Raw genomic sequence first — 101577 nt, forward strand, 5'->3', positions numbered from 1 at the left:
GTTTGTAGCATTTTGTCATAGTATGCATGCATAGTTTTGTGCTTTTGGGCTAAAACAGGGGTCCCCAAACTTTTAAAACTGGGGGCCATTTCACGATCCCTCAGACCGTTGGAGGGCCGGACTATAGTTGGCCACTGAGCAATAATAATAATAATAATAATAATAATAATAATAATAATAATAATAATAACTCAAGATTGAACTGCAAAGACTCTGGCAGAAACCAGTGCAGGTGGTCTCGGTGGTGAGGGACACACTGGGTGCCGTGCCAAAAGATCTCAGCCGGCATTTGGAAACAATAGACATTGACAAAATCACAATCTGCCAACTGCAAAAGGCCACCTTACTGGGATCTGCGCGCATCATCCGAAAATACATCACACAGTCCTAGACACTTGGGAAGTGTTCGACTTGTGATTTTGTTTGCTGTGTCATATAATAATAATAATAATAATAATAATAATAATAATAATAAATTTAGCCCAACCCCTTTCTGCCTTTGCAGACCAAAAGAACAAGCAAAGCACCCCTGACATATGGCCTCCCATCCATAACAACAACAACAACAACAACAATAATAATAATAATAATAATAATAATAATAATAAAGAGGGTTGGAAGAGACCCCTTGGGCCATTTAGCCCAACCCCCTTCTGACTTTGTGCCGTGGGGGCCCGATAAATGGCTTCAATGGGCCGCATGTGGCCCGCGGGCCATAGTTTGGGGACCCGTGGGCTAAACCTTACCCCGTTTCATGTCCTAGCTTTCGTTGGTGGCCCTGATCAAGTTTTTGGAGCCTCCTGAAACTGGGCAGATATATATATATGTTTTCTGGGCCTGCGTGCACACCATGCCACACACACATTCTCTTTCCAAGGCAAGTTCAGTTGTAGATGAAAACAAGCTTTCGTGTCGAGCAGATTTTCGTGCAGGGAGGAGGCTTTCCATTTCGTGCTCCCGAAGAAATGGAAAACATGAAAGAAATGGTAGGAACGAGTTCCGTGCACAACTCTACTCTCCAGTGAAGTTTGATCATAAAATGACAGTGGAGGGTCTAGAGATTCCTAGGGAAACACTTCTCTTGGCACTTGTAGGTTCTAATCTCCAACATGATTACTTACTTACTTACTTACTTACTTAGGCTATTCCTTGTAGACCGAGGATGATGGTCCTCCAAGTCTCTTGGCGGTGGGTTCGTAGGTGGCCGTGAAGCCCTATTCTTGATCCGCATGTTCTCCCACCCCTGAAAACGAAGGGCTCACCACATACCAAATCTCATTGACAAGAAACAGAAAAGCATATCCAAGGCAGAGTTGCTGTTTGTTTGACATCGAGAACAAAGCATCGCCTGGCTAATAGCATTATGAAGGGTAATGGCAGGAAGAAGGCATTAGAAGGAACTATAGGGAGACGAAAAAGGAGAAGGAGGAAGAATTACTGGCAGTTTGGTTTGCACCCCACACCCTTCTCTCAAGTCTAACATAATGAAAAGGGCTCCGAAAAGCTGTTAAAGCACCTTGGAAGCAGAGATATTATAAATCAGCAGCACCCTAAGGCGTCATGTTTATATAGACACTTAAATTTAAAATAAGAACACTCAGTCTTCATTGCAACGAACAGAGATTCAATTACTTTGAGCTTTACAGTCTGAATAATATACAGCATGGAGCGGCGTTTTTGTCCCCAAGGTATCTCTCCCTTGCAGGTCATTTAAATCACCTGGCAAACAAAACAAATTAAACAGGACCAAAAAAAGAGAGAAGAAGGGTGCGAAAATTAGTCTTTTATCTTGGGTATGACTTGCAAAAGAGAGCCACCGTCCATAAATACTCCCCGTATCTCTCCATGCCTTGCCCTCCCTGCCTTTCCCCTTCTGTCTCCAAAGGCAGGAAACTTTTTCTTTATTGCCAAAGCCGTAATATCCTTATTGCCGTCTAGGTGGAAACAAAGCGAACGGGAAAGGAGGCACCGAATGAAATTCCGAAATCGTGCAACATTTTATGACTTCGGTGAAGGAACGTTGAGAAATGATTACAGAGTTGAAAGTAGCTATTGCCACGCGAGTGCTGGTCCTTTGCAGGGTTCATAACTCAATAATCTATATATATATAAAAGAGTGATGGAATCACGGCGACCGACAAAACAACAAAACTACAGGCCCCCCAACCTCGAAATTTGACAACACAACCCATCATCCACGCCTCTAGGTTGATACAACAAAAAGAAAGAAAAATAAAGTCCTAATTAGAGGGAGAGGAATAATTGTTTTTATCCAATTGCTGCCAGTTTGAAGGCTAAGCTCCGCCCACTTGGTCTCCTAGCAACCCACTCAGCCCAGGGGACAGGCAAAGTTAGGCCTCACATAGGCCTCTTCCACACTACCTATAAAATACAGACACCACCAGACAATGCCGCAGCAACGCGTGGCCGGGCACAGCTAGTTTATTTATATATTTATTGGTTTGTTTACAGTATTTATACCCCGCCCTTCTCACCCCAAAACGGGACTCAGAGCAGGTTGCAGAACACACATACCGCAAAATATTCAAAAACTTTTAACCTACGGATGCCTCAATTCATGTAATTTTATTGGTATCTATTTTTATTTCTGAAATTTCCCACCCTCGTCTTATACTGGAGTCAATGTTTTCCCAGGTTTTTTGTGGTAAAATTAGGTGCCTCGGTTTATACTCGAGTATATATGGTAAGTCTTTTTGGATGGGGTCGGTTTTTCGACGGCAAGCACGCAACAACCAAGTTATGCATTCCGAAAGTCACGTTCGGCCTACCCCTGAACTAATAATGACGACCATATAAGAAAGATTTCATTCTTTACAAGGATTTCTGCAGTGAAATTATTTCATTAGTCTCCAAATTTCCACCTACCAAACATATGAAATAACAACCGTTCCAGAAGTCTCCAGACAGATAATTGCTGATTTATGGGCCGCGCTTTTGATGAGCAGGGTTTGTGGCGTGTGCGTTTCCGAGCAAATAAGATTTATAGGATGCGCTCAAGCCAGGGCATTAATAAAGATCAGATTAGACAGATCTGCTTTCATTCTCAGCGAGATTACAATCTGCCGCCACACAGAACATTCCTCCGGATAGAGCCTATCTGTTTGTGTTGCCTGGTGTTATGGACATCCAATGGATTACGCCTCGCAAAGCAGAGCCGGCAATGCCATTAAATAAATGAGCTCAGATCGGGAGATTGAGGCGACCCATGGTCTGTCATTTGGCCACAACAAGGGTAAAGAAAGCAAGAAGTTCCAGCTTGGAAAGGGAAGGGATCTTTTTCTCATTATTTTATTATCTAGACTTTTTGATTCCTTACCTGTGGAGTCCTGAAGAATTTTTGCAGTACTGTAGAGACTCTGAGTCGTCTTGACTCTATTCCGTGTTCAAGCCAGTTAAATCCATAGGAAATCCTTCTAGGACCGCAGAGACTTATTTATTATTTATTTATTTATTTATTTATTTCAATTATTTATATCCCGCCCTTCTCACCCAAGGGGACTCAGGGCGGCTTACAAGTGGCAATTGATGCCGTTACACTGATATACAATAAACTAAAATGATTAAAACAGTTAAAACAGTCATAAAATAGTCATAAAATACAATATACAAAGTTTAAAGCAATGCAAAGTGCTTATTTCATCATATTATATTGTTGGGTTCTCTTCTCCCAGTTGTGCTGTGGGTCACTCTTCCAAAGGAAAAAGCACCAAGACACACTGGTAGTTTCCAACAGGTTTTATTGTACCGAATGCCAGAACCTTCTCTTTGGCCCACATATATAGGGGCTCCCACATACCAGAGGGTCATTGAGGTTTTATGGCTGGCCCGTTTTACGGCTGGCATCTGTTCCTTGTCAGCCAACCAGAGATGTCAAGGATTGGAGATCATGACATATATTTAGTAGGATACTTTTACATTATATACTACAAGATTGGGTATTGTTTTTGTGAATGTTAAATGTATATGATGCTCTAATATACCTACTGTGTTTACAACAAATGTTTTTGGAGTCCTGAGGAATCTCTCAAGTACTGTGGAGACTTTGAATCGGTTTGACTCTAGTCCATGTTTACGCCAATTTAGTCCATAGTACATCTTTCTAGGATTGCAGTTTCTTATATCATCATGTTTGGTTTATAATATTTAGTAAGATACATTTGCATGTTATACCATTATTTTTGTGAATGTTAAATGTATACGATGCTCTAATATACATACTGTGTTTATGACACATGTTTTGAACCATCATTGTGTTTTGTATATCTCTTTATATTGTTTAGAGTATTTATTTATTTTATTTACAGCATTTCTATTCCGCCCTTCTTTCTCACCCCGAAGGGGACTCAGGGCGGATCACATTACACATATAGGCAAACATTCAATGCCTTTTAACATAGAACAAAGACAAGACAAACATAGGCTCCGAACGGGCCTCGAACGCATGACCTCCTGGTCAGAGTGATTCATTGCAGTTAATTGCAGCTGGCTTGCTCTCCCACCTGTGCCAGACATCTGTGTTTATTTATTAGCCAATTCTCTCACACCAGAAGCGACTTGCAGTTTTTCAAACACGAAAAAAACCAGGAGTAGACATTGCCAACCGGAAAGGTTAATTCCATCAGATAAAGTTTCCTATCTCCCGAGGGAATCCAGAGCAGAGTCACCTCCAGGATATTATCAGCAGAGTATGGATTAAAGCAGTTTGCTCCGCACTGAACTCATCATGATCTACATAACAACTCTGGGGCTCACCTTTGATGCAAAACAGGCTTTGCAATGATCTCACCGTGGATTGTTTTACATACTGCCTCAACACGTTTTGCCTATTTGCTAGAGATGTGCGTGGTATTTGTTGCATTTGTTTCATTTGTATTTCCGTTTCGTACCATCTCTTCGGATGGTACGAAATGGAAAGGCCGCCCTGAAACAAAAATGCAATCGAAACTAAAAGCGGACGGGAGCCGTTATCGACACCAAGACTGCGTTTCGGATCAATTTTGTTGCAGGTCCTGAAAGACCCGGGAAGCCTGCACCCATAGCCCCAGGTGATTGGGCCAAAAGGAAACAGATCTTTCGGCCCAGAAGACAAAACAAAACAAATTTCTGACCTCCCGATTTCGGGAGATCAGACGAAAACGGACCAGGGCCCCACCAAAAGCCGGAACGCGAAACGGGACAAGGTGAGTCCCGAATGCACATCACTACTATCCGCCCACTTCTCCTGGGTGGACCTTCCAAAGACTTCAAACTGGCAAATGACAGCCGTGCCATTTCTTTCGTGTCTTCTGCTTCTTCGTGAGCATGAAACGAGTTCTGTGCTGTTCCCAAGATGCTCCCTTTTTTCACAGCTCCCAATGCCGAGACTCCATTAATTCCAGGCATACAGGCAGGCAGCCTTTTTGGCTTATTCTCTTTGCTTCCTTGTACTGAATATGAAACTGAGTTTGGGAGCCTTCTGAGATTTGTAAAACTGAAACAAAAAAGTATAGCATCAGTTTCGATTCTAAAATATTTGGTGTGGGTCACGCAAGCGCTTCAGATATGGCTTCTGAGTCACAAAACCTCCAATTTTCTCACGAATTCCGACTCTTCAGATTTTTTTGCACATGCCTAATATCTAACCCTAGCCCAGTGGTTCCCAAACTTATTTGGCCTGCCACCCCCTTTCCCGAAAAAATATTACTCAGCGCCCCCTGGGAAGGGGGCGTGGCTTAGAGGGGTGGGTGTGGCTCCTGCTCAAGAGGGTGGGGCTGAGCCTCTCCCCTATCCAAGATGCAGGGCTGGGAGGGGGAGGTGGGCGGGGCCACAAATGGGCGGCCAGGACTGAGATGGGTGAAGTTATGAGCTTTGAGGCAGGGCTGAGCTTCTATCCCTGTCCTGCGGTGCCTGCCAGGACACAGGGGGCGGGGCTAGAGGAGGGGGCGGGGCTTCTTCCCAAGTGCCTGACAGGTCTGAACCTCTATACCCCCCCCCCTTGTGTTCTAACAAGCACCCCAGGGGAGGTATAGAGGCTCAGCCCTGTCTCGCGCTCTTGAGAAGAGGCCCCGCCCCCACCCCTAGCCCCGCCCTTTAGTCCTAAAAGGCCTCTCAGGAGAGGTATAGAGGCTCAGCCCTGTCTCATGCTCTTGGGAAGAGGCCCCGCCCCCTTCCCTAGCTCCGCCCTCTGTGTTCCTACAAGTGCCTCAGGAGAGGTATAGAGGCTCAGCCCTGTCTCATGCTCTTGGGAAGAGGCCCCGCCCCCTTCCCTAGCTCCGCCCTCTGTGTTCCAACAAGTGCCTCAGGAGAGGTATAGAGGCTCAGCCCTGTCTCAGGTTCTTGGGAAAAACCCACGCCAACGAAAGCTGGGACACAAAACAGGGCAAGGTTTACCCTGGAAAGCCCAAGTCTAGCGTGTATGTGTTCTCGTAGATCCATGATAAAGGAACCATCTTCCTCCAGAGTGTTTTCCCAGCTAACTAGCTGCGTTTGCCTCTTCCTTTTCCTACCGGCACATAAATCCATAATTTGTAAGTGGCGTGTTTTTCTGCGTCGATGAAGTCTTACATGCTTCCCCTTAATGAGTTCACATCAGGATCTCCTCTTCCTCTCGAGGAAAAGCAAAAAGCAAAAATCTCTCTTGATCCTTTAATCTCGTTGACCTTTCCTCATATTAAAAAACACGTTAACGTTCGTTGTGCATGATTGTTGCAGGCTATAACACAATAAAAAACGCTTTGCATTTTAAAATCGCTAAAATCCTCTTGAATACTTTCAAGAGACACAAACGGTTTCCTTCTGCCATCTTGGGAAATGTAGTTTTGGGCAGGGGCGGGCGAGTCGGCAAAAAACCATACCGTTTTCGGTCCCATTTTCAGCCCCCCCCCCCCCCCATTATGTTTACTGGGAAATTCCCAAAATTGGGACGGGGTTTTGTTTGGTCCGGAACTCAATTCGACCAGGGCTTCGATCTCGTGACCTCTCAGTCAGTAGTGATTTATTGCAGCTAAATATTGGAGGCCTAAATATTTATTTATGGTGGTGGCGGCCACTGAAGCATGGAAGGAAATGGCTAAATGGGGGAGCGGGGGGTGGAGTGTCCCCCGGGGAGCAGCGCCACTGTCGCCTCTCCGCTTTGCAGGGATTAACGGGGATTAGAGAGCGTCGCTACAAAGTCATATCGCTCCAACCCCATTTTTCTCCGGCTCGTGATGCCGTGCTTGGCTGAATCCATTCTTCCCCTCGTTCTCTCTCATTGAAATGTTTGAGTCACTTCTTATTCCCATCGTAATTATTTCCCCCTTCCTCTGGGCATGTGCAGGTGGCCGAGGGTTGGGTCACTGCTATGGTTGGGCATCGAAGGAGCATCAAAGAGGCTCTCTCCGGTTGGAAGGTCACTCAATAATAATAATAATAACAACAACAACAAGGAGCATCAAAGAGGCTCTCTCAGGTTGGAAGGTCGCTCAATAATAATAACAACAACAACAACAACAACAATAACAAGCAGTCAAAGAAGAAGAACATGCCCTGGCAGAATATGTAAAGCAAAGTGAAGGACCTGCTTTGATTGAAGTCAAAAATCAGAAACTCCTCAAAGCACAGCAGATAAAGAATCAGTACAAGAAAACCGCACTACAAACTAGAGCTGACAGCTGGCACAAGTCAAACAAGCAGTCAAAGAAGAAGAACATGCCCTGGCAGAAGATGTAAAGCAAAGTGAAGAACCTGCTTTGATTGAAGTCAAAAATCAGAAACTCCTCAAAACACAGCAGACAAAAAACCAGTACAAGAAAACCGCACTACAAACTAGAGCTGACAGCTGGCACCACAAAACATTGCATGAAAAGTTCCTTGACAAAACTGAAGGAAAAGCTGACAAGGAGAAGACCTGGCTCTGGCTCACGAATGGGACCCTGAAGAAGGAGACAGAAGGCCTGATCCTTGCAGCCCAGGAGCAAGACATCAGGACAAAGGCCATTCAGGCCAAGATAAAAAAAATCAGCTGATGACCCAAAAAGGAACTATCAAGTAGGAAATTTAGGTACCACTTATATGTGGGGAGGCTAATTTACGACACCATAAAAATCATCCAGCCGCCGTTGGAATAAGGAAGTTGCCATCACAGTGGATGATGAAGCAGCTGCTCCCCTGTGGCCGGAATCAAGCATATTCTCAGGAAGCTGGAAGCTGGAGAAGGTTTAAATTACCTCTGTGTCTGTCTCTGTTCTATGTTATATGGCATTGAATGTTTGCCTTATATGTGTACAATGTGATCCGCCCTGAGTCACCTTCGGGGTGAGAAAGAAGGGCGGAATATTAATACTGTAAATAAATAAGTAAATAAATAAATCATCTCAGTGTTTCTCGGTTTCCTTGAAGGCCCCTCCAAGGCCATGATTATGCGTGACGGGTCTTCAGATCAAAGCCTGTGGTTCTTCCCAGTCACTTGTCTGAAGCCATCACTGCCACCACCGCATGTAGATGAGCCTTGAGAAGAAGACCTTCAAACAAGGATATAAACATTCAAGGGATTGTATTGTCGAAGGAAGGCTTTCATGGCCGGAATCGCCGGGTTGCTGTGAGTCTTTCGGGCTGTCTGGTATGTTCCAGAAGCTTTACCTCCTGATGTTTCGCCCACATCTGTGGCAGGCAACCTCAGAGGTTGGGAGGGACCAACCACACACACAAACACACACAGAGTCCTTTCCTTCGCTTCCTCTGCTAAGCTTTTACGAGTCTTAAATGATGGAGCAATTCAAAAATTCCCAGACAGTACAAGGCTAATGACTGTTATTGCCATGCATTATTCAACAGGAAATATACAATTAGTTCTTTATGTTCAATTTGGTGTTCGCATTAGCATTGGGTTATCATAAAATATAATTACGTGGAACTGTAAATACGTCTCCGCTCTATCTCTCGCTCCCTCGGTTCCCGGCTGGGGGAGAAAAAATATCTCTGTGTATAATAAGGCACAAGGACATGCCTACTGCTTAAGAACAGGAGCTAAAGCCTCGTGGAGACGTCCCACAAGACATTGCCATCATTCCACGAGAGAAGCAGAAGATTCTCTTCCGCGGACATCATGTCTTCTTGTTCCAGTGTTTCTGTTGCCATCCAAATATGCTTGAGGAATCCTCAGAGCTACAGTCCTGCCCTGAATTCTAGCCTAGGTTTTAAATGCGCTCTCCAAGGTACTGAATCCACTTTGGTTGCAGGTTTCAGCACCTTGGAGAGCTCTTGAATGGGACCTAAACTGGATTCGATGCAAATAGGAGCCATTGAGACATAAACATAACATAGTAACAACCATGGGAGTGTGGGTCCACAATGGGTTAAACCCTGAATTGCTGTCCTGAAGGTTGGCAGTTCGAATCCATGGGTGAGCTCCCGCTGTTAGCCCCAGCTTCTGCTGACCTAGCAGTTTGAAACCATGTGAATGTGAGTAGATCGATAGGTACTGCAAAGGAAAAAAAGAGATGCTCCAAGCAGTCATGCCAGCCAACAGATTAAACCGCTGAGCTGCTGGACTTGCTGACCAAAAGATCGGTACAATAGAGTCTCGCTTATCCAACGTAAATGGGCCGGCAGAACGTTGGATAAGCGAATATGTTGGATAATAAGGAGAGATTAAGGAAAAGCCTATTAAACATCAAACTAGGTTATGATTTTACAAATTAAGCACCAAACCATCATGTTATACAACAAATTTGACAAAAAAAGTAGTTCAATACACAGTAATGTTATGTTGTAATTACTGTATTTACGAATTTAGCACCAAAATATCTTGATATATTGAAAACATTGGCTACAAAATTGTGTTGGATAATCCAGAATGTTGGATAAGCGAGTGTTAGATAAGTGAGACTCTACTGTAGTTCGAATCTAGGGAGCAGGGTGAGCTCCTGCTGTTAGCCCCAGCTTCTGCTGACCTAGCAGTTCGAAAACATGAAAATGTGAGTAGATCAATAGGTACCGCAAAGACAAAAAAGATGCTCGATGCAGTCATGACCTTGGAGGTGTCTATGGACAAGGCCAGCTCTTTGGCTTAGCACCAACCCCCAGAGATGGACACGACTGGACTTTGTATCAGGGGAAAACCTTTATCTTTACCTACAAGAGCTATCTAGTACAACCTCCTTTTGCCATGTAAGAACACACCATCAAAGCACTCCCAACCGAGAGCCATCCAGCTCCTGCTTTAAAGTTTCCAAAGATGGAGACTCCACTAAACTCACAGGCAATGTCATAGTCCACTGCCGAATAGCTCTTCCCATCAGGAAGATAATAAGTCCCATCATTGTCTATCCTTGCAAAGGTTCCTACTTCCCTGCTCAGAAAAGGGAGACGGAAAAGGTAAACGTGGTTCCCAGCCTGTCCTCAACGACAAGCCACCCAAGTGTCCACGTTCTTCATCTTGCACCCAAGGAGACCATTTGGGAAGGATGCTTTCTGCCAGGGATCTTTGCATGCTGTACATGGTAATTATTATTTCTGCAAACGGGGAGCCCTCCGCGACATTCATTACCATAATGCCTGTCTCCATGGAGACGGGACTGACTTTAGAGCAAATCCATTCCGGCGAAAGGTAAGAAGAACCGAGAGGAGAAAGCGAAGTCTATCATCCCTCTTCTCCTGGGTGGGTGCACCATGGACTTCGGTCCTCATCGTGTTTTGGACTCCTAATTCCCACAGTACGTGGACAACATCATTTAGTACGTGGACGACATATTCATAGCACAGGCCTGGGCCAACTTGCATCCTCCCTCCAAGTGTTTTGGACTACAACTCCCACCATTCCTAACAGCCTCAGGCACTTGAATTCATTGGAGTTTATGAAAATCACAGGGTTAAATTGTGATAGGGCACTTGGTGTGTCAGAATTCGCCAAAAAACCAAGCATGACTTGGATGGTGTGTCACTTTGAGAAAAAAAAACACCATAATTTCGTATAGTTTAAATAACAAAAATGTATAAGTGTAATATATAACTGTATTTAATAAATCAAAAACTATTTACTACCGTTATTTCCATGTACAACAACCTATGGTACTTCTTGCAGTTTAAGCTTCACAAAGTTTCCACACTGATTTCTCTCTATTCTAGTCATGAATAATGAATAATATAATAATATAGTCATGAATAATGAATAATATAATAATATAATATAATAGTAATAATATGATAATATACTACAATAATAGAATAATAATAGAATGAATGATATAATAATAATAGAATATAAAAATATAATATAATGTAATGATATAAAATATATTAATAGGATAATATAATAATAGGATATAATAATAATCTATATACAGTAGAGTCTCACTTATCCAACATAAACGGGCCGGCAGAACGTTGGATAAGCGAATATGTTGGATAATAAGGAGGCATTAAGGAAAAGCCTATTAAACATCAAATTAGGTTATGATTTTACAAATTAAGCACCAAAACATCATGTTAGACAACAAATTTGGCAGAAAAAGTAGTTCAATAATCAGTAATGCTATGTAATAATTACTGTATTTATGAATTTAGAACCAAAATATCACGATATATTGAAAACATTGACTACAAAAATACGTTGGATAATCCAGAATGTTGGATAAGCGAGTGTTGGATAAGTGAAACTCTACTGTATATATAAATGTACTGTTCATTTGTAGGACGGAGTAAACAAAAAAACAACTGGATGAAATGACACCAAGTTTGGCCACAAAACACTTAACAACCCAAGAGGTGACCACCGCGTGTCAGCAACATTGACTAGACGTGTCAGTGCTGACACGCGTGTCATAGGTTCGCCATCACTGTGACAGGGTGAAAAAGCGCTGGGGTTCGATGTAGATGAGTTGGTTTTGTTGCGACCGTTTATATGGCCGCACCGTTACACTCGCTTGCAAAACACCGAAAGGCCTGTTTGATTGAAAGGCGGGGTAGATATCTTTGAAATAAAATCAATTGATACATATTAAGCTTTGTGAGTCCACAAGTAGGACTCGAACAGCCAAATCATGCTTTGGGCATTTTTTTTCCCCCGTGCGATGGTTACAAATGTGTTTGTGGTCTTCGGTTACTCTATCTCGCCTTTGCATCTGGTTCGTGGATGTAAAGCAAGAAATATCCGACGAGCAAAAGATGGTATCTCTTCTCCCCGAGTGGTTCCTCAGGCTTGCTCTGGATTCAATGAAGGAAGCTTGGAAACGGAACGGGCATCATCTCTTTCTCGTTGGAGTTGCTTCCAATTCTTCTGCGTTTCTTCATGTGTTTTGAGGAAAATGCGGCCCACCCAAAAGGAGTGTTAATGTTTCTTGGAAAGAGCAACCTTCTACAAGCCTCCTAATGGTTTGATGAATGGTTTGATTTTAATCATATGTTTTAATTTTTCATTTGTGCGTTTTCGGTATTTGATGTTATGTATGTATACTTGTTTTGCATTTGTAAGCCGCCCGGAGTCCCTGCGGGGAGATAGAGACGGGGTACAAGAATAAAATAATAATAATTATTATTATTATTATTATTATTATTATTATTATTATTATTATTGCTAGTACAGTAGAGTCTCACTTATCCAACACTTGCTTATCCAACGTTCTGGATTATCCAACGCATATTTGTAGTCAATGTTTTCAATATATCGTGATATTTTGGTGCTAAATTTGTAAATACAGTACAGTAGAGTCTTGCTTATCCAACATAAACAGGCCGGCAGAACGTTGGATAAGCGAATATGTTGGATAATAAGGAGGGATTAAGAAAAAGCCTATTAAACATTAAATTGGGTTATGATTTTACAAATTAAGCACCAAAACATCATGTTATACAACAAGTTTGACTTAAAAAGTAGTTCAATACACAGTAATGCTTTACAAATTTAGCACCAAAATATCACGATGTATTGAAAACATTGACTACAAAAATGTGTTGGATAATCCAGAACGTTGGATAAGCGTGTGTTGGATAAGTGAGACTCTACTGTAATTACAACATAACATTACTGCGTATTGAACTCCTTTTTCTGTCAAATTTGTTGTATAACATGATGTTTTGGTGCTTAATTTGTAAAATCATAATCTAGTTTGATTTTTAATAGGCTTTTCCTTAATCCCTCATTATCCAACATATTCGCTTATCCAACGTTCTGCTGGCCCGTTTATGCAGCTTTCCCTTAACTCTATGTTGTTTGAGGTTGTGGGAGGGACTACAGGCCATGTGACCACATCTGGGACTATTCAGACTGAGACTCCATTTTATTAGTCAGTCAGTACAGAATGCAATTGTCAGTGTTTGTGTAAAGTTAGTGTTGGTATGCTGTAGTGCGTAGTCAGTCTATATTTAGGAATATATTTTGATATGCAGCTTTCCCTTAACTCTATGTTGTTCGAGGTTGTGGGAGGGACTATAGGCCATGTGACCAAAAGCGGGACTATTCAGACTGAGACTCCATTTTATTAGTTAGTCAGTACAGAATGCAATTGTCTGTGTTCATGTAAAGTTAGTGTTGGTATGCTGCAGTGCGTAGTCTGTCTGTATTTAGGAATTGTGGGAGTTAAAGCCCGAAACATCTGGAGGGCCAAGGTTTGCCCATGCCTGATCTTTAACATGGGCCACAACCCATCCCAATACCTGTCCATACCTATGAGGCACGAAATAGAAACATTCTTGATATGAGAGAAATGACCAAGGACGTCAAGGCGCATTAAGTTCCTGTTGCTGAACCAAACTTACAAAACGAAGGTCTGCCGCTCGCCGGGTTGCTGCAACGCAAGGCGGTGATTTTTAAGTTAAATCATTGCATAATATGATGGTAATGAGATTCTCGGCGAAATGATTATGCCTCTGTCAGGTGGTAATAAAACGGCGTATTTGCCTCCGATCTCGGTGCGCTTGGAGGATATGCAGATCTGCCAGTCCTCATTATATCTTGATGGAAACAAAACCCATTAGCATAGGTGCGGTAGGCTTTAATGAGGGAGACATGCCGGAAAGTAATCCGGGTCAGTGATAATGAAACGGTTACACCTAGCTGGAACTGATAAAAATCTAATTACGCCATATCAATAGAATACTTCAGGTATGTCAAATGTTGATCACTCCACGCACACACACATTTAACTTCAGGGAGGCTTTGAAGGTTGTCTGTACAACAGGAAGATGTGGGGAGGAGATAGAGATACATGGGAAGGGCACGTCTCCACCGAGAGTAATTCTGAGAAAGAGATCATTTCTTTGCAGCGAGAAGGTGAATGCATTTGCATGCCACATCTGAGTGCAAATCAAAATGCTGAATTCTTCATTGAGAGTAATGTAGAATTAATGCAGTTTGACACCGCTGTAAACTATGATGGCTCAATACTATGGAAGCAGGGGAGTTGCAAGGTTAAACCCTTGTGCCGGCTGAACTGCTGACCTGAAGGTTGGGTTGAAATCTACGAGACGGGGTAAGCTCCTGTCTGTCAGCTCTAGCTTGCAGGGACATGAGAGAAGCCTCGCAGCAGGATGGTAAAACATCCAAGCAATGTCCCCTGGGCAACGTCTCTGTAGACAGCCAATTGTCTCGCACCAGAATGTTCTCAAGTCAGGTGAGCTCCCGTCTGTCAGCTCTAGCTTGCAGGGACATGAGAGAAGCCTCCCAGCAGGATGGTAAAACATCCAAGCAATGTCCCCTGGGCAACGTCTCTGTAGACATCCAATTGTCTCGCACCAGAATGTTCTCAAGTCGGATGAGCTCCCGTCTGTCAGCTCTAGCTTGCAGGGACATGAGAGAAGCCTCCCAGCAGGATGGTAACACATCCTGGCAATGTTCCCTGGGAAACATCTCTGTAGACAGCCAATTGTCTCGCACCAGAATGTTCTCAAGTCGGATGAGCTCCCGTCTGTCAGCTCTAGCTTGCAGGGACATGAGAGAAGCCTCCCAGCAGGATGGTAACACATCCTGGCAATGTTCCCTGGGAAACATCTCTGTAGACAGCCAATTGTCTCGCACCAGAATGTTCTCAAGTCGGGTGAGCTCCCGTCTGTCTGCTCTAGCTTGCGGGGACATGAGAGAAGCCTACCAGCAGGATGGTAACACATCCTGGCAATGTCCCCTGGGAAACGTCTCTGTAGACAGCCAATTGTCTCGCACCAGAATGTTCTCAAGTCAGGTGAGCTCCCGTCTGTCAGCTCTAGCTTTCAGGGACATGAGAGAAGCCTCCCAGCAGGATGGTAACACAGCCAAGCAATGTCTTCCCCTCCTTTGAACAAAGCTCGCCAGATTCATTTCACCATCGATATTTTCATGTTAAGATTATCTCCAAGCGGATGGCAGGTAACTGTGGACCTGGGGACCCTATAGACCGATGAAAATGCTAAATATTTGGACAGAGAAAGCTGTCTTCCTCTTCAATTTGAATCTCACAACACTCCTGTAAGGTAGATCAAAGCCTGAGCAGAGATCTAACGATTCTGCCCAGATCTGTAGAAAGTTTTAAGCTGTTTGATCAGCTTCAGCTGCTTGAATTGATTACGTGCCTTTATTGTTATGCGGACTAACGTGTTGTGACCCTGTTTAAATTATTCCGCCTGATTAAAACTCTTCCAAACTATTTTAAAAATTGATTAGATCGGTCCACGATTCTGTGATACAGGGCGAGGTATAAATATTGTATGAAAATAGGGGATAGATGTACAAGAAATGTGTCAGGCAGAGAGAGGAGAGGAGAGGAAGGGAAAACCGTTCCAAAGTCCACCTGGGGAGCTTCGTGACTCGATGGAGACCGGAACCCGGGCTTTCTGGCTCTCAATACACCAGAGAAACTAAGAATAACAAGTGTCAAACACAAACCGTGGAGGTTTAAGACCAGGATTAGAGCAGGAAACGTAGTCCAAAGAAAGGACCAAAGTCAAGCAAGGAGCCCTGGTTGGCTTTGGACTCTTGCTTGGCTTTGAAGAAGACAGTCCAATCTTACTGAAATCAAAGCGAAACTCAGGGTTCTGAATTACAAATACGAAACGCCCTTTCCACACAGAACCGAAAACAGAACTGAATCTGCCGTTTCATGACTCGATGGAGACTGGAAACAGAACTGAATCTGCCGTTTCATGACTCGATGGAGACTGGAAACAGAACTGAATCTGCCGTTTCATGACTCGATGGAGACTGGAAACAGAACTGAATCTGCCGTTTCATGACTCGGTGGAGACTGGAAACAGAACTGAATCTGCCGTTTCATGACTCGGTGGAGACTGGAAACAGAACCGAATCTGCCGTTTCATGACTCGATGGAGACTGGAAACAGAACTGAATCTGCCGTTTCATGACTCGATGGAGACTGAAAACCAGGCTTTCTGGCTCTTAATACACCAGAGAACCTAACAAGTCTCACAAAGGCCCAATCAAGGTATAAGACCAGGATTAGAGTATGAAAAACAGTCCAAAAAAAGGTCCAAAGTCAAGCAAGGAGTCCTGGTTGGCTTTGCAGAAGAAGACAGTCCAATCTTACTGAAATCAAAGCGGAACTCAGGATACCGAATTATGAATCCAAAATGCCCTTCCCAGACAGAACCGAAAACAGAACGGATATCTGCCGTTTTGCACATCCCTAGGTATTTGATGTTGGTCTCTCATCTCTTGGTTAGCTTCCAAGACCAGACAGGATCTTAACAGGAAGGGCTGCAAAAGAGCTCTGCAAATCCCAGGGTTCCACAAAATGCAGCCGTGGCAATTAAGGTGGAATCGGTGTGAAATAAGTATGTAGTCTGAACAGATTCCCAGATTTGTCATACAATCCGTTACAACTGACTTGGCTTTGGGGGAACGAGACAAAAAACAGGATTCTTGTTAAACAAGGCTGCACGAATCTAACAAATTCGATACGAAATATGAATATGTTAAACAAGAAGATAGTAACTAGAGAGCGAACCACCACCAGGCTAATATTTGCAACCTCCTTGACTTAATTATGCAAATTCTAATTGTCCTGATGGCACAAATGGCGAACCAATTATTGATTGCACCAGGCTCTCAGAATGTTCTCCGACTGATTTAATATCAGTTTCCAAAGAGAATGGAAGGATGATGAGTCCGCGGCATGGTAGGGCTGCGGACCATTCTCAGTGTCACTTGTTTTCATGGAATAATGGAGCTGGAAGAGACCCATGCAAGGGCCATGTAGTCCAACCCCTTTTATTCTACCTTCATGCAGGAAAAGCACTATCAAAGCACCCCTGACAGATGGCCATCCGGCTCAAGCAGTTTAGAAAATTATTTATTTTGAAAAACAGTTGGCTCTGTACAAATCGGAACTCGGACATTCTCAACACTGCAAGGGCGTAGAAACGACACGGGTTGAAATGGGTGAAACAGAAAAACGGGGGAAAGGGGAGAAGGGCGAAAAAGGAAGGATCCCACTCTACAATACATAATCGTTGATTTTTGCTGGACTGGGTCTTCTGTCTGGGTGGCAAATGCACTTCTGTCATATCCCTTTTTCACTAAACCAGACTGCAAAAAAATGCCTCCCAAAAACCACACAACTTTTTTCTTGTTCTGGTAGAATTTGATCTGTAGCTTCCAACGAGTCACAAAAATGATTTTGTATCCAATTTTGTATTTGATTTTGTATACAATTTTATATACAATTTTGTATTTTGTTTTGTATACAACTTTGTATACAATCCCACTTTGACTCAGTATGTTTCTGAGCGGTTTAAAAATGGTATGTTGATCGGTGTTTGTACCCCTCGAAAGGAAAACCATGGAGGAAACACCTAAAACAATAATAATAACAACAATTTCACATTTTTGTAAAAAAAAAAAAAAAAAACGAGTTCACATAATACCTGGAGAAATTGGATCAGGATTCTCCCTTCTGGTATAAAAAAAAACGCAATTGCTCTGAGAAGTTCCCGATATTTCCCACGCGCTGAAGCATGCAAAACAATGAGAAAGGCGTCACGGGAATATCGAGGCACGATTGTAAACATGAGAACACCAAACAAACGGGCCGAGAAGGTGGGATGGAGATGGATGGAGATGGAGGAGCGACGGAGGCCAAGCCGGCCATGTTTTCTCATCTCGCTAGAGCCAGGGGTGCCAGGCGGGGTCCATGCGGCAGAGGTTGTCCAGGCTATTTGCGGCTGCCACCAGCGTGTTGACCTTGCTCTCGCCACCTTCGAACTGCGCCAGGTTGTGCAACCGTGTCACGATGGCCGTCACCGCTTTCTGGACCAGTGACACCAGCTGCTGGCTGTCCATGTTCTCCGGCTGCCCGGCCGCCGAGAGTGGCGAAGAGGTGTCCTCCTGGGTCTTCTTGTGCCAGGCAATGATTTCGTCCCGCAGAACCGTCTTCAGGATGCCGTCCACCTGCGAGGGAGGCGGGATGTGGAGGAGAGGGAGAACACACACAGAGACATCATAATCTATCTTTATTACGGTCCACTCAGCGGAGAAAGTCCACAACTGGGAAGACCATTTAAAAGCAGGACGAGGAGATTCCACCTGAACATTGTATGACACACTTACCTTGAAGTTTGGCTGCGCGAAACAGCGTGCGACGGCAATCATAGAGGCGGTGAGTGGGCCGGACACGCCGATGGTGGTGAGGAACTCCGAAATGTTTGGCGTGAGTCGGAACGGAACGGGGCGGTTGGCATCCAGGTCCCCGGTGGCGTCGTTGATATCGAACCGGAAGTAGGCCACATTCAGCTTGCCAGTATCCTGAGAGTATTAAAGAAAGAACACACACATCTATATCTCTCTATTTTAAAAAAGGCAAATTGTGTATGTACATATGTTGGTTGGTTGGTTTTGCCAGGGGTCCGCAAAAGAAGCAGCTTGGGTTCAACCCGACCCCTGGAATCGGCAGCCTCTAGATCCTGAACTGTTGGATCTGAGACGTACACTTTTACAGCAACTGGGCTTCTCTGCTCTTCCCCTGCCTCTGTGCTTATCCAATCAAGCACACTGGGTGCCCTTGGTGGTTCACTGTTTATTACTATTCCAAATTATTTACAGTTACTCACACTCGGACAGTCCTGGCACACAGTCAGATCTTTTATCTCTTTGCCATGTGTGCTTATTTATCTCTATGTTGACAGGTACCTGTGCAATCTGAAGCATCTCAGGGTTCAGCCGATTCAAGTGGAAAACGAATTCTGCAAAGCCAATCAGGGCGAGTTGGATGGTGAACATTTTCCGGAACGTCCAGTAGTCGGTGGCATTTGGGAAAGTGTGCAGTGCCCATTCCTTCAGCATGCTGCGTGGCACCATGTTGCCCTGCACTTCTTTCAGGATGTCACGGAGGACCTAGAAGGAAGAGGCGAGAGGGGTGAGCATCAGGATTTGGAAACTGAATATTCTCTAACTTAATACCTCTGGTCTGACCACTTGTAAAAGAGTTAAGCCTTCTGAGGGGCAGATTCCTCTCACTTCCTGTGGTCTTAACTGGGAGTCATTTGCGAGCGACATATTTGCAACTCGGGCCTGGGCCCACCAGTCCCCGACCGCCTACCTGGTGGCTGGCCTGGGTCCCTCGCGCTTGGACAGTGGCCAGCCTGTCGTAGTAGCGTGAGATGGGGCTGTCGTGCTCGATCCCCTTCTTGGCGCAACGCTGCTTGTAGATCTCCACAAGAGAGAGCGAGGAAGGGTTGTCTTCCACCAGGCGCATCTGTGGAGAGACCGCCACCACTCGGGGGACTGTGGGGAGAACACAAGCAGGAGAGAGTTAGTGGGGGGGGGGGGGACGTCTCCTCATTAAAAGGCATAATTTAGACATACACATTTGGGAATACAAGAGGAAGCCACACAAGGAAGTGCTCCCACCAAAGCAGGAAAAACAGAGAGTAGGAGGGGCTACCCTAAAAATTTACAATAGAAAAGATCTAGAAGGTTCCAAACTGCATTGCACATGCACAAAGTAAACCCATATGTGAGATTTCACAGACACCAGAAGAATCAAAGAAAAAAGCAGCTGACATGGCCAACACCATGGACACTAGTGGCGTGGCACAGATGACAATGAAAGGAAGCAAAACCAAGAGACTGCTTCCCTCCAAACCAGAGCAATACTCCATCTCTCCAATTAATATGCAGATATCAGCTCTCCCTCGGCAGCAGCGATGATCAAGTGAAGTGTGTCAAGTGGCACTTCCCTCCTCCTCTCGGCACACTCGAGAGCTCCGCCATGAAAGAGAACGCGCAGGGAAGCAGGGCTTGTTGTTACTAGACATCAGCCCTCACTGACTAAAGCGCTTCCAAGGAGGGGTGGTTGGGCGGGTGGCACGGAGCAAGTTTGGTTCAATTCCATCGTTGGTGGAGTTCAGAATGCTCTCTGATGGTAAATGAACTATCAATCCCAGCAACTACAACTCCCGAATGACAAAACCAATCCCCCCAACCCCACCAGTATTCAATTTTGGGCGTATCAGGTATTTGTGTCCAGTGAATGAAAATACACCCTGCATATCAGATATTTACATTAAGATTCATAAGAGTAGCAAAATGAGTTATGATGTAACAACAAAAATAATGTTATGGTTGGGGGTCACCACAATATGAGGAACTGTATTAAGGGGTTGTGGCATTCGGAAGGTTGAGAACCACTGCTTTGCAGGTTCAGAAGAGTGCACGAGAGTGTGCAAATGCAGAGCAAACCCGCAGTGTGGGGGGTGGTGTTTGTGGCCCCACCTGTGAAGAAGAGGTGCCTCTTGGTGGTCTCCTTCCTCTTCTCCAGGCACGGGTTCAGGAGGCGGAGGAGCTGCAGGACCCGCTCTTCCCTGCGCGACTCGGTCAGGCAGGCGTCGTTCATGACCAGGTAGGGGTAGATCTTCCCGTTGTGGCCCCGGATATAGAGCCTTCGGGCGGCCGTGTTGTGCTTTTGGACGATCTCCACCCTGGGCATAAAGCTATCGAGGAGAAAAGAGAAAGGAAAAAAAACAGAGATAAAGGCACCTGAGCTTTCGGCATCTAAAGCTCCCTTTCTCTCCTCCAAGATGAAAGCTGGATTTAAAAAGGGGAAAGGAAATTGAAATGCCGTACTTAGAGCTAACAAAGGGAAGCGTATTAGCGACTGAGCCGCTGCAAAACCAACATTCCCATTATACATTTTGATAATGATGCAACCTTTTAAGCAGATGCTTTTTTTTCTTTCTGTCTGTTATGTGGCTCAGCCAGCGCCGGGAATTCTCACAAAGAGACTTCTTCTGTGGGTGCGTTGGTGCGTTTTTTGGGTCTTCTGCAAATACATTTGTTTTTGGCCTTCTCCCAATTAAAATACCAATCTCCCTCCTTTTCGAACACAGGTTGTTTAGCATCGATATGGTGCTGATTTTCATACTGCTGATGGCAGAGAAACCTAAAGTGACCCCCACCCAACTCGAAATTGTTAATGATTGGTGGATTGATAGCCCAGGAATATCATGCTCAAGACATCTGCCAGGTAGCATGGGTTACTTAAGGGTTAAACATCACTCAAAGCATGGAGGGCCTGGGCCCAGAACGACATATTCGCTCAGTAGAAGAACGCAATATATAGCAGGGTCACCAAATTATAAGGAAGGGAGTGTTAGCTATAAAGAGTGGAGACGGTGTGCTTGATCCTTCTCTTCTGCCATGATCGCAGTTGTTTTTATTTTGCCCCCCGTCCGCTTTTACCGTGCTATCTTGATGTAGTAGTGGGTGGGCTTCGGCATGAGGAACTCCCCGGGAATCTCCACCTCGGCCGTCTGGGCGGAGAAGTTGCTCAGGAAGCGGCACTTCTCCTCAATGAGGAAGAACTTGGGCAGCTGCTTGGTCTTCGCCTCCAGGATCTTGATCCACTTCTTCAGCTTCGAAATGAGGTTGTGGAGCTTCATGGAGCCCGGCACGCTGAAGTCGAAGTCTGGCAAAGGAAAAGAAGGGGAAATGAAAACACCCGAGCGCTTGCTAGGAGACAGGAAAATACAACTGAAGTTGCCCAGGGATTTGCGGGGGGTTCAATAGAAAAACTACAGAAAACCAACCAAAAAAGGATGATCACACCCATTTGAAATGATTACAGCAGTCGCATGTTGGCCAACACAGATACCGCTAAGCTAATTCTCTCATAAAATAGATGAGCCATTGGCAAAAAAACCCTTCAAGAGGATCCGTTCCAATTTACGCCGAGCCAAAACAGCGGAGATTACACATTAAATAAGCTTGTCTCACCATTTATTTTCATATTATGGGAGAATTACATCCCTTGTCAGGCTATGTCTTCACAGCTAATTTATATGTGTGTATGTGCTTATCACATAAATATACATGTTCTGTGCATAATTAGGACCGAATTAACAACAAAACCCCTTGACCAAATGCCACCAAATTTGGCCACAATACAACACATCCAAGGTATGTCCTTCACTCAAAAAACACAGATTACCAGGCAGTACAACTATTTCAGCTCTCATTAGCAACTTTTAATTGCAGTTCAGCAAGAAGGTAGTTAGTCATTGCAGGCCTTAATATTTTTGAACGGTACAGTAGAGTCTCACTTATCCAAGCCTCACTTATCCAAGCTTCTGGTTAATCCAAGCCATTTTTGTAGTCAATGTTTTCAATATATCGTGATATTTTGGTGCTAAATTTGTAAATACAGTAATTACAACATAACATTACTGCGTATTGAACTACTTTTTCTGCCAAATGTGTTGTATAACATGAAGTTTTGGTGCTTAATTTGTAAAATCATAACCTAATTTGATGTTTAATAGGCTTTTCCTTAATCCCTCCTTATTATCCAAGATATTCGCTTATCCAAGCTTCGGCCGGCCCGTTTAGCTTGGATAAGTGAGACTCTACTGTACCTCCAAATTTTAGCTCTCGTTCTTTCCTTCCTTCCATTCAACCCATTTATACCCACACATAACGTATTTCATGACATTATATATTTTGTGACATATAACATATATTAAATACCATCACTTCCTCATTACTTTTTTTTCCAAAACCAGCAGACTACGCCACAGCAACGCGTGGCCGGGCACAGCTAGTATATCATAAGCATCTAATTCTGTAGCATGCATGGATCGGACAACTCCTTATGCACATTACATACACACACACACACACACACACACGCATATATATATAAACGGAAGGATTATAATTCCAAGTCTACCCTCTAGTGAACAGTCGGAGTAAATCACGTAGCGAAGAACGGGAAGAGAAGTGTGAAACTCAGCATTGTTTGCTGCCTGCGGACCCCCGAAGTGCGAGAAGAAAATGTCACCGCAGAGTGAGAACAATATTCTTGCTAATGATATGCAAATAACTCCAGCAAAAATATTCAGGGTGTTATTTTTTTTTAAAAAAATGTCTAAGACTCATTTTGCTGCAGGAATCACTCCCGTTTCCTGAAACGTTCAGATTTCCGACCCTTGTTCTCGCCTCGCCTTTGGCTTCTCGGGAGCCGGTCGGATGACGGCGAGCGCTCCTCCGTTAATTAACGAGCTGCCTTTGCTCGCGTTCCGGGGCTCCCATGCGGAGCACGCCGTCTCGGCAAAAGGGCAAAGAACAACCGGCAGCCTGAATGGCACAGGGGGGCTTCCACGCTTTGCAGAGGGCCGTTTAATGAGGCAGCAAGGAGGTCTCTTTGGAGACCCAACTTCTATTTCCTGCGGTGGTTTCAGATCAGGCGAGAACATTGCAATCCGCTCTGCTCTTGACAACGGGGGCTCCAGCGAGGCCCGAATTTCCATCATTTTCAAGTCACACTTGCAGGGCACGCTTACGACTGCAAGACTGCCGAGCTTCAGAAAATTTCGCTCATCCGCTGAATTTGAGGAATTTTTTAATGTTTGGAAATAATATTTCCAAACCAACGCACTCCTCAGAGCTCACGATAGGCAAGTGGGCGAATGTGTATCTGTGGAATAGCCAGGTTCTTATATAGATAGATTAACAGATAGATAGATAGGCTACTCCTGAGTTGCAAACTGCTCCTAGTTAAGAATGAAGCTGGACTAGATGGCCTTTGGGGGTCCCCTCCAAATCTAGGATACTATATCTATCTCATTCATATACTCTCTCTCTCTCTCTCTCTCTCTCTCTCTCTCTCTCTCTATATATATATATATATATATATATATATAGGCTGCCCCTGAGTTACAAACCTCTGACTTGCAAATGGCTCCTAGTTAAGAATGAGGCTGGACTAGATGGCCTTTGGGGGTCCCTCCAATTCTAGGATAATGTATCTATCTCAAACATATGCTATATAGGCTGCCCCTGAGTTATAAACCTCTGACTTGCAAATGGCTCCTAGCTAAGAATGAGGCTGGACTAGATGGCCTTTGGGGGTCCCCTCCAAATCTAGGATACTTTATTTATTTGTTTGTTTACAGTACTTATATTCCACCCTTCTTTATCACCCCGAAGGGGACTCAGGGCGGATTACAATGCACATATACATGGCAAAGATTAAATGCTATTATTAGATATACAGACGGACAATAGAGGCGATTTAACATTCACCAGCTTCCTGAGGGTCTGCTCAATTCCGGCCACTGTCCACTTGTGACACCGAGTCCTTGATGGTAGTACTTCCTCATGTTCTTCGCATGCCATCGGCCGTTTTATGGTGTCATAAATTAAGTTAAATTAGCCTCCCTGCATAAAGCGGTACCTAGAATTTTCTACTTAAAGACACAGCTGTTTTCGAGCTGCTTAGGTCGACAGCAAGCTAGGCTATTAATGGCCAGGAGCTTAATCCCGACCCAGGCTTCGAATCAATGACCTCACGCTCAGTGGTGATTTATTGCTGCTGGCTACTAACCTGCTGCGCCACAGCCCGGCCTTGAAAACACCCAGTGGTTATACATCAAACATACTCTGCACTGGCTCCATCATGAATACCATATCGTTTCAGACAATGGATGTATTAAATTATAAATTAAGAACATTAATATATAATTAAATATAAATACATAAATAAATAAATAGTATTTTTGACTCAATGTTACGATGATGTTCCAGAAGAAGAGAAAGTGGCTGTATTTGAATAAATGTAGGTATTTGTAGGTGAATAAAGGAATAAATGCACTAGGTTGTCGCACATGAAAAACTAGACATCCCCCGAAAATAATTAAATAATTTGGACAAAAATTAACGCAAAATCCGGTCTTATTTTCAGGAAAACACGATAGCTTGGAGTCACCTGGAAGCTTTGTCTCCCTCTAGGAACCTGTCAAGCCAGCAATTTCCATGACTATGTTTTGCCCCAAAGCAAAAACAACACCTTGTGCATTGATGCTTCTAGTTTAGGTATTACAAAAATCCACATAACAGTTGGATTCAAGCATCTTCTTGTTGTGTATTTTTTAAAAACACAAACTGAAGCGACCTGGAGATTATTTTCTTATCCACAAATGGATTTTTATAATTCTTTCCCTGAGCATTTAATACATTAAGCCTTCTCTCAAATTAAATCCCCCAAAATAACCCATTCTTAAAATGATTTCATGACATTTGAGAGATAGAATAAATTAGCTGCAACTTGCTCACTACGCTGTTGGGCACTCCGTTCTCCCCACGTATTCCCCCATGCGACCCCAACATAGAAACAACAACAGGATGGAAAACAGGTCCGTCTACACTGGGGCAGTGCGATCTATGAAAACAGTGTTTCAATACTCATTACTCACTTGGGGAGGATGTAGTATGTCAGCTCACACTGCATAAGGAACTGCCGCATCTCCTGGTCGGGTGGGCTTCACGTCATAGCATTTTACAAGCATGCGCAGGAGGCTAATCTAACCATGGAATCTTACTGACTATAATGCAGTCTCCAGCTGTGGAGTCCCCCGTGGCACATTGGGTTCATTGTGCTCACCTGAAGGTTAGGTTGCTGACCTGAAGGTTGCCGGTTCGAATTTGTGAGACGGGGTGAGTTCCCGCCTGTCAGCTGTAGCTTGTGGGGACATGAGAGAAGCCTCCCAGAAACCATTGCAGTTATGCTCTCATATTGCTTTTGACGCAATAAAAAAAAACTTTAGGAAGGGTGGGCACACTGTTTTCAAGTATGATTCCGAAATTATGGACCAAAAACATTTAGTAACCATAACGACGTGACAAATTTTGTGTAACTTTTTCGTTAAGTAATTGAGCAAGCGCTGAAACTTCAGGGCTCGTTATCTCCCTCATTTTTAGAGCCATCGTGATGAAACTTGCTAGAATCGTACCACCCATTTTCCACTGTTAACCAAGCAAGTGTCAGAATGTTTGGGGAGTATTTGAATTTTTTACAAACAATAGTCAAAAACAATAATAATAAAAAATAAAAAATAAAAAAATAAAAAATACAAATAAAAAATATCAAAACCATCTGACTCACCGGTGGTGAACTGGCCTTTGAGTTTCTGGAAGACGGGGTCCTGGGCCGTGGCCTGAGCTCGCCGGGCCAGGGACTCGGAGGCCGCACTGGAGAACATGGTGGAGACGTTGGAGACGTTCTCCAGGCCGACGCCAAAGGTGCTGACCAGCTTCTTGACGAAGTTGAGGGTGTGCGGAGTGATCTTGGCGTCCGAAACGGCGCCGCTCTTCTCGAAGGCCACTGAGTAGCACTTGGCCAGACCCTGCTGCAGCTGCCGAAGGACCTGGTGGCACAGAACTTGTTAATTTTATTTACAGTATTTATATTTATTTACAGTATTTATATTCCACCCTTCTCACCCTGAAGGGGACTCAGGGCGGATTACAATGAACACATATATGGCAAACATTCAATGCCAACAGACAAACAACATACATCAGACAGACTCAGAGGCATGTGGAATTTGTGTATTGATAGTGTTTAAATGCAATTTGTGCCATGCTTGTATTGCAACGGATTGCATCATCCAAAATGTACCATAGTGTGGAAAGAGTTAATTGCCAAGAAGCTATGGTGACCTTGATGTGTGGCTGGAACTAGGGAGTATCCAGACACAAGTGTGTGTGCATAACGATTGCGTCAGTTCAGTTGAGTTCTGTCTGCCTAGAGTTCGAGTCAAGTTCTGTTGGAGAACAGAACAGTCCTGTGTTCGTCTGCAAGTCTGTGTTGATTACTGCTGCATACAGTAAAACTTTGTAAATAGTTTTACCAACGTCTTTGAGTATCTCTTCGTTCTGCGTTCCACTGCTTCCATCCAACTACTGCTGTGCTGCAAATACTCTGACAGAACACACGTGTCATCCAGGTATGAAAACAGACACAATGGTGATGACAACAAAAGCATCAATGACCAATGAAATTACGAAAGCTAGGAGGACAAAAGCAACGATGATCAGACTTGGAGCAGATGACTGAGCACATCAACCCAACTGACTGACATCCAGGGTTCCAGGTGATTTCCCATCTTATAATATTATAATATTACAATAGGAATACTACTATATGTACCTCCTCGTGCCAGTTTTCTCTGAACCAGACCATCTGGTCCACGATGCCCTCGAGCGAGGAGAGGAGCGTGGGGTGCAATTCCCGCTGCATGTGCATGATGCGGCTGCAGCGCCACATGGGTGCGGTGGCGCGGATGGGGCCCGGGTCCGAAGCCGAGTGGGACTGGCTCCCCACAGAACTCGGCTGCTGCTGCCCCGAATCTGTCCCCGAGGGAGAGGAGGATCGAGCGGAACCAGAGGACAAAAAAGAAAAGACATTAGGAGGACATTTGGGAGGGGGTTGGGGGCTCATGGGAACTCTGAAGACTAGAAGAATTAACATAAAAATCCTTAATTATTATCCCCATAATATTTTACCACCGTAATACAATAATCCACAATGCAATTTCATTGTTCGGTATTAAACCAGCGTTAAAAAAATACTAAAGCCACTATGGCTCCACCAACCGAGCGTTCGTTGATCCTATTAACAAATCATTAAAGGGTTTTTTTTATAAAGCCAACTTGAAGGTTTGAGCAAAGAATCTGCCTTCTGTCCAAGATGGTCAACTCTTACGAATGAAGAAGCCAAAGCAACTCAACGCTTCCTGACATGAGAACGAGACGCCAAAACCACGTCGGAACAACGCTCCTCGCTTACCGCTTTTGTAGCGTTCCCGCTGCTCGATCTTCAGCGTCAAGTAAAGGGTTCGGATGGGGAAGTAGACCGCTTGCGGGTAGACACGCCCAACCTGATGCACAAAAAAAAAATGTGTTATTAGAGATCCTGCAATCCAAGCATTCAGACCAAATGACATGTCCCTAAATGGGCTCAGGTTGCCAACCATTTCCCAGGTTTTATTTGGATTGCTGAACCGGTCTGAGGTGCTTTGGGATCTCAATGCACACACGGCTTTTTTAATGCACCGCCCGCACCTCGTAGAACGGGAGGAGATAAGCGCAGCGCAGGCAGGGAGGCAACGAGCGCCTTCCTTTGCTTCCCGGCATCATGGGTCCAGATAAGGGCGCAATCTGATCCGACTCGGGATGACTCCGAAAGGGCTGCGTTAAGGGGAAGCCAACAAGGATCCCTATCGTGTTGCTTTGTAAGTGAGGCATCTGCATAATGAGAGCGCGCGCCGAGAGGCCTCACCGATGCAGATAAAAAGGAGGAAAAAAGGCAACGGAAAAGGCACCGCTTAGTCTTTAAATAAGACCGCAATTCCCAACAAAGATCCGTTCTCATGTGAGCCGGGGCCCATTAGAGAGGAACCCGACCCTGCAAAGATTGCTGCACTCGGGGCGGAAAACAGACGCTTAATGGAAAGGGATCCCGCTCTCAACACGTGGACTGTTTGCGACTCCTCCAGAAACAAAAAATGCTGAACACGCATTCCGGACAAGTCAGGCTTTTGGGGTTTTTTTGGCCTTCAAAGCTAACATTTTCAACACCCACTTAGTGCGAGGAAATAATAATAATAATAATAATAATAATAATAATAATAATAATAATAATAATAATGCCTCAAGTACCACCTCCCTGCAGCAAAGAACTGGTGGGATCACAAACCTGCAAAGGTTGTGGAAAATGAACACGCAAAGATACTGTGGGACTTCCGAATCCACACTGACAAAGTTCTGGAACACAACACACCAGACATCACAGTTGTGGAAAAGAACAAGGTTTGGATCATTGATGTTGCCATCCCAGGTGACAGTAGGATTGACGAAAAACAACAGGAAAAACTCAGCCGCTATCAGGACCTCAAGATTGAACTTCAAAGACTCTGGCAGAAACCAGTACAGGTGGTCCCGGTGGTGATGGGCACATTGGGTGCCGTGCCAAAAGATCTCAGCCGGCATTTGGAAACAATAGACATTAACAAAATCACGATCTGCCAACTGCAAAAGGCCACCCTTCTGGGATCTGCGCGCATCATCTGAAAATACATCACACGTCCTAGACACTTGGGAAGTGTTCGACTTGTGATTTTGTGATATGAAATTCAGCATATCTATCTTGTTTGCTGTGTCATACAATAAAATAATAATAATTATTATTATTATTACTGGGATCTGCTCGCATTATTCGCCGATATATCACACAGTCCTAGACACTTGGGAAGTGTCCGATGTGTGAGCCAATACAACAGTCAGCAGAGTGTCTGCTGTGGACTCATCTTGTTGTGTTTCAAATTTATTATTATTATTATTATTATTATTATTATTATTATTATTATTATTATGAATATACCGCCCTATCTCCCAAAAGGGACTCAGGGCGGTTTACAACAATAATACACAACATACAGTACATAGCGATATAAAAACACATTATTACACAAAATAAAATCAATGATAATCACAACAGCTTCCAATCGGGGGGGAGGGGGGCGAGGATCAATAATCCCATAGATAAATAAATATACTTAGGTATAAATATTCAATAGTATTTCTGTACCCTTGTATTATGAAATAATAAGTTCATGGTGATAAGGTGGCGGGATTGGGGAAAAATACTGATATTTTGATTGTGGAATATCAAGATTGAATGTCTGTGTGTGTGTGTGTGTGTGTGTGTATGTGTATGTATGTATGTATGTGTATGTGTGTGTGTGTGTGTGTGTGTGTGTGTGTGTGTGTATGTATGTATATATATATATATATATATATATATCCCACAATAAAAATTAAAAAAATGTATAAAACAAAGTTCATAACAATATAAAAACACATCATTACACAAAATAATTTTTTAAACTAAAAATGACAATAAATGATAATCACAACAGCTTGCAATCGGGGGGCGAGGATCAATAATCCCATAGATAATTGATAATCGCATAGGGCTGTGGTGCAGGCTGGTTAGCAGCCAGCTGCAACAAATCACTCTGACCAAGAGGTCATGAGTTCGAGGCCAGCCCGTGCCTGCGTTTGTCTCTGTCTCTGTTCTATGTTATGGCATTAAATGTTTGCCTTATATGTGCAATGTTATCCGCCCTGAGTCCCCTTCGGGGTGAGAAGGGCGGAATATAAATACTGTAAATAATAAAATAATAATAATAAATAAATAAATGATAAATAAATAGATAGATAAATGATATCTCTGACTCTAGGAAGCAAGTAGGGTGTCACAAAGCGGCCGTACCTGGCTGATAAGGTTCAAGAGCAGCTTGCCCTCGGACCCAACCAAGCAGGTCAGCAGCTGTGGGATCCAGGCCAGCCACTGGATCGGGGGGACGCCAATGCAGTACTTGTCCACCGCATCCGCCAGCGTGTTCTTGTCGTCGTCGAAGCTGAGCAGCCAAAGGACCTGGAAACAAGCAGAGGGAGCAAGCGTGTGGTCACCGCAGCACCCGCCAATCATGTTTCAAGATTAGATTTGGTTTGGTTATTTGGGGTGCTGATTCAGAACTCTAGAGGAGGTGCTCAGCTGCAGGCCCGGGCTGTGGCGCAGGCTGGTGAGCAGCCAGCTGCAACAAATCACTCTGACCAAGAGTTCATGAGTTCGAGGCCAGCTCAGAGCCTGCGTTTGTCTCTGTCTTTGTTCTATGTTAAGGCATTGAATGTTTGCCTTATATGTGTAATGTGATCCGCCCTGAGTCCCCTTCGGGGTGAGAAAGAAGGGCGGAATATAAATACTATAAATAAATAAATAAATAATAACCATACATAGTAATAATAATAATGTCATTGAGTCTCCTTGTGGAGAGATAAAGTGGGGTATAAATAAACATAACAACACCACATGTCTCTCAGTCTCCTTGTGGAGAGAAAAAGTGGGGTGTAAACAATACTAATAACAACAACAATAATAATAATAATAATAATAATAATAATAATAATTGGTTATAAGGTTTTGAAAATGGAGTTGCGCATTAGATTCAGCAGTGAACAAGACTCGAGTAAATACATTTTTTCTGTCTCCCTTGAACTTTAGTGAACTCTGCCAGGAAGCCAGAGAGCCGTCCACTGTCCGTGCTGCCAAGGATGCGCACTGACTCTCTTTGACAACCTGCCTGGCATTTAATGCTTATGCTTAGCAACATTTGCCGAAGCCTCAAGCTTGTGTTTAAAAATGTATGAAATGCACACTGGATCTGTGTTCTTGTCACAACAGCCCACGCCCAGTGGTGTGATTTGTATGTCAGGCATGAAGGCAGCAGCTTTTGCACATAAAGATATAAATATAGACGCACATGCGCGTGCCCAGACACACATGCATGCCCGTGTTGCCCGTACTCACTTTGGCCAGATACTTCCTGGACTTGCTTTCGTTCTGGTGGCGGCAGGCGTGCAGGTAGCAGGTGATGGCGTAGACGCCGAGGTGCAGCTGTCGCTCCTTGACGAAGATGTTCTCCAGGTAGTCTCCCCACATGGCCCAGGCCTTCACCAGCACGTCGTGCATCTGGACGGCCGCCGAGAAGGCTTTGTTGGCCTCCTCGGACCTGGAGGGCGGCACAAAGGCGGCGCATCCCGTCACAACCCAGGCGACAGTCTGTTGCTGACCTGAGTATAAAACCAGCTTAAGGACCCGGAAAATTGAGTCCAGGTTCGCCGGCCTGTACGTACTTGTTGATCTGAGCCAAGAACATCCCCTTCAATGCGTAGAACTCGGCCGTCATCTCCTTAGTGAAATACTTCAGGTTCGTTGACTCAATGACCTCCAGGCCCTGTTGAACACATTATAGCAAGGCAGGTTAAATATTCATCACACTCAGGTTGAAAAGTTACCAAATGATAATACAGAAGCATACAAGATCCTGCAAGTGCTACAAGACTAGGCATGGGCCAACTTGGCCCTCCCACTGGGTGTTTTGGACTCCAACTCCCATCATTCCTAACAGCCTCAGGCCCCTTCTTTTTCCCCCTCAGCTGCTTAAGTGATCAGATACATGAGGAGGATGAAAGAATCCATCTTCCTCTCTCCTGTGTGACTCAGTGTGAGTATCCACCTGCATTGTATGTAATTGTCTGATCACACTTATTCTCAGCTAACTGAATCAGTGTATTGTTGAAGGCTTTCATGGTCAGGATCACAGGGTTGTTGTATGTTTTCCGGGCTGTATGGCCATGTATTCAGGAAATTATTAAAATTAGAAAAAATTATTGAAATTATTCCAAGTATTCAGGAAAGAATACTTCTAGAACATGGCCATGCAGCCCGGAAAACATACAATAACTGAATCAGTGCTAAGGAATTCTGGGAGCAGACATTTCTGAAGAGCCACAGACTTCCCATTCCTGATTTAGCCAGGCGAATCATTCTGAAGAATTCTAAGACGCACACATTTTTACTGGAACAAATATAAAGTGTGCACATATATACACGAAGGAACCCCCCCTGGTGCAGCAAATTAAACTGCTGAGCTGAACTTGCTGACCAAAAAGCTGGCGATTCGAATCCAGGGTGCGAAGTGAGCTCCCGCCGTTAGCGCCAGCTTCTGCCAACCTGGCAGTTTGAAAACATGCAAATGTCCAAATCCAAATTTATTTAATGCTTAGACCATAGGTCTTTCGCATGCAAGACAAACAAACAAATACACAAAATCCAGACCATCAAATACAATATAAAACATGCCATTAAAAAACATGCAAATGTGAGTAGATCAATAGGTACTGCTCTGGCAGGAAGGTGCCGGTGCTTCATAGTCATGCCCATGGCCACATGACCTTGGAAGTGTCTACGGACATGCAAATGTGAGTAGATCAATAGGTACTGCTCTGACAGGAAGGTAATGGTGCTACATGACCTTGGAGGTGTCTACGGACAACACCGGCTCTTCAGCTTAGAAATGGAGTCGGACACAACTAGACTCAACGTCAGGGGAAAACCTTTCCTTTACCTATACGTATATAGGGAGCACACAAGCCCCCTATTGAGACAGATCCACTGGCGGCCAGTCTGCTACCTACCGAGCACAATTCAAAGTGGTGGCTTTGGCCTGAAAATCCCAGGTAAGCTGGTTCCGCTCCAGCTTACCTGTACAAAGCAACACCTTTTATGAGCCAGTTAGAGCATTAGGATCAGCCGTGGAGGTCCTGCTCTCAGTCCCACCACCATCGCAAGCCAATTGGTGGGACCGAGAGCAGGGCCTCCCCGGCAGATCTTAAAGCTCTAGTACAAGAAAAGGCAATGAAACCTGTAAGCAACAAAGAAGCCTCACCTGCATGCATTCGTTTTTGCCCAGGACTCCGGCCAGCTGCAGGTAGCACTTGACTTGCTGCCGGATCTTCTGGAAGCAATCCACGATCGGGACCGTTGGGATGGTGTGGATGCGAGTCAGGATGTCGAGGGCCACGTTGACCAGGCCTTGCTTCCGGGCGATCTTCCCGTACTGGATGATGGCCGAGGCCGAAGCATGGACCCCCAGCATGGCGTTGTTGGAACTGGGATCGTGCTGAGAGCTGTTGTGGTACGCACCCACGATGGCTGGGAAGACAGACAGACAGACAGACAGGAAGGAAGGAAGGGGAGTAAAGGTTTTACTCACCGGAGGGAGAGATGATGTCTTCACATGTCCTTGTCCTTTGGCCATTCTCGCTCTCACCCTGGTAGTGATGCTGCCGCCACATGAAAATGCTGCTCCAGTGGGACAGGTCGTCCGAGACGATGGGCAGCCGGTTCCGCCAGGTCTTCACCACCGTCTTCATGTCGTGCAGGCTGTTGTTGCGGCCCAGGTTGGCCGGCTGCAGCCCCGCGTTGATCTGGGCGGCTTCTTGGAGTTCAATGATCTGTTGTGCTGCCTGAGAGGAGGGAGGTTAGAAATAAAATATTTATTTATTTCGTGTCAAAGCATTGCATAACAAACACATTTTAAAAATGATGAAAAAAATAGAGGAAATCACAAAACAACTAAATAGTTTTAGACCAAAAGCGGGCAACAGCAACTGCATTGTCCATAGCTTTAAGCAACTCCTCCTCTGTACATGAGGTAAGAAATAAAATAGTCAGACTGTGTTGGAAACGGCAACCTTCTTCAAGCTTTCTATGCTAGTTATCCATTATGTATATACCGTATAAGCCGACCTGAATATAAGCCGAGGCACCTAATTTTACCACAAAAAAACTGGGAAAACATTGACTCCAGTATAAGCCGAGGGTGGGAAATATCAGAAATAAAAATAGATACCAATAAAATTACATTAATTGAGGCATCAGTAGGTTAAATGTTTTTGAATATTTACATAAAGCTCAAATTTAAGATAAGACTGTCCAACTCTGATCAAATCGTTATTCTCATCTTCTTCAGAGTAAATGTGCTCATGTATCCTTTTAATAATAATCGAGTAAAATAATACATGTAATAATAATAAATACAGGAAAATAGTACAAGTAATAATAAATAGAGTAAAATAATAAATGCAATATAATAATAATAAGATCAGAGTGAAATAATAAATGTATTAATAATAATAATAAAAATAGAGTAAAATAAATGTACAGTAGAGTCTCGCTTATCCAACGTTCTGGATTATCCAACGCATTTTTGTAGTCAATATTTCCAATACATCGTGATATTTTGGTGCTAAATTCGTAAATACAGTAATTACTACATAGCATTACTGCGTATTGAACTACTTTTTCTGTCAAATTTGTTGTATAACATGATGTTTTGGTGCTTAATTTTTAAAATCATAACCTAATTTGATGTTTAATAGGCTTTTACTTAATCCCTTATTATCTAACATATTCGCTTATCCAACATTCTGCCAGCCTGTTTATGTTGGATAAGTGAGACTCTACTGTAATAGTAAGTGTCCAACTCTGATCAAATCATTATTCTCATCTTCTTCAAAGTAAATGTACTTATGTATCCTTTTAATAATAATAGATTAAAATATTACATGAAATAATAATAATAATAAATACAGGAAAATAATACAAGTAATAATAAATACAGGAAAATAATAAGTGCAATAATAATAATAAGATCATAGTGAAATAATAAATGTATTAATAATAATAATAAAAATAGAGTAAAATAAATGTAATAGTAGCAACAATAATAGAGAAAAATAATAAATGTACTAATGCCCATAATAATAGAGAAAAATAATAAATGTACCATATATTCTCAAGTATAAGCTGACCCAAATATAAGCCAACTAGGACCCTCACCCAAGTATAAGCCAAGGGGGGCTTTTTCAGTCTTAAAAAAAGGGCTGAAAAACTAGGCTTATACTCGAGTATATACAGTAATTCAGACTGCATACTGTATTGTGTATGTGTGTATTGGTTTGCACTTTTCCTTAACTCTATGTTGTGGGAGGGGATGTGGACCATGTGATCAGATCTGGGCTTGTTTAGGACTCAGACTCCATTTTAGAGACAGTATGCTTAGAGACTTCAATAGAAACCGAGGTATGCTTTCAGACGCCAGCAGAAACAGCGTCCACACCTTTGCTTCCATGCAAATCCCTGGAAAGCGAGTCAGGCAAAGCAATGTCCTTTCTTCCCGGCCCACAGTAATCACCACAGTATCAGCTTTCACCACAGCTTCACCTTCATCCGACTCCCCATTCATCATGTAAATTTAATTTCCTAGCAGGTATTTAATCACTCACTATCTGATATGGGGTGGGAGGGAAGTAATTACTGCCGAGGAGCTCCATTGCTGCGTTGGTAACTTTCGTCATTCACTGCCTGTTTCAGCAATTTGATAATAAGGATGTGCAGGAAAGTTTCCGACATGAAGGCGTGAACGAAAGAACACACACCAAAGCAGAGCAAGAAGTATTACGTTTCTTACCTAGTTTCTCTCTCTCCAATCCACTCTGGGAAGGACTGGGAGGAAAACAACCGAAAAATTGGGAGAAAAAAAGGCTTTGTTTCCGAAGCGTGGTTTTTTTCACTCCTTTCCTTCTCGGACCTAATCTAGTTTCCCGAGAAAACTCCCCATTGGCCCAAGGCTGTTGCAACGAGAATTAACATGAAGACCAAAATTTCACAATACAGAGAAGGGATTCCCCGAAATGCAAAGGCAAGAGGCCACTATAACCAGAAATGTAATCTAATAATATAAACTATAAGACAGTATTTCCTATATATGCTATAGAACATTCAATGTACAAACAAGGATGATAGAGATTCAAAATATATTAAATGCTTCAAAAAAGTCTCTAAACCAAAATACAATCACAACATTATAAAGCAGAAAGTCCATACTATGGAGTCGAGGTGGAATTGTTTGGGTCTTTTTCTATTTTGTTGTTGAATACAAAGGACTATAAAGAAGACGGCAGGAAGGGTCTGGGCCCCACTCACCTGTAGGAGGGGCGTGTGGACGTGGGAGACCACCTGGGGGAGCCTCCGCCATTCGCGGATGGCCAACCCGCTGGCCATCTCCACCAGGCGCTCAATGAAGTTCAGCTGCTGCTCTTCTGGGTGGCAGATGGCCAAGAAGCCCCGGTACATGTTCACCTTCCAGGCCATCTCCTTGGGGCAGCTCAGCTCCACCTCGAGAAGCAAAACAGAAACAGGAATGAGTCCCGGTCACGCTTTGCTTTTGTTGCACTCTAGCACTGAAACGCCTTTTCACCCAGCACCACACCAGGGTCCAGTAGTACTAGCTAAGAACCAAAATCCACAGCAGTCCTTCAAACACAAATCCATAAACAAGGAAACAGGAGCTTTTTTCAAGGCAAACCCTCCAAGGAACAAAGGCATGAACCAGAACAGGAAAGTTGAATCATAAGCTTTGAGAGCAGATATAGGATAGCCCTCCTTATAACAACATTCTCTCCTCTTGAGAGCTTGAAGCCCAAAGCACTTTTTTATTTATTTATTTATTTATTTACATCACTTTTACCCCGCCTTTCTCTCCGAGGAGACTCAAAGCGGCTCACAGTAAATAGGCAAAAATTCAATGCCTAAAAATAATGTAAAAACAAAAATTCATATAAAACAATCTACAAAAGTTCATATAAAACAGGTACCATTACAAAATAAAATCACATTATATAAAATTTTAAGAATTTTAAGAATTCTTTTTACCTTTGTGAACTTGATATGGGACAGCAGGGTCTACTCCCATCCCAATTTGCACTTGCAAGAATTTGCAGCACTTTTATCAGTCACCTCGTGTTTACAATATTTATATGGTGCACTTCACCCAGTCTACTTTTACAACCTCTCTGTTTTAATCCATGTTTTTATTAGTTCTTGTCATTTGTTTTTATTGGCTAATGTTTAAATTTTTATAATTGTGCATGTCTTTTGTCTATTGTTGTGTTTTATATTGCTATTGTTTTTATTCAGGCTTGGCCCCATGTAAGCCGCCCTGAGTCCCCTTTGGGGAGATAGAGGCGGGGTATAAAAATAAAGTTGTTGTTGTTGTTGTTGTTGTTATTATTATTATTATTATTATTATTATCCACCTAATTTAAGCCCGTCCAGGTGCCCATGAGATCATTCTGAACACCCCTGGCCTTCAAGGTCTTATCTTGGATTCTCTGAGAATGTCTATGTTTCACTCCTTCCCTTCTCAGACCTAATCTAGTTTCCCAAGAAAACTCCCCATCGGCTCAAAGCCGTTTCCAAATTATAGTCTGCCTCTGCAACCGTCTGAGTGACCGTGAACAGGCCCTGGGCTTAAAAAGCTTGAGGATCCCTGCACTAAAATATGCAGAATGGACCTAAGTTGAACATGATTGGGCCAAATGGAAAATGCGATTTCTTTTTGGCCTTCACCGAATCCCCGCAAAACGAAGGCTCTAAATCTCTTCCTATTGTTCAATTGCCTGGCTGTGTTTTCAAGTGCCTGGGGGACTGTGGCGTCTTTCTCTATCCTTCGTTGCCTTCCCTTTTCGTCTCCTCAGCTGGAAAAGTTCCCCAGACAAAAAGGCAGGAGTGATTAGTCGTTTGTCCGTGTTAGGCGTGCAGATGCTCCATCAGCATTTCTTCCTCTCGAAGAAATTGCTGTGACGAAGCCTAAGAATCCCACACGGAGAGAGCAACGCCTCGGTGGCCCGAGAAGCCAGATGCTCGCTCCGTCACAAGGAAGTCGAGGCGAGCGGCAGGGCTTTGAACGGCTGGATCCTGAACAACCGCGAGTGGAATGTGGACTGGCCTCCAGAGCGAGAAGGAGGCGCGCTCACCTGCACCAAGGCCTCCTTCACGGCCGTCCAGTTGGAGACGCGCCAGGCACACTCCAGGACCAGGTAGGGGTTGATGTGGCCCTTCGACTGCCCGTACTCGGTCAGCGCTTCCCACTGGTTCAACTCTTTGGAGCACCTTGGAAACAAAAATAGTCAATGAAGAGCTATTTTCAAGTAAAGGGATGCAGTCCGCACAATGCAAGAGACCCATGGGACCCCTTCTCCTCCAATCCTTCTCCTCCAATCTATCTATCTAATAATCGCTGTCCATCATTCAGCAGCGCATCAGACTAATCAACGTACCGAATCCAGTGGTCCTCCCAAAGTTGATACTCAGGGAAAATAGCAGGGGAAGCATTGTTTCTGTCGTGCTCCTTCTTGGCTTTCTCCATGGCTTTTTCGTAAGTCTCCTGAGCCTGGAGGAAATGGAAGAAAGGTCATTTTTCCAGTAGCCAAAGGACACTCTATCATTACTTTGCCAGCTGAAAGGCTAAGGCCTGAGCAGACACAAGACTCCCATTGATAGAAGCCATCATCTGTTCCAAGGGGAGAAAACCAAGGATGGCTTTTACTCTCATGCAAACACAGCCTCACACTCCGTTCTTCAGCACAAATGTGGGTGAGGCTGAGAATGTGGAGCCCTCAATCACTGATATGGCTTCCAAGATGAAGGAGAGAAACACAAGCAGCATCTGCTATCCTATGATGATGGCAGCTGGAGTTGAACCTTGGATATTATCCTACGAAGACGATAGCAGAACTCTATCCACATGGGCCGTCGGTGCCTTGGAAGTCCTACATACTACTTTCACCTGGTTTGGTCACGTTTTTGGACCTTTTTTCCAAAAACACCAAAGCAATCTGGGTGGACTCTACTAAGCACCTAAGCTATTGGGGGAGGGGGGGGGAGAGCCTTGAATTAAATTGGCTGCACTTTTCCTGCATGGAAGAAAGAAGGGTTTTGGACTAGATGGCCTTTAGAGGTCCCTTCCAACTCTAGATGCCACGATTCTCTATAATAATAATAATAATAATAATAATAATAATAATAATAATAATAATAATAATAATAATAAAACTTTATTTATACCCCGCCACCATCTCCCCGGCGGGGACTCGGGGCAGCTTACATGGGGCCATGCCCAGAGCAAGACAATATAACAAGTATAAATACAACATAATATAGAGTAGGGGTCCTCAAACTTTTAAAGCAGAGGGCCGGTCCACCATCCTTCAGACTGTTGAGGGGCCAAATTATCATTTAAAAAAAAATCCTATGCACACTGCACATATCTTATTTATAGTGCAAAACAACAGCAATAACAATGAAAAACCAATACAATATTTAAAAATAAAAATAATTTTAACCAACATAAACCTATCAGGATTTGAATAGGAAGTGTGGGTCTGCTTCTGGCCAATGAGATAGTCAGGTTAATTAGGATTGTTGTTGTTGTTGTGTGTCTTCAAGTCATTTCAGACTTTGGGCAAGCCTAAGTCCAAAATTATTTATTTATTCATTTACTACATTTATTTACTACATTTATATCCCACCGTTCTCACTCTGAAGTGAACTCAGAGCAGCTGTATGTACATACAATATATTATTAGCATAGCACAATATCAGAATTATACATTACTATATTGAATTATACCACTATACTGTAATATTATATGTAATATATAACATATAATTAATATTATTATATGGTATTATTATTAATATTATATTGTATAAAATGATTATATTATTATCAATATCATATGTATATACAATATATTATATTATTAAAACTGATATAAAGTATTATATTATAAATGAGGGCGGGGGCCAGGTAAATAACCTTGGAGGGCCGCATCCGGCCCCCGGGCCTTAGTTTGGGGACCCCTGATATAGAGCAATAAACGATACAGTAAATAATAATATACAATATACACTACAACGCAAATCACAAAACAGTAAAAACAGGGCCGGCCGCATGAATACAAAAATTAAAACTCGGGTGAGAAAGATAAAGGGAATGGAGACCACGGGGAGCAGGGATATACGAAAGTGGAACCAACTAGAGGAAGGATGTTGGAGAGGCGCAAAAGAAGAATAAAAACAGTTACTCTCCAAAAGCACAGCGGAAGAGCCATGTTTTTAAATCTTTTTTAAAAGCTAACAGAGTGGGAGCTTGCCTAATCTCAATGGGCAGTGAGTTCCATATCTGAAGTTCCATATCTATCTGAAGGGCTACCTGTTCAAAGAAGCCATGCTGTTCGTAAGCAATGGCAGTCGCCGTCTCTGGGAACTTGCAGCGCTTCTGCCAGAGGCCGGCCCACATGTCCTCCTCCTGCAGCAAGGAGTACAGCTCCGCCAGGGAGTCGAGGATCTCCTGGGAGAGAGAAAAGGGAAATACTAAGGGGAGGAGGAAGACAGGCAGGATCGGAGTTGGAAAGGAGGCTTGGAAAGTGGAAGGGAAGGCCCGCGCACGGGCTGGGCGTTTCGGAAGGCGCACCTGCTGGGGCGGGGTGATGCTCTCCTGCTCGTAGAACTCGGCGGCGCTCTGCTTGGGCTTGATCTGGAGGCTGAGGCCCTTCTCGAAGGCCTGGTGCTCCAGCATGAGCGTGGAGCGGAACCAGAGGTTGTGGGTCTTGCCCAGGTACTTGAGCACGCAGGGCCGGATGGGGATGGGCGGCACGCACTGCGACAGGCCCTCCACAAAGCAGTTCAGCGCGCTCGGCTGGCAGTCGCGCTGCGCCTGGTGGCTCCCGCTGCACAGGAACGGGCTGATCTCCCCCGCCAGCGCCTGCCGGAAGGACGGGGACATTGCCATCACCTCCAAGGCACAGCCACAAACATCATGCTCGGCGTATTATTACCGTATATACTCGAGTATAAGCCGACCCGAATATAAGCCGAGGCACCTAATTTTACCACAAAAAAAAACTGGGAAAACATTGACTCCAGTATAAGCCGAGGATGGTAAATTTCAGAAATAAAAACAGATACCAATAAAATTACATTAATTGAGGCATCAGTAGGTTCAATGTTTTTGAATGTTTACATCAAGCTCAAATTTAAGATAAGATTGTCCAACTCTGATCAAATCATTATTCTCATCTTCTTCAATGTAAATGTGCTTATGTATCCTTTTAATAATAATAAGAGTAAAATAATACATGTAATAATAATAATAATAATAATAATAATAATACAGGAAAATAATACATGTAATAAATAGATTAAAATAATACATGTAATAATAATAATAATAATAATAGAGTAAAATAAATGTAATACAGTAGAGTCTCACTTATCCAACATAAACGGGCCGGCAGAAGCTTGGATAAGCGAATATCTTGGATAATAAGGAGGGATTAAGGAAAAGCCTATTAAACATCAAATTAGGTTATTATTTTACAAATTAAGCACCAAAACATCATGTTTAACAACAAATTGGACAGAAAAAGTAGTTCAATACGCAGTAATGTTATGTAGTAATTACTGTATTTACGAATTCAGCACCAAAATATCACAATATATTGAAAACATTGACTACAAAAATGGCTTGGATTATCCAGAGGCTTGGATAAGCGAGGCTTGGATAAGTGAGACTCTACTGTACCAATAAAATTACACTAATTGAGGCATCAGTAGGTTAAATGTTTTTGAATATTTACATCAAGCTCAAATTTAAGATAAGATTGTCCAACTCTGATCAAATCATTATTCTCATCTTCTTCAATGTAAATGTACTTATGTATCCTTTTAATAATAATAAGAGTAAAATAATACATGTAATAATAATAATAATAATACAGGAAAATAATACATGTAATAAATAGATTAAAATAATAAATGTAATAATAATAATAAGATCAGAGTGAAATAATAATTGTAGTAATAATAATAATAAAAATAGAGTAAAATAAATGTAATAGTAGCAACAATAATAAAAATAATAAATGGACCATATATTCTCGAGTATAAGCTGACCCAAATATAAGCCAATCAGGACCCTCACCCGAGTATAAGCCGAGGGGGGCTTTTTCAGTCTTTAAAAAAGGCTGAAAAACTAGGCTTATACTTGAGTATATAGAGTATTATTGTTGTTGTTATTACAACAGTGTAGGAGCACCGCTGGAAAAGCATAAAGGACTACAAAGATCTGCATCTAAATATTGTGACGTCACTGCTCATGGAGTTCCTTTGGAGTTGTTTTGATGTTGTCTAAAAAGGTCACACACTTACATGCTGCTGCCTATCGGACAAGATCTTCCACAACCTGGAGAACAGCTGGATCCAGGTCTTCTCGGCCAACGGGGTGGAGATGTGGCAGAGCTGCACAAAGGCACTCAGCAGCGCACCCGTCTGGCAAGGAAGGAAGGAAGAAAGCCAGCAACCCCGTTAGGCACCTGAAATGTCAATCCCATTCACTGACATCTAGCACTCACCTTCTTTCCAAATCGCAACCTCACTAAGCCGCTGAGTTCTGGATAGCTAGCATCCCAGAAGCAAGCAAAATACAACAAAGTCCTTTCGCAGAAAAATATGCTTCTGCCTGTCTATCAGCAGAGTCCAACTGCCAGCACCTGACCTTATAATAATAATAATAATAATAAAACTTTATTTATACCCCGCCACCATCTCCCCAACGGGGACTCGGGGCGGCTTACATGGGGCCACGCCCAAAACAATACAATGTAAACAGCATTATCCACACAGTTTAGTAAACTCATGGATTCAGGTTTTCATCCAAAATATGCAGAAGCTTTCATCTTCGTCGATGCAATATATACAAATTCATAATTAGGATACACAGACCCACTTTCTTTGTACTTGCAAACTATCAAGAGTCATCAGATAGTCACAAGCAACAACGCAGATACTCGGACTGAGTCACACAGGAGAGAGAAAGATGGATCCGTTCATCTTTCTTATATAGCCACCTAGGTCATCAGTAAGGGACACTGGCTGATGCAAACCCTTTGCAATGTCACACTCTCTCAGACTCAAGGAAAAACTATCTACGAATCTCCTCTGAATAAGTGTTGCCGAGAAAACACAAGAAGCCAAAACTCACCTTCACTTCTCGCAGGGAGTCCAGGAATTTGTCGTGCCGGTTGGTCAGCATGTGCAGCTGGTTGCCGATGTCCTTCTCGGAAAGCTCCTTGGTCTTGGGGGTGCTCGCCTGGTCCCCCGGAGCCAGCTCGATGTCGATCTCCACGTCCTTCGGAGGAGAGAAGCGACAAAAGGGTTTACAAAATACCCAAAAGGGATAGTACCTCAAGTACCTAAAATATGGAGCATTATCTGCTTGGCAAGTGGACCTTCTGGTCTGCTATCCCAAGAGAGAATCCAGCTTGTTAATTTGCAGATATTTTTATGTACATACGAATATATTTTTAATGCACATTTATGTGACTATTGATACAAATTTTATAGTAATATTATCCTCATTTTTTAATTTTACTTCCTTCAGTATATCTTGATATTATACAGGATTGAATTTCTTTTCCCATCCGTATATCTGTATATTTTAAATTATATGCTAATGCTTTTATATTAAGCTGCTCTGAGTCTACTTCGGGGTATCAATAAATATAATAAACAAATATAAACTATTTATTTATTTATTTATTTACAACATTTATACCCCGCCCTTCTCACCCGAGGGGACTCAGGGCGGCTTACAACAACTGGCAAAATTTAATGCCCAAACTGCAATCATAAAAACAAAACAATATAAACAGATCCATTAATAACATTGTTAAAACACATTATAAAAACCTTAAAAACATATATATAATTAATTCCATTCATCCGAGATCCTCATGCTTCATTCTTAAATCAGGCCATGTCAACTTTGTCATTTACTCATCAAAAGCTTGGGCACATAACCATGTATCAAATCAAATCCGCAAGCATTAACCCTGCCAATCTGGAGGACCAACGATCATAGGATGCAATACTAGTCTCAGAAATTGTTACCTCTTCCTTGGACTCGCTGTTTTCTCTTTCGCGGGGCTCTTGCTTGACGTGGGTCACCATTGCAAACGCGGCCCGGTCGTGACTATCCGCAAGGTTGATCACGTTCGTGATGGACGGCAGCATGGCGCCTTGGCAACTGGTCCCGATGGTTGTGTTTCGTTCACACACAGCCAACAGAAGCTATTTATTTTCAGACAAAATAAAAAAAACCTTGTTAGACCTATTCGTTTTCAAGATGAACATCATGAGCGCTTTCTACTTTCTTCCATTTTCATTGGAAAGACACGTCCTCCCCAAAACAAAATCCCATGGAGACGAAGAATAATAGAGTCGAATGGGCTCACAAAAGCCATCTTACATTGCATGTCGCCCTGAGTTTAATTAGTAGTAGGATCTGGATCTGGGTGCCCAACGTAATTCGGATATCAAAAACAAATGGCCCTCCAGCTGAATTGCACAAACCCATTTATTAGCTCAATCCGTTTATTAATTATTATTATTATTATTAATTTGTTTATTTCTATCCCGCTTTTCTCCCGTGGGTGGGATTCAAAGCGGTGTACAACATACAAAATTCATACTAATTACATCCGGCCACAATACGTAATAAGTTAAAACATCATAGCCCGATATAAAAAAGCCCAATTAACATATCAAATAAAACTATTTAATCTGTTTGCAGTTGTGAACCTTTGACCCCTGAGCCCATTGGGTCGCTGGACTGTAATATCCAAGTTTTGAGTGCTCGGCTGTAACTATATTTCGATTGCATGGAATTAGGGGTTTCCAAAAGCGGAAGGCTTTCCAAACGCCTCCCCCGGGATTATTCACGCTGCTTCTTCGGAGAGGACGGGGGTAGCCGGGCTGCTGCATAAAAGTAATTGCTTCCCATTTGGCTCCTTGTTTAGTGCTTAAGGAACTGTTCGGTATTCACGCAGCAAGCGAGCGCTCTGGGTTATGTATTGCCTGCGTGTTATTTTATCTTCAATCAGGAAGCGCTTTGTATTCCTGTAAGCCTTAACCTTCCGCCTTATTAACTTGATTTATCCTTCATCGTTCGACACAGATGCCTCTGCTACAGTGAATATATATATATATATATATATATATATATATATATATATATATAGGCGGAGGTTGTCAACGAAGACGAGACAAACAAGGAAATCTGGCATGCACTGAGATGTCGCAAAAGCGCACACGTTGCTTCTGAAAATGTTGTGTGTCTCCCAACCAAATATCATGGATTGCTGCAAATCTCAAGACTGCGGATCCTATCAGTCAATGTCAAATCACCATTCGACTCTCGAAGGAGTAACAGTGCTGAGTAACCAGGAAGCAAAACACAGGCATAAATCCATAAACAGGAACATAGGAACTATGAGGGTTATCCCCAAAGTAGGTTACGTTTTGGAATTAAAAATGAACAAAGTATAGGAGAAAACATTTACCATATGCAGTTGAAAGCCAGACCCAAATACCTCTTCTCAACATAGTCACCATTCAAATCTAGGCACTCATCATAGCAATGAATGAGCTTGGCAACTCCTTCCCCACAAAACTCTGCCACTTGCGTCCTCAACCAGCCGGTCTCCCCTTCCCGCAGCTGCGCAGCATCGCCAAAACACTGTGTTGCCAGCCACGCTCCCATTGTTGGAAACAAGTGGTTGAGGAAGCAAGAGGCAGAGTTTTGTGGGGAAGGAGTTGCCAAGCTCATTCATCGCTATGATAAGTGCCTAGATTTGAATGGCGACTATGTTGAGAAGTGGTATTTGAGTGTGGCTTTCAACTGCATATGAGAAATGTTTTCTCCTATACTTTGTTCATTTTTAATTCCAAAATGTAACCTACTTTGTGGATAGCCCTCGTACTTCCAAAACATAAATCCATGGACATGAGCACAAGACCTTCCCAATGATTTTAGACATAGACTTAATGTGATACAAGAACAAGACCCAAGTTTTACACAGTAACACAGCAGCGTTGCCTGCTCTAACCCTTTCAGTAAACAACACTGTAATTTAAGGTCCACAGGCCATGAAGTCATGCTTTTGACATCTGCCCTGTTTCAAGGATGTCTAAGTCTCTGAGACCTCCACAATCTGACTCCTTCCTCCCGCAGACTGAGTCTCACACTCCTACTGATTTCAAGTGACTTCCCAGGGAAAAGATCTTTCCCTTCCAGTTCCTTATCTTCCGTTGCCAAGGAACGACCAGGGGAAAGATCTTCCTTTCTGGTCAGAAAGAAACAGCCTTCACCTCTGAGGATGCCTGCCATAGATGTGGGCGAAACGTCAGGAGAGAATACTTCTAGAACATGGCCATACAGCCTGGAAAACACACAACAACCCAGCCTTCTCTGTATTGCTCTGCGGTTTACTCTGTCTCATTGTGAGTGAAATAAAAGAACCTTTTTAGTGCTTAAAGGTATTGATGGCAGCCCTACCTCGATGCACTGCTTGATCCAAAAATGGTTTCCCATTGCCTCCCAGTTCTGGGAGCAGGTGATGTAAAGCAGGCGCTCGTAGACGCGGCGCTTCATGGAATTGTCGAAAACCTCGAAGAATTTGGCTCTGATGAGAGGCTGAGCACACCGAAGCCCCGACAGGAAGGCCGGCTCCAGCTTCGCCGTCAGCTCGCTCCCGGAAAGGCTTTCATCCCTACAAAGGAAGAAACACATTGACCTGAAATGATAGTTCAGAGAATGTAGAGAAGGCTTTTGAAAACGACGACTGGGAAACAACTGGATGCAAGGCATAGGAGGAGGTCGGGGGGAAAAAGAAGTATTGATAAGGTGACAGGCTTCAAGGTTACATCACCGAAAGGAGAAATAAATACATGAATAATATAATCATGATAATTTAATTTGTATGTCAATGCTTTTATGTTAAGCTACTTTGAGTCTCCTTTGGGAGAGACCAAGTGGGGTATAAATAATAACACAGTAGAGTCTCACTTATCCAAGCTAAACGGGCCGGCAGAAGCTTGGATAAGCGAATATCTTGGATAATAAGGAGGGATTAAGGAAAAGCCTATTAAACATCAAATTAGGTTATGATTTTACAAATTAAACACCAAATCATCATGTTATACAACAAATTTGACAGAAAAAGTAGTTCACTACGCAGTAATGTTATGTTGTAATTACTGGATTTCTAATTTAGCACCAAAATATCACGATATATTGAAAACATTGACTACAAAAATGCATTGGATAATCCAGAACCTTGGATAATTATAATATATTGTATATACATGTAATATTAATAATATTATGATGTAATACAATGTAATAATAATTATAATTCACTATTATAATTGTATATTTATATTACATGCAATATTACTAATAATATTGCAATATAGTCATATAATATAATATTTTGTATGTATATATACTTGTAAACCGCCCTGAGTCCCCTTCGGGGTGAGAAGGGCGGGATATAAATGTTGCTAATAAATAATAATAAATAATAATAAGCGAGTCTTGGATAAGTGAGACTCTACTGTAATAATAATAATAATAATAAGTTTACTGTGTCATACTGTCTTTGTGCCAATAATAATAATAATAATAATAATAATAATAATAATAATAATAATAATAAGTTTACTGTGTCATACTCTTCTCTTTGTGCCAATAATAATAATAATAATAATAATAATAATAATAAGTTTACTGTGTCATACTCTTCTCTTTGTGCCAATAATAATAATAATAATAATAATAATAATAATAATAAGTTTACTGTGTCATACTCTTGTCTTTGTGCCAATAATAATAATAATAATAAGTTTACTGTGTCATACTCTGTCTTTGTGCCAATAATAATAATAAGTTTACTGTGTCATACTCTTTGTGCCAATAATAATAATAATAATAATAATAATAATAATAATAATAAGTTTACTGTGTCATACTCTGTCTTTGTGCCAATAATAATAATAATAATAATAATAATAATAATAATAATAATAATTTGAAATGCTGGACAAGGAATGCTCGACTTCTCTGATCAAGAAAAGCGCAATTATCATGAGAAGAACTTTGCAGGACTTGTGTCTATATCAACATCACGTGGCTCAATAAGAATCCCGAAATCTAGGCATGCATAAAAGGAATGTTTGTGATACAAAGGACCTTATAGGAACATTTCTAGCAGCTTCACTCAAAATAATCGGAGGCGACAAGAAAACATCTTGTTCGGAGGCCCTGGAGAGACAGCCTGTTCAGTCTGAGCAAGCAATACATCGGTGGCCTGATTCAATGAGAGGCAAATAAATAGGTTTGTTATATGCTTTATAGAGAAGGGCTTCTGCAAAGAGGAAAAGTACTCGCTTTGCAAGTCAAACAGACTCGTGTCCCACCTTCGGCATCTACTGAAGGGAGCTTTTGAGAACGACGGCTGGTCTTAATATACAGACATGTCTAAGGACAGGCTAAATGTCTCTCACTAGAATTCCAAAATCTGAAATGTTCCAAAATTCGAAATTGGTGCAGAAAAGCACTGGGGCTTCCTGATGGTTCAAAGTGGATTATAAATATAATAATAATAATAATAATAATAATAATAATAATAATAATAATAATAATAATATGACCTTCAGGGTATGTATATAAAACACAGGAAATCCTCAAGGGGCGAACACGATGGGTTCTGTAGGTTTGTTCTTAAGTCGGAACAGGGACATTGTTTATGTGTAACTCCAGCCCATTATATTCTAGGAGCTGAAGTCCAAAACACCTGATAAATAAGAATATCCAAGGTCTCTCATGATGTCTGTCTGTATCTGCAATTACAGGGACTGCAACACTTCTGGTCCCAAGCATGCTTAAAATGCATTTCTATAAAACCCATATTAAAATACACAGAACATGTTTAGAACTGTGAAACGCTCTCCACATTTTTGCACCACGCGATAGGGAGAGAAATCCAGCCCATCAAGCATTTGTGAAAGAGCAATTAGGGGTTTTTAAAGAACTCCATTAAGGACAAACAAAGAAGTGGATTTAACCAATTACCCAAAAAAAAAAATCCAATTTAGCAAACTATTAGAAAATGGAAAACATTAACTTCGGCAATCCATTATTATTTATGGCACGTGCTGTATAATTCTGGCAGTCGGAAAATGGGCTGCGATATGACGGGTGCGGAGAATGAATGAAGAGATCGACGTGGGGGTCTGAAAAGAGGAAGAAAGGCACAATGCCAGTCAAGGCGTTTGCCGAGACCTTGTGATTTCGGCCCCGTGCCCTTAGATGAGCTCTCAAAGATGGATGGCGAGGCATTGAGTTCATACACGGCACAAATTATGAACCGGGAAGCAGAACCAGGTGATTAATTGCTGTAATTTTACCTGTAGACATAGTTAACAAGGTCTAAGAACTGGGCGTTTAATTCAAGGTCCTCCGGGAAACGTTTCTCCATGTAGGTCATCATCTTCACCAGCAGAATGGACTTCTCTCGGAGGGTGGGCGTCTGTCGGGAGAGGGAGAAAAGGGCAACAGGGTTGGCTTTGTCAGGATTTGTCAAAGAGAGGAGACCCAAGCTGGCCCAGGCTGGCACAGAAGACAGTAGAGCCCAAGCTCACCTGGTTCGCAGCCAAGGAGGAGTTGTTCTTCACCCACTCTTCCACGATCTTCACCACAGCCCGGAGGATTTTGGCGTCGTTGGATTTCTCAATGAGCGAGGTCAGGATGGCTTGGATGAAGTTCTTCCTCATTTCCATGCTCATCACCGCCAGGCGGGTTTTCACCAAATCCAAGCTCAGCATCACCAGTTCACTCGTGCCAGCTGCGGAGGGAAGCGGAACACACCATTATGCGCATCACCTGCTCATGAACAAGTTGGACATTATTCCAACTTTGTGTGCATCCCCATAACAATCCTGTATCCGTGACCATTTTTGTACCTGTTTGCATTTTTTAATTTATTTATTTACAGTATTTATATCCCGCCCTTCTTTCTCACCCCGAAGGGGACTCAGGGCGGATCATATTACACATATAAGGCAAACATAAAATGCCTTTACATAGAACAGAGACAGAAACAAACCCTGTGTCTATATCAACTTGACACTCCCATCCCAATTTGCACTTCCAAGAATTTGCAGCACTTTATCAGTTACCTCGTGTTTACAATATTTATATGGTGCACTTTATCCAGTCTACTTTTACAATCTCTCCGTTTTAATCCATGTTTTTATTAGTTCTTGTCATTTATTTTTATTGGGTAATGTTTAAATTTGTATAATTGTGCATTTCTCTTGTCTATTATTGTGTTTTCTATTCCTATTGTTTTAATTCGGGCTTGGCCCCATGTAAGCCACCATGAGTCTCCTTTGGGAAGATAGAGGCAGGGTATAAAAATAAAGTTATTATTATTATTATTATTATTATTATTATTATTATTATTATTATTATTATTTTATGATGTAGCAAACAAGATAGATATGCTGGATTTCGTATCACAAAATCACAAGTCGAACACTTCCCAAGTGTCTAGGACTGTGTGATGTATTTTCAGATGATGCGCGCAGTCCCAGTAGGGTGGCCTTTTGCAGTTATTGTATGACACAGCAAACAAGATAGATATGCTGGATTTTATTTCACAAAATCACAAGTCGAATACTTCTCAAGTGTCTAGGACTGTGTGATGTATTTTCGTATGATGCGCGCAGATCTCAACAGGGTGGCCTTTTGCAGTTGGCAGATTATAATAATAATAATAATAATAATAATAATAATTATTATTATTATTATTATTATTATTATTATTATTATTATTATTATTATTATTATATTGGAACCCCCTCAACAGAATTTCTGAGGATGCCATTGGCCACGCATGTAGGCGAAACACAGCCATATAGCCTGGAAGCCACACAACAACACACCAGACAATTCCACCTTGGAAACATGGCGGCAGCGGAGGCAACAGGGCGGAGTTACCTGTGTTTGCTTCGGGAGTCCCGGCTTGCGACTGCTGGTTCAAGTGTTCCCGCACCATCTTCTGGAGGGACCTCATGAAGACCGAAATCAACCTGTCGATGTAGCTGGGGTTGTTGCTGCAGGCCGACTTCAAAATCATCAAGGTGCCTGCGACGAGCATGGAAAACAAAGCAAAATAAAGGAGTGCGTGACAGGCGGCTGTTGCAGAACATGTCGCTGTCCCGTTAAGAAGACGCCGGCAATGTCTTCCTTTTACTGCAGCAGGAAAAGCTCAAGATAACAGAATAAAGTGCTGCAAATTCGTTGGAGATCAATTACTTTATTTACTAATTTAGCAACAAAATATCACGATGTATTGAAAACATTGACTACAAAAATGCGTTGGATACTCCAGAACGTTGGATAAGCGAATGTTGGATAAGTGAGACTCTACTGTACATGTAATATTAATAATAATATTATGATGTAATACAATCTATATATATAAAAGAGTGATGGCATCATGGCAGCGGACAAAACAACAAAAGTAAACACCCCACAACCTCGAAAATTGACAGCACAAACCCTCATCCATTCCTCTAGGTTGATACAACAAAAAGAAAAGAAAAATAAAGTCCTAATTAGAGGGAGAGGAATAATTGTTTTTATCCAATTGCTGCTAAGCTCCGCTCACTTGGTCTCCTAGCAACCCACTCAGCCCAGGGGACCCTTTACCTTAATTACCACCAATTCCTCAATACTCTATTTCCCATACCACCATACTTCGCCACAGCAACGTGTGGCCGGGCACAGCTAGTGTAATAATAAATATATTCACGATTATAATTGTATATTTATATTACATGCAATATTACTAATAATATTGCAATATAGTCGTGTAATATAATATATTGTATGTATATATACTTGTAAACCACCCTGAGTCCCCTTCGGGGTGAGAAGGGCGAGATATAAATGTCATTAATAATAAATAATAATAAATAATAATACATCATCATCATCATCTTCATAACAAGCACTCTCAGAGAACTGCCAACACTCACATTTCCAGGGATGGAAACATTAATTAGCCTTTTTCTAAAGCAAGAAAGCAAAATGACATTCAAGAGCTATAGGGTTCCTGTGTATTGAGTGATGGGGCAGAAGGGGGGGGGGGGGGCGTCAGCAATGAGGGTCCCATGGAAAGCCATGGAAAATTGCAATTCAGGAAGCGAGTCCAGTTGGTCAGCCAGGTCAAGCAGAGCTGGGCTCCTTAATTCTTCTCCTTCAAAGTTGTTACTAAACAGCCAGAACCCACTCGTGCCCCCAAATACCCTGAGTGATTTAGCATTCTGCTTTGGGTAGCTTAGGGAATATAAACAATGGACTTTTTTCCCAGGACTCTTGCTCTCGTTGCCGTCTCTATAAAGAAGGGCACTCGGCGTTTTGCATCTTCTTAAGAGGTTGGGCTGTGTGAATTTTGGGCTCAGGGTCTTTGGTGACTCCGAGGGGAATAAACAAACAACAACCTGGACAAATGATAAGGAGGATCTTTCTTGCTTAGGGTGCCCTAGAGCACCGCCTGACACCTGACAAATAGGCAATTCCCAAAGTGAAATTACACCTGTCTGCACAGATCACAGGCCGGGATGGTGAAGGACATTTGTCATTTAAGGCGGCCGCCGCTCGGAGCCACTGCAATTTCAAGCCCGGTGTTATTGACAGAAGCAATTCCGTGGCGAGCGAGCCTGACGTGGGCCCAACTTGCCAAACGGTTTCACCGTCTCAGCGCAACCTCCTCCGGCAGAACAGCGAAAGCCAAAGAAAGCCTGGCCCTTCGGCCCCAAAATAATAAAACACGGATTGGCAAATGCGCAGGACGGAGAGAACACATGATCTACATGACGTGTGCAGAAATACAATGAACTGGGAGGAGCAAAGCTGCTATGGTGCGAGGAGTCAAACTCTGGAAACTTACCAAAAAGTTGAGAAGGGTTGGCATTCGTTGCTTTCTCATAATTAGTAAGTCCTTCGTAAATAACCTTCCCGACGGCCGCGTAAAGACACTCGAGTTCTTCGTACTTGGAGGCAACGCTCGAGGTACCTACAGCGCAAAGGGAACAAGGATGAAGACCGAACCGGAAACATTGAGTTCTGCTGTCCTTCTTCGTTCCGGAAATCCATGAACTGCCCACAGGGCTCAGACAAATGATCCCATGATGTGTTGTCGAAGGCACAGTCACTCCATTTGACATGCGAAATCTCTTTTTGTATCTCTCTTTAGTTTGACATTTGGCCATTTATCCTTAATTTAGATTTATTTATTTTTTTGAACAGATGGCACCAACCGAATTTTTAAATCACTCACACTCCATAGCTAGCCAGTTCCTTTTCTATAAATTCCCAGTGAACATTGTCAAAAGCTTTCTCTGCGTCTAGAAATCACGGCGCAACTTCTCCATTGGGATCTTGTTCTTCTAATGTGTTTAAAACTGTCCTTACATTCTGGTTTAACTAAAGCCTCCCTGATCTTCATGTAGATATTTCATGTTTAAGGTTCTTCCCATGACCTTGTAGCGCCTTAACTTCCTTCTTGTTTACAAGTTTCAGTCAGTGCACTTTGCCCAGCTCATTTTATGTTTTTATTGCTGTGTTTTTCATGTGTTTTACAATGACTGTAATTTTTTTATGCCTTTTAAATTCATTTGTGTGTTTTTGTATTTGATATTTGTATTTGATATCACTGTATGCTTGTTTTATATCTGTGAGCCGCCCCGAGTCCCTCTGGGGAGATGGTGGCGGGGTACAAAAATAGAATTATTATTATTATTATTATTATTATTATTAGAACTCTAGCTAGGATTGATTTTAATCTATTTGCCAAAATTTCTGCAAATAATTTGTAATCACAGTTTAGTAGCGAAATTGACCCGAAATTTTTGACTTGTTCCATATCTCCATCCCATTTAAGGACGAGACATACGAAATCGCAAGCAATGGGGAATTCTGCATTCTAAGGTGAGTTATAATCTTATGCATGTATCCCGTGAAGCAAGCCTCATAAAGGAGAATGGGTTTACTTTCGAGTAAAGTAGAACAGAACTCTGGCCTTCGGCTTCCCTCTTATTACCTCAAAGCTTGCCTTTCCACCCAGTTTCCCTTTCTTGTCTTATTAAAAGAGCCATGTTCAACAACTGGAAGAAAAAAAAAACCTGTGCTTTCAAAGCAGAAAAATGGTAATTGCAAAAGACATTACATTTACAACACGTCCTTCTTGAGCCAAAGTAATAACTGACACAGGTTATTAAGTTTTTATGCCGCCGGATAATGATGTATTCCTCAAGATGACTTGTTTCAACTTTTTCTTTTAATTGGGGTGGAAAGTGCAAGTTCAAAAAAATTATTTCTGCATACCAACACGAAGGACAAGATGGCAGTTCCGGGTATTTCCACCCTCTTATCCGGGATCGAGAGGAAAAAGGGATCGGGGGAAGCAAGGATCGCGCAACAAAGACGTACTTGGTTCTGTCGGGAAGTTGCTCATCAGGCGCGACAGCAAAGTGTGGACGGCTCTCAGGACCTTGGTGTTCCCGCACGTCATGCAAGAGGCGATTCCGCGCTGCAAGGGCTTGAAGCTGCTCAGAATCGCCGGAGACTGCAAGACGGTCAGGAGGAAGCTGAGGACTTCCAGGCCGGTGCAGATATTGGCAAAGTTGGCCTGGTTGGGCTGCTCCTGGAAGGAGGAAAAGGGCCTTGAGGAGGAGCAGGCAAGCACATGGCCCTCCTCCCGCTCTCTTTCCTCCAAATATAACAGACATGAGCCAACTTTGGCCTTCCCTCCAGGTGTTTTGGACTTCAACTCCCACAACAACAACAAAAACAAGATGGCCGAGCTGTGGCGCAGCTGGTTAGTAGCCAGCTGCAATAAATCACTACTGATCGAGAGTTTAAAGCCCAGGTCGGATTGAGCGCCCGACCATTAAAAATAGCCTAGCTCGCTGTTGACCTAAGCAACTCGAAAGACAGTTGCATCTGTCAAGTAAAAAATTTAGGTACCACTTTATGAGGGGAGGCTAATTTAACTAATCTACAACATCATAAAACCTTCCAGCAGCATGTGGATAGGAATGAGGAAGTACTACCATCAAGAATTCGGTGTCACAAGTGGACGGTGAAGCAACAGCTCCCCCTGTGGCCGGAATTGAGCATACCCTCATGAAGCCGGAAGCTGGAAAATGTCAAATTGCCTCTGTGTCTGTCTATATATGTCGTATTGTCTAATGGCATTGAATGTTTGGAATGTATATGTGCATTGTGATCTGCCCTGAGTCCCCTTGTAGATAAATATAAATACTGTAAATAAATAAATAATACTAATAAGTTGGTTGTCGGAGGTGGCACCGAAACCAACTCAAGGTGTCATCACCCTGTTTTGATCTGGAACATGGCAATGTTCTCTGTTCTGGAAACTCCATTATGTCTGCTTTACCTTTACGCACATGACTACTGAGAGTCAAAGACTGTCAGCCACAGTAATTCAACCCAGCAGGAGCCAAACGATGGTCAACACATCAATTAAACAGGACGAGTGAGTATCGGTATCAAGAATCCAAAACCGTATTCGCAACATTGTCTCCTCTCAAAGGTCTGAAGCCAAACCACTTAATTTAAGCCCGCCAAGGCACCCATGACATCATGCCCAACACATCTGGACCTCAAGGTCTTATCTCGACTCCTCTGGGAATATTTCGTTTGCCTGCTTTTCACACCCTACGTTCTCAGGTCTAATCTACACTCCCTTGAAACCTCCTTGTCTTCCCAAGGCCTTTTCTCAAGGGAAATGGTACTTTCACTTTCCCCTGTTGCCTGAGAACATGCAGAAGAATCCAAAACACACAAAGATGCCTCATTTTGGAACCCATCACCCCCCTCATCCTCTGGACATTCAGAAAAATCCTCCGACGCTTGCCAGACTACAACAAGAACTGAATCTCAATCACCATATTCTGATATTATCAAGTGAGAGGATGAGGCACCGAAAGCCCTCCCTTGGACCATTTCTCTTTTAAATAAAAACCCAACTTGCATAATAGATCAACATCTCATCAATGTTTCAATGCAATCATTCAACTCCAATTCCCATCGGTTGACGCTTTCCGCCCAAACCCGATGTCAAGAGAAGGGCGCGAGTAATTATTCGGGACGCAAAATCAATTCCATCAGACCAAACGTTTTCCAAGTCACGGCACCAAATTAAACTGGCAATTAAGAAGGCTAACGTGACATTTCGAGTCTTCTGCCAACACACGGCTTCCTTCAACACCGATGTTCGCAGTATTAGCACATGTTTAAAAAATGAATCAACACATGCAGTGTGACATGACAACCCGTAAAAGGCCCGAAGGAATTCATTAAGCCCTTAATTGCGCTGCCTCGTCGCCTTGATGCCGAAAAAGTTTCCTGCGACTTACCACAGTCATTAAAAGCTTATCAAACCACTGCAGTTTGAGCTCCGATTTGGGCCACATGTCTGGACGCAGAGCCGTCTTCAGGAGGTTGACGCAGCGCCGGGAAAGCAGTTCTCCCGGAGAGCCAGCCGTGTTCGAGTTGTCGTTTACCTAGCGATGAACCAGAACCAGGCAGCAAACATTTATCATCAACACTGTTAATTACGGGCAGACCAAAGTTGGCCCATGCCTGCCTTCAACCCCCAATCCCAACAGTATTGATCTCCTTCAATGGATTGATATTAACCCAATTTTCCCAAGCGAAGCGCGCCGTACCTGGCAGGCAATCCGAATCAGGAAGTTGATGACGGTGTCCGTGTGCTGCTTGTCAATGGGCTTCGACAGGAGGGCATCCGCTCCCGGCAAGGACTGGCTGCGCCCAAATACCTGGGAACGACAGATAATCATTGGTATTGGGATGAAGGGCAAGTGGCAAAGCCAAAGTCACATAAACGAAGCGTGAAAACAGGAATGATAACATCCACCCCAAGAGAGTCTGAAATGTGTGGTTCTTACAGCGCTGATGCCACCCGTCGCAGTCCGGAAACGCTTCACTTCTTGGCCAGAATCGACCGAGAGGCCCCTCTTGACCCCCGCCGAGGCCGAACCCGACCCCTCACCGCTGGACCCCGGATCCATGTCAGAATCAGGCTGTGGAGGAGAGGCATCGCTATCATACTGACCCTATTTTACTTGAATCTAATGCTCACTTTCTTTTACGGCTAAATTGCTGTTTTTTCTGGCGTATAAGACTACTATCTAACCCAGGAAAATCTTCTCAAAAGTCAGGGTGGTCTTATATGCCCAGTAGTCTTACGTGGTGGAAAATGCGAAACAACTGACAAAATTGAGATGAGCATTACACACAGTGGCGCATTAGAATTATGCTCACAGAGCAAGCATGGGTCAACCCCTCTTAACTATAAGCCATCTATCTGTAAGTCGGATGTAGTCCAAAACCAATTATACTAGTTTTTATTAACGCAAGGCGCCTGAGGATTTCCCCGCAGTCGCAGGTGAGCCACTCACTTGTTGGTCTTTGATGCGCTGCAATTCCCACTTGATGACCACTTCTGCCAGATCCACGGCCAGCTTCCTCTGCTCGATGGTGACGCTGGGGGTGAAGCCCAGCCTCTGCATGGCGCTCACCATGTGCTGCACCAAGTGGTGTCTCACCGGGTAGTAAACCTATGGGAGGGGGAGAAAGCCCTCCCAAGTTATTCTCCTGGGCATAATGTTGTGTTTTTTTTTAAATGTGTTTTCAAATATATTACAACTTGTACTCTCGGTTCGCTTCTGACACGATAAATAAATAACCAGGTCATCACCTTGAAGTGCTGGACAATTAAGTGCAAAATGTGGACGAGCTGTGGGACGGTGTGGCCCTCTTCCACGATGATCTTCCTCGTCCAGTGGGTCAACATCTGGTGACCGTCCTCCATCCGGGCCGGGACCGCGGGCGTCAGGATCGCCATGGCTTGCCTCACAATGGCCCGCGCTTCCATGGCGTGAGCCTTCAGGAGGCTGTGGAAGACCTGCGAAGGAGGGCGGCATCGTTAGGTAGGCATTGCCGTGCATCATCAACAACCTGACCCTGTCTCCAGGGTATCCTGGCACTGGAAGACCCTCGGCACATTTCAAGACTCACCTGCAACACGATTTTCTTGTGGATGGCGAACTTGGCGATGATGTGCGCCAGGAGCAGGTGCCCGCTGTACTTGCAGGCCGGGTCCACGCAGGCCTTGGAGAGCAGGCATGGCCAAGCAAAGGTCATGAGTCGCCGCAGTTTGCTGTTGCGGTTCTTGTTGTTGTCGTGGATGTGGTGCGGGGCGTGCTCCACCAAGAGCGTTGCAAACTGCAGGAGGTAGATCCGGAGAGAGTCCAGCATGTCTGCTTGCTTCTCGGGGTCGAGAACCTATTTCCCACAAAACAGAAGGAAAGAAGAAACATCACCCAAACATCATTGCCAAATCAGCAAACCATAAACCAATCCAGACAAAATGGCCATTGGAAATTTCCGGGGCAATCGGCAAGCAATGCCTCTGTGTGGCAAGTCATCAAAGCGACTGAATAAAGAAATGTTGTGACGGCAAGAAGCGCACAGTTTGAAAAGAGATGAGGGAGACGCCACAAGACAGAAAGAAAGAAAGAAACAGAAGTCTATCTAGAGAGATAGATCTGTTTGTTTACTAAATGAAGGAGTTAAGGATGGAAACAGCACAGGAGACAGATCTGTTTGTTTACTAAATGAAGGATTTAAGGATGGCTATAACTTCAGATAACGAAAGAAAGAAACTATTTATTAAGACCCAAACGAAGCCTCTCTTTCAGCAGACAAAATCAAACCAAACGTGTATATTAGGTAGGAAGGGGAAGGCTTCCTTCCAAGCTACTCGGCTCTAGAAAGTTGCGCAAGTGGCCTTTTCTGCGCAAGCAGAACATCCATCTGCATGAGATGCAGAGACCACAAAGAGGAGACTGAAATCTCTGCTGATCTCTGGCTCGAGAAGCCAAATCCCTCTGGCTACAGCCCGACTCCTCCCATTAGGTCTCTGAATTCCACTGAAGGCGATGGGAAAGCTAAGGAAGCCCTTAGTATCTCTTGCAGGGAAGAGAGAAGTGGCTGGAGTGTGGAGGGATGAGTGTGCACTCACTACCTTTGTGATGAAGACGCTGGTGATGCTTTCGGGGTTGTCTCCTTCCGGGTTGGGGGGGCCCAGCAGCTGCTCTCCTTCCCCTTTTTCAAAACTGTGCAAGAACGCTGGGTTCAGAATGTGTTGCAGGACCTGCAGATCAGAAAGACAAAAATGAACACAAGCACGAAAACACACTCTTTCCAAGTGTTTCCAACGTTGGCAGGACTGCGAGTGTGCAATATGTTGCCGGGTGCTACCAATCCCCCTAGACGTGAACTTTCTTTCTAATAGAAGAGCTGCAGGCAAACAAGCCTGCCAATATCCAAGGCTGATGGATTGCTGACTTTGCCCATTGCCGCTCTTCTTCGCAAAAGGGGCCTTGGCCAATTATTGAACTCCCGCTGACATTTAAAGCCAGCAACTTTTGTCGCCTGAGGAAACAAGCATCTAAATACCAACCCGGTTCCACTGGTCGTCGATTTCCGTTTACCTTGGCCTTCAGCTCATCTCCAAAGTTGGGGTCGGCAAAGTCGACAAAGCGGAAGAAGAGGGCCCGCTTCTGGGCGATCGTGTAGTTCTTGGGGATCTCCTCCTCCATGTACTCCTTCAGGAAGGTCATGTTGCAGAGGAAGCGGCCCGTGAAGGCCCGGAGCAGCTGGAAGAGCAGCTCGATGTCCCCGTAATTCCTCCTGAGAAAATGCACAAGGAACAGAAGGAGGAAGTCACACAGGAGCCACAGATACAACCGGTGCAGAATCATACTTACAGGAGCTACTGTACATACTTGCAATAATTCAACAGGCAATAGGCCAGGAGTTTGGGCTCCTTCCAGTTGGTGGCGGCCATGTTTTCCTTCCGGTGCCGCTCCTGGAAGGCTTCGCTGACCCAGACGCGCCGCAGCTGGCTCACCAGGGAGTGCTGGTTGGCCAGCCAGCACTCGTCGTTCTTCACTATGATGCTTATTATCTTCCAAAACAAAACAAGGGGCTTGTGTGCATTTGTCACAAATACTTCTTGAACCTTAGAAATGCTCATAATAATAATAATAAGCATGTGTTGGCTTCGATGCGGTCTGAATTACGGCTCTTGTATAAGGTCTGGTGAATGAATGGCATAAGCACTTCGCATTGTTTTAAACTTTGTATATTGTATTTTATGACTATGTTATGACTATTTTATGACTGTTTTAACTGTTTTAATCGTTTTAGTTTATTGTATATCAGTGTAACGGCATCAATTGCCACTTGTAAGCCGCCCTGAGTCCCCTCGGGTGAGAAGGGCGGGGTATAAATAATTGAAATAAATAAATAAATAAATAATAATAATAATAATAATAATAATAATAATAATAATAATAATAATACAGTAGAGTCTCACTTATCCAAGCCTCGCTTATCCAAGCCTCTGGATAATCCAAGCCATTTTTGCAGTAAATGTTTTCAATATATCGTGATATTTTGATGCTAAATTCATAAATACAGTAATTACAACATAACATTACTGCCTATTGAACTACTTTTTCTGCCAAATTTGTTGTATAACATGATGTTTTGGTGCTTAATTTGTAAAATCATAACCTAATTTGATGTTTAATAGGCTTTTCCTTAATTCCTCCTTATTATCCAAGATAGTCGCTTATCCAAGCTTCTGCCAGCCCGTTTAGCTTGGATAAGTGAGACTCTACTGTAGTTTATTTATACCCACCCCTCTCCCCAAAAAGACTCGGGCAACTTAAACAATCAAAAGATACAGAATCAACAGATACAGAAACAATCGAGAGCAGAGACAGGAGAGCCATCTCCTATGGCAACGTTGTCTCATCTGAGAGGCTTAAAGCCAAACCACTTGATTTAAGCCTGTCCAGGCATCCATGAGATCATGCTCAAGACACCTTGAGATCATGCTCTCAGACTCTTTGTTTATTTTTCATTCCTTGCGTTCTCAGGCCTAATCTAGTTTCCCAGGAAAACTCCCCATCTGCCCAAGGTCTTTTCTCAAAGGAATTTTCACTTTCTCCTGTTGCCTGTGAACAAGCACAGGCATTCAAAATATCGGCCTCACTTGTCAATCACTCTTTCCCACTGGGTGAGCCCTTCACACCAGTAAATTAATAGAAAGTCAATCCTACCTTGATGGCCTGAAACTGGAGGTCGAGCCGCATGGTGCTGGTGCTGGGAGAGCCCGGCCGGACGGCCGCTTGAGTACCGCCGGGCAACAACAGCGTGATGAAGCGGTTGGGGTTGGCGGCCAGGACGTCGCGCAGAGGTTTCGCATCTTTATGTTTCAAAAAACTCTGGTTGGGGAAAACAACAACAACAACAGTTATGACGGCCATGGAGTGGCATCTACAACCCAATACGCTGGTTTGGTGTTCAAGTATATCCTGACACTTTGAGACTGGGGCACAGGCAAGATCTGTTTGCACATCATCCAGAGATCCTCTTGTTATTGTTGTTGTTATGTTTCAATACAATTTAAAAACATACAAATAAACAAATATTAAAACATAATTAAGTCATCATGTCATCATGGTTAAGGTGCTCAGTGGCAGCACAGACCTCACAGATCAATGGAAAACTAAAGCAGTTGGTTCAGAGGTTACCATAAACATTCTGCTCCACTGTGGGTCGTTCAAGGTGGCTTCCATCATAAACAGCTCCACCGTCTGAGAAGGGTGGCGCGTCAGAAACTTTATTAATGGCTCTCTGAAGGGACTGCCAGCCTGAGGAAACAAACCACAAAGAAAAAAATATTATTATTATTGTTACTATTACTGTTTATTTATACCCTGCTTTTTCTCTCCACAAGGAAACTCAAAGCGGCTTTACATTATGAGCATTTTAATAAGCTTCGTTTAGCATGAGTTACACAGGAGAGAAGAAGATGGATTCTCCATTCCTTGTACTTACAAACAATCCGAGTCATCAGATAGTAACATACAACATAGGCAGATACTCAGACTGAGTCACACAGGAGAGAGGAAGATGGATTGTTTATTCCTTGTACTTGCAAATAATCAGGCGAGCCAAGATGCTGAATCTAGAGAGTCAACCTTGTCTTCAGTGTGTCTGAATCCTTCTCCCCTTATATTTTCATGGAAATAATGTTTGAAATACCAGGACAGACTGAAGGATGATATTGTTCTATTTGGGTTTCTTGTTTACAATGTGACTCAATAAACTTTGTTCTCCGGCTTGCAAAAATCGTATGACAAAATAAAGTTAAAGACACAGTGTCATAAAAACAACTTGCAGGTTATTTTTTTCCAGTGGAGAGAAGCAAAAAGGCGCTGACTGTTCTTTAAAAAGAAAACAAGCCGTCTATGTACCGGCATTACTCAAACTGGCAAGCTCTAGACGTGTTGGGCCCCAAACCCATCATCTATATATATAGTATAGCCAAAGGGAGTTGTAGTGCAGCTACCACCTCACCTGACGAGCCTTTCAAGCCCAGGAGGATTATTTCCAAACTGTAGGAAATGGAACTACGTGCAAACAACGGCGCCCGCAAATCAATGCTTGAAATCAAACGCTTTGCACCGGGGAGCGGAAACCATTCAAAAGGACAATTAAAGCGACTATTACAAATGGAAGAACGGAAGCAATTACAGGGGAAATTAAGAGCCGCTTTACCTCGATCAGCATGGCCCGTTCCGTTTTCATCACAACTTCGAGCAAGGGCTTAACGAGCGTCTGAGGAGCAGCCGGGATCAGATGGAATAGGTTTATAATGGCCGAGCAAATCTTCATTTCCTACAGATAAAATAGAAATGCTCACAAGCAGCCATTGGACGCCTTTAAAAAAAAAACAAAGCTTGTGCTCGAGGATGACGCACCACAGACCCTGAATGGAACACGGTACGGGCAGTCCCCGAGTTACAAACAAGTGACTCATAGTTAAGAACAATGGGGCTGAGACAACAGGAAGTGGGAGGAATCTCCTCATCGGAAGGAAGCTAAATTTACTCCCGGAAGAGCTATTATCATGGGGGGGAAAGGGGGTCTCCAATGGACCTTATCTCCAATCCTTGTTTACACAACAAGCCAATTTTTGAAAATTATCACAGAGGCAAAAAGTAGGGTGAAATCTTCTAAACGGGCAGAAACCCATTAGTGTCCCCATTGGCGAGAATGGGCGACCAACATAACAAAAAACTAATGACATTTTTGGAACAGTTATAGATCCGACACGGATCCCTTTTGACTTTTTTGAAACACTTTAGAATCACAACAGGGGTTGCGCGATTTTCGTTAAGACAAACGAAGCAGCTTTTTGGAATTGTGCACAACCCTAATGTGTATGGCTGGAGTTATGCTTAAAGAATGTCCCTGTTCCATCTTACATGCAAATTCAACTCAAGAACAAACCCATAGACCCTCTTGTTTGTAACTTGAGGACGGCCGGCACTCCTCTTTCTAGATCTTGGAGCCTGGCTGGCAAACCAAAGCAAGGCGTTAAACCGCAGCTACTTACCCCGGGGTCACATAAGAAACTCTTTTTTTCCCCGTTGCAGTTTACGATCTTTCATTTTAAAGGATCGACAAAAGATTGAAGTTTGACCGCACTTATAAGTCCCTCCCTAGGGAGGTTAGACAGGCTCCCATCCTTGCTTCTTTTAAAACGCAATTGAAAACTTGGTTTTGAGTAATTATTCCCCATGACCAAAATTAACTTACATATTTTTCTGCATCGTTCTCGGTTCTTATAATAAATTGGACGTCTACCCCCACCCAACGGTCAAGAAATAGTTGCACTTTGTTCTCTGCCCCGAAGCACTTTATAACTTTACTACGGCACTTTAGTTCAATTTAGTCACTCCATTTTATCCCCCTCCACCATCCTGGTGGTTCGTTGTATTTTATTTTACTTTTACCTACTTTATGTTTTAATGGGCTTTTTATGCTTAATGTAATATATTGTTTGCATAATGTGATATTACAGTGTTTTATTCATTGTAATATGTTTTAATAGTTGCACTTTGTCCTCTGCCCCAAAGCACTTTATAACTTTACTATGGCACTTTAGTTCAATTTGGTCACTCCATTTTATCCCCCTCCACCATCCTGGTGGTTTGTTGTATTTTATTTTACTTTTATGTTTTAATGGGCTTAATGTAATATATTGTTTGCATAATGTGACTTTACAGTGTTTTATTCATTGTAAATATGTTATAATTGTTGTACTTGTTTACTGTTTTCGGGCCATTGTCCTGTGTTAGTCGCTCGGAGTCCTGCGGGGAGATGGTGGTGGGGTAGAAAAATAAAATTACTTACTTACTTATTTACTACTCCTTAACTGCAGTTACCACCCCTGGATATGATGTTCCTTGACTGGAAGTGTCGACCTGGCCAGCCTGATGTTGCTGGCCAATTAGGGACAATTTTCCCAGTTCTCTATAACTCCACCACTCCATTAACACCCATATCGTAAACGAGGGTTGTTTCCATGACGGGAATAACTCCGCACCCATAAAACGGACTATCCTTCTCTATTGCCACCTAGTGGCCTCCGCGCGGATAACATAACAGCACCCAAAAATTAAAAATAGGGATCCCGGCTCATCTATGGAGACAGAAAACGAGTTTGTTTGTTTTTTTTTTCGTGTCAGGAGCTACTTGAGAAACTGCAAGTCGCTTCTGGTGTGAGCGAATTGGCCGTCTGCAAGGACGTTGCCCAGGGGATGCCCGGATGTTTTGATGTTTTATCATCCTTGTGGGAGGCTTCTCTCTTGTCCCTGCATGGAGCTGGAGCTGATAGAGGGAGCTCACCCACACTCTCCCCGGGTGGGATTCGAACCTGGCAGCTTTCAGATCAGCAACCCAACCTTCAAGTCATAAGGCTTTAATCCACTACGCCACCAGGGGCACATAAAAGCCTAGTAGTGTTTATCCAGATGCTGTTTTTGTTTTAATATCTTGATGATTTTAAAGTGTATTTATATGTTGATTGTTTCTATTGATTTTATGTTATGTTTTGTTTGCTTTGTATAATAAGGCATTGAATTTCTGCCTAGATGTATGTTGTAATCCCAGGGAGATTAGGTTGGCTCCATCTCTACCTTCCTTCAGGAAACAACTGAAGACTTGGATGTTTCGGCAGGCATTTGGAGATACAGTCATTAATTAATCAGCCTGAGGATTTTTAATAATCTAGCCTGCATTTATTAGGGTCTTACCATTTATTTATTTATTTATTTACTTCTTTTATATCCTGTCCTTCTCACCCCGAAGGAGACTCAGAGCGGCTTACAAATCAAATGTACATACAATATATTATTAGCATAGCACAATATAAGCATTAAATTACTATGTGTTTTAAATGTAATTTTTTTATCCTGTATTGTTGTTTAAATTGATATATTGTATTACTGTTTTATCTTTCTAATATTGTGATTGTGTTGTGTTGCTTATATTTTGTTCTTATGTGGTTTTGGGCCGCTGCCCCATGTAAGCCGCCCCGAGTCCCCATGGGGAGATGGTGGCGGGATATAAATAAATTATTATTATTATTATTATTATTATTATTATTATTATTATTATTATTATTGAGTTTTTGCCTAGATCTATCTTGTATGCCGTTCTGAGTCCCCTACAGGGTGAGAAGAGCGGGATAGAAATGAAGTTAATAATAATAATAATAATAATAATAATACAGTAGAGTTTCACTTATCCAACACTCACTTATCCAACATTCTGGATTATCCAACACATTTTTGAAGTCAATGTTTTCAATACATCGTGATATTTTGGTGCTAAATTCGTAAATCCAGTAATTACTACATAGCATTACTGTGTATTGAACTAGCTTTTCTGTCAAATTTGTTGTATAGCATGATGCTTTGGTGCTTAATTTGTAAAATCATAACCTAATTTGATGTTTAATAGGTTTTTCCTTAATCTCTCCTTATTATCCAACATATTCGCTTATCCAACGTTCTGCCAGCCCGTTTACGTTGGATAAGCGAGACTCTACTGTAATAATAATAATAATAATTTTACGAATGGTTTAATATAACTGAATTTTAAATTGAATTGAAATGTTATATTTAATTTGCTTTGTAAAATAAGGCATTGAATTTTTGCCTAGATGTATCTTGTATGCTGCTCTGAGTCCCCTACGGGGTGAGAAGAGCGGGATAGAAATGAAGTTAATAATAATAATAATAATAATAATAATAACAACAATAATAGAAAACGAGTGAAGGGAGGCCTCTGGGATTGCTTATTATTATTATTATTATTATTATTATTATTATTATTATTATTATTATTTCCAACCTGTCCCTGTTTGGCATTCGCCACCCGAAACATTTTCGACTCAAAACATGTAGAGGTGAGACAAAGAAAACTGCCCTCAAAACGTCCTGTCGTATTGTAATAATAAAAGAAAGTACATGCTTGACAAAAAGTCCTTCACGGGTCACAGCAAGTGTAATAATACTCATACCACTCTGCCACAGACGGAAAAAAAATTAAAAATATATATACATTAAAGACAAGTCACGGCACTGCACTCAAAAGAATGCACAACGCATTCTGCCCAATACAGAACGAATATATATATATATATATATACATACGGCTAAACAGACCATAGCATAAGAAAAGGAAGGGTGTTAAGAACCAACCAACAGTTACAAAAAGGGGATGAAAAAAACAGAAAAACGGAGGAGAAAAAACAAACAAAATGGACAACTTCCTGGTGCCTCCGCTGAAATAATTCTCACCTCTACCCCTTCCATGGCAGGCTGAACCGAAACAAAAAAATTCACAGCATGAACAATGGACAACGAAAGAAAGAATTTTTTTAAAAAAAGGAAACGCAAAATCCAAACACAAATGTCAAAAAAAGAGAGATGTATATGCTGTGCTTTCAGGGTTGGAGTCAGGCACTGAGTGTGTGGAGGAGGAGGGTTGTGTTCTCACCTCAAACTGAGAGAATGGAGACAAGGAACATCTCCCGCACTCGGAAATGCTCTCCTGAGGATGGGGAGGAAAAGCATCTTTTTTTTTCCAGTTTGCTATTTGCACACACACGGAATACATACAACTTCCCATATTATTCATTTAAAAAAAAAAAAAAGTTTGAACACAAGGGAGGAAAAAAAATGAAAGGAGGTTCGGGAGGAACGAGACAGTGAAGGCAACTCCCCGACGATCCCGGGAGGCAACGAGAGACAACGACGGAAACGGGATCCGCTCAAGACGTCACGGGGCGAGAACGAAGGAAAAACACACAACACGCGCAGGCCAGAAACAGGCTCACAATCTCCTGTCCCGCCCGGTATCGCAGTGGCACATCTTAATAAAGCTTGCGCATTGGAAAAGTGGGGACGGGGACAAGGGGAGAGCGACTTCGCACACAGCACACCTGCCTAAGAGGTCCAAGTGCCTGGGGGTTGCCTCCAAATATGTGCTTTTAGCCGACTTCAATGATCTGGGACAAAGTCCTAATTAGATGGACAGCGGTCTAGGCTACAGAATATTCATTCTGAATGCAATCTGAATTCTACTCATCCTGAAAAAAGGTTACATCTAAAATCTTCCTCTACATGTACTGAAGCAGGTGTCCCATCAGGCAAAATGTAAGAAGTTGATCTTAGTAGGGGGTGCTTTGAATGCGATTTCCTGCTTCTTCCCAAGGGGTTGGACTCGATGGCCCATGAGGTCTCTTCCAACTCTACGATTCTATGATTCTATGAGTAGAGTAGACGCCAATTCTTAAACATGAACACAACCCATCATATCCTTCTATTTAGGTAAAAGGTAAAGGTTTTCCCCTGACGTTAAGTCCAGTCATGACAGACTCTGGGGGTTGGTGCTCATCTCCATTTCTAAGCTGAAGAGCCAGCGTTGTCCATAGACACCTCCAAGGTCATGTGGCCACTGGCAGGACTGCATGGAGCGCCGTTACCTTCCCGCCGGAGCGGTACCTATTGATCTACTCACATTGGCATGTTTTCGAACTGCTAGGTTGACAGAAGCTGGAGCTACCAGCGGGCGCTCAAGCCGCTCCCGGGATTTGAACCTGGGACCTTTCGGCAGCTCAGTGCTTTAACGCACTTCGCCACCCGGGCTCCATTATCCTTCTATTACACAGCGAAAAAAGTCAATGGGATTCTGGCCTGCATAAATAGGGGTACAGGGTCTAGATCCAGGGAAGTCCTGCTCCCCTCTATTCTGCCTTGGTCAGACCACACCTGGAATCACACTGTGTCCAATTCTGGGCACCGCAATTGAAGGGAGATGTTGACAAACTGGAATGTGTCCAGAGGAGGGCGACTAAAATAATCAAGGGTCTGGAGAACAAGCCCTATGAGGAGCGGCTTAAAGAACTGGGCATGTTTAGAAGAGAAGGCTGAGAGGAGACGTGATAGCCATGTACAAATACATGAGGGAAAGTCCTAGGGAGGAGGGAGCAAGCTTGTTTTCTGCTGCCCTGGAGACTAGGACACAATGGGACAATGGCTTCAAACTACAGGAAAGGAGATTCCACCTGAACATCAGGAAGAACTTCCTCACTGTGAGAACTGTTCAGCAGTGGAACTCTCTGCCCCAGACTGTGGTAGTTTCCTTCTCTGGAGGCTTTGAAACAGAGACTGGATCTGTCCGGGGTGCTTTGAATGAGATTTTTCTGCTTCTTGCAGGGGGCTGGACCGTGAGGTCTCTTCCAACACTACTATTCTATGATTCTATGATTCTACACAGCATCTCCCTCTTCCGCTTCCTCCCTCTCTCACACACAGATTGCTACAAGGAAGAGTCACTAAGTCGGTAAGTTTGTTCCAAGACAAAACAAATCATGAACTGGCTCCAGTTGCCTAACACTCTGCCCAGTTAACTCTGCTGTGCCCAAAAACAATGAACCAACAACTTACGTTTCCATCACTCCTCTGTCCTCCCTTGTGAGTAATGACAACGACTTCCATCCATTTACGCAAGTGTTGCTGCAAGAAAACCCAACACGGAGTCACACCCTGCATTCTTTAAGGTTAGAAAGCAAGCACGGGATTTACAAGGCGCCCATGTTGTATTACACTTGGGCAGCACACGGACACTGGAGAGACTTCAGAGTGAAGTTCAAGAGTCCTTCTGGTGACAAAAACCGACACATGGCATTGCATTGCGCAGAACAGGCGTGGGCCACCTTGGGCGTTTTGGACTTCAACTCCCACAATTCCTGACAGCCTCATGCGCCTTCTTTTTCCCCTGCAGCCGCTTAAGTGATCAGATAATCACATACAATGCAGGCAGATACTCACACTGAGTCACACAGGAGAGAAGAAGATGGATTCTTTCATCCTCCTTATATATGTATCTGATCACTTAAGCGGCTAAGAGAGGAAAGGAAAGGACCTGAGGCTGTCAGGAATTTTTAAAAAATGAAAATTTATTATCTACTGTACAGTAGTTGTCATCACAAACCAGCATAACCAAACTGTGAATCCTGTCAAGAATTTCTGTATTATATTTTATTGCTATACTGTTTTTAAATTTCTATTTTAAGTTTCTGTTCGTATGTAAATGTATGTTGTTGTTGTTGGGCTTGTCCCTGTGTAAGCTGCCCTGAGTCCCTTCTTGGGATACAAGAATAATGTTATTATTATATTATTGTTATTTCTTGTTACTACCTTTATTTCCACGTACAACAATCTATGGTATGTACATTTACCAATCCTGCATGCTTCCAAACAAAAACTTTACTAGGTCTTACTTTCAGGGGAGGCCTTATATTTAGCAATTGAGCAAAACCTCTACTAAGTCTTATTTTCTGGGGATGTCTTATTTTCAGGGAAACAGGGTACTAGGAGAGAATGCTGCCAGAAAACATTGGCCATACCGACTGAAAAACTCACAGCAACCCAAGCAGATCCAAGCGGATAGATAGCTTTCCTTCCTTCCTTACCATCATTTGGTCGCAGAACTTGTCGTTGAAGGAGTTTGGGAAGAGCCTGGTCACCGAGGTCAGCCGGTTCACCACGTTGAGCGTCAGGCTCCGGTAGTCGCCCAGCATCATCAGCAGTGGCCTCATGTGCGTGTGGATCTGGTCCACCTCGATGGTCGCGCCTTCCAGAAACTGCAAGGGAGCAAAGCCGTTTGCATAATAACAAAATGTAACAACACCCAATTATATCAGCACCATTCAAAGGCAGATGTAAACAGAGAGGCCATTTATCCTGGTGGCAACAGCGCGGCCTTGTTACTTCTGATCTCGAGGGAAAGAACACAGTCGATACCGAAAGGCGTTTGCTTTGTCTCTGGGCTTTGCCGCCAAGCAACCCACCTTCCTCATGCAGGCCTCTCCGGCCTCCTGGAGTTCATTGTTTGTTGAGTTAAGTGCCTTGAACAGAGCAGCAATGATTTTCTCTCTCGACTGAGGCAAGTAATTGCAAGCGGCTAAGGCATCTGCAAAAGAGAAAAATCAAAGGGAAAATGGGCTTCTGTGTTAACTGGAAACTCAAAAGTGGGCGAGAAAGAATTCCTGTGTTTTCATTTCCATATCACACTCCTTTTATTTCTCCCTAAATTACGGAGAGCTCAAAAACGTTTCCAGGAACGTAGGCAAACGCAGGAAACTTGAATCATGAAATTGAGAGCGGAGACAGGGACCTGAACCTTTTGGCAACGTTGTCTCCTCTGAGAGACACCAAGTAAATTTATTTATTATTTATTTACAGTATTTATATTCCGCCCTTCTTTCTCACCCTGAAGGGGACTCAGGGCGGGTCACATTCACATATAAGGCAAACATTCAAATGCCTTAACATAGAACAAAGACAGAGACAAACGCAGGCTCCGAGCTGGCATTTAATTTAAGCCCAAGCCCAACCAAGAGGCCATGAGATCATGCCTAACACACCTGGGCTTCAAGGACTTCTCACGAAGTCTCTCAGAATCCCCAGCCACTTGCTGAGCCACAACATAAAATCTATCACGCTGAGGTCCAGGTGTTAGTTATCCCGAGACAGAAATCTATCACGGAAAGGTCCAAGTGTGAGGAACTTACTCAGCGCAGCAATGCGGAGCGGGACCAGGGAGGGGAGGCTCTTGTAGCAAGGCAGCTTCATCAAGGCGCTGTCTTCGGCCTCACACAAATTCAGAAGCTGGAAGGGAAGACCAAAGCGTTTGACGCCAACAAAACCCGCTGCTTTGGAGAGACAGGCAATCTGGAAGGAAACTCTTCAACACTGAGAGTGACTCCGATGCCCAATTGCTTGGAGCAGAACGCCAGCCAAAACATCAATGTTGATATCTGAGTCTAAAGATTTCCTGTTACCCCCAGTCGAATAAGCCTGAAGCTGAAAAAGTATGAAAACGTAAGCCGGCGCATGTACCTCTGTATAAAAGACCTTGTGTTCCACCACATTGAGGTCCATGGTGAAGAGCCGGGGCTGCAGCGTGGTGCAGAACGTGTTCCCCTCCATCAAGCCAATCTGGGCGTTCGCAGGCTGGTGCCGAAGCAGGTGCTTCTTCGGAGGAACCATGTCTTGGAGCACCTTTGGAAAGGAAGCACGCGGCCTTTGAAGCCTGCTCTTACCATAATAACAAACCATAAAACTGTGTGGATATCCCGCCGTATTTCCCTCCCTGTGGGGACTCGGGGCGGTTGACGACAGGCAGCGGCAAGCATTCAACCCTAACCCTAACCCTAAAGGTGATGAAAACCGGAACGACCAAAGCCATCCAAGTCAAAAACCAAATCCAACATCCACATCAAATCTATACAAATTCCTGCATTGGCATTTGTTTTGCCGCCTGTGCAAATCCCGGGCCATCCGCCTCCGTCACCCGCCCACCCGGCTCACCTCTTTGTGCGGCTCCATGATGACGGTGACGCTCTTCCCGGTGACTTGCGCCAGGACCTGCAAGGAGTGCATGGCTTGCTTGCGCACGGTGGAGTTGGGGGAGGTGACCTCGCGGACCAGGTCGTGGGTGACGTGGTGGAAGGACTTTTCCTGGGCGGCCAGGATGTCCTCCGCCTTCTCCTCATCCTTCAGTGGAGTCGCACAACGGATCAGGAGCTGCTCCAGCGTGGTTTTGGCCATGGCCACAGCGCCGTTCGACACCTGCGCGGGCAAGCCACAGAAGCATCCATCCATGCACCCATTGCGGAGTGACCCCAGTTTAGACCCCCAATGGAAATCTGATCGTGCATGCTCGTATTTCAGAAAAATTTGGAAGTTGGGTAACTCATAAGATACATGCAATGAATGAGTGTGTGCAAATACCTCTCCGGTGAGGTCCATCATGACGAAAAGCAGGGCTTTGAGGAAGGTCTGCTGGTTCTGGAGGACCCAGATGAGAGGCAGCCGCTCCATGAGGAACTTGATGGACACCACGCCGCCCAGCTTGGCGTACCAGGCCTGCTCATAGCAGCAGGCGCACAGGCGCTCCACGATGTACGAGAACAAGGGCAGCTGACAAGCCTGCGAGGGAGGGAGGCGGGAAAACAGGGCTCGTTCAGCCACGCACAGAAGCACTCCCCTCCACCCTCCACTCAGAACATAACACTGCATTCAGAAATCAGAAGTGGCATAGATGCGCAAGGAATCTGTGCATCATAATAATAATAATAATAATAATAATAATAATAATAATAATAATAATAATAAGGCCTGATCCTTGCAGCCCAGGAGCAAGCCATCAGAACAAATGCAATTCAGGCCAAGATTGAAAAATCAGCTGATGACCCAAAATGCAGACTCTGCAAGGAAACCGACAAAACCATGGAGCATCTCCTCAGCTGCTGTAAGAAAATCGCACAGACAGACTACAAACAGAGGCACAACTATGTGGCCCAAATGATTCATTGGAACTTATGCCTCAAGTACCACCTCCCAGCAGCAAAGAACTGGTGGGATCACAAACCTGCAAAAGTATTGGAAAATGAGCACGCAAAAATACTGTGGGACTTCCGAATCCAGACTGACAAAATTCTGGAACACAACACACCAGACATCACAGTTGTGGAAAAGAAAATGGTTTGGATCACTGATGACAGGTGACAGTCGCATTGACGAAAAACAACAGGAAAAACTCTCAGGACCTCAAGATTGAACTGCAAAGACTCTGGCAGAAACCAGTGCAGGTGGTCCTGCATTGGGTGCCGTGCCAAAAGATCTCAGCCAGCATTTGGAAACAATAGGCATTGACAAAATAACGATCTGCCAACTGCAAAAGGCCACCCGACAGGGATCTGCAGCATCATCCGAAAATACATCACACAGTCCTAGATGCTTGGGAAGTGTTCGACTTGTGATTTTGTGATACGAAATCCAGCATGTCTATCTTGTTTGCTGTGTCAGATTATGTCATTGTGTCAATAATAATAATAAATAAATAAACAGGTCCCATGAACGCTCACCCTTTCCTTGGAGCCCAGGATGATGCTGGCGACGTCGAAGATGACGGCCAGGGCGACCTCCCCGATCTTGCAGAGCTCCTTCTCCTCGTAGGCCATGCAGATGGCGATGGCGTCGATCAGCACCAAGGGGTCCATGCCTTTGGACCCGTTCTCCTCGCTGTGGAACATGGCCGTGCTGGGCTGGCTCCCCACCTGGTAGCACTGCAGCAGGAACGGACCTGGGTTCGCCCAAAAAGGCCAGGCGGGAAGGAAACAAAAAACAGAAGCATTGGGATAAGGATGTGCCGAGGATCCAGCACTCTACCGCTTGCTGTCCCTGCGAAAGAAACCAAGCTCGCGATTCTGCAGCCACTTGACCTGTAAGTGCAAATAGGGGGAGGGATGACGACACACGCGACCACGGACTCACCGCACTGCTGTGCCACGGCCACCATGGTGTAATGGCGGATAAGGCTGGCCACGAAGGGGAGCGCGCTGGGGCGCAGGTCCTTGATCACGGCCGACATGAACGCCCCGGTCAGCGCTTGCTCGAAGGTCTTGCGCGCCGGCGTGTCTTGGGCTTTGTACCGGTGGGAAATGATCACACTGGGAATGGACTTCTCCGTGAAACTGTGGAAACCAAGAAAACGCTGGGTGGTTCAATCGATTACTGTGAGTGCTTGCCTCCATCACTCCCCTCCCATCAAGAGACAACTCGGCTGATTCCTGGATCACGTTGGTGGGACTGGATTGAGAGTGGAATGATGTTTCTCCTGGTAGGAGAAATCCAAGGTACACACAGAATATCAAGATGCTCTTACTTGGGATGGGCAAGGAGCTGATACAAGGCGTGCTTGTTGTCGTCCAGGCTCATCATGGCCACCAGGAAGCACTTGATCACCTCCCAGGCCTGTCTCCGGTAATACGGCTCCGTGTTGGCGCTCTTCAAGCAGTCCAAGGCCGTCTCAATGGCCTGCAAAAGCAACAAGAGAAAGAAGACATTGGCTTCAGTAACACAGACTATTAAGTAGAAATGTGCGTGAAAATTTATCATTCGGTTCCTTCGTGTTATCGTTTTGTTTCAACCATTCATCTACACAAAACGAATGGCGACATTTTCGTACAAAATGATAGACAGCACAACAATGAAAGCCGCAGTCATCATGCTTGAGTTGGAACAGAGGCCAAAAGTCATCCATTATTCCCTGCACTTTCTTGTTAAGATCTAAGCTGAATGAGGGAGTGGGTCCCTCACCTTCTCCATGGGGAGCTGGATGGAGGCCTTGCAGTCGGAGAACTCGGCGGTGATGCTGGGCCCTTGGATCTCTGTCACGATGTACTGCAGCTTCTGCGACTCCTTCAGCATCTTCCGGTTGCTGCCGCCAAACTTGCCCAGCACGCGATAGGCCACGTGGGAGATGGTCTCAGCCGGGTTGCGCAGCGTCCGCCACAAGGCCTGGGAGAAGAGGAGGAGGAAGGTCGGCACTTGCTTTCGAATCGGATCTTGCCATTACGGCCACCCGGCAGAGCCAAAGAAGCCGAAGCACAACAGCTAAAACGGATCCGTGCACAAGCCTAATGACTGCATAACATCTCGTTAATATTTTATTTTCTATGTATGTTTTTCTCTTCTTTCTGTTTTCTTTTTTCACTTTCTTCTCTTATTGTTTTTTATTTAAAAAGTAAAGGTTTTCCACTGACGTTAAGTCCAGTCGTTACCGACTCTGGGGGTTGGTGCTCATCTCCATTTCTAAACTGAAGAGCCGGCATTGTCCGTAGACACCTCCAAAGTCATGTGGCCGGCATGACTGCATGCAGCCCCGTTACCTTCCCGCCAGAGCGGTACCTATTGATCTACTCACATTGGCATGTTTTGGAACTGCTAGGTTGGCAGGAGCTGCGGCTAACAGCGGGCGCTCATTCCACTCCCGGGATTTGAACCTGGGACCTTTTGGTCCACAAGTTCAGCAGCTCAGCGCTTTAACACACTGTGCCACCAGGGGCCCATATTTTTTTTATTTACACAACAATAAATAAAAATTCAGGATGGAAAAAGAACCGGCCCCCTTTGTAAGCGGACGCTGACCTCCGGCGGTCATTTGCGGTCCCTGAGCGGTTCCTACCTGCATGAGCTCTGCGCGCACGGGCTGGATGTGGTCGTAGAGGAAGTCCGGCTGCAGGTTGTCCACGCACAGCTCGAGGGTCCGCAGGCCTTGGCTGACCAGCGTCTGGGAGCCGTTCAGGGCCGAGACCAGCGGATCCATCAGCATGGGCAAGTAGGGCAGGAGGGAGCTCAGCCGGACCGGGACGGTGAGGCAAAGCTCCACAAAGAGGTCCTTCATGTGCTGCTTGTGCAGGCCGCTCTGCAGCATGTTCAGACCTGCAAGTGACAGTCACCCATCACATCACATCACCCATTCGCATCTTATTGTATTTACAATTTTCTGTGCCAGCCATTGACATACAAATGGGGGCAATCATTGCAATCGCAACCAAAGCAACGGGTCAGTCCCAAGCAAGACCAAGAGTATTAAGGCTAGCAATACATTATCATTGTTGTTGTTGTTATTTATATCCCTCTTTTTCTCTCCACAAAGGAGACTCAAAGGTTCCCTCTCCCTTTGCCTTACCTTGGAGTAAGTTTGGCAGCAAAGGGAGGAACTCCTGGTAGAGGAGGTCGTGGCTCCCTCCGCCGATGGACCGGAAGAGCGCCCGGAGCAGCAGGAAGTAGTTGTAGGGCTCCTTGGCCGTCTGGGCCAGCTCCATGGAGCTGTTCACGATCTTGTGCAGGTGCGGCTGCGGGCACGGAGGCAAAAACAGAGCCTGTCTGTTTCCTGGAAAGGATTCGGGCCCTACCTACACTATCCATCTAAAATCCAGACCACCAGATCTGGGATTCTGGGCCTTACCTTCAGCATCTGTTCGTTCTCGGCCGCAAAGAGCGAGACGGAGCCGAAGACCAGCTTGAAGAGCTTGAGGTACAGGTTGGACAGCTCCACGTTGGAGCCCATTTCGGGCAGCCGGTCCAGAAGGTATTCCACCAGGATGGTTGCAAAAAGAGCCGAAGTCGTTGGGTTGGCCAGGAAGGAATTGGCCACAATCTGGGAAAGAAACACAGGGGAAGAAGGGCGTTCAGCCAATAGGAGCAGTCCCCAAGAGGGGGGCGATTCTGAATCCGGCGGACGGCCATCTGTCGGGAGAGCTTAGATTGTGGATCGGATGGCCCTTGTGGTCTCATCCAACTCTGTGATTATGCATAAGGCCTGGGCCAACTTCAGCCCTCCCTCAAGATGTTTTGGATTTCAGCTCCCACAATTCCTAACAGCCAGTCGCGAAGCAAGTTAACTAACAAGCTAACTATATTTCATCGCAGAATTGTCGCACCCCCATTTTTAGGATGGCGGTTAACTGCATTTCATCACATAATAGTTGCACCCCCATTTTTGGGGGTGGTGGTTGTGTATTATTATATTATTATATTTCGAGGTTCCACTGTACGGCATAATATCCAAACACAAACTGAATTGGCCAGTGAAAATGCAATGGTGCTAGGAATTAATTCCAACAAAATCCCACAAAGGACTACAGCTAGTGTGACCTAATTGCGAATGGACACAGGACAAATCCCACCGGGACAGCGGGCCTACTGTCCTTGGAGCATTTGATCAGGTCATGTAAGTGTTATTTATTTCTATAATTGTATTTTCACTTTCTTAATAATATGTTATTATGTTTGTTATGTAATGTTTGTGTTGTTTTTATTATTGGAAACCGCCCTGAGTCCCAGATAAGGCGGTATATAAATAAAGTATTATTATTATTATTATTATTATTATTATTATTATTATTATTATCAAGCCTGACCCACCAAGTTCTAGAGTTTGGCGTTGCTGTCAAGTGCCCAAAACATACTACCTGGAGGGCGTAGTTCTTCGAGATGCGTTCCACCATGTACGGGACGGTCGTCTGGAAGATCTCCTTGAAAGTCAAGGGGTTCATCATGGTGAAGACGCCGGCAAAGTGCTCCAGGACCTCCTTCTCCTCTTTCATCCGGACCGTCTGGCAGTTGGCCACCCGGATGTACGTCTGCCCGTTTCCAGCTATCTGAACCTTTCGCCCCAGAAAAATATAACAGAATATAACACAACTTGCTCGTCATTAAATGCCTGTAAATATTCTCTCTCATAATACTTCACAAAACTGATTGACACTAGGAAATTGTGCAAATATAAACCGAAAAATATCAACCGTAAAATTACACATCAGTCCGGACACATACCTGATAAATATCCAAGGCCTGCATGGCATATTTGACCAGCTTGATGTAAATCTGGGTCTCTTTCGGTTGCAGCTGCTTATTGGGAATGAACTGTGCTTCTGAAAAACAGTACGGAAATTTCAAAGTAGAGTTACATTTTGCAATCCAAGGATACGCACTCGAGGCATCAAATAATAAAATAATATAATTAACTGTATTTCGTCGCAGAATAGTCACACCCCCATTTTGAATTTCAATATTTATTTTATTGCAATTCAAATAAAATAAGTAAAATTAAAAGAATTAGAATGAAAAAATTAATTAAAATTAAAAAATAAAAGCAGAAAGTCAAAATTAAAATAATTAAAATGAAATCATTGAGTCCGTTATACCTGACCCTTATCTATATTGAAACTTGTCACTTTACAACTGTATTTCCACCTAGATTCGTCTTCCCTTTTATATTTTTTTTCAAGTATGCCTATCTTGATATAGACACTTTTATCAGTTTTGATTGTTGCCCATTTATGTTCTATATTGGACTTTTTACTGGCATATGGTGATTGTTAATCATTTTATTATTGTGTCTTAATGATGTCTTTTAACTATGTTTTGTTTAAATTGTTTTTACTCTCCTGCTTTTAATATTTTATGCTATATGTTGATTACTATGATGGTTTTATTGCTATTGATGTTTTATTGTTGGAATAATTGTTTTATCATTTTATTGTTGTATGTTTTCGGGCTTGGTCCCCATGTAAGCCGCTCCGAGTCCCTATTGGGGAGATGGGGCGGGGTATAAAAATAAATTTATTTTATTATTATTATTATTATTATTATTATTATTATTATTATTATTATTTTATTATGATGCTTTTTGTATGACGGATGACCTTCTGATGTTAAATGTGATTGACTGGGCTTGCTCCCCATGTGAGCCGCTCCGAGTCCCCGTTTGGGGGAGATGGAGGCGGCATACAAAAATAAAGTTATTATTTATTTATTTATTTACATCATTTATATTCCGCCCTTCTTTCTCACCCCAAAGGGGACTCAGGGCGGATCACATTACACATATTAGGCAAACATTCAATGCCTTTTTAACACAGGACAAAGACAAACAAACATAGCTCCGAGCGGGCCTCGAACTTATGACCTCCTGGTCAGTGACTCATTGCTCTCCCATCTGCGCCACAGCCCCGGGCACAGATTATTATTATTATTATTATTATTATTATTATTATTGAAACCTATGGGAGGAACTGAGCGTCGAGGTGCTTGGGCGAGACCTTACCGCCGGGTGCTTTGCAGGAGGTGATGCCCCAGGTGATGGTCTTGACGCCGCAGACCAGGGTCTTGACCAGGCTCCGGCAGTCGGTGACTTGGAAGGTCTGCTTGTCCTCCTTCTCCTTCTCGCCTTGCTTCTCAAAGGCGGGGCCCGGGGTCGCCGGGGGGGCCGCGGAGGGGGGGGGCGGGGGAGGGGGCCGGGGCGGGGGCGGAGCTTCCCCCCGGCGGGACGCCCGGCAAGGCCGCCTCCGCCGCCCCCAGCTCCGACTGCGGCTTGCACTTCTTGAAGATGAGGGACAGCTGGTAGCGGGCGATGGTGTGGAATTTCAGGACAAAGACCTGCACGGAGCACGAGAAGGGGAATGTGGGACACAACACACTTTCACCCAGCACCACAACAGAGTCCAGTGATCCAAAACTCAGAATTAATCCAAAGGTAGACCTGTGAACATGAAAACAGGAACTTCCCCAAGGTAATCTGCCCTGAGATAGGGCGGAATACAAATAAAGTTTTATTTATTATTCGTATTATTATTATAAATTCTCCAACGGTACATAGGCATAAACAGGAACATGAAACAGGAATCTTGACAATACTAGAACCATGAACTTGGAATCATGAATAGGAAACCATTTCTCATTAGCAACATTGTCTTCTCTGAAAGGTCTGAAGCCATAACCACTTAATTTAAGCCCGCCAAGGCACCCATAACATCATGCCTAACACACCTGGACCTCCAGGTCTTCTCACAAATCCTCTGAGAATTACTGAGACTATATCTATATTTATTTGTTTATTTAATACATTTATATCCTGCCCTTCTCACCCCAAAGGGGATTCAGAGAGGCTTACAAATTAAATTTACATACAATATTTTATTATTAGCATAGCACAATACTGGCAATAAATTAGTATATTGTACTATGTCAATATATTGCAATATTATTATTAATATTACAGTAGAGTCTCACTTATCCAAGCTAAACGGGCCGGCAGAAGCTTGGATAAGCAAATATCTTGGATAATAAGGAGGGATTAAGGAAAGGCCTATTAAACGTCAAATTAGGCTATGATTTTACAAATTAAGCACCAAAACATCATGTTATACAACAAATTTGACAGAAAAAGTAGTTCAATATGCAGTAATGTTATGTTGTAATTACTGTATTTACAAATTTAGCACCAAAATATCACGATATATTGAAAACATTGACTACAAAAATGGCTTGGATAATCGAGAAGCTTGGATAAGCGAGGCTTGGATAAGTGAGACTCTACTGAACATGTAATATATAGTATATAATTAACATTATTATATTGTATTATTAGTATTATATTGTATTACAAAATAATATTATTAATATTACATGCATATACAATATATTATAATATTATATATTATTGTAATATATATATATATATACATATACATATACATACATATACATATACATATACACACACACACACACACACACACACACACATATATATATATATATATATATATATATATATATATATATATATATAAAAAATTAGCATAGCATGTTACTGGTGGGAGGGGCCTACAGGTGATGCAAAGGAGACAAGATGGAACTGTCTATAATAATAACAACAATAATATAATAATAATAATAATAATAATAATAATAAGATCTCAGCCAAAAGATCTCAGCTGGCATTTGGAAACAATAGACATTGACAAAATTACGATCTGCCAACTGCAAAAGGCCACCTTACTGGGATCTGCACGCATCATCCGAAAATACATCACACAGTCCTAGACACTTGGGAAGTGTTCGACTTGTGGTTTTGTGAAACGAAATCCCGCATACCTATCTTGTTTGCTGTGTCATACAATGTCGTTGTGTCAATAATAATAATAATAATAGATATGTAGCCGCTCCGAGTCCCCTTCGGAAGAGACCAAGTGGGGTATAAATAAATATTATAATAGTAATCACCCTGTACCTCCAACATGCGCATGAGGATGTCTCGCCCGTTTCCGTTTTCCTGCTCGCTCTTGGAGCGGATGCAATCCACCAGGTTCAGCAGGAGCTTGCACGACATGGTCTGGATGCTGCTGGGCAAGGACTCGTCGTCGATGTTCTTGGCAAATAACTGGACGGCGAGAGAGAGGTCGTTGAGCGGCAAGTGCTGCCGGACGTGATGGACCAGATCCGCCAGCGTGCTGTAGGCGAGGGGCCTGGGCGGGAGAAAGCAGACCGTTCACGCGTCCCCGTCCCGACTGCCTTCTCTCTTTCCAGCTGGTGTTGATACCAACAGAGAGAGCAGCAAACGAGCTCAGAGTAATCTTGCACGTCCACACCACGGACTCAACCAAGTCAACCGTTTTCAATACAGACCTCAGAGTTTCGCGGGCCGTGTATCCAGAGCCGATGAGGATGGATTCGTCAAACAGCTTGTCCATGCATGGGATGAACTCTGGAATTGTTTAAAAACCAAACAAAGGTGTTACAACATGATCAAAAGTAGGAAAACAACAAGAATCAGTAACTATGTACAAGGAGTTTTAACAATCACACCGTGACTTTGTTCCATAGGGAATGACAAACCAGGATTCCAAAGAACTCTGGATGATTATGAGCACAAAAGGTAAGCTTTTATTTATTATTTATTTATTTACAGCATTTATATTCCGCCCTTCTCGCCCCGAAGGGGACTCAGGGCAGATCACATTACACATATAAGGTAAACATTCAATGCCTTGACATAGAACAGAGACAGAGACAAGACGCAGGCACCGGGCTGGCCTCGAACTCATGACCTCTTGGTCAGAGTGATTTGTTGATTTGCTGCAGCTGGCTTGCTTTCCAGCCTGCGCCACAGCCCGGTCCTAATGCATTGTGGCATTATTAGGATATAAAGTGGGGTGTAAATAAATATTTTAATAATTTTAATTGATAATAAATACATATTCTTATGTATCTTATAGCACTTTTAACTTCCTCCATGTTTACAAGTCTCACTTAGTGCACTTTGATCAGCCCATCCTTATGTTTTTATTGATGTGTTTTAACTTTGTCTTATTAATGGTTTGATATTTAATCATATGTTTTAATTTTTCATTTGTGCGGTTTCGGTATTTGGTGTTTTTGTATGTATACTCTTTTGCATTTGTAAGCCGCCCTGAGTCCCTGCGGGGAGACAGAGGCGGGGTACAAGAATAAAATTATTATTATTATTATTATTATTATTATTATTATTATTATTATTATTATTATTATATAGGGAGGGGAAACAGGTAACATACGGCTCCTCAAATCCGTGGTGAGAATGTGCTTGGCTGCAATGAGGAGCTCCTTCCTCAGGTGAGCCGTCTCGGCAGGACAGTTTGACAACAGCTGCAACATCCCTTTCACCATCTGCTGCGAATACTTGGCCACCAACTCCTATTAGAAAGCAAAAGGGAATCGGAAATATTATATTTCATCATATAAGACTGGCTTCGGGTCCCGTTTAGGGAGAAAAATGGTATACAAATAAAGATATATTATTATTGTTTTTATTATTTTATTATGACACAGCAAACATGATAGATATGCTGGATTTATTATTATTATTAGTAGTAGTAGTAGTAGTAGTTTGCCAAAAAAAATGGGAGGTGCAACTACTATCTGGTGCGACTATTATGCGATGAAACACAGAATATTTATGGCATCTGTTATTTAATATCCCAATGATAATATACCACATGTAATCCTCCAGCAGCCTGAGCGAGAATATCAGTCTCCACTGCTGCTTACCTGGTAAATTCGGATGATGTAAGCCAAGAAGGATAACGTTTTGATCTGTGCGGCGATGAAGTCCGCGTACAGCTCTTTGTTGTAGAGTTTGTGCTGCCTGGAAATGGAAGAGTTTGGCCGTTACCAAGGAAGTGACCGTGCAAACCGTTATGGGCTTGAGCATGGCAGGTTAAACCACTACCAACGCAATTTGGACCAGTCAAGCGATTTTGTTCCCTGGCCTTACCTTGCTTGCGTGGACACCTGGATAATAATCGTATTCATGATCAAGGGCACGAATTCAGCCACCACGTTGTGGATGTTCAGTTTGTATAGCTGAAGAAAGACCAAAAAATAATAATTTCAACAACAAATAAAACGTGGGGTTTGGTGGGGAGGGAAAGGAGAAGAGCTCGAAAGCACAACACACGCGTGAGGAGGAGTCCTGACCTGATACATGAGGACGACAATGATGGGCAGCTCGGCCAGGACCTTCAGGGAGAGGGAGCCTCGCGGGATGATCGAATGCTGCGGAAACAAAAGCAAGTCCGGTCTCACAACATAGGCAATGCCTTTAAAAACAGAGTTAAAAAATAAAATTATTATTATTATTATTATTATTATTATTATTATTATTATTATGGTATGCTCGATTCCGGCCACAGGGGGAGCTGCCACTTCATCATCCACTGTGACGCTGAGTCCTTCTTGATGGTAGTACTTCCTCATGCTCTTCGCATGCCGCCAGCTGTTTTTTATGGTGTTGTAAATTAAGTTGAATTAGCCTCCCCGCATTAAGCGGTACCTAGAATCATATACCTCACAACATCAAAGGATGCCTGCCATAGGGAGAAACATCAGGAGAGAATGCTTCCGGGACATAACCATATATCCCAAAAAACTCAAAGCAACCCAAAGCTCAAGTTTAGTTTTAGAAGTACTCAATTTCAATCGTACCGTCCTGGTCTCGCTGTCGTCCCGTTCGGGGTTGACCTTCACGACGATAGTGGTGATCATGCCCACCATCTCCGGGGTGGGGACCGTGTTTTCGGGGATGACCTGCGGGTTCTCGAAGTAGCGATTCTGCAACAACAAGCAGGAGGTGGACGTCACGGATAGTATTTGGCTCACATGCCTAAGTTCACGGGACACCATCACACAAGCATTCCTCATTGCACAGCGTTGAATCCAAGTAGACACCTCTGCCACAGACACACATACACTTTTTTCACTTTTATCATGTGTATTAATGTTTACTCCATTTTCTGTATTTCATTGTGTTGCACTTATTTTATTATCTATGTTGTAAGCCGCCCCGAGTCCCCTGGAGACGGGGAAGGATATTATTATTATTATTATTATTATTATTATTATTATTATTATTATTATTTTATGACACAGCAAACAAGATAGATATGCTGGATTTCGTATCACAAAATCTCAAGTCGAATACTTCCCAAGCATTTAGGACTGTGTGATGTATTTTTGGATGATGCGTGCAGATCCCAGCAGGGTGGCCTTTTGCAGTTGTTGTTGTTGTTGTTGTTATTATTATTATTTGAAACACAACAAGATAAGTCCACAGCAGACACTCTGCTGACTGTTGTACTGGATCACATGCCGGACACTTCCCAAGTTGTTGTTATTGTTGTTGTTATTACTATTATTACTATTATTATTATTTATATCCTGCCCCGTCTCTCCAGGGGAATCGGGGCAGCTTACAACATAAATTATTATTCATAATAATTATTTATAATTATTGTTGTTGTTGTTATTATTATTATTATTATTTCTATTATTATTATTATTATTTCCAACTCGTTCCCATCATGGCAATGAATGAACCTCAAAGGCATTCGTGTAACACAGGAACGGCAACACCTACCACCACTTTAGGGAGTTCTTTGTAAATCTGCTTCACAAAATCCAAAAAATGATGAATCTGTGCAGGAGGGAAAACAGAGAGAGAGAGAAACGGTCTATTGATAATATCTGAATCCTCGTACCTGAATCAACATGCCTTTTAGCACGTCCCCACTTCACCCTAATTCTCTAACATGTTAGTAGCTTGATACTAACCTCTTGGGTGATGGGAGGCCGGAACTGTTTGTGCAGCTCGATGATGATTCTCAAGCAAATCAGGACGTTTTCTTCGTTCTCCGTCTGAAAATCAGGGGAAAAGAGGAGGACAAGGTGGACTCAGACCAATGGCGTGACCCAAACAATTTAGGTGACTGGTAGATGCAGGACCAATTTCTTTCTATATACCATATATATTCGAGTATAAGCCGACCCGTGTATAAGCCAAGGTACCTAATTTTACCACAAAAAACTGGGAAAACATTGACTCCAGTATAAGCTGAGATACCAATAAAATTACATGAATTGAGGCATCAGTAGTTTAAATGTTTTTGAATATTTACATAAAGCTCAAATTTAAGATAAGACTGTCCAACTCTGATTAAATCATTATTTTCATCTTCTTCAATGTAAATGTGCTTATGTATCCCTATAGTAATACAGTAGAGTCTCACTTATCCAAGCTAAACGGGCCGGCAGAAGCTTGGATAAGCGAATAACTTGGATAATAAGGAGGGATTAAGGAAAAGCCTATTAAACATCAAATTAGGTTATGATTTTACAAATTAAGCACCAAAACATCATGTTAAACAACAAATTTGACAGAAAAAGTAGTTCAATACGCAGTAATGTTATGTTGTAATTACTGTATTTACGAATTTAGCACCAAAATATCACAATATATTGAAAACATTGACTACAAAAATGGCTTGGATTATCCAGAGGCTTGGATTAGCGGGGCTTGGATGAGTGAGACTCTACTGTAATAGAGTGAAATAATAAATGCAATAATAATAAAAATAAATGCAATAAAATAATAAATGTAATAATAGAGTAAAATAATAAATGTATTAACAATAATAATAATAATAATAATAATAGAGTAAAATAAATGTAAAAATAACAACAATAATAGAGTAAAATAATAAATGTAATAATAATAATTAATAGAGTAAAATAATAATTTGTTCTTCATGTCAGGAGCGACTTGAGAAACTGCAAGTTGCTTCTGGTGTGAGCGAATTGGCCGTCTGCAAGGACGTTGCTCAGGGGACGCCTGGATGTTTTGATGTTTTTATCATCCTTGTGGGAGGCTTCTCTCATGGAGCTGGAGCTGATAGAGGGAGCTCATCCGCACTCTCCCCAGGTGGGATTCGAACCTAGCAGCTTTCAGGTCAGCAACCCAACCTTCAAGTCACAAGGCTTTAATCCACTACGCCACCAGGGGCTCCACTGAAATAATAAATGTAACAATACCAATAATAATATAGAAAAATAATAAATATACCATATATACTTGAGTATAAGCTGACCTGAATATAAGCCCACCAGGACCCTCACCCGAGTATAAGCCAAGGAGGGTTTTTTTCAGTCCTAAAAAAGGGCTGAAAAACTAGGCTTATACTTGAGTGTATACAGTGTCTATATTTCCACTATATTTCTAACTTTTCCCATGTTTTGATGACAGAACCCATTAGGAAATGACATGGATAACCCAGGAACACAAATCGTAGTGTGATATGAATCAAAACGGAGCGTACCTCTAGAAACCTGAACATCACGGACAGGATGTTCTTTGTGTGTGGGCGAAGGTGCTCGTTGGTCGGGATCCGGTGGATTATCTCCAGGACCAACTTCCTGAGTTGCTGCAGAGGAGGGAAAGAGAGAAAGTCAAAGGGAGAGGATCAAAAGCTCTACCAACGAGGGAGACAGACTAGAGAGATGATTGGCCGAAACTAACAAAATGAAGTTCAACAGGGACAAATGCAAGATACTTCATTTCGGCAGAAAAAATGGAAATCAAAGATACAGAACGGGGGACGAGGCCTGGCTAGACAGCAGTGTGTGCGAAAAAGACCTTGGAGTCCTTGTGGACAACAAGTTAAACATGAGCCAGGAATGTGATGCGGCTGCTAAAAAAGCCAACGGGATTCTGTCCTGCATCAATAGGGGAATAGCGTCTAGATCCAGGGAAGTCCTGCTCCCCCTTATTCTATTCTGCCTTGGTCAGACCACACCTGGAATCACACTGTGTCCAATTCTGGGCACCACAGTTGAAGGGAGATGTTGACAAGCTGGAAAGCGTCCAGAGGAGGGCGACTAAAATGATGAAGGGTCTGGAGAACAAGAATCCCTATGAGGAGCAGCTTAAAGAGCTGGGCATGTTTAGCCTGCAGAAGAGAAGGCTGAGAGGAGACATGATAGCCATGTACAAATACGTGAAGGGAAGTCATAGGGAGGAGGGAGCAAGTCTTGGAGACTAGGACGCAAGGGAACAAGGGCTTCAAACTACAGGAAAGGAAGGAGATTCCACCTGAACATCAGGAAGAACTTCCTCACTGTGAGAAGGGCTGTTCGACAGTGGAACTCTCTGCCCCGGACTGTGGTGGAGGCTCCTTCTTTGGAGGCTTTTAAACAGAGGCTGGATGGTCATCTGTCGGGGGTGCTTTGAATGCGATTTCCTGCTTCTTGGCAGGGGGTTGGACTGGATGGCCCATGAGGTCTCTTCCAACTCTACTATTCTATGATTCTATGAGAACCGAGCCAGAGGAATACGGGAAATGTTCCGGGATACCTGTGCCGGCTTCTCCTGCAGGAACTGCACCTCCCCGTCCTGGAGGAAGGTGAGGAAGCGCGGGATGATGTGCTCCAGGAAGGTGGAATACTGCGGGGACGAGGTCACGTTCTGGGAATGAGAAGAAGACTTCTCAGCGCCCCCGTCCGTTCCCAAACAAAACCCAAAGAAGTTGAACAGAGAACGGGGAATAATAACGTCGTTTCTTACCCAAGGGATATTGTGAATATTTTTATGAATATTTCTGCATATACTTTATTAATATTTCTGCAATATCTGTAAATATTTTAATGAATATTTCTGCAAATATGTTTAAGAATATTTATGTGACTATTTTGAGAATACTTAATATTTCTGCTTACGAATATTTACGTATATTTCTGAAAATATTTCTATGAATATTTCTGCAGATATTTTATGAATATTTTATGACTATTTTGAGAATATTTATGAATATTTCCTTGAATATTTTATTAATGAATATTTCTGCAAATATTTTATGACTATTTCTATGAATACGTCTGCAAATATTTTATGACTATTTCTATGAATACTGCAGATATTTTTATGAATATTTCTGTAAATATTTTGACGGATATTTTTTGTGAATATATTTCTTCCAACATTTTTATGAATACTTTTTTGTGAATATTGTTGCACCTAATTTTATAAATATTTCTGCAAATATTTTATGAATATTTTGAGAATATTTGTAAATATTTCTGTAAATATTTTATGAATATTTCCTTGAATATTTCATTAATACTTTTGTGAATATTTCTGCAAATGTTTATGAATATTTCTGAAAATATTTCTATGAACATTTCTGCAGATATTTTTACAGGCCAACCCCAGAGGGCACCAGCCATTCGTACCTCGAAATTTTCACTGACTTCTTGCATCATCTTCAGCTTGGTTTCATCGGCTGCAAAACAGAACGTGAGACGGCGATGGCGAAGCCACATAGAATGAGACCCCCTCCTGTCAGTCAACCTCCCTTTGACAGAAGCAGTCAGATCTTATCAGTCTGGCCCTCATCACCCAGAATGCCAAGCCCACCAATCACAGCTCCCATGCGCCCGCTCACACTCATCCGTCTCCACACACTCGCACGCTCACTCGCACACAGGGTGGTCGGGTTCGAGGCAAGGCTTCTCATCATTTTGCTTCTTTATTCAAACCGAGATTTGGGAAATCTCAGGTCTCACTTCTCCTGAGTGGTAAATAATATCCACTAGTACTCATGCAAGGCACTCGGGTTTCTCAGTTGTTAGACTGATGTGCCAGGTTATCTCTCTGAACCGTTAGGATCAAAGATATGCCAAGGCACAAAATATACAGCAGAGCTTCAAAAGTGTTATTTCCGGAGTGGTAAATGTTATAATATGCAAGGCCACTCAGGTTTCTCAGTTGTTAGACTGATATCCCTGGAAATCTCTCTGAACTGTTAGGAACAAAGATACGCCAACGCACAAAATAGAGAGCAGATCTTCAAAAGTGTTATTTCCTGAGTGGTAAATGTTATAATATCCACTAGTACTCATGCAAGGCCACTCAGGTTTCTCAGTTGTTAGACTGATATCCCTGGAAATCTCTCTGAACTGTTAGGAACAAAGATACGCCAACGCACAAAATATAGAGCAGATCTTCATAAGTGTTGTTTCAGTTGCCCAAAAGAAAACATCTTCTCTCCCATAGTTTTTAAATCATGCTCTCAAGAGATCAAAAAAAAATGAACTAAAATTATTAGTAACTAACTCGGATAATTGCATACTGTACTGAATGACTTCTAAAACGGAGTCTCAGTCTGAACAGTCCCAGACCTGGTCACGTGGTCTGCAGTCCCTCCAACAACATAGAGTTAAGGGAAAGCTGCATCCCAATATAGACATTCCATATAGTAAGCAATCTCAATTATATACATCACAAATAATTAGTATTAGGAGGCTTGTAAAAGGTTGCTATGTCCAACAAGGGCACACTCACGCGTGTTGACGTCCGTGAGGGCGGCCACGAACTGGAGGTATTTCTTCATCAGCGTGGTCTGGTCGACCACCGTGGGCCCTTGCGTGGAGACAAAGGCCATCTCTGCGCCGAGCGGGGTCTCCTCCCTTCGGACTGAGGAAAAGGAAGCGCAGGAATAGGTGTTAGCTGGCCCTGACTGTTTCATGCCGGGGATTCAGCTCCGTAGGGACCCCCAAACGCAGCAGCGTTGCCCAGACGCGGATCACGGAACACAACAAGCATTGCAAACTAATTCAACCAGAGAAGTCAGCCGTAGCTGTGGTTCTTCTGCCTAACAGCGGAGTAACCTGTGTGCCATTATTAGCGACATTTATATCCCGCCCTTCTCAGCCTGAAGGGGACTCAGGGCGGCTTACAAGTTATATATACATACAATATATTATATTATTAGTATAGCACAATATAAGCACTACATAAGCATTATATATTATTACAGTAGAGTCTCACTTATCCAACGTTCTGGATTATCCAACGCATTTTTGTAGTCAATGTTTTCAATACATCATAATATTTTGGTGCTAATTTTGTAAATACAGTAATTACTACATAGCATTAATGTGTAACGAACTACTTTTTCTGTCAAATTTGTTGTATAACATGATGTTTTGGTGCTTAATTTGTAAAATCATAACCTAATTTGATGTTTAATAGGCTTCTCCTTAATCTCTCCTTATTATTCAACATATTCGCTTATCCAAGGTTCTGCCGGCCCGTTTATGTTGGATAAGTGAGACTCTACTGTATATTGTACTAAACGACTATATTGCAATATTAATAATATTACATGTAATATAAATATACAATTATAATAGTGTATTAGTATTATTACATTGTATTACATCAGAATATGATCAACATTATATGTATATACAATATATTGTAATATTAGTTTAGTATGATATTATATATTATTATATTGTTAATTTGATAGCAATTGATTAAATTAAATTAAACAATTAAATTGATTAATCATACGTGAATTACGTGAATGCTTATGAATTATCACTTGTTCAAAGGGCTGGCTTCTAGCAAGTTCACGCTTTCCTTGACTAGTGGTTGTGAATAATCCAAACCTGTGGACTATTATATTATTATTTGTGGACACAAAAATGCTGGACCACTTTCACAACCACCACGTCAGACGACACTGAGAAGCCGCTGAAATCCACAAGAAGCAGGTGGACAACAGAGAGGAGGAAACCATGAAAACAAACACAATCTGGCTCCCAGTATTTAAAACAACTCCAAAGTCAGGACAGTAAACAAAGAACAACACTGCAAAAACAGGGGAATTCCAGGCATGAAACAATCAGGGCCAGCTAACACCACTCTATGAGATAGATATAGTATCATAGATTGGGAAGGGACCCCAAAGGCCATCCCATCGACCCCCCTTCTTAAGTACTGCCCGGCAAGAAGGCAACACCCGATCCCTCCCAAAAGATGGCCATCCAGCCAGAGATAGAACTGAGGCGCAGGCAGTCCCCATGTGAGTAGGTCTGCTCTTCAGCTGGATTTGTATCTACGCTGCCATATAATATATAGACATATATTATGTATTCAAAGATACTCACGCCTTCCCTGCAAGGCAGGCCCCAAGCAGCACAAGAGAAGGAGGGGGGCCCGCCCTTTGTGCCAACGGATTGGCAGCCCGGCCAGCCAATCGGCGCCGCAATTCTCAGAGGCAGCCCCGCCCTCTCCCGCCACGGCTCCGCCCTTTGCGCCCACGGACAGCCCCGCCGGCCAATGGGCGACGCGATTCCCCGCGCCCACCGACGAGGCCCCGCCCACCGCTCTGTCTCTCGGCTCAATGCTTGCCTTGGCCACGCCCCCTCCCGCCGTGGCCACGCCCCCTCCGGGAAATCTCTCTGTGCCTGTGTCTCTCACCGGATCGCCTTTGGCTCTCTTCGGGACAGAAGGGAAGGGGACGGAAGGCGCCTCTCTGCCCGCTTCTCGCCTCTCCTCTCCGGCCGCCTGGCCTTCCTCCCCGGCCCGGCCACGCCCCGCCCCCCGGCGGAAGTACACCGAGGCCTCACTTCCGGCCCCGCCTCTTTCCCTACACGTGGGAGGACGTACACTTCCGGTTCCCATCGCTTCAGCCCTTTGGATGAATTTACCCGAACCGTTACCTTCCCGCCAGAGCCGGCTTTGTCCATAGACGTCGCCTACGTCATGTGGCCAGCATGAATGCATGGAACGTCGTTACCTTTCCACCAGAGCAGTACCTATTGATCTACTCACGTTTGCATGTTTTCGAACTGCTAGGTCGGCAGAAGCTGGGGCTAACAGCCAGAGCTCACCCTGCTCCACAGATTCGAACCGCCTACCTTAATCTACTTGCAGTACCTATTGATCTACTCACATTTGAATGATTCGAACTGCTAGGTTGGAAGAAGCTGGGGCTAACAGTTAGAGCTCACTCTTCTCCCGGATACGAACCGCCGACCTTTATCTACTTGCAGTACCTATTGATCTACTCATATTTGCATGTTTTCGAACTGCTAGGTTGGAAGAAGCTGGGGCTAACTGTTAGAGCTCACCCTGCTCCCGGATTCGAACCGCCAACCTTAATCTACTTGCAGTACCTATTGATCTACTCACATTTGAATGATTCGAACTGCTAGGTTGGAAGAAGCTGGGGCTAACAGTTAGAGCTCACTCTGCTCCCGGATACGAACCGCCGACCATTATCTACTTGCAGTACCTATTGATCTACTCAGATTTGCATGTTTTCGAACTGCTAGGTTGGAAGAAGCTGGGGCTAACAGAGCTCACCCTGCTCCCGGATATGAACCGCCGACCTTAATCTACTTGCAGTACCTATTGATCTACTCACATTTGCATGTTTTTGAACTGCTAAATTGGCAGAAGCTGGGGCTAACAGTTAGAGCTCACCCTGCTCCCGGATACGAACCACCGACCTTAATCTACTTGCAGTACCTATTGATCTACTCACATTTGCATGTTTTCGAACTGCTAGGTTGGAAGAAGCTGGGCTAACAGTGAGAGCTCACCCTGCTCCCGGATACGAACTGCCGACCTTAATCTACTTGCAGTACCTATTGATCTACTCACATGTGCATGTTTTCGAACTGCTAGGTTGGCAGAAGCTGGAGCTAACAGTGAGAGCTCACCTTGCTCCACAAATTCGAACTGCCGACCTTTCCGTCAGCAAGTTCAGCAGCTCAACAGTGTAATATAATATAGTATATTATTATTATTATTATTATTATTATTATTATGGGATCATTTCTCTCTCTCCCCAAAGCTCTTTTCCCATCACTGTTGGTTCATTCCGTCCTCAAAACAACTGTATTTCCAGTATATTCAAAATCAGTATATAACCAGGAGCAATATTCCTAACAATGATTTATCTATCTAGTTCAAATTCTTGTAATTCATCTTTAGGTTGGTGTGAGTTTTCCGGGCTGTCTGGCCATGTTTCAGAAGCATTCTCTCCTGATGTTTCACCCACAACTATGGCAGGCCTCCTCAGAGTTTGTGAGGTCTGTTGGAAACTAGGCCAATGGGGTTGAGATATCGGCAGAATGATGCCCAAGGTGGGTTAATTGTTAACACCTCCCAACAAAGGATCCCCCCAGGCAGGAAGCAGCCAGGCTGTGAAGCTGCAAGGCCATTCAATGCTAATCAATCGTGAATGTCAGGACAGTAAATAAAGAGCAACACTCTTTCCAGTCAGGAAACAATCAGGGCCAGCTAACTCTTCCCAACAAAGGATTCCTCCAAGCAGGAAGCAGCTAGGCTTTGCAGCTACAAGGCCATTCAATGCTAATCAAGATAGCCAATTGCCAACATTTGTACTTGCCTCAAGCAGACAAAAGTCCTTTCTCCCACCCTGGACATCATTCCACAGGTATATAAACCCCACCCAACACAGGATCCCCACCCCAGGCAGGAAGCAGCCAGGCTGTGAAACTGCAAGGCCATTCAATGCTAATCAATCTCTAATCTCAAGACAGTAAATAAAGAGCAACACTCAGAAAACAGGGAATTCCAGACAGGAAACAATCAGGAAACCAGCTAACACCACCCAACAAAGGATTCCCCCAGGCAGCAAACAGCCAGGCTTTGAAGCTGCAAGGCTGTTCATTGCTACTCAAGGTGACCAGTGACAACATTTGCACTTGCCTCAAACAGAGAAGAGTTCTTTCTCCCACCCTGGACATTATTCCACAGCTATATAAACCCTTCTTGCCTAGTTTCCAACAGACCTCCCAACCTCTGAGGATGCCTGCCATAGATGTGGGCGAAACGTCAGGAGAGAATGCTTCTGGTACAGCAACCCAATTATTTTATATTATCATATTGAACTATATTATTATAACACAATATATATAATACACCACCTGTATATTATATTATTAGTACTATATAATATACTGTACTATATCATACATTTGTAGTACAGTAGAATCTCACTTATCCAAGCTAAACGGGCCGGCAGAAGCTTGGATACGCGAATATGTTGGATAATAAGGAGGGATTAAGGAAAAGCCTATTAAACATCAAATTAGGTTATGATTTTACAAATTAAGCACCCAAACATCATGTTGTACAACAAATTTGACAGAAAAAGTTGTTCAATATGCTGTAATGCTATGTTGTAATTACTGTATTTACGAATTTAGCACCAAAATATCATGATATATTGAAAACATTGACTACAAAAATGGCTTGGATAATCCAGAACATTGGATTAGCAAATGTTGGATAAGTGAGACTCTACTGGGATTAAGGAAATGCCTATTAAACATCAAATTAGGCTATGATTTTACAAATTAAGCACCAAAACATCATGTTGTACAACAAATTTGACAGAAAAAGTAGTTCAATAGGCAGTAATGCTATGTAGTAATTACTGTGCTTACGAATTTAGCACCAAAATATCACGATGCATTGAAAACATTGACTACAAAAATGCGTTGGATAATCCAGAATGTTGGATAAGTGAGACTCTATTTTGTGTCCAGGCTGGTTCATCCAATGCTCTGCTATGGCTGAGTTAGTCTGCAGGGCCTGTCATGTTCCTTGATAAAGGATTCCCACCCCAGGCAGGAAGCAGCCAGGCCTTGAAGCTGCAAGGCTGTTCAGTGCTAACCAATCTAGCCAGTGGCAACATTCCCTCTAGCCTCTAGCAGACAAGAGTCCTTTCTCCCACCCTGGACATTAAGGATTACCCCAGGCAGAAAGCAGCCAGGCTTTGAAGCTGCAGGGCCATTCATTGCTAATCAAGCTTGCCAATTTCAACATTCACGCTTGCCTTCAATAGACAAGAGCCCTTTTTCCCCCCTTGGACCTTGCACAGATCAATAAACCCCTCTTGTCTAATTTCTAGCATATTTCACAACCTCTGAGGATGCCTGTCATAGTTGTGGGCGAAACGTCAGGAGAGAATGCTTCTGGTACAGCAACCCAATTATTTTATGTTATTATGTTGTACTATATTATCATACCCCACAATATAAATACTACACCACCAGTATATTATATTATTAGTATTATATAATATACTGTACTATATCATACATTTGTAGTATTTATAATAATACATTTTTTATATTACAACGGAGTGCGCATGCGTCGAGCAGCTCCCTGCCTTCCCGCCCAATTTGGCGAAGCGCTTTCTGAGCCTGTGACGTGCAGGAGAATCGTCCAATCGGGCGACGGCCCAAGGAGAGGGGTGGGACCAAGGCGAAAAAGGCGGCCGTTTTGGAGGCGAGGCTTCTTCTTGGCTTTTAATTGTAACATTTGCCTCAGCTGTAACATTTGCCTCAGAAATCATGCCTCACGTTGCACTCACACGCGTCCTGGCCTCGCAGTGTGTTTCCTCCTTCCCCTCAAAGAGAGAGAAGGCAGCTCAGCCTGGCAGCCATTATTAGAAAGAACGGGCAGGTCTCCTCAGCCTGGCTGGAAGGCCCTGAAGAGACAGGCAGGGAAGGGCGGGCTCTCTTCACGCCATTCACAGCCAAGCTCCATTTTTAAAATATTCCTACAAAGGGAAGGGAAGGAGCCTCTTTTCCTGAGATGGAGAGGTGAATAATGGCCCGTTTTATTGACTCACTTGGTTTATTTTACTTTCTTTGAGGTCAATCTGGAGTTTAAAGAGACACCTTTCCTTTTGGGAATAACTTTTACCTCAGAAAATGCTTTTTTTCTGATCCAGAGGAACCTTTCCCACTTTATTTGTATGGGTTTCCTTGTTATTTCCGTGATTCTTTCATTCTCTCAAAGGTTTAACATCAGGAATCTCCTCAAAAGGGAAATACAAAGAGGAAATGCCTATTTTATATATTACTATTATCTTAATTTTTCAAAAATGGCCTCAAATAGTACAAGGTATTTCTCCAGATAAGGATGGATAAAGGCTTTGTGAAATAGAAAGAAAAAAACTATTTCATTTATTAATCCTTTATTATATCTCAAAGTTTTGGCTCAGAAATCACCTCAAAAGTCACAAAGCCTTTCTCTAGTGAAATAGAAGATACAGTAGAGTCTCACTTATCCAACGTAAACGGGCCGGCAGAACGTTGGATAAGTGAATATGTTGGATAATAAGGAGAGATGAAGGAGAAGCCTATTAAACATCAAATTAGGCTATGATTTTACAAATTAAGCACCAAAACATGTTATACAACAAATTTGACAGAAAAAGTAGTTCAATACGCAGTAATGTTATGTTGTAATTACTGTATTTACAAATTTAGCATCAAAAAATCACGATATATTGAAAACATTGACTACAAAAATGCATTGGATAATCCAGAACGTTGGATAAGTGAATGTTGGATAAGTGAGACTCTACTGTAATACCTGTTTTATTTATTAATACCTTATTATTCTATCACCTCAAAAATTACAAAACATTTGTCCAGAGAAAGAAAAAAAGCAACATTTTTGGAAATGTACACAATTTGATTTATTTCCAGCCTTAAGACCCATAAAGGGCCATAAGAGCCAGATTGCTCTACTTTTACCAATAAGTTTTACCTCAGAAAATGTTTTTCCTGTCATCTGGGGCAACTTCTTTTCACTTTATTCATGTTTCTTTTAAAGTGAAATAAAGTTTGTTGTTCAGCCTTGTGAAACAGAAAGAAAATGCCAATTTTATTTTTAATACACGGTTATCTCAAACTTTCCCCTCAGAAAAGCCTTGTGAAACAGAAGGAAGAAACAAAAAGGCAGCATATTTCAAAATTTGCACAGCTTTTTCTGAAGGGACCAGGTGAATATTGGTGCATTTTATTTATTATAATCTGGTTTATTTCTTGCCAAAGACTCATAAAAGCCACATTTTTAAGGGATAACTTTTACATCTAGCAATCCAGATAAATTCTTTTCACTTTATTCATGTTTGTTTCCTGATTATTTTAGTAATTTCTTTCTTTAGCTCAAACTTTTACCTCAGAAATCACCTCAGAAACCACAAAGCCTTTATCCATGAAAGGATAAAAGCCTTGTGAAATAGAAAACAATTTCTATTTTATGTATTAATACTTTATTATATCAAACCAAAAAAATTACAAGTTCTTTTCCAAAGAAGAATGAAGGGCAACATTTTTGGGTTGTTGTGAGTTTTCCGGTCTGTATGACCATGTTCCAGAAGCATTCTCTCCTGACGTTTCGCCCATATTTATGGCAGGAAACGATAGATTGCTGGAAACGAAAGGAGTGAGGTTTATATACAGTAGAGTCTCACTTATCCAACATAAACGGGCCGGCAGAATGTTGGATAAACGAATATATTGGATAATAAGGAGAGATTAAGAAAATGCCTCTTAAACATCAAAATAGGTTATGATTTTATAAATTAAGCACCAAAACATCATGTTATACAACAAATTTGACAGAAAAAGTAGTTCAATACGCAGTAATGCTATGTAGTATTTACGAATTTAGCACCAAAATATCACGATGTATTGAAAACATTGACTACAAAAATGCGTTGGATAATCCAGAACGTTGGATAAGTGAGACTCTACTGTATCTGTGAAATGTCTAGGGTGGGAGAAAGAACTCTTGTCTGGTCGAGGCAAATGTGAATGTTGCTATGCTGAAAATAATATATATATATATATAAATACACACACACACACACATACATATGTATTATTTTGTATATAATGTACAATATACTATACAATAGGGTAGGGGGGTGGGTGTTACATTCCAAAGGATCGTTTAAAATGTCATTTAAGCATTAGTTACTTTTGGTATTATGTATATTGAAATAAGACATGCATTGCTAAAATTTTGTTAATTGTTGGAATGTAGAAAATTTAAAAAGACACAAAAAAAACCAATATAATACAATGTGTATACACATAATATTGATAATATTGTAATGTAATGCAATCCAATAATAATACAATATAGTGATATTAATTATATATTTTATATATTATATATAATTTTATATATGTACATACAATATATTATTAGCATACACAATAATAGCATTATATATTACTATATTGTACTATACCATCATACTGTAATATTATTAGTAATATTACATGTAATATATATAATGCATAATTAATATTATTATATTGTATTATTATTAGAATTATATTGTATTACATTATAATATTGTCAATATTATATGTATATTCAATATATTATATTATAATATATCACTGTCTATTATATTGTACATTATATACAATATACTATATATATACCTAATAAATATTATATTATTAGCATAGCATGTTATGGTGGAGGGGCCCCAATGAATGGTACAGGAGACAAGATGGAATTGTCTTCCTGGCCTTGCAAAATAGAAAGAAGAAAATGCCTGATTTATTTCTGAATGCTTTCTTCCCACTCACTCTTCTCCCTGCGCAGAATTCAAGTCAGAGTGAAGAAAGGGAAGAAACAAAAGGTCGAGAGACAGAGGACGGAAGATGCTTGTAGACACACACGCAAGGACACCGCCCCCCCCCGCCCCCCCCAAAAAGGTCATTTTCAGGATAATTGATGTAAGGCTAGGCATTTTATGTCTATCTTTGCATCATAAAACAGGTTCCCTGTATGCTAGGCGTTTGCATGAAGAACACGGGTCACGGGTTGGGGAAGAGCGGGAGGTCCAGCCCTGGCACGGCGGGGAACACGCTGGGGACCCGAGAGGCCGCTCTCGGCACACGTCACTGGCATTTTAAAATGTCCTTGGAAATAAAAATATTAATACCTTAACTCACCTACTAACACAATTTTAACTAGGGTAGCATAGCCTTTTAAATAGAACTGTTTTTGCCTGCTGGCAAGAACAAAGCTGGGAGGGGGCCTCCTGGCCCCCCATAGAAGGGCTCCCATAGAAGGGCTGCGCTGTCTAAGTTCCAAGGACATTTTAAAATGCCTGTAACGTGTGCTCTCGGGTCCCCAGCATATTCCTCACAGTGCCAGGGCTAGACCTCCCGCTCTCCCCCCACCCGTGACCCCTATTGCCTGTATAGAAAAGCTCCCCCCCCCCCCCCCCACATCATCTCTCTAGGGCAAACGGATGGCCCCTCCCTTCCTGAGTGGGACTTCGATGCGAAGCACAAGGGGAGCCTGTTCCTCATGCAAACGTCTAGTACACGGTGAACCTGTTTTTTAATGCAAACATAGGCATGTAGGACCCCCTTTTATTTATGTAAGGCCACACTCCTAGGGGACCTCTATTCCTAATTAAAGCCTGGTTAAAGGGGATCCTCTATTAAAGTAAGGCGTGTAGAGATCTCCTCTTCTGAAACTAAGGCGGCCTGGCCTATAGAGATCTCCTATTCTTTAACGTAACGCCAGGTGATGTGGATATCCCTGGTTCTTTTAACCGTTAAGGCCCTCATGTGGGGATATCCTTATTTATTTTAACCGTTAAGGCCTTTGTGTAGGGATATCTCTGGTTCTTTTAACCGTTAAGGCCCTCACGTGGGGATATCCCTGTTTATTTTAACCGTTAAGGCCTTCATGTAGGGATATCCCTGGTTCTTTTAACTGTTAAGGCCTTCATGTAGGGATATCCCTGGTTCTTTTAACTGTTAAGGTCCTCCCGTAGGGAAATCTCCGTTTTTTTTAACCTTGTCTCTTCTGACCCGCTGTTTTCTCTCCCGTTTTATGTGCCTGGACTCCCGGAGGTCTCCTGCCGGACACCGTCTCCCATCGGCCGAGAGGGATCCTTCCTGTTTGGAAAGCATTGGCTATACAGGCAAAAAGAAGTTTCTGAGGAGATTCCTACAGCGGAGCCCTGAAGCCAGGTGAGACGCTCCTTCCAGCCTCCAAGGCTCCCTTGCACACATAAACACACACATACAAACACACACACACACATACAGCTGGGGGCCCACACGGACTCTTCCCCCAATAGATATGGGACTCACACTCCAGCGATTGGCCATTGTAAATGCCTTGAACCAGTTTGGTGCTTCCGGTCAGGCGGCTTGCAAAGAGAATCCATTCAAGGTATATGTGGACCCCCTTTTATTGCCAACCTTGATAAAAAGGGCCCTGGCACGTGGAAAACTCTATTTGTAAGACAAACCCTCGTTAAAGGAGGTTTGCTATTAATTTAAAACCAGGCTTATGAGGAACCCGCTATGTTTAAAGCCAAACCTAGCAGGTGGGAACCTCTATTCTTGGATAAAGGACATCCCCTCTGATTAACGTAAGGTGAGGGACCCTCATATTTAATAGGATGCCTGGCAGAACTTTAACCTAAATGCAGGCATATGGGGCACAGCCTATTCCTAATGACTGCATAGCCAGGCATGGGGGGACCCATATTATTAATTTGAAGCCTGGTGAAAGGAAATTTATTTATTTATTTATTTATTTATTTATTTATTTACTACATTTATACCCCGCCCTCTCTCCCCTTCGAAGGGGACTCAGAGCGGCTTACAAGTTATATCTACATACAATATAATATAGCATTAGCATAGCACAATATTAGCATTATATAGTACTACATTGCACTATACCACTACATAGTAATATTATTAGTAATAATAGGTTTGTATGTAATATATAATCAATAATATTATATTCTTAGGAGTATTATATTGCATTATATTATAATGCAGATTATGGGGGGGGGGGCTTTTCTATACAGGACGTAGGGATATCCCCTGGTTCTTTTAACCGTTAAGTCCCTCCCGTAGGGATATCCCTGGTTCTTTTAACCGTTCAGGCCTTCATGTAGGGATATCCCTGTTTCTTTTAACCGTTAAGGCCATCGTGTAGGGATATCCCTGGTTCTTTTAACCGTTAAGGCCATCATGTAGGGATATCCCCGGTTCTTTTAACCGTTAAGGCCCTCATGTAGGGATATCCCTGGTTCTTTTAACCGTTAAGGCCATCATGTAGGGATATCCCCGGTTCTTTTAACCGTTAAGGCCTTCATGTAGGGATATCCCTGGTTCTTTTAACCGTTAAGGCCCTCATGTAGGGATATCCCTGGTTCTTTTAACCGTTAAGGCCCTCATGTAGGGATATCCCTGGTTCTTTTAACCGTTAAGGCCCTCATGTAGGGATATCCCTGGTTCTTTTAACCGTTAAGGCCATCATGTAGGGATATCCCCGGTTCTTTTAACCGTTAAGGCCCTCATGTAGGGATATCCCTGGTTCTTTTAACCGTTTAAGGCCATCATGTAGGGATATCCCCGGTTCTTTTAACCGTTAAGGCCCTCATGTAGGGATATCCCTGGTTCTTTTAACCGTTAAGGCCCTCATGTAGGGATATCA

At 43.0% G+C, this 101577-nt stretch overlaps 1 protein-coding gene across 1 annotated transcript; it reads right to left on the reverse strand.

Moving 5' to 3' along the window:
- Positions 1-17239: 17239 nt before the first annotated feature.
- Positions 17240-91840, reverse strand: trrap (transformation/transcription domain associated protein). Its single transcript, XM_062964168.1, is given in 74 exon segments — positions 17240-18352; positions 18512-18706; positions 19091-19294; positions 19500-19684; positions 20675-20892; positions 21641-21866; positions 26340-26601; positions 27387-27586; positions 28026-28116; positions 30513-30677; positions 31611-31812; positions 31937-32037; positions 33532-33797; positions 33916-34111; positions 36633-36824; positions 38465-38600; positions 38768-38880; positions 40705-40842; positions 40966-41256; positions 42702-42821; positions 43534-43680; positions 44442-44621; positions 46888-47101; positions 49800-49921; positions 50034-50236; positions 51394-51540; positions 53351-53476; positions 54892-55105; positions 56844-56990; positions 57156-57266; positions 57396-57530; positions 57909-58067; positions 58208-58414; positions 58528-58794; positions 59537-59665; positions 60006-60204; positions 60300-60481; positions 61644-61808; positions 62118-62237; positions 63148-63267; positions 67242-67262; positions 67441-67494; positions 69393-69461; positions 70421-70591; positions 70799-70920; positions 71522-71618; positions 71850-72011; positions 72321-72581; positions 72744-72941; positions 73880-74097; positions 74289-74488; positions 74680-74831; positions 75114-75314; positions 75982-76238; positions 76489-76654; positions 76768-76959; positions 77774-77968; positions 78138-78235; positions 79411-79601; positions 79603-79742; positions 81379-81613; positions 81774-81852; positions 82682-82820; positions 83175-83271; positions 83401-83489; positions 83604-83681; positions 84111-84236; positions 85042-85098; positions 85236-85319; positions 86777-86881; positions 87811-87921; positions 88686-88735; positions 89797-89928; positions 91723-91840. Coding segments are annotated over 73 exon segments (11595 nt in total). The 5' UTR covers positions 89897-89928; positions 91723-91840; the 3' UTR covers positions 17240-18067.
- Positions 91841-101577: the final 9737 nt, after the last annotated feature.

This window comes from Anolis carolinensis, unplaced genomic scaffold, assembly GCF_035594765.1.
Source record: "Anolis carolinensis isolate JA03-04 unplaced genomic scaffold, rAnoCar3.1.pri scaffold_13, whole genome shotgun sequence".
Classification (NCBI taxonomy): Eukaryota; Metazoa; Chordata; class Lepidosauria; order Squamata; family Dactyloidae; genus Anolis; species Anolis carolinensis.